Here is a 106,426-nt window from a genome sequence, read left to right on the forward strand (position 1 = left end):
CTATTATTTGTTTTCGATGAATTAAAACATTTTGATACAAATTTGATTTCAGAAATGTTTATTATATCAATAGAAACTTATCGAAATTCGATATATTTGATTTATTCCGCATTGAGTAAAATATATGGCCCTTATCTAGTAATCTACTAACTGTCTTCTCTAAAAATATTACAGTGTTTATACAAAGAGAAATTTTAATATTTGATGTATAGTAATTACGGTTAATGTTACCCTAGGTATACAAAATGGCGGCTGGTCTCCGAATGAATTACCATAATTACTAGTAACTAAATTATTAGAATAGGTTAGGTTTAGAAAACGTGCGTCCCCGCTGTTGCCTGGCTCGTGTACGCCGGAGTCAGAGACGAATTATTAACATCCGAAAGTGATAAAAAGTCAAGATTTTATGTCAATATAATTACAGTATAATTAAAAGAAAATTATAATTAAATATAACTTTGCGAAGAAACGTAAATGAAAATAACACGGAATAGTCTACTTTTTAAATCTTAAAACAGTTGGCGTAGTCAATGGCTAAGGGACAGTCTCGCTAGTTTCCTACGATAGACCCTGGTTTTGAGGCCCCGTAAATGTCGTGCGCCGACTAAATTTCTCCGCCGGCTCACCGAGATGGAACTCGAATTAACTAGCATCTTTATCGTTTCCATCTACCATTTTTATTAGACTGCGATTTTTACACAACAGATACAAAGGATTCGACTTACTACCCGATAGAAATGACCGTATATTTATGGTAAAATATTCCATAATTGATTTTTTTGAAATTCGACTAGGATGTGACATTTGTGAGACCACCTTCGGGAGGACGCGAACTACCAGTTGGGAATCGATATTGTCTACGACGTCAAACACCGGGTAACTATATCGAAGAGGAAACGTGGCAACCTCGACGATAAATCGATATTTTAGGCGACATCTGGTGACGATGCATAAATGCATAGTTCGTGACATAGGTTTTTTTTTAACGTTTAAACGACTTTTTACCTTCGTCGATACTTTCTGTCAGTTGACGATTTTTTAGAGTTAATTGCTTTTTGTGTTTTAAGAGTCGAGATCTTCTTTTCAGCAGTTGGTGGTAGTTTTTCTGCATTTCGTAAAGGGTTTCCCATAAAAGTAAACGTTCTTTAGGGATTAAATTGACGCATTCTTTCCAATCTTCGGCCTTTACTTCTTCGTGCTCGTGCCCGTGCCGGTGCCCATTTTTTGATTTTCTTTTACTTTCTAAGAATTCCTTAATGTTCACCAAAATTGTTTCGTCGTATTCTCTACGATTCCTAAAGTATTCTAAAAAATTTTCCAGGTCCTTTAACGTCTCAATTCCTAAGATATTTAATAAAGTATCTAATCTCAATAAATTAGTACCTTTTGGAAAAAGGAATTTGTCTTTAATCAAAAAACTCATCTCTTCGCAAATAATGTCAAATAAATGAAATTTCCATCGAAAACTCGAACTTTCCGTTTCAAAAGATGGACTTTTCGAAGCTTTTCCTTCCGGAATATTTATTTTTTTCCACTTCGTGCCCAATATATTCTCCCCAATGGCCTTATCCGCTCCCAATACTCTGCTACAGAGTTCTTTAATTTCGTTTGTTCTTACCATGAAAACGTCGACGTACTTTTTATTCTCGAGAAATCGAAGATACTCCCACCTTTCTTCGGATTTCTTAAGTTTTTCTGTAAGGTTCTCTCGATCTTTTTGGATTCGAATATGCTTTAACGCGTGCTGATCTCGAAGCATCTTCAGGCGATATTGCAGCCGTTCGAACTTCTCGCTCAGACGAATAAGTTCTCGTTTCTGTTCGGGAATTAATTTATCCCATTCTTCGGACCTTTTTTGAAGAATTTCTATATTATACTCTAATTTTTCTTGATTAACTATACAGAACATTTTAATTTTCCTCAACTCTATTGTCAACTTGACGACGTCGTCGAGAAGTCTTCTACGAAGAATGACGTGTTCTTCGCAACTTAATTTTTCTTCTTTCTGAATTTCGTATTCGTGTTCTTTTTGTCTTCGCTCTAAGGTTTGTAGATAAAAATCCCGTCCTTCTAAAATCTCTCGAGATCTTTCCTTCCATTGGCGAAAACATTTCGGGTGTTTTCTTCGCGTTTCTCCTACAGAAAAATCGATGGCAGTTTGGATTTCTTCCCTCGAAAGATCACGAAGATGATCGATTAAGCATTCGGATTTTTCGATCAGATACAACAAGTCGTTTCTCAACTCTTCTAGTTCGTCTTCGTACTTCTTTTCTCTTTCTTCCAGGAGAATCTTAAGATTTTCCACTTTGCAATCCATTTCTTTCAAAATCAATTCGCACTTCTTCTTCTCTTCTTGCATCAGACGATGTATTTCGACTGGAAGCTTTACTTTCCTCTCATTCCATCTCTGTACGCATTTTTGGAATTGAAAATCTGCAGTTTCAGAAAATTTCTTCAATTCTTCACGCTTCGAGCTTCTAAACTTCTGTTCTTCCACTCTTTTTTGCTTTACTCTTTGAATAAATGCAACAAATACGTTAGACACTTGTTCGTGTCCGTGATTATAAACTTCCAAAAAACTACGATTAGTTTCCTTAGAAGAGATCTCGGAGATGTCTTCGCAAATACCAAAATCGTCGAGAATTTCTTGAAATTCTTTGTTGTCGATTAATTCGTTTCCTTTTGCGTTGTTCTTAACTTCTAGCGACATGTTTCCGGCTCGGCTATAACACAAACCATTTTATTACTCGACGTCGGTGTAGGAAGCCATGCGAGTAAGCGTTACGTACACCAGATAAGGTACGCATTGAAGTGGTTGATAAAGGAATAGTAAGTACTCACCCGAGTTTACTGTTAATTTTCTACAGTTTTCGTAAACAGTCAACCTACCCGCAATACAAACAAAAGCTGCCGTGTCGTTGCTTTGTGTGTTACTATTGATTGGTAAGTTATCATACACTATTGAAAAGCAACCCTCTACATATTGCTACATTTGCAAAGATTTATTATGCGTAATAACATTATAAGATGTGTTTTAACTCGAGAACAACGTAGAAGAAACGTAATAATATATAATTTTAATCTTTTAAAATTCATCTACCGAATATAATTAACAATAGAAATTTTAAATCTGTCGGGAAAACGATCGAAAAAAGTATCTATGATTAGTTAATATATTGTTTAATGTTTAAAAAATAATTATAACGAGTCGAACGAGACATTTTCCAGTTGTTTCTACCTGTTGGGAATGCATAAATGCATAGTTCGTGACATAAAACGGAGCATGCGTTTTACTGCACACCCGCGTGATCCGTCACGAGTTGTATACTCCGTGTCACACTGGACTAAATAGTTCCGTTGCCAAGTCACCGTGCCCGCAACGATGTTAATGATGTTTATTGGATCGTCTTCCTACCGCATCCGATGACGGCGTATCGAAAGACGGGTGCCACGAGTACCGGAAAAACAATGCCGACGACGAATAATGGATTTGTTTACAGGTGAGATATTGTTATTATACATATATAGGTCACTAGATTTCGGGCAGGTTGTCAATAATAATCCAAAAATACACGTTTCCAGTTACGATTCCAATATCACAGGTATCGGACTCGAAAATTCGATGTCGTATAATCGGTAAAATGAATATTTCTACAATATACAATTATAGAAGTTAATATAATGTTTATAAAGGCCGAATGCCCTCGGATATATAAAAACCCATTCATTAAAATTATTGACGTAAACATGGCGTCGGAGCGAATTATAATAATTTCAATATTTATGGAAAGCGAAAATCTGTGCTGGGTTTTATAATTAAATATGTGTTGCGCGGAAGTAAAAAGTGCACGGTTATCGTCGTATACGTTTACCGTATATAACCTACATTATATATATTTATCAAATAATAATGGCGCCATAACGTAGTTAATTAAATATACAGATACAAAGTAATTTGGACTAAAGGTGGACGATTAAGTAGCCACTTTGTATTAAATTAATTAATTTAGAATAGTCTAAATTATATATTTTATTTTTAACTTATTAAATACGAATCATTTTCAGAGAATATTTTAAAATTTTGATAAATTATTAAGATTATTTACCAAGCATTTCGTAGACCTTAACCCCCTTCGGTCCGCCGAATTTCAAATTGGAATTATTGGTTTTTTATCGGTTATATAACTTTGTGTACACAGAATTTAATACGATATCGTTTAAAATTTATACAGGAAGGGTGCGGATAAGAATTGAATAATATAGAATGAAGGCAACCGGTGTACCAAGATGGCGTCCGAGTCAGGCCATTATTCATGATGGGTAATTGCTGTACCGACAATCATTTGAATTCGGCCGGAGCATTATTAGACGAAATTGTTAGCCAACCGGATTGTGGATTAGATAATCGTCTTTATAAATTGATCGATTATCAAAAAGGTGGTAAATTAGTCGACGCTTACGAAAGAGGTGGAAGCAAAGAAGTCGAATGCTTGGCTAAGAAAGAACTTAAAGAGTACATGTGCGAAGACGGAGAAGGAATGAATCTTACTTACGAATACTATAATAAATGGAAACATTCGAATAACGATTGCCAGGTGAGTGAATTGATTTTGTCGTAAAGCCAGCCATCCATTCCCACGCCTTCCGTCTTATAAATTGAGATACTGTTCCTGCGTTTAATCGGAAAAAACGCCGTGTGCCCGAAGCTATACCAAAATAGGTTCTTCCTCTCTACCAATAATAACGCGTTTAGCTTATGCGCAAACCGTTCCGTCCTTAAACGAGTCGTCGTAAAGCCAGCAGTTTTTAATGTTCTCGTTAGTGACCGTTGCTCGGAGATTTGACTGTACCGTAATCTTATCGTTTAGCCGGTTTATATTCTCGGGAATGACTTCGCTTTGCGACGACTTGCCCGATTTATGAGAAAAAGTACTAATGAACGTAATCGTGAAAACTTTTTAATAGACATAAAGCAATTAGCATAGATTTGGAATTAAAGTTTAAAATGAACTTTACAGCGCAGTTTATCGGTAAAAATTTCTAAATAATGCGCTAAAAGTGGGGATAGCCAACTAAAAAATAGTTAAAATATATCGATTTGGTGGTGTTCCAGACCAAAAATCCAATAGTGTCGTGCAGAAACATCATATTCGTGCAATTAATTATTTCTTTATAGGAAGTACCGATATACTTATTTCCAATGGAAAAGAACAGCGAGATGTTTTACGAAACCATTTATTCATTCGTGAAATTTTATTTATATTTTTTGTATTTTAAGGCCGTGATTCAGATGGAAGAAGCATTCAACTCGAATTGTCAAGTGCCAAAATTTACAGAGCACCAAATCTGTTGGAAGTTAGAATACAGAGGACTTCTGGGAGAATCAATTCTTCACGTTCTTATATTATGCAATTCCAAGATACATACAAGAATTGCTAAAGTGCTCCTTCGTCTCTACCCACATCTTGCGTGGGATATTATAGAAGGCGAGGAATATTTTGGTAAGTTGCAATTCTTATGTAAATTTCACAGGATTTTCTCGCTCTTATTTCGTCCGAAGTTGTGTGTATATAGAAACACGAAACGCGTACAACCTCTAAATCAACTACAAATGGCAATATCCCGTCTCAAATGTTTTGAATAGATTCACCAAACACCTACAGACAAATAGACGTAATCTAAGAATAAGGGTGCACTTTTTCATTGAAAATTTATTGCATTTTATGTGTGAAAAAATGCAGCTTCGACTGTTCGACACATATCGTGATGTCGCTTAAATATTTTATTATTAAACTCTTACTCTTCCGTTTGTATACACGTATTTCGTACGAAACATAAATTTAACACGTGTATTAATTATTAAACTTTTTAAAACAGTTGGCTTTAAGATGGAATTTTCCGAGTAGACTTTCATAAAATCGATATTTGCACATTTGTACTACAAAATAAATTATTAAGAACTTTTTAAAACACGATTTCGTGTTAAAAATCACACATTTTCCGTAGAAAACGGCGCTAAATCGATTAAATTATTATTAATGTCGAGCCCTTTACGACCTCGAAAGTATATAATTATCATCAATTATCCCAACCGGACGGTGTCGTAAACTAGACGTCGAGAAGTTAACTCTAAAACACTAATATTTGAAAACAATAATCGTGAGAATTTTTACAGAGAACACTACTTTGATATAAAAAATATAAATTACGATAACGATTAAACACTATTTATAATTAAACTAATTAGGTTACAATTATAAATTCGATTACGATTAATTATAAAATGCATATAGTTTTGCTCATTCCCAGTAGATAGCTCGCCATCTATCTACCGGGGTCTTTTCGTGGGGCGTGTTTTCGGAGATATTCTAGTATAGGGGTGTCTAAACTCGCCATTAATAGTAACGCGTACACGATTACGATATTTGCGCTATTATATTTTATAAACGGGGGGATTAATATCGATAAACACCTCGAACTCTTCTTTACAGATAATTTACCATCGGCTAAATTAATGGGTCACGATATCTTAATAAAATGTCGTGACTACCTTGAATAAACGGAAGCAATATAACAATTTGTTCTAAACAAACTTTATTAAATTATGCGCTACATTACATTTGGAATTTTAAAAAATACACGATTACCCCCTCAGGACCTTTCTTTGACATTCGTGTGTGTAATTAGTTATACAAAGTTTTGTTAATGGTATCCACGTAACGGATATTGTTAAACTTTTACGTACGCGATTAACGTCTAAAAATTTAAATTTAACGCCCGCGGAATTGTGTCGTTTCTTTAGAATATTAAGAACGTCAACAAACAATCCACGAAAATGCTTTTCCCTACACCAAATAAACCGAATATTGCTAGTTAGTCGCGGGTTCCAGCCCGACCGACGGGCCGTTACGCGGAATTTTCCGGGGATTTTTCGTACGTCTAACACCCTATAAGTTTCCCTCGGCAAATCGCCCGACTGTGGCGTCGCCTGGCAATCCAATCTTTTAAAATAATTCTTTGGAAATTTTGGGCATTGTATAGGTTAGCGCCCGTAAATAAATACTGTAAATACATTTTTATTCGAGCATATGCCAGGGCTCAAACAATTACTTCCGAAATTAAAATTTAATGAATTAGCCTACTACAAATATCGATTGTTTTGTGATTCTTTTAAAGGACACACTACTAAACCTAGAATGACCTTAAATACACTCGAGTGTACTTTTATAATTCAAAACCACACGATTCTGCATCCATTAACGAAAGTTTATCGACGAAATTCGATGCAAATTCGTGCAAAATTTGTGGTTTAACAAATTTATGTTCAGCATTCCAAATTTACTAATTTTAAATAGCAACGTTTAAGGCGGACTCTTGGATAAAACTCCTCCGATTTCGAATGATTTTTAGACACGGTTACACAAGTTTGCATTATTTTCTAAATTTAGTGCGGTATCGATTTTGTGATGACTTTTAATTATAAAAAATAATATAAATTGCGATTTGTAATCGTAGTTGCACTTTGAATAAATCGTGTAGAAATCGATATCAGAATATTTAAAGCCATTGTAATATTGTTATAAGTTATTGCTCGTATTTATTATTTGTTATCGTCGTAATATACATTTTATTTTCCCAACTTTTTAACCTTATGTGATTATAAATCCCGGATAAAAATAGACCCTAGATTTTCTTGCTTTTCAATTTTTCATCGAATAAATTTTAAAAATATTCTCCTCCTACAGAAGTCAAATCACCAATCGGCGTAAACTGCGCTTTGGTATCGATTTATAAACACGTATCTTAGGCAAAGTTTTATGAGAAATTATAAGGGAACATTTGCTGCGGGTTCTATCGGCCGGATAGCCGGGCGGCAATTTACCACCGAGAGAAATCTACGGCGGGCAGCGCGGATCGGGTGATGGTTCCACATTCCTCTCGCGCCGATTAAACCCGTCCGTAACGAGAGTAATTGTGGCAAGTGCTTTGCGTTACCGAACCGACCGTTTCTACGGGTTCTCGCGCCTTTACAGTCGACCCTTTCGATTGTCTTTAACGGGTGTCGAACACTACACGAGATATTTACGTAAATTTAAATTCATAAAATTGTTTATTTCCATAATTAATTTAAACACTAAAATAGTGGAGATTACGAGACGATACTAAATTTACAACCGAGACCTTGTGAATAATTATTGCCTTTAGAAAGATGTTTTATTCGATAACACTTTTTTACAATACGCATCTCGCTCGGGTGCGTATTGTAACAAATTACTCATTGACTTACGAGAAGACAGTTTGAAATATAGTTGATAAATACTATTTGTATACCTTTTATAAAAACTGATAACAATACGAGAGAACAGTTTCCAGGAAGTAACTGTTTAGTGTCGAATAAGCCTCGTATCGTTGTTTTCGTCTCGTGGACTGTCTAGTATTGTAGAATAGTTGAAAAATAATTTCGAATTTTTGAATAAAATCGATTATCTATCATTAAGGTGTATTAGTTAGGTTCAAAACTTTTTAAACTTAGTTGCACCCCCGTAACTCACGCGGGGATAAATTTTATGGAATTTTTTAACGTAAATACTATATTATAGATAACGGATGAAAATATCAAGAAAAATAAATATTTTTCCCGGAAGCAATATTTTCAATTGTTTAAAGATTGATCTAAAAAAGATTCCAATGCGAATATTAATAATTAGAAACATACCGGTCCAATTAGCGATCGATCCTTTCAAAGTTGTTATAGAGTGGATATAAATTTTGAATACCCGTCCGGTCTCGATTGCATTCGTTTGTGATTTGTTCTTTTGTTCTATATTACGGCACAATAAATCCCCTTCCTTACTTTTACACGCGAGAAATTACGGAAGAAATTTGCATTAACAGACGAGCAATTGGCATTCCGACTCGGTTACGCCGGCAGACGACGACAATTTTTAATTATTATTTCGCTTATATTTCGAAGGGGCCAGCGCTTTACACCTGGCAATAGCGTATCATAATACGGATATAGTGAAGCAAGTGGTGGAATGCGGCGCTAATGTTAATCAGCGTGCGACCGGCCGATTTTTTCTTCCTCACGATCAGCAGAACATTTCCGCTAAGAAACAAACAAATTTCATCGGCAAGTGAATTTATTCTTTTTTGGCTCGACCGATTAGTCTGTGTTTACTCATTACCGTACTTTCTTTTAGGTTTATGCTATTTGGGAGAATATCCTTTGGCGTGGGCAGCGTGCTGCGATAACGAGCCCGCTTATAATCTATTGCTGGCCCGCGGTGGTGATCCAAATATGCAAGATTCGTTCGGAAACATGATCTTGCACATGGTCGTCATTAGAGATAAATTAGTAAGAGATTAGACTTTAATCAATTTTTTACTAAAATTATGACTTACACCTATTTTTAATTGTAGAAAATGTACGGATACGCATTAAGACACCCGCAGAAACCGGCAAAAGATTGTATTCTCAATAATTACGGCCTTACTCCGTTAACATTAGCGTGTAAATTGGGACGGAACAAAATATTTCGAGAAATGTTAGACCTTAGCGCAATTGTAAGTATCATTTTTTAAGTGTTTAATGTTAAAACGAGGTCTCTATTACGATAACTCTCCGCCACGTCTTCGACACGTTCGTTTCGCTACCGACTTAACTCGAAATCGAACCCGGATTTTCCACGGTGGCCGTTACCGGTCCGTTTCGAGCTACGGCTCGTATTTGTTATATCTTCGTAAGAAATTTCCTCGTCCCTCGTTTTCGTCACCCGTTCGGGACCATCAAAATCCGACGACAAAAATCGAAAATTTTTGTACCGATACAAACACAAAAAGTATTTATTGTTTTGTTTTAAGTTTTATACTACAGGCACATACGTTGTTCGACATTTGAAAATTTTATAATCGAGTTAAAAAGATCATTTCTGAAGCATTAGCGTATAAAAGAGTGAAGCAAAAAATATATATTAGATATGTTTTCATTATAATTAAGACTATATCAAACGCCGCTGTCGATCTCGTGAAATTGTGAATATTCTTGATCGGAAATTACGAGTCCGCGATGTGTCCGAAAAGTCGGCTCCTCTCGCACGAAAAAGTTTCGGCTAGAGCTTCTGCAGACGTTGCAATTCTTGCGGTTAGCGTCTTCATTTATTTCATTTAACGGAACGTATAATTCGTTTATTTCGTCATCGGCTACTTGTCGAAAGTCGAGCGTAGTATTAGAAGGAGCCTCGACAATTTCGTCGTCATTTATGTACGAAGTCGGGCGCTCTCGTCCACAAGAAACGTATTCGAGTACATCGGCGTTGCGTGTCACCGAAACGGGTCTTTATCGCTGGCTGATATTTCGGCATTCGTCGTTACAGGAAGACATTGTGATTTATCTAGCAGCGTTTAATTATATCTGGACTTTGTTTTTTTCTAAACTTTATTCCACGTCAACTGTACGCTACATCTTTCGGATTGATATTGGGTATTGCATCGACTGCCTACCATTTTATTACCGACGAGCGATTATTTTATTGTGACACGGTCACAATGCCGGGCTGCAATACTTAATGGCGCTTTTTAATTTATTTCGTTTAAAATATATGCTCTCCGTGATCGAATTAGCAGTGTCTTGCCCCTGTACACCGTACTTTTCCTTTAGCGATCGAGTCGTGCCGATAACCTGTCTAACTACTTTCGGGGAAAATTTTTGAATCGAAATAATATAACTTCGGGTACAAATTGGACGTTGGTATATAGTTAAGCCAGGCCTCCTGCCCCTAAGGTCCCGTCTGTTCTTGTCTTTCATTTGTCTAACTCCGTTCTCGATATCGAGGAAAGACAGTGAGAATTTATAGGTCTACAGTTTTTCAAATTGCGGCGCGACAGGATTTTATTACTCCGGTCATTTTTGATCGTGTTACGTATTAAATGGCACGGTTGAAAAAGTGATAAAGTGACAAAAGTGAGTTGCCGGTGACATTTACGAGTGACAAAAACGAGGGACGAGTGTATGTTATGCTATATATACAGTAATTAATGCGTGTTATTATTATTAGGAATTTTGGAGGTATACAAATATCACTTGTTCCGGCTATCCATTAAATGCTTTAGATACGATTCTGCCAAACGGCAAAACAAGTAAGTAGCTTGCTCGTATTCGTATGAAAATTAAGAAAAATAATGGAAATTAATTATAATTATTGTTATCGCACTTAACAGATTGGAATTCGGCATTGATGATTATTTTAGATGGTCAAACAAACGAACATTTAGACATGTTGGACGGAGGAGTGATACAAAGATTACTCGAAGAAAAATGGAAAACCTTTGCTCGAGTATTATTCGTAGATTAATTTCATTTATTTCTACTAAATCATTATATATAACATTATTATTATTATTATTATTTTATTCAGCAACATTTCCTTAAAAGGCTCGTTTTCATATTCCTTCATTTGATCACTCTGGGCATCGCTGTTTTTTTAAGACCTCAGTCCGATCAGCCTTTGATCGGAAGTACCGACGTGTGGTCGATTGTACGTATAGTTAAATTACTTAAAAATAAAATGGTGGTTTTAGGCATAGGCAGCGTAAAGCCTGACAAAAGTGCGACGCTTTGCGTTGGAAACCTTACGATACGCGGGAATTGATCCTAGGCACTGTATGTTACGGAGGCCTCGCACTACCTAAATCTGCCATTAAATATAGTTTATCACGAGTATCGACATTAATTATTCTACTCTTATTCAGTGTAGGTATTGTTTCGAAATTATATCGTGCCTCGGTTGTGTGATTTTCGTTATATTTCAACAAGGACAAGAAATACTAGCGCAAGGAATAATGGGCTTCCTGTTCAGCTTGGTATATTATCAAATTCGAATATTCTTTAGATTGTTAGTAATAGCGAATGGCTGTTTCTCTTCCAGATTCAATTAGAAGCTAAAGTGTAGTTTAAGCCGAGTCTGAGATATTAGCCAGGTTGAGGCCGAAGTTTTAAACGCCAAAACGTGTACGTCGGACGTTCGGCGTCGCTTTCGTGTAAGCCTAGAAGTTCGACGATGGCGTTTAGAAGTCGGTGGAATCACGCTCGACCTTCCGAAGGCCATTGTCAAACTCCTAGGCTAACGGGAAAGCGACGCAGAACGTCCGACGTACACGTTTTGGCGTTTAAAACTTCGGCCTCGCTATTGCTATTTCTACGTCTGAGCTATAGATACGCTGCAACAGATTGGATGTTAGCCGAGGCTCGGCACGAGTTACAATAAAAGATTATTTTGCTGTAATTCCGTGGTTCTCAAACTGTGGGACGTTCCATCTCAGTAGGGAGCGAATTGATCAACGTCGCTGTTTATTTTCGAGTACAAGTTTCGTACGTGCTAGTTTCACATATGCACGTTGTAACGGGTGCAGCGTACTCGTCCCATCTTTAAGACTGTTATTATAATATCATCTGGAAGTAGTTTAGAAACAGCATTTCGTTACTAATAATAAAAAATAATGTTATTATGTAGTTGATTCTTTAAATAATTAAGATATAAATGTTTATTTTTAGACCAACCCTTCCAAAGCTGTATTTATTGTTTCCAATATCCTCATCCTCGCGTGTATTCCTTGTCGTGTATTAGAAGAACGGTATATAGAGGATTGCTTTCTGTCGATTGCGCTGCCTGGAACATGGTTTTTCCTTATTTTCTTTGCGGGGTAAGTTCAACTTTTGAATAATTCCAACAATCAAATTATATATTTATAACTAATAAATATATTCGTCTTCAATTGTTTAGAGCAATGCGGTTAACGGGACCATTTATAACGATGATTTACAACATGTTAGTGGGAGATATGTTTCGTTTCAGTATTATATACGTCATCTTCCTGCTTGGATTTACGCAAGGTTTATATTTTATATAATTTTTTAAATGTGTTTTAATTATAAACACGAGGCATTAGCACGCTATGGGTTATACGGCAGATATAATTAGGCTATGGCCATTACGGAAGACCCGACCATCACGAGTAGGGACGAAGGAAGTAAACTGCCCGTTTATGGTAAATTACGGTAGTGGAACGAGTCCCATATCCCGATGGTAATTGCAGTGTTGGGCTACGGGTGCGGTGTAACAGCCTCAATGCCGAACTCAAACTCTCTGTATCTTAAGCTATAACGTATAATAGGGCTTTTCCCTTCATCAAACAATAATATGCAGAAAAAATACAAGGTCTTAAGCTATAAGCTCATAACCTAAAGATCTAAAGTGAAGTGTATTTACAAATCCGGCCCTAGATCTCCTCCCGTCTTTTTTTTTTTTTTTTTTTTTTGAGGTTTTAGGCCTTTTTACGCTCTGAGAGCTCTAAAAGGCCAAAAGCTCCCGTCTAGATCAGGGGTGGGCAACCTTTTTAAGCCTGTGCCAAAATCGCCAAATAGGGCCCGTGTAACGCAAAATTTTATCGCGCCAACGGACATTTCTCACGTGATATTTAATCGAATGTAGTTTTTCGTTTCCTTTCTTCTTTTAGGCATCATTCTATTCAAAAGAAATATCAGTCCTCCCGCCCAAAATTTAATTTACAATAATCTTTATTACACTTTTTGTTAACTATTGTGTCTGTCTGTACAGATAAATTAACTCAATTTTCACCTACTTCCCAATTAAATGGTAAAACAAAAAAAACTTTCGACAAATATGAAACTAAAAAAGTAGAAAATAAAAAATATAAAAACTGTTTTAAAGAAACGTTTTTCATTCGCATAAATGCTTTAAAAAGTAAAACACCAGTTTTCTTTAACTTTCGCAGTACTCTTGGTATTACGTGATCAAAAATAAAATCGTGGGGCTATCGTGGAAAGCCCGTAACAATTGATAGAAGGATATTTCTAAATGAACGCCGTTGTCACATAATACCAAGAACACCGTAAAAGCTTCTATAAGTAACAGATATGTATAATATCAAAGGTGCGGCTTCTTTATATCGTTTAAAAATCAATTTCCTCGCAAAAGATCTTTCTTTTAAAAACAATTGATGAAACTTGACAGTTAAGAACGAAAAGTTCAACCGTTGTTATTTTATCTGGACCGCATTTCGTCAGAGACAAAGACTACCGCGTGTTATCTTCGTTATTCTTTATATCGCTATGCATTTCGGGTGCAAGATTTCGATGTAATTTGTACCCCTCGTCGGGTGTTACATTTCTACAAGAGGTAGAAAACACATTTATTACAGTAATTATTGTAGTGGAATTATTACCAGTTACAAGAAGTTATTAGGAATTATATTATTTTGGATTATTAACATTATAGTGAACTATTTTACGTTTAGACATACAGTTAGTTAGGCGGTGTCGATGCGTTGTCCCCTAAGGCATTTCTAACTGTCTCCGACGAAATAAGAACGGTTGAACTTTTCGTTTTCAACTGTCAAGTTTCATCAATTGTTTTTAAAAGAAAGCTCTTTTGTAAAGAAATTGATTTTTAAACTGTAAAGGCTGTCAAAACTTTTTTTACTTTTCAGTGCATTTGTTTCCTTAGAGTTTTTGTAATTTTTTATTTAATTTTGTTATTGACTGGCGTTAAAAATGAATCGAGGCCGAGTGTCAAGTAGAAGTAGCTTTTGGAATCGTTTTTTACGTTGGAGGGGTTCGATGGCAGCGGGAGAACGAAATTGGGCACATTTTCGTTTCTTAAACAAAATTAAACAGTCGAATTAAATAAGCTTCGTAATGATGTAAAAAACGCAAATGTTCTTCGTTCGCAAGTGCCTTAACGAATTGGAAATAGATTTTGCCATAGCGGGTAAGAAACAAAAGTCGTACAGAGAATGGAGAGGGAACACAATTTTTAATTAAAATGTTCGGGCACTTTGTAGCCATTTTTACTACTTAATTAATAATAATTTTATATTTTTCAGCCTTCTTTTTCTTATTCAAGTCATCCAAAAACGAAAGATTCGAATCGTTTCCTCAAACGTGGATGTCACTTTTTCATATGACTCTCGGATTTTACGAAGCAAGTTCCTTTTGTTTTAATGTAATAGAGGCTATTTTGACTCGATATTAATTATTGTTTCTTGTAAAACAGTACGGCGATTTGGGGCAAACTTATTATCACATGATGACGAGATTAGTATTTGTATCGTTTATGGTTATCATGCCCATTCTTTTATTGAATATGCTGATCGCCATGATGGGTAATACTTATTGTAAAGTGATCATTCAATCCGAGAGAGAATGGATGAGACAGGTACTTGGTTAAAGTATATCTTAAAATATTTTGAAACATTTTTAGCGAAATTCTCCAATTTCAGTGGGCTAAAATCGTAGTGGCTTTAGAACGTGCCATCGATCAAAAGCGAGCTAAAGATTACTTGGAAAGTTATTCGATAAGCTTGGATTCCGGAAACGACAGCGCTATGGAGCAGAGGGCCGTTATGGTTATTAAAAGTAAAGCCAAAACGAAAGCGAAGCAACGAAAGGGCGCTCTAATGAACTGGAAGGTAAACATTTTCCAATATTACGTTTCCCCGACCGGAAGCACCGAGCTCTCGCGGGGCCTCTTCTAAAGGCGCGAGTCCGAAAAATAAGTTGTATATATAACTCCCAACTTGTTTACGCGATGCAACTCGCGTCAGTTTAATATTCTCTGACGTCTCGCATCCGGGCTCAACTATTTTTTGCACGCTTCTAATATACACCATTTAATTTTTGCACAGAAATTTGCTTTTACTTTTTAAAACTAATTAAATGTTTTGCGCGTCCGAGCTGTGTTCCGTGCGCCTGTACGTAAGTACGGTTCCGAATATCATCGTATTTTATAACCGGTCTATATTTAAGGTAATTAAAAATGCACTGGGAACCTGGGATGGGCGAAGATTTTATCGGCTTAAGTATCTGCTAAAACCAGGTTTCGCTACGAACAGGTGAATTAGGAAATTCGATGTACCTCGACTATAGTCGGTTTTTGGCCATCCGATCGTCATTCCGTTGCTCCGAAGGTTCGAGATAGGAACCAAACCTGTCAGAACCGGTGCGAGCCAATTACTTTAAGGACTCTAGATAGAAATCTTAGAAACCTTAAAAGGCAGAAATCATTATAGACGGTGTCAATCGGACGTATTAGGTTTACTTCTTTTCTTTTCTTTTATTTAGTTTTGAATAATATATTTACCTGTATCAATTTCTTATTTTTACAGAGAATAGGAAAGAAAATCGTACAAGAAATTAGGCAGTGTGGCGGAACAGCGGACGGTGTTCATCAGAAATTCCACACTCGAGCTAATCTGCTAGCTCCAAAGTTACATTACGCAATACGAAGTGACGAATCAGAAAACGAAGCTGCCGGAACTGCCATTGTAAAAGACGGACTAGGTGACGCCTTGCACCAATTAGTATTTGCTCACGACTTAGATATTAGTTTAAGTGCCGCAACGCCGCCTCCGTCTTCGCCATCGAGACTCGAAACTAATGCGAGTGAAGAAGCGAATAAACCGTCTTTAGACGACGGAAATGGTAAAGACAACGAAGCATTTGCGAACGACGTAAAAGACGACGTCGTCGAAGAAAAGTCTCGAGTCCTCGTTGCAGATTTGACAAATTCGAAATATAATAGTGCAGTATGTGATTTTAAAATGGAAATTGCCAAAAAAGACTTACCAAAAATTAAATTAAAAAAGCACCATCGAAGGAAACTCCTTCTTCATAGAACGAAAATCGGAATTATCGAAGAAGACATCGAAGAAGAATCTAGAATTCAAAATACAGACAACACGGAGCTTCGAGTACTTTCTGACGTCAAGCCGAAAAGGAAATTAACGTCGGCTTTCAGAAGAAGCTCGAAGAACAGGCGTAGGAAACAAGTGGAATACGGTAGCAGCGATACGGACAGTTTGCAGAATAACTTAACGGAAAATCATATTACTAAACATAAAAGGAAATGCCGCAAGCGTAAGTGTCAGAAACCATTAAAATCTGAAATAGTAACGAGAAATATTACAGAAAACCGCACCCAAATAAAGGCCGATCTGGCACCTTGGAGTACAGAAAACGTGGTAGCAATGACGTCCATCGTTCATTGGGACGACGAGCTTCAAATGTTTTAAATATTTTTATAAAAACTGTGTTCTTTTATAACGTTTAGTATAACTTTCATTTATAGTTCTTAATAGCGAAGTTATTAAGAAATTATCGGAACGTATTGTATATACAAGGTGCTCCAAAAGTCAGTTTTATGCAAATACCGAAGATGGTTAACTGCTTTTGATCCAACCTGTGTATAAATGTGTACATACATAAAAAGTCGAGTGAGACGTTCGTACTTCCTTGAATTAAACTGCCAAAGAACCATAATTACAAGCGCAAGTCGTATTTTGATTTTGATCGACATCTTTCAATATAAACACTGCTCAAAATTTAATCCTCATTACAAATTACCAAAGAAGATATCAATTATGTGTCGAGGCTTTCAAATGTTCACCATTCAATAATTTATTTTTACCGATTTTATGTTTTGAAGAAATACGAGCGATTAATACAGTGCCTTCTCTCGTGATTAACAATTAAGCAATATTATACAATTTTCATAGTAAATATATGACAGTGTGAAATTAAATGCAAAGTCGAAAGTGGTAAAACAAATTTAACGTTCGATGCAATGTTCAACGATCTGCCGCGATCTCGACATACAAATTCAATGTCGAGTAGGCTATAGGCCTATGTGGGGGTTCCGAAGACAAATACAAGTCGATTGTAACGTTGGGTATCCGAAGAACTAGCGTAGACTCGACTGCAGCATTGAGGATTTGCCACGATCTGTAAAATCAAAAGCAAAGTAGAATGCAATTTGAGGATTTGAAAGGCTCTAAAAAGAAACGAAAAGTGGAGGATCCGTCGACATCTCCGAAAACAGACGGAAAGTGTGAACAGGAGTGAAAAGAATACAATGTTCAAAATTGTTTAGATCATCGGCGTAACAAACAACTAAATCTAAGCATTTTTTATGTTTAATGTTATTTTTAATTTAATAAAAGCTCAAATCATGGGAACAAAACTTAAAACTTTAACAATAAATGGTTATATTACTCGTAACTTGTATATTTTGATTACGTTACGTGTTTTAAGATATTATCGAATAATATTTTATGCAGTATACACGCAATATATTGTAAAAATATTTATCCTCGAGTACTCTTAAGGTAAGTTTTAGTATGGAAAGTACGGGGTGGTTATAATTTAAGTTGCGCTACTCAGACCCGTCTAGAGCCCGTTCTCGTGGATGTATTTTGATGAAACTTGGAATATATGTTATGTGAACCACGAGGAAAAGGAAAATGCAAAAACAATATTTAGTTCGAATTTTTACCACTAGGTGCAAAAATTGCGCATGAAAAACAAGAAACACAAAATTAAAAGACGCAAAAGGTTTTTATTCACAACATCTGTTCAATGCGCAATCCATTTGCATCAATTATATATTATAGTTTTAAAGACACATTATGTATGTATTGTATGGAAAGAAAAATATCATTTTTCTTTATTGTATCAGTTCAGTTCAGTTCAGTTCAGTTTTATTAAAAGGTACAAATTAACGTACATCCTGGCTCCGCAATTAGCACTACCAGGGTTCAATACCGAATACATAAATTGGAATTACAGATAAATATAAAGTTACAAATGAATGTGAAAAATAAAATATAAAACAAAATAACAACAACAACAATAATAATAATGATAAAAAAACCCTAATAACTAGTACTGTATGTACAAGTTGAACAGTTATCTTTATTGTATCATATAAACTTTTCATTTTAGAATTCTGTAAACATTCCGAATTGGCTGTGTCGGTTCAGAGTTGTTTAGTATTTTTCTACCGAACTTTTCAGAACACGTTGGGTGTTTTGACGTCACATTTAGTAGCGGATTTCATTTACGATACCTTCGGGTAGCTATAACTGATCAAAGATGCCTGCACCCACGTAGCGTGTGAAGTATAAGACGCTTACGAAGATATGCATTATGGTGTTATCATCAACTAAAATAACCGTTTTGAAAATAAAACTTCAAAATGAATGTAATTTACTTCGTGGAATGTCTAAGCTATTAGAGAAGCTACTGCGGTTGCGCCGGGAGGTGGACGGAGTCGCACCTCTTTTTTCTCGGCTAACAGGTCCGTGAGACCCGCCCACGTCAAGATGGCGGCTCGGTTTTGTTACGCATCACATGTTACGCGAGTGAGAGTGCAGAAGAGGATGGGTCCGACGGTAGAGCGGCGGCGATACTCGAATAAAGGACATTAACAACGTATAACAACAGCAACGATTTATTAATGCTAAAGCTACAGATACAGTTAGGGCGAGCTACTGTCGCCTAAGTTCGGATACGCGCGGAGGGAGAGTTTACACGACTTTGGGGAAGTCATACCTCTTAATCCGAGTCGCTCTTGTTACCAGCTAAAGTATCCTCGGCAAGGTATTCCTTCGTAGATGTCGGGCTCCCTCGGGACTTGGGACGCGCACACACTGTCAAATCGACACTACTTAACCGACCTCGAGTCAATCGGACGGACTCTATGTAACCGGCCCCCTTTTCCTCTCTCGTCGCCCTTTTATCGTCTCGGTCACGTTTCTTGTTTTCACCAACCAGCATTATTCGCATGTTGTTCCTCATGATTCGTGTTTTTTCCGTGGGAACCAAACAATAAAATATTTTATTATTAGTTTTGGTTCCGGCGGGTTCGAATTTTCACACTATCGTAGCTCCAAGATATCGAGCATTAACATTTAAACGTTTCTTTTATGTAGAACTTCCATGCGGAAGCTAGTCCCTGGCGTTAATACAAAGTAAATTAAAGTAAATTCTTAGCCCCCGCCTGCCCTTATACTTACAGACATTTATTTCATTTTTATTTTTTATTTTATTTTACATATGTTATTTTTTAATATTATATTATTTACATCGTTATTGTATTAGTTCATTTAGTATATTTTGTTTTATTTTATTATTTATTTGTTAATTTATCAAGTATTTTGTTTTTAAATTTAAATGTAAAAGTGTTCGAACGTTCTGCCGTTTAAATGTCATGTTAAAAATACGTTGGAATTTCGGTTGCATCTCGAGACGGCCTATCGTATTGGGTCGAAAACGTTAATGTTTAATGAACATTTCTCAGCATCGGGTGTTTGATGATTCATTAAGTAATAGTCACCGCTACCATATCTTCGCTCGGTTGAAACCGTTGAGTCTGCTAAACAAAGCCATTCTTTCTAAAAAATCAAATGTAAATAAAATATTTAAAATTATTTTAAATATATAATAAAATTATACATTTATATTAACTGATAGGAATTCCATTAAAATGCATTTTTTAAAATTCTTTTTCTCTGTGGCACTAAGAGGGCCTCCTTAATTAAGTAGAGCCCATTGTGGGTTCGGCAAGGCTCACAATGGGGCGGCCGGGTGATGAGAGACGGGACCCAATAGCCGGACGGACCTTCCCCAGAAACCGGCGTTGACGTGGAGGGGGAGACCTAGCGGCGAGAGGCGGCGGGTATAGAAGATCCTAATGTCCCGCCTTGGTCTCGGCAGTTGATGTAGTCTTTAGACTCGGGCCTAAGGTTCCAGAGGTGTCAGAGTATTATGGGTCTTGGGTCTGTACCAGGCTTTAATGAAGCTTGCTGTCCATGTGCAGCGTCCCTATCCGCGGGCTCAGTCGGTGTTTCTAACATCTCCCTAAAATGGAACCTATCCCTGTTCGGACGGATGGCAACTAGAGCTGCAATTTGGCATAGTGGCATCAGACTCGCATCAAAACAGAAGGGGGACTGGTACGGTCCAGGCACGGCGGTTACTCTCTCCGGTTTCGGCGACAAGAGGGCCGAGATGGTCCCTCAGTAAGTCCTGGGCCGGAAGATGACTGCTGTAGCTGCTACTAACAGGATTCTCGGGACGGTCTCGTCTTCGGATGAGACAAGTGGAGTGTAGTCGATTAAACTTCTCTGACGCAAGTTGGTAGTCCTACCGATGGAAGCGTAGGCACTCGCTGGCCAGAGGTATGGTACCACTCGACAGGGGCGCTGTTGAAACGTGGTAGGGGCCCTCCGCTTAGGCGGAACCGTCCCGTGTCCCCCTCCTCGAGATGGCTATCGCATCTGCTTGTAGCGAGATGATTGTCATCCTCTCTGCTGGCAGATAAAATCCCTGGCTAGCCACAGAGGACGCCAAAACTTCTGGAGATCATGGATCTGACATCCTTACCCTCTGGAATCTGAGACACAGCAAACTCGCGCAGCAAATTTACCCAGTGGCATGGGGCCGATGTTTAAACACAAAAGGCGGCCGAATGCAGTCGATCCTGCCTTAGCCCGTGTTAACGCAAATCACGTAAAGCTCCTTCTGCCTGAAAAAGGAGAATCAGTTTCCCAGGAGGAACACTGGGCTTTGCACACCCAGTGCTGGCCTAGGGACCACGGCCTGCATGACCAGTGGGGCGAGGAGTCGTACTGTCCGTTACTGGTGGCCAGGAGGGCAGCGTCTGTGGTGGATTACAGTATCCTGCTAACTGATATCTACTGTGACAAGCAGTCGGCGGAGACGTTCCTCGGCATAGAGCCAACTTCCCATGTCTTGAGGGTGGGGCGATGCTTAAAGGCCTGACGATGCGTTGGATGGCTGTACATGGTCCTGGCGAAATGGGAGCGGAAAGGTTTCCTAGTAGGAATAATGAAGCGGTCCAAGCCAAGCAACCAGCCGGGATGCGGTGACCTTGGGTAGGCGGCCATTTAAATAGGTAGCTGTCCCGGCAGCAAGCCGAACCACTTGTGGGAAGGTTCTTAAACGCATACTCTGATTCTCGAACAGATTCTGGGCAACCGTAACAGGTTAGGATCACCTCAACCCAATTTTTCTCTATTTTAATGGTGACAATAACGAGTAATAGAGATTAGCAAGGTTAAAGCCGAAGTTTTAAACGCGAAAACGTGTACGGCGGACGTTCAGCGCCGCTTTCCTATAAGCCTAGAAGTTTGACAATGGTGTTTGGAATGTCGATCATGATTCCACTGACTTCTAAACACCATTGTCAAACTTCTAGGCTTGCAGGAAAGCGGCGCTGAACGTCCGACGTACACGTTTTCGCGTTTAAAACTTCGGCCTGAACCTCGCTAATGTCTTAGTTGTGCGTCAGGTGCGACCAATGCGCATATCTGTGAGGACAACTCGATGAAGGCCACCGACCAAGAGAGAGAGAGAGGCAGTGGAGTGGGAGGTGCAGTCAGCACCAAACCGCTAGAGAGGTGGGTCTTGCAGAAACGCAAGCCCGCCAATGACCAACCCCAAGAGTCCACAACAGAAGGGCCAAACGCTCTCAAAGTATTTATCCCCGTTGGTGCCAGAAGTTCCGATTTGGACTACGGCTCTGAACACGGGGAAATTTTTAATATCTCTTCTTCCAGCGAGGAGAGTTACTAGAAGGCCACTCCAGCTAACAGCTGTGCTAGGTGTAAGAAAAAGCAGCAAGAGGCGGCTAAAGCTAAAGCGGCGAAATCGACCAGCAACAAGCCAACCGAGAAACCCGCCATTGCTGCAGGCCGTGGAAGAGGGGAAACCCTCGGCCAAAAGCAAGGGTAGATCTAAAAAGAAAAAGGAACCTACAGTAGCGACAGCCGGGAAGAAAAGTCCGGCAGTCGCTGAAACACCTTCGTCAGCACCTGTAAAAACACAAGAGAGACTCAAGACGGTTCAAGATCACCGGGCCGCACTTGATGGTGTCGATGAAGCGCCGACAAAGCTGTTCGCGAAGACTGACACTGGTGGACTATGACTGCGACTGAGTTTAAACCTTGTATGCATGGCAGATCGAATATGATAATGTTGACTGATGAGGGGCTCTATGCCCGAAACGTGCAAATAGCACGTATCAACTAAATAAAGATGGAAATAAAGCCAAGTGTTTAATTAAAACTCAACTTTGGGTTCATAGTCCAACAATGAACAAAACACGGTTTCAAAGAAGAAACTGACACTGGTGTCAGAAGGCCACATGTGCGGTCATCTACAACCTTTTTAGTAAGGTAGTAGCCATTCCGAATGCTCAGAACGCCTCCCTCTGGGCTGAGAACACGGCCTTGAGAGAGGTCGTGGACGGCCGACAACCGCCCAACATGCTTCCGCCAGCAGTAGAAGGTAAAGCAGCAGCAGCAAGTTGCGCGTCCTACGCGACTGTTGCAGCTCGACCGGCCTCGAAGCTAAGTCGAGAGGGGCCGCGGGATGGTGCCAAACCGAAGAGGGTACAGACCATTGAGCATATGCTCTTGGTGTACCCTAAAAACGATACGATGAGTAGCGACCATGTTTTGGTCGCTACTAAAGACAAATATTAATCCGGCTAAGTTGGGAGTCGGAATTAAAAATGTTCGTCGCATCCGAAACAATAGCGTCCTGATAGAGGTTGCTAAAAGTCGGGACGTCGCGAGACTTTCAAAGGAATTGACGGAGAGCCCACCGGTGTTGCGAGAGGCAGTCAATTGCCGACTGCCCCAAAAGCGCTGGCCGAGAGTCATTCTATTCGATGTCAGCCCGGACATCAAGCGCGAATGTCTCGTGGAGACCATCTAGACGCAGAATAGCTTAGAGGTGCAGACTGGTGACCCGCAACCTCATTTCCCATTAAAGGGAAAGGGAGGCCTTATCAATTGGGTTCTAGGGGCCTCCCCGATAGTCTATCGCGTTCTCCTGCAGAAGAGGAGGTCCAATGTTGGGTGGTCACGCAACCGGATGAGGGAACAGCTAGCTATCACTCAGTGCTACAGATGCTACGGGTTCAATCACGTAGCAGAGCTGTTCGGCGGTGGCTCAGACCTGTTGCAAATGTGCCAAGGGCCACTCCTACAAAGAGTATAAGACCACTACGCCTAAGCGCATTAATTGCGCGAAGGCTAATAAAAAGTTTAACCCGCAGCTGGGTACCGGCCACTCATCACGAGTGCCAGCTGCCCGTGTTACAAGTGGGAACTCGAAAGAGTTCGGGTAGAACTGATTACGATCAGTAAATAAGAGAACGTAACTTGTGTTTGATTCTTCTTACACACACAATCAAGAGAAACAGAGATGAATTGATATCACTGAATATACAGAAAGATATAAATCTTTCTGTATATGTATTGGAGGGACGAAAGACGTGGCTGCAGAATACTGCAGTTTAACGCTGAAAAGCAGGGCCGGATTAACCCACTTTGGGACCCAAGACATTTTCTTCTTACCGGGCCCCCTCCCTCTCCCACAAGAAATAGAGCGCACAAAAAATATAAAACAATAAATAAAACAAAACTAAATAATGTGAAAAACTAAAACAAATCTTAAATTTTTATTAATAAAAAATATTTAAAATACAACAATAAATTTCAGTTTTTCTAGAAAAGTTTGAACAAAATTACTACAAGAATATCTTTACCTTGAAAGTTTCTTTCAAGGTAAAGAAATTCTTGTGGTAAAAAGTCAGGTATGCAATCACGTGACGCCCGTCTCCCCACTTTGTGTAATCAAAGCGGTCCAGTTGAAATAAAAGCCTAAATTCCAGTAGAAATAAAACCAAACATCGGCGCGTAATAAACTTGAACAAGCGTGTAGAGCGGGGATGGGCAACCCGCGGCCTTCGGGCAGCATTAATACTTTTTGAGGCCCGCATCGCATAAAATATGAACAAATATATCAATTTTCCAGTTTAAAGAAGTACAGTATGTAGCAAAAAAGTCGAACGTTATTTTCTACAACTTATGTATCACAACGGAGATTAGCGGAAAAATTTAACTGTGGGAAAACGCAAATTTTATAAATTTTGCAACAGAAGAAGGGGATACTAGAGGAATGGGAAAGCAATACAAACAAGGATAGCAAACGAAAATGAAAGCAGCCGAACGAAGAGATAAACAAATTGGTATGGTTTCAAAAAGCACGTGTTAAACGGACTCCTTTGAGTAAACCAATCATTCGGGCAAAAGGACGTAAATTTGCAGAAAAATTAAGCATTTCGTCGTTTTGCGCCAGCAATGCATGGCTAGAAAGTTTCCGGAAGCGTCATAACAGCATTGTTTATCGCACCTTGTGTGGTGAAAGTGATGACGTCAATCGAGTTAATGTGAAAAATTGGAAACAGCGTGTTCTTTCGATGATAGATAAATATGATTTTCGCTATGCCTATAACAGACGAAGCGAGACTTTTTTCGTGCCATTCCGAATAAAACTTTAATCGAAAAGGGAAAAAGTGTTCGGGAGGCAAGATGGCGAAAGAACGCCTGACTGTAATGTTTTGCTGCAATGCATTAGGAGAGAAAGAACCAGCGTTGGTCATTTCTAAGTCGCTTCGACCTAGATGCTTAAAGGTAATACCGCAACTTTGGGTGTGACCTGGAAAGCCAACTCCAGAGCTTGGATGACAGTAGACATTTTTCAAGAATGGTTAGAAAAATTAAATGAAAAAATGAGGAACCAAACAGGAAAATTTTACTTTTTCTGCACAATGCCGCCTGACACCCCAAGATTTCACTTTCGAATGTTGAATTGAAATTTCTTCCAGCCACTACGAGCCATCTTCAACCATTAAATCAGGGCATACTCCGGGAGTTTAAGATACTATACAGAAAAACAACTTGTAAAATTTTTGCTTGTTTGGATAGAAAGTGCTGGAAGCGCAACACAACCTGCTACACAACTGACCGTTTTAGATGCAGTTAAATTGATTAGAATGCCTGGAAGAAAGTAAATTCCGAAACGATCAACAAATGTTTTAGAAGGCGTGGCTTTTTCCACGATGCTGCAGATGCTCCCGACGCTGAAAACATTTTAGAAGAGGAACTTGGAGAGCTTTGTACTGCTGCACAAATTAACAACATTGTAGCTATTGAAGATGTTCAATGCTTTGAAGGTTTGGATGACGACTGGGAGGATCAATTTATGGTTGGGGAAAAGACCAATCAACGACCGTCACAAATAACAGAAGACAACGAGAATGAAGAACAAAGTGATGTTCGTATCGAACCTTTTCCACTATCAGAAACGCCTTTTACAATTTGAAGATTGAAAGCAACGTTCGTCAGTCTCGAAAGACCACGAATTTTGGAAAGCATAGGTTTAACTGAAAACGAGCTTGAGGAAGTAATCCTAAAGCAAAAGTTAAAACAGGTTAGACAAAGGTAACGGAATTTTTTAATAAGCACATGAAAATATTGTCTAGCCTGTACAGTACATGTAAATTTAGTTTATTAAATTCTCTGTTCTAAATTCTTTAAAACTTTTTACACAATTTGAATACAGGTACAGTACACGCACCTACATACAAGAGTACATACTAAATCCTTACTGTCAATTTATTGTACTGTAGATCTACAGTATTTTTCTTGAGGTATAAAATATTGTACACGATACAATTAATCGGCTGATCTCATAGTTTGATAAAATTTATTTAATTTTTTTATTTTTTGACGCTCACATACAGTACATGTGCGATAAATAGTTTCTGTATCAACCTACCTTACTTCCACGACATTTTTAGAAAAATAATATCCAAGTAATTTTCGCACGTAAAATATTCAAAAAACAATAAACGCATTAATGCAAAAATCAATTTTACAGGCAACCTTCCTTTTTCGATTCCGCCATTGTCCAATGACAATCGCGAATGTAATGAAATCGTATTATGAGAAAAAATAATAAAATCGTTTTATTATTAATTAATAATTTTTCTTATTATACTTAAGAAAATACTAAAAACACAGTACTTTTAAAGTTAAAATAAGATTAAACTAACGAAAACCAAAACCAAAGTGATGGACAAACACGACGTTCTTGTACCGTATATCGAAGACGAAATACGCGCGGACGAAAATAACCAAGTTGAATTAATTAAGTCTGAAGAAAGAAAGTGTGCATAATAATCGAGAAAATGTGAGTATTGTATTAAATCTCTTATAAAACCACGACGACTCCTGTAAATCGTGTTATTCGATAAGAATAAAATACGGTACAGTACTAATATACGAGCAGCTCTATTGTCGAAAAAATTCGCTTATTTTTGCTCACCTCGTGTTTTACTTAGTAAATATGGCTTTTAGCCATCATATCTGTGCGCAAAATACGTGCGGAAATACGGTATTACAGCACCACCTATCTAAAAAACCAATCAACCAAGGTTTTACTGTATATATATACGAGGATACAGGCATCCTTCAAAAGTATTGCATATATCAAAGTCATGTTAATCAAATACAGTGGTACCTCGGTATTTGACCAAACGATTACCACCTGCTAGAACAATTTTAATTTTGTCATCATTAAAAAGTTTCCTGTGATAAAAATGAGTAACTAATTTAAAAATAAAACAAAATCTTAGAGCTCCCTTTAGGATTAAGAAAAGTGCAACCCTGAAACAACAAAAGGAGGCAAGTGCTCCCATATACGGGCACCCCTGGATGGCATAATCCTCTTTCCTCCTCCGGCTTATGTAACACTTGGACGTGCGGGGCACATTTTGTGTGTCTGTATTGAAGGATCTCCCGCATTTGGAGACACGATTGTGACACGGTGAACGCTCGGCTTAAGCCGTGGTCGCGCCTTGCGATTTTCGGCTGCAACTGCAATCGTAATGGCCGTTCTTGTTATCTAGTAAACCCCCTTCGAAAATTGGCGTGACTGCAACCAGAACTAGAAAGTTTGTTCTACTCGTGCCGATTGCAAACGTGCATCCGATCAGCCAACGCCTTTGTGCCACGTCGTACGGTAGCAACGTTGAAAATAGTTCGTCGTCGTCCGGAAAGTAAGAAGATTGATACTTTTACAAAATCGAGATTGATCGAGCTTATTCGGGCTGACGAATATCTGTGGAATTTTAATTCTTCGTTTTATCGAAGATTTTATCTCCTCGTGTAATCTCGCCGGCTGTAACGAAATGATTGCCTTTTTTCTTCCATTCGTTGCAGAAAAAGAACTGCTTGCCATTTTAATAGGTGGCTAAAATTCCATAAATACTCCGAAGTAGAGCGTAAACCATTGGTAAATTCACAATAGTAGTCAAAAACAAGCTATTAATTTCATTGGTTTATTATGAGGTCACGTGTTTCCGAGTTGCAACGCCAGCGAACAATGTGTGACCACGAGAAGATGCGGGCGACTATCGCTTGTTGCCGTTGTGGTCACCTGTGCGGCTGGAAATTGCATGGTGTGACCACTGCTTTAGTCTTCTGGTTTATGAGGTAGACCCCGTGTTATTGCACTTTTTACACATTAAACTGTTTCGTCTGGTATGGTGGATCTCCTGGAATGTTGTGCATTGTGTACATTACTTGTTCATCTGAATTTGGTAACCAACAGTCTTATACAGTCAAACCTGTTTTTATGCGGGGGATAGGGACCGCATTAAAAAAAACGCATAAAAAAAAACTCTCACGAAACTTCACGAATGGCTGTAAATAATAGTTTTCGCGACACAATTAAAAAATATTTTTTTTATGCGGTCAACAGGGACCGCATAAAAAAAGTCTCACATAGAAAATAACTCAAAACCGTACGAAATAGAATTTATTGACAACAGATGTCAGCACTTGACTGCATTGTCTGGTCTATCGTCTGTTTTACATATTTTTGTCCAGGTGGTGTTTTGTTGACTTAAAAATTAAATTATTTCATTTTTCGCATATTCATGCAATAATATTACTATAATAAGTGCATTTATGCTATAATAAGTTTATTTAGCTATAATAAGTCAACGTAAGACATGACGAATCGCACGAGACTAGTCGCCAACTATACCGCACAAATTAAAAATTCGCATTAAAAAAATCGCACATAAAAAGAGCGCATAAAAACAGGTTTGACTGTATTTGCATTGGTAAGAGCAGACTTCCTTAATTTGTGGGTGAAGTTTGTCTGTACTTCTGTGTCTGTTAATGCACAAACAGCAGCAGTTTTCTTATCTTAGATCAGCATGCTTCACACAACTTCTGAACAAAGGATTTTTGTTATCATTTTCACAAAAATGGATTGAGACTTTATAATCACCTTGTATTTTTATTATTTGAATTTGTGGGGTTCAAAGCGTAATAGTAAAACCAAAAATGGCTTTGTACATTAGTTTACACTATTCTTTATGCTAGGAGTGTCACACAGAATAAACTTTTTTTTCCTCTAAAATAATCCCAAAATTTAGAGATTAGTTGTCATGATTAAAGCCAAATCGCATCTTCACCTATTAATCCCTTGTCACCTCAATTATATTACTTATTACATGTATTTTCAATGTTTCTTTACACAAAGTAATCAATATAATAATTAAAAACAAAAGTATATCATTCAGACACAATATAATAAAATAAAAAAAGAATTAAAAATAATTTTTTGTAGTGTTTAAAAACTTATATAGAGTATAGAACCAATATTAAGAATTCAGATATTTCACTACTGATTTAAACTGTTGGCAAATCAAACTAATTGCAACAGAAAATATTCCTCTAAACTTGTATCACTGTTCTTACTGGTACAAGACATCAGTAATGTAACTGTACAAAGTAAAGTTACACTTATAAGAAGTAATATATTACATAAAATATAAATAAAAATAAAACAAAACCAAGTTAAAAGAACAGAGCAATTATTTAAATCAACTTTACTTTAATGGAAAGGAGTAGAAGGCCTAACCTTACAGCATAGCCTTTGAAAAGGAAAGATGAAGAGTTTTAGAGGAAATGAGGAGGAGGAAAAGAAAAATAGGAAAAGTGTGAAACATGAGACGAGACCTCAGAGCACCCAGTCGGTTCCATTAATTGAAATTAACAAATGTACTGTACATGTGGTGATTAACTGTAGCAAATTTGTGGAGGAATTCTTGTCACCCTGCACTTGCTTACTAAAAGTATGTGAACTTTGGTCAGGTGTCAAAAGGGTGACATAACTCACAACTTTTATATAAACACTTGTTCATTTTTTCACTCACTTTCTCTGCTGCTCTCAAATGTGGAAATAAACTCTCTTTTTGTTAATGTTAACGTTGGGTTGGAAGACTATGAATGATTCAGACAACAGTACAAAACATGGAGCATAGCCCATAAGCAAATAGTAAATATAAAGGAATTACAGAAAGGCGTCGATGCCCTCTGGTGAGGCAGGTGTGGCAATATACAAATAGCAGCAATGCAAATGGCCAAATACCTGGTAGTGACAATGGGGCTGCCAAGTAACAAACAAACCCGAAACAAAATTTACGTGAAAATAATAAAAACAAAAGGAAAAGACAAGTGGTTGAGCACTTCTCAACCTAGGACCCATGAACAGCCTGCACTTAGGCCCAATGGGTTAATAAACAGTGGGCCTGCAGATGACAGCAACCTGGAGGGACAAGCACTACACTACTTAGAACAGCCAAAAACAAACAAACCCATAAAACAAGTAAATGCGTATGTACAAAAAGATGGGTGGGAAAAACAACCCAACCTTGGGCCCATAAAATGGTCTATACTTAGACCTGATGAGTAAACAAACAGTAAACCCCAGATAAAAACAATGCAAAAGGCCACCCCTAGGGCCTGGGGCTGCCCAAATACAAAGAAAACCCGAACAAATAAAACAGAACAACATATAACTACAGATAAAAAACTCCCTTAGTGGCCTCTTGGCCAAGGTACGTATTGTACTGTACGAAGAGTTGTAGACCAATACTTAGAAAGATGGGGCTGTGACCCCAATGTCGATGACGAAGGTTCTCAGAGCATTGTACATCTTTTTGTTAGGAAAAAAGTCTTTAACAGCACAAGGGCAGTGTAGCTCATGATGGGGAGGGCCGCTAGGTGTCGGATGTGCTAAGCGGTGTTGTTTATGTGCTCCGAGTTTGACAGCGATTTTTTTTATATAGAAGTGTATTATAGTGGTGTAAAATATATCGCTGGAATCAGGAAGACAAGTGTTATATGTGGGTATCGTTATTTTTCTAATCGGTGGACTTTTGTTCGTGTTATCGTAGCCTGAAATTTAGGACTTGGGCTCTGTCTCCCACGTGCTCGGCTTGTACTTCGTTCCTTTGTCAGCGATAATACGTTCTAAGAGGTGGTATTATAGTTATAAATATAATTATATTACCGGCGAGTTAGTTATTAATTGCAGAAACACGATTCGGATTTCTTGGCGCAGAGACCAATGTGCACTTTTTCACTCCGAACAAAGGGCTTTGTTTCCCACCACAGAGAACAAGTCTGACTGTTGACCAGTTTCACCGAGAGACTTCCGCCAACCCTTCGTCAATGGAGCATCAAGGACCCTCTATGGGACAGATACCTCCAGAATTACAGGGAAACTTTGCAGTGAGTACTCCTGCTCCTTTGTTCAAAAAACTTTGGTTTTCGTCTTGCCGGTATTTTCAGTGTCGGTCACGTACCAGTGTGTCGACCAAGCACTTTCAAATTTTATCGCGCAACTGCTGTAGGTGGGGAAATAACCCCATACCGTGTTTGTTCTCGCAATTATGTCTTCAGACAACTCTTCTAACACCACTGACCTCCAAAAGGCTGCATCCGCGGTATTGAATGAAATCAAGGGATACTTGGCAAATAAAAAGGATGCCAAAATTGGCAAACAACAACTCCCAAAATACATCATCAGCAGAGTTGAGCGCATTATAGACATTTTTACTAGTCACCCTCCCACTCAAAAACTTGAAGAAATTTCTGCGAAGTTAGATCAGTTAATGGAAGGCAAGCAAGGCGGAAGTATCTTGAAAAAACAGAATGAAATACAGTCAAACCTGTTTTTATGCGGGGGATAGGGACCGCATAAAAAAAAATGCATTAAAAAAAATCGCGCGAAACTTCACGAGTGGCTATAAGAAATAGTTTTCGCGACACAATTAAAAAAATATTTTTTATGCGGTGAATAGGGACCGCATAAAAAAAAGTCTCACGTAGAAAATAACTCGAAACCGTACGAAATAACTAGGAATTGCCTTTTTTAACTCCTTGGGCCTTTTTCTGCAACACCTAATGGGGAAAAAATCCTCTAAGAATTTTAATTTTTATATTAATTAATTATTTCCACTTAAATACGAATCTAACATTAAAAAGTTAAAAATAATCGTTAAATAATGATTTTATTTGATAAATATAGCTGCAGGAAGTGTTATTTCATTTAACAAGGCATGAAATTTCACAACTGCAGTCTAAAGCTGGAGGGGAGCTATCTTACCGCATCTGTTCAAATATAACATAATATTTATGGTTTTTATGCTATTAAAATAAGAGGGGACCGAAATAAACGTATGAGAAAAAAATTTTACTGAATAAAAAATGAAAAAACCTAATGATGTCATAGAAAACAACCAATAGAGTTTTTAAAAATTTTACAGGAGTCAATTATGTTCCAATTTGATTGAAATTTTCATATATGGCACAAAAAAAAATCGCACAAATAAAAATCGCACAGAAAAAGACCACACAAAAACAGGTTTGACTGTAATAGAAAAACTTAATGACATAGGGAAAGCAAAGACACCCGCCTTCACCCAACCTCTGTACAGCACCATGTTAAAATCAGGAACAAATGTCAACGTTCCTCACAAAAAGCCACAAGCACAGCGAGCTGTTTCCAACAATGTTCTCCTCGTCTACAGTAAGGAAGAAAACGAAAACAGCGAAAACCTAAGAAAACTGCTTCAAAAGGAAATGCAGCCCGCCGCCCTTAAAATAGGTGTTGAGAAGATTAGAAAGATTGCTGGAGGAAGAGTGGCCATCAACCTAGAAAAGCAAGAGGACATTACTCACCTGGAGAATAGCATCAAAGAAAAACTTCCCAATGTAACGACAAGGCTTCCCAGGAAAAGGAAACCACATCTGATTATGTATTCGGTCCCTGAACTAGAAACATGCAAAAGACTAATAAAATGCATGTATGAACAAAATGACCTCATCAGGGAAACATTCACTGAAGAGGAATTTAATGATCAGCTACGTGTTAAATTCGCAACTGGGAAAAGGGATGAAAAATTTAAAAACCGGGTCCTCGAAGTTACACCCAAGCTGTGCAAATATTTGCTGATGCTCGAGAAAATAAACATAGAATGGTCCCGCTGCAGGGTGGGCGACTTTAGCCCAGTCCTGCAGTGTTACCACTGCTGTGCCTATGGGCATTCTTCTAAGGACTGTGCTCTCACTAAGCATACTTGCAGCCATTGCCACCTGGAACATCCTTATAAGGACTGTCCCAACAGAAATAAGAAACCTGAATGTTGCAACTGCATACAGGAAAAGCTTACTGTCACTGATCATAATGCAAGGGACAGCTCCTGCCCTATATATCAAAGAACTAAACTGAACACTATTTCCCGTACTGACTATGGATCAGAATAGCCAACAACAAATCTGTTTTCTACAAGTCAATCTGGGCAGAAGCCGCTTTCCTTTTATCTGCCAATATTCACAAATATGACTTTGTACTCATTCAGGAGCCTTATTGCCAGAAAAACATTCCAGCTTGTCTCCCTACTTCTACAACTATTGTTAAAGGCACTACGGATTATCCCTGGGCCATAACGGTTGTGAACAACAAGAACTTTCCGGTTTTGCTTCATAAGCAACATAGTAACGAACACATCGTCTGTATTGAAACAACTATTAACAACAGCAGCATTATTATCATCAATGTTTACTGTCCGTATAATAATAACATTCATAATTTCCTTGACCACCTCCAAAATATCATTAATAGCCTTAACAATAACAACCTCCTCCTTGTCGGAAATTTTAACTTGACAGAGGGGCTGCTTTGGAGGACTTTTTTGCCATTAATAGCCTAATCCTCGTTAACAACCCTCTATCCCCACCAACGTTCCTTTAGCTCGAGAGGGTGCAGCTGGATAGATATCACAGTTGCCTCCCTACAGTGTTTCAACCTTGTCACAAGCTGGAGGGTTTTACAGGAGGATTCGCTTAGCGAACACGCCTACTTGCACTTCGAGATAAACCATGCAACCAACAGTAGTAACTCTGACCTCACACCAAGGTATCACTTATCGCGTGCCGACTGGGAAGGCCTTACCCACTTCCTCCGCCCTAAGCTCACCTCTCTCCACCCCAGAGACTTCGATGACGCCTGCAGCTATATTAACTACATTATTGAAAACATCAACACTGCGTGCAACCTCTACATTCCTCGCTCCACCCTTCGTCACGGGGCTGTTCCCTGGTGGCATTCTAAACTCTCCTACATGCGTAATAATAACAGGCACCTCAGGAAGAAGTATCAAAACTGTCGTAATGAACCCCAACGCAGTCGCCTCAAAGAACAGTACCCGGAATATCAGAAGATCTACAAAAAAAAGATTAAAAATGCAAAAGTCACCTCCTGGAGGAATTATTGTACTGCAGCCTCTAGCAATTGTGAAGTCCCAAAAACGGGTTAACATTAATTATTTATATTAGAAGATTGTTAAAACGAATGTAAAAAATAATCCATTGTTACAGGGGACAAAAACTGATCAAAGATCAGATTAGACGCGTTAGTCATTTGAAACCGCAACGCATGAAAAAAAAGAGAAAGATGTCGAAAGGCAAAAAGGGCCTAATGTAAAATAAAATGCAATAATTGTAATGATTAATAATCGTAGACGAACGTCCTCCAGTAGAGATGGACCTTTGATAAGTCGCTCGTGTACGAAATTTAGATCAATCAATATTTGAAAAAAGGGAAAAGTTTTCAATAAAAAGGAACTTCACATCAAAGCATTAAATTTCAAAAATATCCCAGACTAGACAACAATGGGGAAAATATAAGCGCAAGTTCAAAGTTCCATCAATTCTTTCCATCCTGAGTAAACGGAGGGTGTCAAGTAGCTTCGTCGAGGCAGCTCTTTCTCGTAACTCGAACAAGGGTCGTTTTTCGCTTGGAGACAAGCGAGGGACCAATCGAAAAGCGAGAAAAGAGGGACGTAGAGCCAATCAACATGAACAATTCGAAAAAGAGAGATCAAGATAATCGTAGAGCAAGGAAGAAGAGAGGTCTTTTTCCTTCTACGCGCGGAGAGGCCGGACAAAAACTGTGAATCTGCTTACGCGCACAAAGACAATTTATTTTTCCTGCATCAGGCCAATCTGCTAATTAGTGCCACTAAGGACAGACCACCAGTGACCATAGGCGAACATCTCAACCTGTTGCTGCCCCGGGGCCTACAGTGGAAGACATCAGGAAAACGCCGGCGTGACTGAGACTTTCGAAAGTTTTACCGTTCAAGAAGAAGTCTGTACTAGGTGTAAGTTCCTTTACGTCTAAATAAACGACTTTTTGTGAGACACTTGTTGACTGTGTCACCTCCCTCACACCCACACGCGAACAACCCTAGACCATCCTGTCGCAGGATTAACGATTCCCCCCTAAAGGTCGGCGAACTTACACTGGTATCAGAAGTTTGGTATATTTTAATCCCACCAAAATTTCCGTAAGTTACGCTGACAGAAGACATTTTTTTTCCAAAGTGGGTTGAAAAATGGAGGCAGACGCAAGTGTCCCTACGCGACCTCGGGACGGTGGCAATAGCAATTCTCTTTCCTCCTTTTCCGCGTTCAAAGGAATGATCCCGACCTTCACGGGTGAAACAGGATGTGTCACGAACTTTTTCGACACGCTGGAAGAGATCGCGAGTCTAGCAGGATGGACGCCTAGACAGTGCTTGAGTATTGCGAAATGCAAGCTCGCAGGCATAGCTCGAGATTTTGCGTGGCACGATCTCAGTATGAAGTGCGTGACCGACTTCGGGCAGTTCAAACGCTCGATGATCACTCGATTTGATCAAGAGCCTTACTCGATTAGGGTTCAGAAATTTCATGCGTGCGCGCAGGGAAGAGACGAAAGGGTACAAGAATTCGCGGTCCAATTGCAAAGTCTGGCCAGCACAACAATGATAGAGCATGCAGGCGCAAACGAACAGGAAAACGCAGTTATCAAATGCTGTCAGCAACAGGAACTGGATGAAAAATTGCGTGTCCAATTCCTGCATGGACTGTCCGATAAGCTAAAGAGGAAGGTGATGACCCATGATCCTCCGTCCCTTGCGGAAGCGCTGAGAGTAGCAATCCGCGAGGAAACAATAGATCAGCTAGTGGGAAAAACGCGAAATGCAGTCGCCAGCATAGACGATGCAGTAGAGAGTCACGACGCACAGACAGAAGAAGTCAATTCGCGGAGAGAATCGGCTCTTGATGCAAAAATCGCTCAACTGTCGACACAATTAGAAACCTTAGGAAAAAGACTCGATCAACCGTCAGCGCCTAAGCCTACAAATAATTCCCCAAGAGAGGAACCCTCACGCGTTAACCGAACACAAGGAACTGAAAGGGCAAATAATGAAACGAGAAATCCGCGTTATCCCCGAGCCTCCCGCGCTGCGAAGCATATCGATTTTCCCCACGATCACAGCCCGCAGTCCCGGAAGGACAACCCCTCGCGCGATATCCTTGCTACAGCTTCTCTTCTAATCGGAACTGGGGACAAGGTTTAATGTTCCCTTGGCAAGAAAGTAGGAGTAGATTTTCAAACTTTCACTCAAGGAACCCTAGTTGGGCAGGACACGGAGAGTCCATGCCAACACCCCTCGAGTGGTACAAAGGAAATGTTCCTCCTCAATATCACGGAAGGTGGAGAGAGAGTCGAGAAGCATCGTGTCAAAACCCCATTAGAATGAATCGGTTCGAGCCGACACCTTTTTTCCCTACACAATTTAGACAATTTGCATACGAAAACAATGGACAAGGTGTTCCGTTACCCTTTTAACCCCCATGTTATGGTCTGGGTTGGTCCGGAAGCAGCTTCGAGAAGGAGCGCGCGCCAAATAACGTGGCTACCCCTCGATTTTTAGCGCTGCCCGCACCGGAAAATAGTCCAGTAGACAATAGGCAAACTCGAGACTCGGACAGAGTCACGTCGGTTACGTTTAGGGAATAAAATTTCGAAACAAATCAACCATCGGTAGGTCCGAATGCAACCCAATTAGTAGGAATCAATAAATCAAGGAGTAGAGAATTGCCTCCTTGTACAATGGTTTGCAAGGTAGAAAGTAGAGAGTTTCAGCTGACCATAGACACAGGCGCAGCTGTCACTTTAATTTCTAGAGCCCTATTTCCCGATATAACACAATTACCGTGCGCTGAAAGTAGAGCAGTAGAGTTAATTAGCGTTACCGGGCATGTTATCGAGACATTCGGGAAGTTCAGGTTAAAGCTCCAAATTGGGCGTTTGATCTTCTTCCACGATTGTTATGTAGTGAACCCCGAGATTACTAAGCCTAATGATGGAATCTTAGGTAGAGATGTTCTCGAAAAATACGATGTTACAATCTCGGTAAAGAACGCGAAGCTTAGTTTCCCATCAGGAGACACGGTGACCTTTTCGGGTTTAACCGAAATAAAAGAAACCGACGACAGTTCCAAACCAAAGGAAAGCGTTGAAGTTAATAGCGAGCAGGCCAACTCAAAGACACGAGCATCGTCAGAAAATGATGAAAATTTAGCTAGTAATAAAGACAATAAAATTAGAAAAAACGCAGAAATGAAAAAGAAAAACAAACGGGTGCAAAAGAATAAGCGAAATTTAAGACGGGAAAAACAAATACAAACAGCAGTTAATAGCATAGAGCAGAGAGAGAACACCCCAAAGGAAGTGACGTTAACAGACGATTACGTCATTCCTCCGCAATCAGAGGTTATTGTAGAGGGAAAAGTCCATCCACACACGACAAATCGGATAGGAGTAGTTGAACCTTCACCCTTTGAAAGAGAAGGAGTCTTTGTTGCGAGTACATTGGTAAATACTCGGAAGCAAGGTAGAATACCTGTTAGAATTTTAAATACAAAAACGCGGCCTGTAAAAATCAATAAGGGAAGTAAAGTAGGGACTTTTGTCTTAGCGGAACAAGAAACACAGCAAGAGGCCGAGCGTAATGAAATGATGCGATCAAATGAAAATGAATTAACTAGAGCTCAGTTTGCAAATCTGTTTAACCTTAACAAAATAGGAAAAGACAAACTAACCCCTTTATTGGACCTACTATACAAATATAAACACGTGTTTGCGAAAGATGATTTCGACTTAGGCTATTGTGATTTAATAGAACATAAAATAGATACAGGGAATAGCCCTCCTATTTGTCGTGCCCCATACAGAATCCCTTACGCGCAAAGAGAAATAATGGACGATTTAGTAGAAAATATGATTAAAAGTGGGGTAGTTGAACCGTCTACCTCCCCTTGGTCAGTACCGGCCTTATTGGTCGCTAAGAGGCCGCAAGGCTATAGATTGGTTGTAGATTACCGTCAATTGAATAAAATTACAAAAATAGACCCATATCCTTTGCCCCTTGTTCAAGAGTCATTAAGTTTACTAGGAAAGGCAAGATATTTTTCCACGATGGACTCCCTAAGTGGATATTAGCAGTTACCATTAGACCCAGACTCAAAAGAAAAGACAGGATTCAGTACCCCGTCAGGGCATTACCAATTTAACCGCATGGCTATGGGACTTTGCAATGCAGCCGCAACCTTCCAACGTCTTGCAGATTTAATACTAACGGGCTTAAAACACAAAATCTGTCTGGTTTATATGGATGATATCCTAGTGTTTAGTTCTGATGTCACATCACACTTAGAGCGCTTATAATTGGTCTTTCAACGTCTAGCAAGTGCGGGGATAAAACTTAAACCAAAAAAATGCAGTTTCTTGAAACGACAAATAAAATTCCTGGGACACGAAGTGTCAGAAGAAGGCATCCGACCCGACCCCACGAAAATAGAATGAGTTAAAAATTTTCCCCAACCACAAAGTGAGAAGGACGTTAGAGTATTTTTAGGATTGACAGGTTACTATAGGCGACATATTTCTCAATATGCAAAGATTTCGAAACCCCTTTCCGATTTACTGAAGAAGGATGAGAAATTCCATTGGACAGAGAACCACGAACCAGTATTCGAAAGGTTAAAAGAAACATTAATATCGGCCCCATTACTACGATCGCCCCTTTATATTGGCTACCAATGCATCAAACACTGCGATAGGAGCAGTGTTGTCGCAGAAAGATGAACGTGGAGAACTTCCAGTGGCTTACGCAAGCAGGTTGCTCAAGCCAGCCGAAAGGAATTATAGTACCACAGAGAAAGAATGTCTAGCTGTAATTTGGTCAATCAAACACTTTAGACCCTATTTGTATGGAAAAAAGTTTAAAATTATCACATATCATAGACCCCTTAAATGGCTCATTAATGTTAGAGATGAAAGTTCTAGACTAAGTCGTTGGAACCTAGCGCTCCAGGAATATCAGTTTGAGATCATACACAAACCAGGCCAAGCGCATACGAATGCTGACGCGCTGAGCCGCTTGCCCATAACGAAAATAGACGAAATACAACCGATATACAGTAAAGCACAGATAAAAGAGCAGCAATTAAAGGACCTCTTTTGTGAACAGATTAGACAACAACTGAAGGGAGACCCATTCTCCCGGAGAACAAATTCAGACATTAGGAATTATTATTTAGATGCGGATGATACTCTCTATCATAGGAAAGAAAATCCCGAGAGAAACAAAAAATGGGATAGATTGGTCATACCCAAAATCATGATCGACTATGTTTTAAAATTATTTCATGATATCCCAAGTGCGGGACATTGAGGGCGAAAAAAATGAAGAAAAAATTGTAGACACAATTCTTTTGGCCTGAGATGAACAAAAACATTACACGTTACTGTGGTAGTTGCCAGGAATGTGCAATGAGGAGAAGGCCCCAACATGGACATCAAGCCCCGCTGCAGACGTTCCCTCGAGTATCGAGACTCTTCGAACGCACTGTGCTGGATATCCAGGGTCCCCTTCCTAATACTTACAACGGCAACAAGTATCTATTAGTCTTCATTGATCATTTTTCTAGATGGGCAGAGGCTATCCCTTTGCCTGATATCACCGCAAAAACCGTGGCGAAAGCATTCGTCACCCAAGTTATTCTTAGACATTCAGTCCCAAAGCAATTGCTCACAGATAGAGGATCAAATTTTGTCTCTAAAGTCATGAAGGAGGTCTGCAAATTACTACGTGTGGAAAGGCTTCTTACTACAGCTTATCACCCCCAATGTAACGGAATGGTCGAGCAATTGAACAAAACATTCACGCACTATGTTGACGCAGATCAGAGAAATTGGGATGAGATGATCCCCTATGCTCTCTTTGTGTACAACACAACAGTACACTCGAGCACCAACGAGACACCCTTCTTCCTTTTATATGGACGTGATCCGACTTATCCTTTTGACATAGTGACAAAACCCAACAGACCCCGATACGACATAAGCGAAAATTATGCGAGCGAATTACAAGCGAGGATGACCTCAGCTCACAAGTTAGCTCGAGAGCACGCGGAGAAAGCGGCGAACGATAGGAACACATATCATCAGCGCAAAAATAAGCCCTATAAATTTTCAATCGGAGATAGAGTTTTCGTGAACAAAGTAGCTGTTCCCTCCGGTTTAAAGCGGAAATTAGCCCCTAGGTGGCACGGTCCATACAGAATAATTGCAGAAACGAGTCCTGTAGATTTCATAGTACAACACATCCAATCTGGAAAGAAATTGCACACACATGCTAACAGATTGAAACCAGCGATCGCTAGGCTAGAATTTGCGCCATCGAAGGCAAGAGGAGATAGAACCAACGCGCAAGACATAAATTTGTCACCCCAAACCGTAGTGCAACCACAGATAGAACCAGTTGACCCCTGGGATGAGATTATTCTCGAATCATTGCAGCAGAGACAGACAAATATCGCGAGCTCCACCAGAGAAGCAGAAGCTGATCAGCCCCGACCCTGTCGCCACCTGCACACCACTATGCACTCCGAAGTCAAGGACCAGTGAGTGATTATCCCTGGGTCCTCCCTAAATCATCGGGAATTGTTCAGCCGAAAGTGACGATGGTGCAAGACGCGGACGAGTCCGAAATGCCACAAACTGAAAGTCTCTCGCGTTTGCCACCTAACACTCTGATTGGATTATTCACCAGTTGTAAATGGTAGCTTCTCTTTCTTATGAAAGAGAGGATATCATCGTCCAGATGGAGTGAGGTCCAATGTAAAAACGCGTGCGCATTTAGACAAATTGTCGCGCAAACGGAACTTTAGTAATGTGAACCTTTATGATAGATAATGAAGAAAAAGACTAAAAATTTACTCATTCTTGTTGATGATGTGTCGCAAACGAAATTTTGAATTTTGTACCTTTGTCGAGAAAAGGAACTGTTTTGTTGGAAAGAATGAGATGTAAAATCAAGATTCACACACGTGGTTCAAAACCAAAAAAATTGAAACCAAATCTGGAATTAAAACTTCAGCAGGAAAAACATTGTCGCGAAAAACAATCAAGCAAAATCCCTCATGGATTGAGCGATTCATATAATCCAACTGTGAGGAAAATTGATCCTCCTATTTTAAATGCACGTGAGACAATCAGGTCTGTCACAAGGAATTGTGACAGTTGAATGAGTGGACTCAACGAAACATGATGATATTCAAAGACGTCGAAGTCGTCATCAAAATCAACCACCCAGAGTCAAACATTCAACAGAATCAAAAGAAATGCCCCCTCAGGACTACGTGACCTTGATTTGCAGTAATCTGCATCGGAAACCGATAGCAGAAACTGTCACATATTCACCCAGAAAAAGCGCTGCCTGCAGAGGATGACCAGGTTGTTAGACACCCACCGTCCTTGCAAACATCCTTTCACTCCTTGTCTAGTACAAAATGGAGAACAGTCGCTCCAAAGTACTTGACGAGATTCTGTTGGAAACCGGAAACTTCCAAAGAAAAAAAAAATGCACCTCGAAAGACACGTGACCATCGGACATGAAGTCAACACGTCCACGTGTCCCGGAAGTAGCAAAGAAACTTATTTTCTGAGTGACAGACCAACCAGACAAACCCCTTTTCGGCCTTCTGAAAGAAAATTGGAACCATAGGGATTGATATGGATTGCTCGAACGCCAAATGAATAAAAATTTATGTTGTGAAAATAATCCGTACCTTGACAGAAGACAAGAGATGTGACACGAACTCATCAATCAATTGAAATTTTGTACGATCAAATGAGAGTGAGATGTTAAAAAAAACACACACACACACACACACACACACACACCTGATTTCAATGTAACGTAAGATCAGACACGCGCGAAAGAACAACAAAACTGTAGACCATTGTTGATGTTATGTCACTTCCGGAAAGACGGAAGCATAGACTGACAGATTCTAGAGCCGCCAGAAAAAATGTCGCTAGCCTCGAAGCCACATTTTTAAATGGCGGGGAGCCCTGTGAAGTCCCAAAAACGGGTTAACATTAATTATTTATATTAGAAGATTGTTAAAACGAATGTAGAAAATAATCCATTGTTACAGGGGACAAAAACCGATCAAAGATCAGATTAGACGCGTTAGTCATTTGAAACCGCGACGCATGAAAAAAAGGAGAAAGATGTCGAAAGGCAAAAAGGGCCTAATGTAAAATAAAACGCAATAATTGTAATGATTAATAATCGTAGACGAACGTCCTCCAGTAGAGATGGACCTTTGATAAGTCGCTCGTGTACGAAATTTAGATCAATCAATATTTGAAAAAAGGGAAAAGTTTTCAATAAAAAGGAACTTCACATCAAAGCATTAAATTTCAAAAATATCCCAGACTAGACAACAATGGGGAAAATATGAGCGCAAGTTCAAAGTTCCATCAATTCTTTCCATCCTGAGTAAACGGAGGGTGTCAAGTAGCTTCGTCGAAACGGCTCTTTCTCGTAACTCGAACAAGGGTCGTTTTTCGCTTGGAGACAAGCGAGGGACCAATCGAGAAGCAAGAAAAGAGGGACGTAGAGCCAATCAACATGAACAATTCGAAAAAGAGAGATCGAGATAATCGTAGAGCGAGGAAGAAGAGAGGTCTTTTTCCTTCTACGCGCGGAGAGGCCGGACAAAAACTGTGAATCTGCTTACGCACACAAAGACAATTTATTTTTCCTGCATCAGGCCGATCTGCTAATTAGTGCCACTAAGGACAGACCACCAGTGACCATAGGCGAACATCTCCACCTGTTGCTGCCCCGGAGCCTACAGTGGAAGACATCAGAAAAACGCCGGTGTGACTGAGACTTTCGAAAGTTTTACCGTTTGAGAAGTCTGTACTAGGTGTAAGTTCCTTTACGTCTAAATAAACGACTTTTTGTGAGACACTTGTTGTCTGTGTCACCTCCCTCACACCCACACGCAAACGACCCTAGACCATCCTGTCGCAGGATTAACGATTCCCCCCTAAAGGTCGGCAAACTTACACAATCCCTGGGGCTACATTACCAGGCTCTGCACAGGAAGACTAAAAAGGAGCCAGCACCTGGAAACTACCAACAATAACAATATTTTTGTAGTCATCACGCAACAACTGAATGCCTTCTGTCTCGATGACAACCCCATGGAGGATGACACGTGGCAGCGAGACATTAGGAATGTAGACTACCATGACATTAATAACCCCAACATCCCTCCTTTCAATCATCATAAGGTGGATATTATATTTAATGATCTTCTGGCCATGAAAGCGCCTGGCCTAGACGGCATTTCAACAAAACTGGCTAAGAAGCTCTGGGACCTGTTTCCTTCTGAATTACTGCATATGTACAACACTTGTCTGACACACGGCATCTTCCCAGATGCCTGGAAAGTTGCCAAGCTGGTCCCCATCCCAAAGCCTAAGTCTACCACCTGTAGGCCGGTTTCGCTGCTCCCTATCTTGGGGAAGGTGCTGGAAAAGTTAATTGCCACAAGGCTAACCTGGCACTTGGAAGTCACCCACCATCTTAGATCACCAGGCACAATTCGGGTTCAGGCACCAAAAATCTTCAAATGACACCATCAACAATGTCACTTCTACCATCCGCCAACTACTCTGCCAGCACAAATATGTCCTAGGCATTAGTCTAGACATAGAGAAGGCTTTTGACAGTGTCTGGTGGCCCTTAATCCTAAAGAGACTCAGTGAGTATGCCTGCCCCACAAACCTTTTTAAGCTTATATGGCACTACTTAAATAACTGGAAAGCCATTCTCCAGGTCGGTAGCATTTCTCAGCGAAAAACTCTCATTAGGGGTTGCCCGTAGGGCTCTGTATGCGGCCCTTTTTTGTGGAATGTCACATTCAATGAATTTCTGAACTCCAGTTTTGGACAGGACTCACTCACCGCATACGTGGATGACATTATGGTCCTGGTTGGTGGCTCGACCAGAGCTGACCTGGAAAGGAAGGCCACTAATATCCTGCATAATATACATCACTGGGGCATTCGTCGCAAACTACACTTCAACCTGCACAAAACTAAAGGCATTATATTCACAAATCCCTGCAAGCCCAACCTCTATAAAAGGATCCCTACCATAAAAATGGATGGCCACTCCATAAAAATCAAGAAGACATTAAAATACCTGGGGGTCACTCTTGACTACCATCTTTCCTGGGAACAACATATTAGACACACCTGTGACAGAGTCAGTCTTATTTTTCATTCTTTCTCCAGAGTGGCCAAGAACTGCTGGGCCTTAACTTCGGAAGCCATGGGCATAATCTACGGCTGCGGCACCTGGGGGAATGTTGTCACCAAATCCCACTCTCACCGGAAACTTATCTCTGCTCAGAGGACTGCCCTATTACACATTGCTAAGGCTTACCGCACTACCTCCAATATCAGCCTCCAGGTCATATGCAAGAGGCCACCGATAGACAAGGTGATTAAACTGTATTACGATATTTGGAAAATCAAATGGGGCAAGAATATTAACACTAGTATAGGTGTTATTCAGGCTGATGTGCTTGAATGTCCCATCGACATTAGCAATGCACCTTACCCAAACGATATTACCAACTTCTCCCACACTTTCCTCTCTGGGCCTTCTATTAGCATCTACACTGATGGCTCCAAGGCTGGTAATCAGGTGGGATGCAGCTTCATTGTCTATCAGAATGATACTGAGATTTTCCAACGTAGGGGGAGGCTGTTTGGCAGCTGCTCGGTCTTTCAGTCTGAGCTGCTTGCTATCAAACTGGCCATCGACTGGTGCTCCACAAATTACCACAATGTAAACATCGCTAATTACTCTAATAGTAACTCTGCCATCTCCCTCCTCAGCCGTAGGAACATGCACCCAATTGCTAGGAAAATCCAGGAGGCTCTCAAAAAGTCAGATAACTCCATCTGTATTAATCAGATCCGGGCCCACCAAGGAAACATCGGCAATGAAAGGGCCGACGCCCTTGCTAAATCTGCTGCCACCGATGATACACTTCCTATTGAATAAAACAAGCTAAACTTACAGACCATCAAAAACCTTTTGTGGAATGATCTACTCGCCAGCTGGCAAGACTGGGACCTAGTCCAAAATATTACTTATCAATTCTTCCCGGACATCTCTGCAATTTACTCCTACAAGTGGATTACCCCGAATTTTCAGCTCACTCAGTTCTTATCAAACCATGGCCAATTTAATGCCTACCTAAGACGTTTTGTCAACCCTCAAAATAGTGGCATTTGCCCTACTTGTAACACCCAGGACGACAGCCTGCACTACATCCTGGACTGCGCAATGCTGGAGCCTGAGAGGACACTTCTCCGTATTCTGGTAAACCACAAGCAAGGCAACTGGCCTCAGAACCACTATGAATTCTTAAACAACCTAATTAATGATAAAGAAACTTACGACCAATTTATTCTCCTCATCAATCAGTACAATCAGAGGACAAACGTCCCCACGCGCAACTCTCCTTCAAACTAACCATCATCTTTCTTTCTTGTTCACAGTGTAATTGCTGTAATCTATTGTCGTCGTCTCTATGTCTCTGTACTCAGGTATATTTCTTTTAATGGCATACGGCATCATTCATTGTAATACTGCTATCCTGTCATTGTATGCAATCTTGGTAACTGCAAACATCACTATGTTTATTTTCTGCCAAGGTTTGGCACTCCTTTGTATATATGTACTGTACATTAACTTAATTGTATCTCTGTATACTGTATTCCTATATTGTCCCATTATTCTGTAAATCCTACCCAACATGTACATCATTGTATCCTCTGCAATTATGCCTATTCTGTATAGTAACCAATGTTTCCTCACGTTTTGTACACATTACTAATTATGTATACTTGATTCTTTGTAATAATTTCTGTATTTCTGTTCCAGCTATGCCTAGCGATGCTGGACATGCATTCTTTTCATGCATTAATAGAATAATTGATTGATTGATTGTAGCTCATGATGATATATGGAGTTGATGAAGATTTTCCACTGCGAGGTGTACTTGCTGCACATAAAGAGAATGTGAGCGGTATCTTCTTCTTCTCAAAGTGGGCAGTCACACTTTCCGTTTCCTTTTTGTAGGAACCTCCTTAAGTAGGAATGGAAGTTCCCATGACCAATCAAAATTTGGGACATATGGTAGTCTGGAACAAAGAAATCCGTTTTTTGCCTGTTCTTAATAATTAGAAGAAATTCGTGTGTTGATCATTCCGTGTTTTCGTTGTCCCATCTAAGTTGCCAGCTTTTCGTGGTGTAGTTTTTCAATTCAGTATGAAGCCAGCAGCTAGGGAGCTTTCCAAAGGCTGCTTCTCTCTGCAATCAAGTGGCCATCTTTGCAAGAAGGTCGGCCCTCATTACCATCTATGCCCAAGTGGCCTCTTATCCACAAGAAGGATAACGTAAGGCCTGCCCACTCAAGGTGCTGAAGGTAGGTCAAGATACAATTAATGATTGTGTACTTAGTATTTAACCTAACCTAACCTATTCAAGTCAACTGAATAGCAACCTGAAAGTATTTCCAATGAGAGTAACTTCAAATTATACTATAGTATATCATGAAACTAACCTTATTGAACAGTTCATATTTATTTGTATAGAAATGTTTGGTCCAATTACAACACTTGAGGTACTTCATGATGGTAATGGTGCCAACAGCTTGGAAGATGAATTTGGTCAGTTCACTTTACTGAATACTGGATGGATTAGCAACATGAAACCATCTAATGATATCAAATTAATTGTGATGGAATTTATAACACTCATCATAGACTTTATGATGCATTATTTTTAACACCATTCTCCACAATGGCTCACAATTCTTGTAATCAAGGGGAATTGTAAGCCGTTACAATCCAATATTTTCCATGTAAATCCAAGCTTTATAGCTGAAACTATGCAAACTCTCTAGTTAAATTATTAAATTTTGGTTACTAACATCATAAACTTATTATAAATATATTCATAAAAACAAAACAAAATCCAACATTTGGATAGAGTATTATTTATTGGAACATGTTAGAACATTACATATTGTAAAAATATATATGAAATTGTTTACTATATGACAACATAGACTGAGCCAGTAACTAAAATTTTAAAATATGGTTCATAATTCTTAACAGAAGCACAAACTTATAAAAAAAAAATGCAAGTTAAATTACAAATAAAAATTCTAAAATATATATATATATATTTTTTATAAGGTATTTATATATATATTTTATGTATATATATATATACTTTTAGTATATTAACAAAAAAGAAAAGACAAATTTTAAGAATACACATACAATATGAATATCAAAAACAAACATCCATTGCAAATATATTCAACAAATTGTTAACTTTTTAATTTTTTTTAAAATGAAATAATCAAATATTCTGTCAAGAATAATAACTTTTTAAAGTTGTGATTTTTAAAAATTCATAAATACATCTTGGATTCAAAGAACGTAACTCTCAACAATTAATTTTCTTATTAACATTATTTTTTTCTTCTCATAATAATAAATGAAGCTTGTTTTGTTTTGTTATACTGAAATTAAATATGTACAGATATATTATAGTGATGAAACGTTCACTGAGATTTTCACGTTGGAAACATGCACTAGAAATCTGAAAAATTTGAACAAGATAATAACAAATAAATATATCCATGAGCATTTAAATTTTATCTTTTTTCTTCCTTCTTAAATGTGATATTAGTTGTTTAAACTTCAAAAAATGTCAAGTTCTTATACCTTATAAATCACAAAAAAAAATTTTTGATTTCTAAAACGTTTTTTAAATTTTTTGCTAATTTTAAAAATGATGGTAACAGAGTTAAGAATGTGAAAAGAAAAGGTAAAACATGTTCACCAGTTTAATATTTTTGGCAAAAATTTATCACTTTTCGATAATTATGTCTTTCTAATTACATTATATTGACATGATAAACTTTCAAAATTTCAGATTAGGGAAAAATATGTGAATACAAACTGATATATATATATATATTTATAGTGTATGTATGTATGTGTGTGTGTGTGTGTCTGTGTTTGTATGTATATGCATGTGTTTATATATAGAAGTTTGTACTCAAAACATTAATGAAAATAAAATGTTATTGTTAGATTATTATACTTTCACAAAAATACTACGTGATATAGATCAAAATATCTATTTTGTTTAAAGACGAAAACATGCTAAATTTGAAATTCAAAAATCGAGATTTGATTGTTGAAGTACTTACCAGCAAGCATTTGAGTCGATAAATCACAGAAAATTGATTGTTACGATATTTTAGTAATTGCAAAAATATATGTAAAAATAGAATGGTGCGAGTAAAGAAAAATAACAAGGAATTAAAACATTGACATAAAGGAACCAAGCCCGCCGAACTGGGCAGGTTGGTGTAATCCGCTTCCGATGTCCATTATGTTTCCTGCATTAAGATTCGAAGCGACAGGCAATTGACTATTGTGTAATAACCTTTGTTCGGGATGAAGTACGTGAGGATCGACAGTACTGTTAGACTGATGCAGCACACTAGAGATACGGTCTGTAGGATCTGTTCTTCCGTGTGGTGCGGCATGGGCAAAATTATATATGCTCGTAGCAATATTGCAACTATCCCCTCTTGTCATTTCTTGTTTGCAGTGATTTAAGGCATGTTGTGATTGATATAAAGAATTATCTGTTGGAAAATTTGTTGGGTAACAAGTTGAAATTAAGTTTTGACGGCGAGGCTTACGAGGTTTATATGGGGCACGGGCAGTTGCATTCACTCCGTGATGTTTTCGAATGTGTTCCTTCAATTTATCTCTTCTGGTGCTGCTGTAATCACATTCTTCGCATTTGAAAGGCTTTTCGTTCAGATGAATTCTTTCGTGTCTCACTAAATGGCTTTTTTCAATAAAACCTCTTCCGCACGTTGAGCATATATGAGAACGTACTGCTGTGTGTGTTCTCATATGAGAGGATAGTTGACTACGTTTAGGTGTAGAGTAATTACAGTTAGGATGCTGACAATGAAATACATCTCCTGAATGAATGCGTCTATGAGAAACTAAATGAGACTGATATTTGGTAGAAAAACCACAAATATCACATAGAAAGGGGCGATCATTACTATGAGTAGCTAAATGCTGGTCGAGGGTTCCTTTAACGGCAAAGCAACGTCCACAGTGTTCACACCTATAAGGCTTTTCTCCAGTATGGCAACGAGCATGAACAGCCAAATTTGCTTTAGTTCGACAAGAATAATCACAGTCTTCACACTTGAATGGTCTTTCGTCGGTGTGTCTCATTCGATGCGATAACAAAAGCTGAATACGATCACATGTGTAATCGCAAGAATCACATCGAAATGGTGGACCCAAGAAATGTGTTTTCATATGCTGATAGTATTCTCTATTCCATTTGCATGTAAAATCACACAATCTACATTTGTAAATAATATCTTTAGCATGAGCACTGGAAACATGTTCTTCTAATCGCATAGTACTTCGAGCAACATAACTACAATGCAGACATTTTACCCCTTCATTCCATTTAACAAGATTTTCATTTGTAGCATGCACAAAAAAGCTAATATCATTACTATCACCATCGTCTCGATCACCATTTGGATATTTTGTTTCAGGTTGAGTAAGTTTAGATTGTTTTATTTGTTGATGGCAACGAAGTCTAATCTTTCTAATTTTAGAAGTCGAAAGAAGATGTCGGGCATGTCCAAAACGTAACCTCTGAATATTTGGATTGAGAGTCCTTTGCTTTAAAGTAACTGAAAAAAAATTTTTTACATAAATATATTATAAAAGTCAACAGTAAAATTATTTTTTGTTTTGTAAAGCTTAAAAAATTGTTTTTAAGCTTTACAAAAAATTATAACAACAACTACAGCAAGTTGATCAAAAAGTTTATAATATGTCAGTAAATAATGAAACATCTTGAAAGAGCAGTTTTCAAGATAAAGGCACCAGTACAGTGATATTCATAACACACCTTACATTGCCGAGGTAGTTTTATTGAAAACTAACATATAAAAAACAAACTCAGATTTATTACTATATCTGAACTTGTTTTTTATTTTATATTTTTATACATTACTCTTCTGTTATTTTCTTATTTTTATACGTTGTCAATTTTTGAATTTAAATATACGTATTCCATTTTTGGAATGCAGATGTTCCAATTCAACCTGAGGATGGCCTATAGAATAGGCCGAAAACATTAGTTTTCAATAAAACTACCTCGACAATGTAAAAGGTGTGTTATGATTATGTAATTATTTGCTGAGCACGTTCTGTTTAAAATCAGTAGTGTTTCATGTGTATTAAAAAGTATGCTGATGTCTTTGATAAGTAGATATTTGTTACATCATTTGATAATTTTGTCTACCACAAATTCACAATAAAGAACAACCAGATTAGACTAGCATATTTGACATCATTGCAAGTTAGCAATGTTTTTATCTTGGCAAGTGCTCTTTTAAGATTGAAAACAGATAAAAATTTTAATCTATTTTCAAATTTATCTATGTTAAGTCTGGACTATAAGCGGTACAGTCTAAAGCAGGGATGGCCAACAGTTTTTGCCCCTGGGCTGGACTGGGAAGAAAAATTCTTTCACAGGCCAGACGAAATATTAAAATTAAATCATGTTAAGTAACAGAAGTTCCTGACGCATGTGCAATATCATTTTACAATGTGAAGAAACATACAAGCAAAAAAAAAAAAATGTTGACAGGCAGGTGTCACACATCAGCATAAACAGAGTGACATGACGGAATAGCAGATGAGTTTCAGTGAGTGTGGGATCTTTCGTTCTTCAAATAGTGTAAATTTATAACAGACGAATGCAAAAGTTGTAAATTTCTACAATGGAATTTTTTTAAAACATGAAGAAGTATCACGAATCCATTCCGCCAATTATTGAAAGTTAAGTAGCTAACTTTAAAAAATTAATTGCGGGCCGGATAAACCCATTACGCGGGCCGGATCCAGCCCGCGGACTGTATGTTGGCCACCCCTGGTCTAAAGCTTTAAGTCTTTATGCCATTTGTGGTTGGACATTTCAACAAAGAATCATATCATTATGAAAACCAGATGCTTTTATATAATGAACTTACATAACCCTTTTAATGATATTTGAGACTAGGTTTCCAAATAGGTCAGCCATGTTGAATAGCTACAGTTGTGTTTTTTTTTAACAGATATTTTTAATCACAACATGAAAACAGAACTCTCTATTGTACTGTATATATTTTGACAAGTTTTGTATCTTGAATAACAGGACTTATGAACTTACTTTCTAATTCAACTATATATTATTAAACAAGATCATATAGGCCTATGCTCAATATATGCTACAAGTCAGGAATTTGGACACTCCTGCATTGTTAATAAAATTTAATAAGATTTCAAATATTTAAAAATTTTATATTTAGTGAAAAATATTATTATTAAAAACTTATTTTGTGGTTCATTTTGTTTTTACAAGTAGTGTTCATAGGCTGACTCTTGGAATTAAGTAATTTTAGTATTACACAAAAGTACATTTATTGTTCATTATCCTACAAAATTTCAGTTGTGGAAAAGAATCCATTACTAAGATATCAAAATGTAAAATTTTAATCCTCTACAAGTCATACTAGCATACTTATGAGGTGTCACCAGTTTTTTCTAATATCCAGTTAAAATTGATCAAAATATTTTATTTTCTCCCATACAGAAAAACATGTTTTTCTGTATGTGAGTGCACTAGTACAACTTATAAAAGATACAACATAAATATACCCCATAAAAGTGAATTTTACAATTAAAATAATGTTAATAATTAATTACATTATGATAATGAAACCAATTAACAAGCAAATAATTCAGAAATACTGTAGTTATTTTCACAAAATTAACATTTTAGAAAAACAATATTTGCCACAATTCTTGTTTGAACACTTTTCAGTGGTCAAATTGAAGCAAAATTCAAGGGTATGGGTCTGGATGCTCAGAAATGTACAACCATGTAAAACAAGTATCTAATTATATTGTCATATCATGGAGCACAGAGCTGATTAAAAACAAGTGTAACTAATTTCAACAAAAAATTCCTTGTTGAAATTCTGAACTCCATCAATTCATATATTCAGCTTGAACTGAATTATTGTAAATATTTAAAGACAAAAAAACCTATTCCAGCAATTATTTTTAAATTCATCTAATGCCTTTTGGCTATCTGTGTAGCCATTGTCAGGATCGAACAGTTTTGAATAGAATTCTTTAAAGTTTAAATATTATGTTCTAAATAAAAATTATTTAAATACATAAAATTGGTAAATTGAGAATACAAGTAAATGTGTACAACACTGCCAAATGTGTACAGAATAAAATAGATTATTTTTTATTTTTAAATTAATTTATTTAATCTTGAATTTAAAAATATAATTGCTGGAATAGGTTTTTTTGTCTTTAAATATCCATGACTTCAATCAGAAGAGTACTGCTTATAAATCAGATAAAGATGTAAATGATAGGAAAAAAAAGTCCACAGATCCAATGGCTAAACAAAGTTCAATCAAGGCCTTATGATAAAAATTTCACTGATTAATTAGTTTGTTGAAAATATGAAGAAGAATGAAGTAATCATTTAAATTTTAAAATAGTTTATTTTTGTTAACTGATATGTCAAAGTTCAAGTTTCATTTCCACACAGTGGATAGACTGGTCTCATTCCTAAAATTAATGCACATTTGCTTTTTGTAGGTTTTAAATATTTCTATCATTTCCAAGTGCGAGAGGTCATTAGGATTTCTATTTGATTGGATTATTGCTGTGTTCCTATGCAAAGTGTATGTCCTATTCCCTGGTGCAGTTGGCTAAGACTGTGCTATTCATATTCCTGTTAATTGTATAATGATGTTCCTTGCATTTATAATGATGCTTTCAGGTTCCCTCATGGTGGCTCCAATGTATGTGAGTTTATGTTAAAAATTTTGATCTACCAGAAGGATGGAGTATGCACCCAGTGTGGTGGAACTTTTTTTTCTAGTTTATCATTCCTGAATACATTTAAAATTGTATGATTGCATTTATGTGCAACTCTTATGCTGTTTTTTTTTTTTTGAATACCCTCCTTGTGGATTTTTTTTGAGTGTGGGAAAATAATTTACAATGCACGTTCTTATGGTATTCTGTTGAGAGGATGCATTTGTTGTCCAGTTATATGTTGAAACAAGTAAAATGGCAAGGCCAGTTTCGGGACAAGGCTGTCTTGGAGACTCACTACTAAGAAGGCTCACTAGCAGCTAGAAAAAAGAAAAACTAGTAATAAAGCCGTACACAGTGAACTCTACTTCCTACTACAAGTACCTGGCGTATCATACTAAATTATATTAAGCAGGATCACTTCAATGCTCACGACGGGTCTTGTTCGCATTCTCCAATCTTCTTTGGCATCACTGGTTTTGAGTGTAATCGTTCAAACTTTGCTGGCCTTGGCCATGGCCACGAGGCATTTTTGGTGAAATTAACCTATCCAATGTTGAAATTTCTTTCCGTTGTGTGTTGCCCCAGGTTGAATTTTTGTTGATGCCTAACAAAACTTTCCCGTTTTTGAAAAAAATAATCGTGGCTATTGTATCATACAAAATTATTTTTTATTTTGCACGAACAAAATAAATATATTAATAAATGTAAAAACAAGAAACAAAATTATATTTTGGAAGTTAGTTTTAATATACTTGGATAACTGTGCTGTTTAGAAAGTTTATCAATGTATTTTAATTCCTTTACTATGTTTGTAACACTTACACAGTGTGGGTATGCTCTTTCAATTAGAGATCTAAATGTGAGAATTTGATGCAGAAAGGATCAGATGAGTTGTACAGAATAAAGATTGGCTGGTACATGGGTTTCCGGTATATGTTGGTGTATATGCTGCAGCCTTTAAGATTGATGAAATATCCATCAATCTTAAGGTCGGTAACATTTTACTATATTATTATTATTATATTGGGTTATGTAAGATGTACTCAATTAATTAATTAATTAATTAACACTGGTGTCTGTGTACTATGCCGGACCAAAGTCAAGGCATAGTAACCAAAACAAAAATTAAAGAAATGTATCAATGTGTGTGTTTGTATTCAGGAATTTCCTCACAATATGACACATATTCAATATAGTAGCCTTCTGTAGTGTGATGTATGTGTTTCTAAGTGGCGTGCTGTCATTGAAGGCGATGATGGAAGTGCCGATTCCACCTTCCAATGACCTTCCCTTGTATTTTATAAATTTTCATATTTTAACGTACTTTGCATTAATTAAAATTAATATTTTATTATAACTGCATTATGTATCTTTTACAAATTTCTTTCCACTTCTTTCCCGAGACTACAGATATTCGAGTACAAAGTAACCGGTTTTGACTTATTTCTACTTAAGTAGTAGTTAAATAATTAAGAGATTAGGGAATTAGAAACATAAATAAAACCCCAATGAAAGAGCCGAAATTTTACTTAAACAGAAGCTTAACCGAACCGATCTCTTGCCGAGTACAGTGGGGTCTGATCTCTTCATAATATTAGATGTAATAAAGACAGAAATTTTTCCAGTTCGACGAGAGTGACCGAAAAGTTGTGAATTTTGGAAATTTCCGCAAACACTCGGTCCTAAAATGAATTAGTTACAAAACGAACGACGGACAATCGGTTAAGTTTAACGTATTTAGATTTTTACGGCTATGGTGAGAAACGTTTAAAATCTACGACAACCCCGTCGCGTCCTTCAATATATACTAGTGATGCGACAAAAGAGGCATTCGACATCGACCGGTATCGGCACCCTCGGGATTTGGCACGCACACACCTACCTGGACCGTCTCCGATTCCATTCGTTAGCCACTCGTAGGGAGCTACAGTATTTCACTAAGTGGGTTGTTTTAAGATTTAAAAAGTAAAGAATATTTTGTTATTTTTATGTACGTTATTTCACAAAGTTATATTTAATGATAAGTTTCTTTAAAAGTATATTCATACAATTGAAGAATTTTTTGTACTAGGCATGTATATTCGTCACACATTTTGTTTTACCAAGTAAGTTTTTCTGATAATTTTAATTTTAGCCTTTATATCATGGCTAGTGATTCAAAAATTTATTTTAAAAAAGTTTTGGCTTCAGACCATATAACGAATAAGAGAACATTATTAAAAGAGAAAGACCGATGCCTAAATTAAATATAAATACGTCGACAAAAAAATTGACATTTTGACGATAAAATTTATGACGAATGACGATTCTTTCGTAAAATTGAAGCAATTTGGAAATCGAAGCGAATAGAATTTAACATTGGTAAACAATATAAAATAAATATTGAAAATTATAACGAGATAATTACGATTAATAGATATATCTAAATTAATAGATGTTATGTGTTTTTTCTCGAAGCGAGAATTGGCATTTAGAGGGCATAGGGAATTTATTGAATCTAATAATGGAATTTATTGAATCTAATATTGAACTTTCTTATTTATTAAGTACGTCAGATAATCTATTAAAAATACATTTAAAGAAGTATGCAGTTTTTACTGGCTTATCGAACAAATGAATATGAAAGGGCCCAGACACGCAATTAATTGATTGCCCTGTAAGTCGGCTTCTTACAGAAACACAGCTTTCCTATCATCAAATGTCACGACACGCCACTGCTGTTTCTATTCAATTGTAATGTGCCCAGGCTTTTATGTAGTGTGTGTGGTATCACATTTGTAGAGGAGAGAATTACAGCTAGAATAAGCACCCTATCCATCCTCCACAGATGCTTTATTTCCTGGGCGAGTTCTGTGTACTTGCGTATGAGTTTTCAGTGCATGTGTTTTGTACATTGTGAGTGTTTGGAATGGATATGTCTATAATGTATGTGATTTTATTGTGTTTGTCAATGAGTGTGATGTCTGGTCTGTTGTGGTAAAGTGTTTTATCTGTGATTATGGCTCTGTCATAGTACATTTTGTGCATGTTTTTCTCCAATACTGTCAGTGGAATGTAATTGTAGTATGGTTCGTAGATGTCTAATAATTTGTGTTTCTTTGCAAGCTCTTAATATAATATATTTGCTACTTAATTATGTCTATGTAAATAATCTGTCTGTGCCAAGGGCCTTCAACCAGAAGTGGTGTGTTGTATAGTTTCTGGCATAATGTGACATTTTCTGCATGTGTCGTTTAAGAATGTTGTATCTCTGAGTTTGTGTTTTCTGTAGTTTTAGTATTTATGACCTGATCCTGTATGGCGATCATGAATCCTTCTGTCTCCCCAAAGAGGCATCCCCGAGCTAACCAGCTGTTTGCCGCAGTTTTGTCAACAAAATCCTGGGCCAGATCATAAAGATGCCTGCCATGGAGTGCCTTTTGAGCCCATGATTGCTTAACAGTGTCTATGCTTTTTATATGTTGTATCGTGTCTGTATGATGTGAGTGTAAATTTAATGGTGTGTTATTCAGTCTGCTAGAGTTACTGCTTTATGTAACTGTGATGTTTCTTGTTTTTTTGTAGAAAAACTCTTGCAATGTCCATATTTGTTTGTAGTGAAAGTTAACTATGTCAATCAGGCCATATCCACCATCATTATACGGAAGAGTTAATCTTTCTGTGGCAGATTTAGGATGATGATATTTATGCTTAGTGAGTGTTGTTCTTGTTTTCCTTTGGAGTTGCTCGAGATCTGTGTGAGTCTAATGTATAACTCCAAAAGAATATGTGAGTACTGGGATGACATGTGTGTTTATTGCTTTAACTGTGGTCTGAGAATAGCATTTAGCCTACTTTGGTATTCTTTAATTAATCTTTTCTTTATTTGCGCATGTTCTGTTAGTTTGGCCTGTTGGAATCCTAAATACTTGTAGAACTCGCCCTCTTCCATGGATTCAATAACGTCTCCATTTCCAAGTGCAAAATCTTCTTTCTTCGGATTCCTTTTTCTATGTGAAGTGTTTTGCATTTGTCTAGGCCAAATTCCATTTGTATGTCCTTGGTGTATGAATGTGTGATTTGTAGGAGTTGATGAAGTTGTTTTTGTGTGGATGCATAAAGTTTTATGTCGTCCATGTATGTGAGATGTGACAGTGTAAACTGTGTTGTTTTTTCATGTCTGATATTGTAATCATATTACGTGTTGTTTAACATGTTGGATAATGGGTTCAGGGCTAAGCAGAACCAGAGAGGACTCAAGGAATCTCCTTGAAAAATTTCCTTGCCTAATGAATATTTAGTTTGTTTGTATGGAAGTGTTACTAACCCTGAGACGTAGTGTTGCTCTCCAGTGCTGGATAGTGTTTTGGAAGAATGCAATGAGTGATGGATGTATTTTGTACATGTGTAGAATATAATATGAAGTAGCAAACTGTGTGGAATGCTGTCAAATGCTTTTCTGTCTATATATCCTTAGTAGTCTATATATCCCATGTGTTGTTTGTGTGTTTGCCGTAGAATGACTATGAGTAACTGTTCTTTGCATTCCCTGTGATTTCTACAACAACCTTTTTGTTGTTCTGTAAGAATGTCATGTTTTTCAACATGTTTGTATATTTGTTTGCGATACAGGATGTTAGTAATTTATAGTGTTGGAAAACGTGTGACCACAGAGTCGTACGGTACCTCTTTGGTACCTTATCAGGATGACACCACTGTGTCTTTATCAGATAGACACAGAAACCAAAACAGCTGCCAATTTTGTTACGCGAGCGGTCATGTGTGTAGGCTTCTGGATTCGGAATGGAGGCGGAAGGAGACTACCCAAGGAAGTACACTCCAACAAGTTAACAATTAACAAAAAGGTTTATTGGTGAATATTGTTATTTACAAGTCTTATGACAGCATTCTAAGCTTAGTATGATAATTAGGATCTACTGCATCCCTGATCAAGAGAGAGAGCTCACAGTAAGTTCGCAAGATGAAGTATCTTAAAATTCTAATAAGTCCTAGATGTAATCCTCCTTTTGTCCTCTTTCCCTGATGTAATAATCCTTGTTTCTTGAGCGGCAACGAGTGGCAAGCGACGACGAGTCTGAACACACACACACTTAGAAAAGGAGGGAGAACTATCAGGAGCAGTTGTCATTAACACAACTGCTCCTGATTGTTCTTATCCCCTTCTTTTTATTGGGGGCTCCTCCTGGGTTTTTTCCATGACTGGGCTATGAGGTTTTTAGTGATCTTGGACCAATGGTCAAATGTTTGTTTAGTTCTGAGAATGACACATTCGGTGTGTCATTTTCAACAGGGAAGTAAGTCCGTGGGAAACAGTTCAACATCAAATTTCAGTGGAATTAAAAATGATTAATAAATTGAACAAAAACAAAATTTCTTCATTAGATCTTGGCCCTCGCACATGTGTAACTGGTCTGTATTGTGTGGGGTCTGTGGTATTGTTGTTTTTAGGTTTCATGTAGGTGATACCCTGAGTAAGAAATTTTGGCATGTCTTGTGGATTGATGATGATGTGTGTTAGATGTTTAGCTAGTTCTTGGTGCAGTGATGTAAATTTTTTGTATCAGAAATTCTGAATGTTGTCTACACCAGGTGTTCACAGCATAGCAAATGTCGTGTATGTTTATTTCAGCACAGGGCATAGTTGGTATGTTGTGCAAGTTTCTGTTCTCTTCCTTGATCCAGCCTGCATGAGCATTGTGTGTTATAGCACTGGACCAAAGAGACAACCAATAAGTTGCAAGTTCTTCTGTTGGTGTGCCACTGTGCTGTGTATCAGTGTTTGTTTGGATACTAATTTGTCTGTAAAAGATTTTTCATTGTTTGTAAATAACTTATTTTGTTGTTTTCATAGTGTACATATTTTGTATTGCATGAGTATACGTGCTTTGGCTGCAAGTTTTTGTTTTATTGTATCAATGTATTCTGTAATGTGTGTGTTATGATGTTTATGTTTTGCGTGTGTTTTGATTTTCTTGAAAATATTTTTGAGTTGTTTCTTTAATTTGGGTGTTATGTTGTTTTTAGTGTATTGTATCAGCCTGTCTAATTGCTGTCTAATGTTGTTTATTTGTGTTTCTATTCTTCTCTGTCAGGCAGGCTTGTGACAGAATTGTGTTTTGTGTGTGATTATATTTTCAGTCCATGGTGTGTTAACTAGTGTGACTGCCCCAGCATAAACTAACGTGTGAATGTCTGAGAGTGTATTATTATTATTATTACTACTACTACTACTCATATTTAAAGCTTGTAAAACAAGAGATGAAGAATTGTGACATCATTTCCTGTTTAGTAGAAACAAGTCTCTGTAGATTTAACTCTTTTATGTTGTTAAATTATTATTTCTTCATATTTATTTTCAGATATGGGGGTATTGTGATATTTGTAGTGTAACAAACACAAACACATGAGGAAATTGTCCATAATATTAACAATTAAAAAAATAAAATGCTGCAACTTGTCTTTTCATCCATGTGCAGTAATGTCTGAAGCTTATTCATTTGTGAGGACATAGTATGTAATCATGAGTGAAAATATGTATAAAAGTTTTATCTATCCAACATAAAACAGTTAAATCTACAAAGACTAGTTTTTGATAAATGGGAAATGATGTCACAATTCTTAATCTCTTGTTTTATAAGCTTTAAATGTGAGGAATAATAATAGCAATAATAATGCTAATGATATGATAAAATAATAATGTTAGATGTAAAAAAACTAAACAATTTTTGCTTTCCAGATGCCAAGCTGATAAAATTACCAGCACTTATTAATTAGTGCCCTGTATTAATTAGTAAGTAAAACTGGTGGCGATAAATAATTTGAAGTGACAAAAAAATTTAAAACTGGCAAAATGGTTGGCAATATTTTTAAAATTTCCAGAGCAACCTCTGTATAAAGACACTGAACACACCTTATACAGTTTTCCAGCAATTAATTTTAGTTAAAACTAATGTTTATGGCTTTATTGATAAGTCTTCATCAAGTTTTTAGAGATTCTATTTTTGGTATATAGTATTAAAATTGCATTTTTTAAAAACTAATAGGATTCACAACCAAACAATTGTATCTATATTAACAAATAATATTAGTGCACATATTTGATATGAGAAACAGAAATGTTTAGCATGCTTGGAATCAATAATTAACATGGAAACAGCTACAGTACACTAATGTTCATGTACTTGGAGTTTTTGTTTATATGCAATAAAAATCTACAAAGCATAAAGTAAGAATAGTGTGTACTTGTTTCAAGCTGGAATAATTAGTGTTAAACAATCATAAAAGGCAATTTTGTACAGTTTTATAGCAAAGATATGTGAAATTGTGTCCAGGAAATAATTGAATTAAAAAAAACTTTACTGTCCAATAAGGCAGCATATTCAATAACTCAGCCCTGCACTAGTCCCAACAATCCTGAGTTAATGGAATATCACTACACTTTCATCAGTATAAAGAATACTTTCCTCCATTGGGCTGAATAGTGCAAGTATTGGGCCAGACATTAAATGCTTTTGACAGTTATGAATGAATTTGAGTTAATGTATCACTTTTCCAAGAAATTGATTTGTTTCACATTTTTGGGAGAGGAACTCTTGTATCGATCTTTTGTTATCCCACTTAATGGTGTTATTTTTAGAAATAACATGGCTCATGCAAGTAATGATTTTTTTCTAGAAAATTTACATTTACTTAGTTTTAAATTTACCTTTTCTTTCCTGAGGACATTTAGTACCAGTTCAAGATGTATCAAATATTGACCATAAGACTTGGAATGTTTTAGAATATCATCTAAATAATTATGAGTAAACTCATGCAAATTATTTTTATTCAGCAAAGTATTAATATGGCAGGAAAGTTCTGAAACCAGAAGGGCAGAACAAACCATTTGAAATGATCATTCATTGTGACAAAAACAGTTTTACAAGTATCTTTCAGATTAGTTTTTATATACCAGAAACCAGAACTAATGTCATGGTGATGAAGTATTCTGAATCATATAATTGATCCATTATGTATTCTAATTCTAAGAAAAGGATAGTTATCAGCTATGACAAATTTATTTTCATTTTTAATTGTTGATGCACAGTCTAGATTTTTTCCACCAACTCTCTTGTCTACCAATGTTACATTCCTGTAACACTAATAGACAACATAGGAAACACACAGGGCAATATAGATTTTCTAATAAAGTTAGTCTTAAGAGCGTTTCAATTTATTCATTTATCAATTTCAGTCATTGAAAAACATTTGTAGGGCCTTAAATTTATTGGTATGCTATTCATTAGTTCAATCTTACATTATTCTAGTTCTAAACATTCAATACCAAATTTGCCCAAAGTTAAACTAACAGTGTGGTTTATTTCCATCCACTTTACTTTAAATATCTGTTTGATCGGGTGTCTCATTTATCTCATTGAACAGTCCTGCTAGTGACATTTATTTGGTCCTCTTGATTTATATATTTTTTCTTAACATTGTGCTGTAATTCATACTGATTTTGTTTACTATTTCTTTGTTGTCTAGAAAGATAGTTTAAAATATTACACAATTTTTACCCATACTTAGATTAAGAAGTTTCATTAAATCTAGGTTCAGTAAGAATGAGGAACTATTTCTAATACTAATAGTTCTACCCGATTTGATAGCTTTCCTATGGTTAAGTTTAACTTGATCTGATCCATATATATGATGGTGTATTTTTATTGTGCATAATTTTATTTTTTCTGTTTCATATTTGACAATCTTTATGTTTAATTAATTTATATATGTTTGTTTATAATAGAAACATTTGTCTCATTATCATAGATTCCTTGCATTATTACATCATTCATAAAGACAAACTTAATAAGTAGGATGTACTCTACAGTACCTAAATTGCTTTTCTAGTTTAAAGCAATATTTTAAATTTAATCACACATATCCATACTAAGTTAACCTTTCTTTTCAGTTGCATTTACAGTATTTATTGATTTGTTGGATAAACCATTTTGTTTTGACATTTGGAACACCAATGATCTCTTTCCCATATTCTATTGCAATTATATTTCATTTTCTCACAAATACATCAGGATTTGGAGATTTTACCTAAGCTTAGAAGCTTGAGATTGCTTCTGTCAAGTATTTAGGTCTGTTTGTTTACCTATGTTGAAGGTATCCTCCATTGATTTCACAATTTGATAAAAATACAAATAGGAAGAGGGTTTAATTGCAATGAAATATTTGGATAGACTTCAAAATATTCCTTGTACTATCATAGGTGAAATTTTCACTTCAGTTAGTTTTGCTAGTGTATCTACCTGTCTTTTATCTTCAAAGTAAGCTTTCATACTCAATCCAGCATTATATCTCAGATTCAAACCTATGTGACCACTAATTCGTTAGTAGTACAGAAATAGAAGACATAACACAATACAAATAAAAAAATAAATTTTAATTAAGAAAAGATTTAAAAGATTTTTGGAAAAATTTCTTTCTTCCCCCTTTTTCTTTGAAATGTGCTTGGTTCCCCTTCTTGGTGTTCCACTGCTTCTGATAGAGTGAGAAAATTTATCTATACAAACAGTATTACAAAAGAGAAAGACAATAAAGATTCAACACTTTAATGCAAATAAAAAGATGGAGGAAAGAAACTTAAAATGGTACAGACATGTAAAAGAATTAGAAAAATCACAATACCATGCAAGAATTTGGAATGGATGCTAAATAAGATGAAGAAATGAAGACTTTGATGTACTATGTACTGCACACTGCATTACTACAAACAAACTACTTCAAACAACCTTTACTCTGCAGTAAAATTAATTCTTTAATCTAACGTTTTCGGTTAGCTTTACTAACCCTCTTCAGGATTGCCAAAAAATCCTCAAGATTTTTGGCAATCCTGAAGAGGGTTAGTAAAGCTAACCGAAAACGTTAGATTAAAGAATTAATTTTACTGCAGAGTAAAGGCTGTTTGAAGTAGTTTGACTTTGATGTACTTAGATGAATGAAATAAAGAAAAACACAAAAGGTTAAAAAAAACATAGCATTTCTTGATTTAGGTTGAGGATAACAGTGTAAGCACTGAAAAGCCTTAATTGATTAATTAAAGATGAAAGTGTTTATAAAGGAAAGTCATATGATATTCCATAGCTTTGATAACCAAAGTAATTTTTTTTCTCATTTTTTAAATAATAATTATTATAATGTCCAGGAGTATGCTAAGAATATTTGTAACAAGTGTACTAGATTGCATTGAATTATTGTATATGCATCTTGCTCATCATTCTGAATCCAAGACTTCTTTAATGTAGAAGTGAAACGTTGTGTAATGATAAAATATTTCACAGAAAGCTCAATCTCTGAAACATTTTTGTAAAAATATAAATGTTTTATTTCAAAAATCATAAGAAAACTAATGAAATTGCATGATTTTTTAAATGAAAAGACTAAACTAATTTGGACAATTTCACAAATTTCAAAATATAAAAACACTCTTTTTCATTGTCTCAAATCAAAAATCATTTCAGAATATTCCTAATGGAAGCTAAAAATACTGATAATTTATAAATTCATGTGTGCATTCATTTATTTATTATGCCAAAAATGAATACTTTAAGCTTGCAGACAAGTGCAATATGTTCAATAATGGAAACATTAAATTTAAACACAATCTGTCACATCATATAAAACAGTATCAATGTACTGAAATATAAATTATTTTTTTAATTTTTTATTTTTATCAGCTAAATAGTTTATAGAAACAAAATGTGCAATTCTTTGTTACAAAGATTTTCAATCTATAAACTAACAAGGGGACCTTACGGTCTCGGAAATTCAGTTCGGGACGAGACTTCGCAGGTTAGTAGTATACCTCAAGGGTGTCCACCCAGAAAAATTTTAAAGCGCACTAGCCAGAAGATTTCGAAAAAAAAGGCTCTAAAGTTTTAAGTGCAGCTCATATACTGATCAATTTTACAGCATGGCAACGTAGTGAAATGGCTGAGTCTGTAGGGAGGTTTCTTGCCACACTGGTGAGCTGGGTTCAATCCTACTGCTGCCTATTTTTTTTTCTTTTTTTAAAATTGTTTTAAAAATTATACCTTTTAAAATAAAGTTAATAACCTAAAAATATTATTAATTAAATCATAAATAATTCTACTTTATTTATGAAATGACTGTTACAGCTAATTAAAATGTGAATTAAAGATAATATTTTATTTTTAAAAAGTTACATAATTTCAAATGCATTTTTAATGGAGGTAAATTAAAACTTTAATTACCACTGTAACAAATTTTCGGGTAGGGTTTTATTTATATAAAAATTTGTCAATTTTTTATTTTACATACAATCACCAGAATGATAGTTCTTGTTTTCGATGTTTTTATGATAATTATCATTCTGGTGATTGTATGTAAAATAAAAAATTGACAAATTTTTATATAAATAAAACCCTACCCGAAAATTTGTTACAGTGGTAATTAAAGTTTTAATTTACCTCCATTAAAAATGCATTTGAAATTATGTAACTTTTTAAAAATAAAATATTATCTTTAATTCACATTTTAATTAGCTGTAACAGTCATTTCATAAATAAAGTAGAATTATTTATGATTTAATTAATAATATTTTTAGGTTATTAACTTTATTTTAAAAGGTATAATTTTTAAAACAATTTTAAAAAAAGAAAAAAAAATAGGCAGCAGTAGGATTGAACCCAGCTCACCAGTGTGGCAAGAAACCTCTCTACAGACTCAGCCATTTCACTACGTTGCCATGCCGTAAAATTGATCAGTATATGAGCTGCACTTAAAACTTTAGAGCCTTTTTTTTCGGAATCTTCTGGCTAGTGCGCTTTAAAATTTTTCTGGGTGGACACCCTTGAGGTATACTACTAACCTGCGAAGTCTCGTCCCGAACTGAATTTCCGAGACCGTAAGGTCCCCTTGTAAGTACAAAACTTGGAAAATATTTTATATTTATTACCTTAGGCAGAAACAGGATGTCTGTTGGGAACCATGGTGAAAGCATATAGGTGCTCATCACATCTTCTGCCACATATCCATCTCCATTAAGAAATTATAGCTTTCCTTAGCAAATTCTCCATTATGGAAACCTACTTATGTTCAGTAATAAATCTTAAGTGGACTGTTCATAAGAACATGAACAGTCCACTTATGATTTATTAGTGAACATAAATTGTATGTATTTTTTATATGATGTCTTACAAGTTTAATCTAATATCCAATACAAAAGAAAAAACAAGAAATAAAAAACATTTTAAAGCAACAAGCTTCAGGGAAAAAATGAAATAATAGCTTTAAAATACTCAACATTAAGTGGAAAAATCTACTGTCGTTTGCTAAGTACAGGTGATTTTCAAATTAAATGAGGACTACGTTCTAATGTCAAATATTTTAAATTTCACGTAATTTGAACAAAATTTTGACATTTAAACTAATAGTAAACGCCATAGTTGCACTTTATGCACATAAATTCAACCCCACTATACACTACAGACATTAATGAAGGGCATATTATACTAATATACAGTGGTACCTCGGTAAATGTCTGCTTTAGAATACGTCCTTTTCGGACGAAACAAATTTTGCTCGGTATACGACTTAATTCAGTTATACGCACCATCTACGAACAAGCAGCACTATCAATGTACTAGACCAGACTAGACGTTCGCGGTGCCACGGTCTATAACTTTGTTAAATTTCTTCCGATTCTAATTTGTAAGTAAAACTTTATTATTTTTATTAATCATGAATTGCAAAAAAGGCAAATGAAAAGCAACAGAAAACTAAAAAAAATTACTAGAATCACAATGGAACTGAAAAAAAGAGATTGTTGAGAAATACGAAGGTGGCATGCACGTTCGAGATTTAACTGTTGCATACCGTATTCCGAGAACGACGATATCGACAATCGTGAAAAATAAAGACATTAAATGTGCTCAAACAGTGTTTCAATTATTTTACAACTTTATTAATATACCATATCAAGAGGATTTTTTTTTACACGAGAACGGATTAATCGTTTTTACATTACTTCTTACGAGAAAGGTTGGTTTGGTATATGTCCTGTTCGGTATAAGTCCAAACATCAGGAACTGATTAAGGTTGTATACCAAGGTTCCACTGTATATCTCATAGTTTCAATACATAACATTTAAACGGATTAAAATAAAAACAGAATTTTATCTATAGTCATGTTTAGTTACCCATGTTACTTGTTTTTTTTTCTTTCCATTATCTTAAGTTCTTAAAGTTATTTTGTTAAATCTCAACTGCTATCCCAATGCTTTCCAGCTTACTAATTTCCATTAACTATACGGAATTTACAGTGGAACTACATTACATAATTATACCAGAATTATAAACAACAGTTCCAATAAATAAATAAATAAAAATGATTTGTGAATCAAACAATTTTATGAATTTATGTAAATGACATCACTAATGTGTATAAAAGATGACTACAAAGTTAACTGGGTTGCTCAGCTATGAATGGAATCTTGAAGGTGCTGCATTACAAGTTACTGGAGTGCTGCTTAAGACTTGATCCACATGACCAAGCTACTTACGGTCTTATCAAATATTTATCAAGTTTGTGCAATGTACAGTACTATGTGGGAAACCAACTAGATACAGAAGCAATAACAGTATAAATTCACTTTTGAAATTCCAGTAACTCATTTATTTAGAACAAACATTTTTGACCATATTTAAAGCCCTTCTTTGGGTTTAAAGACTTGAGCTCATAATGTAAATGCATGCATTGTTAATACAATGCAGGGGTTACCCTGGAAAAGTTTAAAAAATTGCCAATTATTTCAAGAGTTTTTAATTTTTTTTTGCCACTTCAAATTACTTATCACTAACAATTTTACTAATTATTGCAGGTGCTGGTAGTCTTATCAGTTTGGAGTCCAAAAATCAAAAGTAACATCTTAAATGCTTCATATTTATAAGTGAAAGCTTTTGAATAATTCCAAATAACCTGTGAAGTACTATTTAAGCAAATCTGTTTTGTCATGTCAAAATTTTTCATGCTTTAGTCTACTGAAAAAAGATCAAAGTGAAAAAATGTCACCCCAAATTTTCTGCCAGTCAATAAAAAATCCCCAAACTGGAAACACTGGGCAGCATTGCATGAAAGCTGCCTTTGGTTCTCACCATCACTTCCTGCTTTCCTGTCCAAACTTACTATGCAATGTCATGACATCACTAGGCGTGTGGCACACAGGACTGCCATTGCATAGGAATATGACATTCTGTTATTTTTCTTGAAGAATGCTTTGTGATTCAATTTCACACTGAATTTAAAAATAAGCAAACTATGGGGTTTTTATTGCCAGTATTATATTTTTATCACTACTTTAATCAAAATATCGTCAAGTGGAAATTTTGGCATTATGCACCACAATCCCTACAATGTATGCATTTACATTGTAGGGACTGTGCTGCACCAGGAAAGTTCACTGGAAAGAATATTTTACTAAAGCAAAAGCATACTTGTCTGGACCTATACCAATATTATGAATAGTGTAAGGTTATTTTCTGCTGTGGTCTTTTCCGTTAATCGGGTTAAGATCTCTCTCTGCATTTGCAGAACTCATAGATCTATTTTGTAAATAATTTTAATCCAATACTGACAAGCAGTAATAGTTTATAGTAATGGTTTAGCTAGATGTAATAGTTTAAAAGAACCATCATAAAAGGTTTTTCAGAGATAGTTTGGCTACTTTACAGTTTAAGCTTCTTTTCTTTAAACCCAAATGAGCTTTAGGCTCAAGATATTGAAATTATGTATTTTTGATTTCAATAGTAAAACGCATATTGTAATAAAAATACTACAGTACATCCTGTGAAAATGGTATAAACACTTCATTAGAAACTCTTCTTAAAAAATCAATTTCAATCCAATCATCATCATTATACAAGAATGTAACCAGAAATTTCTTTGGGTCACCTGCATTGCTGATGGCTTACAGAGACTTATTCTAAGTAAGTGGACTAATATGAAAATGCAATCACTAGCAACCAGGGCTTTGGAGTTGGTCGATATTTGAGAACTTTGACTCCTTTTATTATTATTTTGTTTTTAATAAATTGATAATTTATACAGAGTGAGTCATAAGTCTCCATAGAAATGATGAAAGCTGTGACTAATTTCTTTTTCATTTTCAGGAAAGTGAACCAATTGAAAAGAAATGCCACTAACAAAGGAAGAACAGACTGACATTATTCTGTTGCATTATATGATACCATTTGTACAAAAAAAATAAACATTAGTCACCACTTTCACCATTTGTATGGAGACTTATGACTCATCCTGTATATAGGGTTGCCACCTCATAACTTAGTCTTACCCAGAGACGACGATTTAAGAAACCAAAAAAAAAACCTATATGTATACATATACAATTTTTTTATTTATATAAATTAACAATTTTTTCTAGAGCTTTATGAAAAAAGAGCCATCTTGTTCTCACGTGTTGAATAATATTGTCGTATTCTAATTCCAAAAACTCAAAGCATTGTTTTAGTTCTTCAGTTTTTTTAGAGCTAATAGAAAATTCAACATATATTTTTAATACTGTTTTCAACATCGAGAGATAATAACTTACATGCGTGTCTGGCTGCATTACGTATTACGTGACAGTTACAATTACTTTTCAAAATTCACGGATTAAGGTCGGTTAATTTTCTGTAAACAGATTTGTTCTTGCCGTAATTAACAGATGCATTATCTGCAGAATAAGAACTTAAATTTGATAAATCAAGTTTATATTCTTGAAGACAATTCAATAATCTTGTATCAATTGCCTTAGAATTTTCATTTGGACCTTCATAAAAGTCAACAATTCTGTTTTGAATTCCTTTTTCTAAATGAAAATATTGAACTGCAATCGGGAGCATTTTTTTGTTGCCTCTGTTAGATGCATCATTAGCCAAAGAAAACGAAATCACTTTGCCGTTATTGATTCCGAGTTCGTCAAGAACTACTTGAATAGACTTAGGGGCTAGTATGCTGTGCGACTTGAATAATGACGATGTAATATACTTTATTTTCAAGCGAACACAAGATACATAAATATACAGGTCCCAATTCTATTGCATCTCCCTATCGTGTGTAGAGACAAAATATGGTGCAATTACACCAAAAATGAGCCCGCTTAATAACACAGATTCGTGTATACAATTTTCGCATCACGTAATTACACAATTTTTAATCGCACTTAACAACTAACTTAATCCTATATTCTTAACCTACTTAATATTAAGAGAGAAAAAGATTAGAGAATAAGAAGATCTTAGGAAGAAATAAGTTTTTAGGAAAAGGGTACTCGTTGCTCCACGTGTTTCTCACCGATCGCACGTCTTTCTTCTTAGGTGTCTCGGCCAAAAGTGTCTTAACTAATGGAAACTTGCCCCGAGGGCCTCCTGCTCTCTATTATTTCATTCCCCACACCTGGGATAGTTGAGGGTGGGTAGAAGGTTCTCGAAGTCGGTTATTCCACTGGAATAACCGACTTCGAGAACCTTCTTGCACAACCCGGAGAAATATTAATTAAACCCGGAGCCCAGAGATAACTCAGTGAAACCCGGAGTCTCCAGGTCAAACCCGGATAGGTGGCAACCCTACCTGTATATCATGTTTACTTATAATGACTGACTAGTGGTTTAGAAATCTGGAAGAAGAGTGAATACTTTTTCTTGCAGAAATTACAATGATCAGAGGTACACTTTTTAATTTAAATTAAGCTATAAAATATACTGAATGTTTTTCTTAAAAAATATATCTGGTTTAAATATTTTTTTCTAGTAAAAATATAAATTAAACACACCTCTTATTTATAATAAATCAGGGATCATAGAAGAAATCTGCAGTTTATGAATATTTCACAATAACTGGCCAAATTATTGAGTTGGCCAAAAAGTTCATTTGGTTTTCTTGATAAGATGGCTCTAGTAGTGCTTAGTTGGATATCTTGAATAACTTCATTCAAAACAGTTTTATTAGACTGTAATGTGACAACAGTCATATCAGTGTGATTTTAAGTAAAGTTTATCAAAATTGGTAACTTTTTGTTTTGCTAATTTAGTATCAAAGATAGAAGGGAAAATAAGCAACATTTTCAGTATATTATTCTTCATTATTTCAAGAAAGATAAAAATGCAACTAAAACACAAAAAAAAAAATTGTGCAGTGTATAGAGAAGGTGCTGTGACTAACTGAACATGTCAAAAGTGGTTTGCTGGAGATTTCTCACTGGATGATGCTCCACAGTCAGGTAGATCAGATGAAGTTGATAGTGATCAAATTGAGACATTAATTGAGAATAATCAATGTTTTACCATGTGGGAGATAGTCACTTCGTTACAAACCTGTTACTGGTGTGCTTTGTGAAATTACAGTTTATCACAAATGTTTTTGAACGTTTGAGCAGTTCTTCTTCGGGTGAGATCTGATGGAACGCTTCAAAATGGAAAGTGAATCTTTAAATAAATCGAACTCCTGTAGACCGAAATCTGTTGCAACGGGCACATGAATTCTTGCATACATGGCAATTAAGAGTCGGTTTCTATGAGGGTTTTCTATGTTTTTCTATTCAGGCTAACGATAGATTTAATTCCTCCTTCCAGTTGATGCAGGTGGTGCTGCAGCTATCTCTATAAATGGCTATGGCTTATAGCCATTTAAGATGCTCCTGGTGGGGAGTACTGATGACAATCTCGGCCTTGTCAAATTCTGCTTCAATGTCCGGATCAGATGCATACGTGGCAAGGGCAGTAGCGTGTCACCTGTGCTGCAGATCCGTTCGGTGCTCTTGTATACGAATGCTTAATGAGCGTTTTGTAAAACCAATATAAATCAGGTCTTTGTCCTATCTGTTGTCTTTAAGCGGGATGGAGGGATGGAGTAGACGCCAGGAAGTCTGTTACAATCAGGAGAGTCTTTTCTGTTCCAGAGGATGTCGAATATCGTCGGACATCTCCTGTATGCTATCTGCATACGATGTTTGTTGGCGATCTCTGTGTACACCACCTTAATAAAGGAGTTAAAAGTGATCGGGACACATGTTAGGTTGTCAGGATCAATGTTGGTTCTCAGATCCGTGTTGGGTGTGCTAAACGAGCGGTGGTGTCGCTCAACCAAACGGTGCATCAGACTAGGGTACCTGTGTTTGGTTGCTATCTTCTTGATATAAGCTAACTCGGCAGCTAGGGCTTGCAAGGTGGATGAATGGGAAAAGGCCCTTTTAACCAGAGCATTATATGTTGCAGTCTTGTATGAGAATGGGTTGCATGAACCCACGGGTATGTATATAGAAGACGCACTCGGTTTTCAGTATACTGATGTGCAAATGGTGGACCCTTCCAATTTAATGCTTATGTCCAGAAAGTGGACTTCAGTGCTGCTAGTCTGCTCAACCCCTACTGTTAAGCCATACAGATTGTAATTGAAGGCTTGTACGAAGGACAACATGTCTGCCATCTTATTCCACATGATAAAAATGTCGTCTATATATCTCTTATACAAGAGAATGTCCACGAGGAATGATGGAAAGACTTTGCTCTCAGCTGCCTAATGACCATTTTGCATAGGTCTCCGGACACTGGGTTACCCATGGGTACTCCTAGGGTTTGTCGGTTTTTCAAACCCAGTTTTCTGAACAAGTTTACATAATTTGAAAACCAGGTTTTCCGAACTAAAACACTGGTTTTTTGAGCTTAGACTTAAACATAAAAATCAATTATTTGATTAAAAATATCAACATTTTTACACAAAATAGTCTCTAGCATAAAACGGATATATTGCTAAATACTAAGATTCATAAAACTAACTACAAAAACAAAAAAGCATCCAATTCTCCTACAATAAGGAAAAATCTTGCAACAACGAAAAAATGATAGAAAGATCTGTACACTTAAAAAAATGTGTTGTTTTAGCTTTAAATGACATCGAGCTTCTCACACGTAGAATGAAGCAGAATATTGTAAAATTGAAGAGCGCCTTAAAGTTTTAGGACCAATACGTTTAGTAGCTGATGCCCTAGAATAACAAGATTTGCATCTTGTCACCCTACTTATTTACAAGTGAAGGTGTATTTGAATTTTTGTTATGTGAATTTGAAAAATTTGAAAACTGAAATTAGTTCCAAATTGTTACATGCTGTACAGGTACGAATTCAAGAGAGAAGACAAATGGGATTAGTAACTTTGGGATTTCTCCTTTATTTACAAAATCCACAGAACGTTTGAACAAAGTTGTCTAGTGTATTTCTTCCACTAGCTGCAAAATCTGCTATTATTAAGTTATCTGGACAAATATTATTGAGATTATATCCAAATTATTCTACAGAAGATGACTGAGATGATGAAAAAGTGGCAAAGAAGAAAATCAAGCAATAGCTTTAACAAATGCTATGGAAAAATCAATACATAAATATCTTCAAGAACCTGACGAAATTAATTTGTCAAGCCCTAAAACACTAACAATGGACTTTTTAGTATTAGAGAGTAAAAACAGAAGAACAAAAAGTTTAGATTTATTATTTTTTAATACTTTAAAGATGATTAAACCCAACTCAGTAACAAGAGTTTTTTTTTCCTATTTCTAGCAATTTTGTGTGCAAAAAAAGGACACAGTTGAGCAATAGATCTATAGTTGTTCTTCACTTTCTGAAATCATATTTTCTTAGGATAAATAAGAAATAAAATAATATTTTGTAGGCAAGCATTGTTATTCTTTTTCTTTTTGGTTTTATATGGAGTAAATTTTATAGTTTAATGTGATAATCTAGCAATTTCTTTTTTGTTTTGTTTAGACGTCGGACAATTTTATTTTGTTATATTTTGAAATTTTATAAATATTAAATAAATTAAAAAGTTTTAAAAGAAGTTATAAATATTCCTTATCTCCATTTTTTGGGGGAAGTAAATTTTTAAAAATTTGAAAACCGGTTTCATAGAGTAGTTGAGATTCGAAAATCGGTTTCTTAATAAGTTGGTTTTTGTATAAACCCTAGGTACTCCTCTTTTCTGCCTGTAAACAGTACCATTGAAAGCAAAGATAGAATTGTAACAGACGACATGGACCATTTCTAGTACTTGCTGGTGTAGAGTCCAATCCCAAACTAAAGTAAGAAAAAAATCTCTAAGGGAGCAAAAGGCTGGAACAAGCTCAACTGAAGCACACCGGTAACAGGTTGGTAACGAAGTGATGATTTCTCCCCGGTGTTTGGAAGATGGTGAGTTTTCTACATGGCAGATAGCCAACATATTCAAAATATCCAAATCAAACATTGAAAATCATTTGCACCAGCTTGGTTATGTTAATCACTTTGATGTTTGGGTTCCACACAAGATAAATGAAAAACTCTTTAACTATTTCCACATGTGATTCAATACTTAAATGTAATGATCCTGTTTTAAAACAAATAATAGGTGATGAAAACTGGATACTTTACAATAATGTAAAATGGAAGAGATCATGGGGCAAGTGAAATAAACCACCACCCCAACCATGCCAAAGGCTGGTTTTCATGTAAAGAAAGTGGTGATGCATATATGGTGGGAATTAGAGTCCTTTATTACAAGCTCCTTCTGAAAAACTAAATGATTAATTCTGACAAGTACTATTCCCAATTAGACCAACTGAAAGCAACACTCAACAAAAAGCATCTGGAATTAATTAATAGAAAACACATAATCTTCTACAAGACTGTATGTTTCTTTAATGACCAGACAAAAGCTTGGTTGAGAAGTTCTGAATCATCTACCATATTCACATTGCACCTTCAGATTTTTATTTATTTTGCTCTTTACAAAATTCTCTTAAAGGAAAAAACTTCAAATTGCTGGAAGACTGTAAAAGGCGCCTGAAACAGTTCTTTGCTCAAAAAGATAAATAGTTTTGGGCAGTCAGAATTATGAAGTCACCTGAAAGATGGCATAATGTAGTAAAACAAAACAGTGAATGCATTGTTCAATAAATTTATTGGTTAAAATGTAAAGTGTGACTTTAATTTTCATGTAAAAACCAAATAAACTTTTTGGCCAACCCAATAGTTTTTGTAACACCACATGATAATAATGAAAGTGAAACCTGTGAACAAATACTTTTTTCTTACTCAGGAAAAGGAACTAGCACACCAAAGTGTCAAACATGAAATGTCAAATACAACACCATCACCCTAATTTGCTAAAGATCACCACTGATAAAGATAAGCAGAAATAAAAAAAGTGATATTTCTTGAACCTTGGTTGTGAATATGGCCTGTATGCAACTTTGGTCTCTCAGTTGTTACACATAGAAATGGTATTCTTTACATTTTAAAACTGCAATTTTCTGTTTTCGGAAACTTTATTCAAACAATTACCGTATATTTCCGCAGATAAGACGAGATATAAATTTTTGTTAAAGTTTATGGTTTTAGCATACATCTGTCCTACAAGACGACCACCAAACTATCAACGGCCTATGAATTCAGTTTAGATTGGCAATCATCACTTGGATAATAATACTGTATAGTGTATACAGAATTATGTCCTATTTGTAATTTTTCAAATGAACAAATTTTATTTTCTTGCATCTTGCACCGCCTTGCGATTGTTGCAAACATTCGCAGTGATTTGGGAATTTGGGTAATGACCTTGACTATTCATAAAAACATCATACAAACTATTCTGTTTTGTGGACATACTCTACTCTCTACTAGTAAATAATTACGGTTTGTCCATTTTTTTAATAATGGTTTTCATTTATATAAATTTCAATCTAATTTTTTTTGTATTTGTCCTATAAGACAACCCCGGATTTTGGGGGCCTTGTTTTATGATTAAAGTATCATCTTATCTGCAAAACTATACAGTATAATAAATCATCAAATACATAAATAAGAAAGACTTTCAGGAATAAAATTTTTTATTTAAAATTTCTTATGAAGAACTAATGTTCTTTTTATAAATAAACAACAACTAACCTGTTATATATAAAGACCAACAACTGCCGAATTATCGGGCTAGCAAATGGCTAATGGAATATTAATAATTTAAGTAAATTTGTTACTAGAGTTAGGCGTTAGGCGCCATCTCTTGCTAAATTTAATAATTAGAATTTTAATTAAATAATTTAAATAAATTTAGGCCTAACTGGAAGAAAAGAATCGGCCCGAAGCGGGACTCGAACCCGCAACTTCTGCTATCCGTGCAGACACGTTACCAGTTACGTTACCCGGACCTTCGGTCCGATCTCCCCTTCCAGTTGATATAAGATTACCGTACGACCATCGACGGTCATCTTATATCAACTGGAAGGGGAGATCGGACCGAAGGTCCGGGTAGCGTAACTGGTAACGTGTCTGCACGGATAGCAGAAGTTGCGGGTTCGAGTCCCGCTTTGGGCCGATTCTTTTCTTCCAGTTAGGCCTAAATTTATTTAAATTATTTAATTAAAATTCTAATTATTAAATTTAGCAAGAGATGGCGCCTAACGCCTAACTCTAGTAACAAATTTACTTAAATTATTAATATTCCATTAGCCATTTGCTAGCCCGATGATGTTCTTTTTAAGTATTGTACAGTAAGACCCCCCCTTAATGCTGCCTTGATTAATGCTGATTTAATATAACGTGGCCTGCTCAAAGCCTAAAAAATGCTCAAAATTTACGCTGATTGAAATTATCATGGCATTTCCTTGATTCGTATATAATATGATTATTCCCAAACACAAATCAATCAGCAGAAGGTGGCAATTCGTACTTTCCTTAAATCTATGTTTGTTTGGTGCAATTTTAGAAAAAATATAACATCATGGATTCCATAGACAATATTGACTTCACTTGGCAAGAACAAACTGAGAAATGCATAAATAGAGTGTGGAAGAAGTTATGGCTGAAGGTATCCAAGAATTCTCAACGAAAAGAGCCTATCGCTGTATCGTTAGGTTAACCAAATTGTCAACCTAATCGATACAGGACTAAGAGATGTAGACGAGCAGGATATTGAGGAGTTACTGCAGGTTTCTGGTGGAAGCCTTACTAACGACAACCGTCAAGAACTGGCAGAACAAGGAATTCATCTAAAACTGGAAAATAGAGATTCCATAAACAAAGAACCAAAAGAATTTCTCTACAGATTTCCTTAGTAAATGTATGGTAACGATAACCAAAATCGTTGATCAAATTATAGTGAATGATACAGATTTTGAAAGGAGTGCAAAAGCAAGATGAGGCGTTTTGGATGCGATCTCTTGCTACCGACATTTGCTTAAGGAAAGAAGGAAAGCAACAAATGAAACTACATGACTTTATGGCAAAAAACAAGAATTTCAAAAAAGCCAGGACCTTTAACACAAAAAATGAACTTTACATTTTTGTGTGCATATGTTTGTTATTTAACATATATTATTATGCAAATTAATATAAAAATAATTTAAAATTATAGTAAAATTTGTTTATTTTTGGTCGTGTGTTCCCCTTTCCCTATTTACTCTATTTAAAATGACCTCGTTTAACGCCGTTTCGATTAGCACGCTGTTGTCTAGGAATGCATCTCCCACGTTAAGTGGGGTCTTACTGTACTATACATTTACCTTAAATATAAAACTATAAAATATATAGCACTTTTATAGAAAATAAAAATGCTACAGATTCATGTTTACAAAAAAGATTTTTAAATCTCCTGAAAAAATAGCTAAGAAGTGCCTGAAATTTTGATTATGCAAAAAAAAAAAAAAACCTGATAAATTTATTTTGTTAAAACTGTTCTGAACACAATATTGAATTCTGATCATTAAGCAGATGGAACACTGATGTTAACAGTTATTACTTAGTACACTATGTAGATACTTTAAAGCAGGAATGAGCAACACGCGGCCCGTTAAACATGTTTATGCGGCCCGCCAAGCATTTCTAAAATTGAATTTATTTTATCGACTTTCTCCCATCAATATATTGTTAAAAAATTAATTATAATAAAATGGTAGTACATACTAAACCAAAACAATTTTTTGTTACGAGTTACTCACTTGTCGGCGACTTGTTCAAACATGCAATACGAACGCGCCGCGTCTGTGCTTGTTTGTGTTTGCTTCTGTCACACAATCAGTCAGACTGGTAAGCTGTTAACTAGCAATTTTGGCAATTCTTGTGTTTCTTGAAAGGCGTGAGTGCAATATTGTTGTCAAAAAGGTAATATTAGAAATTTTTTTTTTATTCAAAATTAAGTTTTCCTACAAATTTTTTTAACTTTCAAATTTTTAATCCATAATAGCGTGTCGAAAAAGCAAACAAAAAAACGGAAGGTTGCGGATGAGCGCAGGCATTTCCAAGAAAAGTGGAAATTTGATTATTTTTTCACTTTTGTCAAAGATAAAGCTGTATGCTTAATACGCTCAGTGACTGCGTCGACATTAAAAGAATATAACATAAAAAGGCATTACGATACAAAACATGAACAACAATATAAAAACTTAACAGGACAACTCCGAATAGATAAGTTTAATCAAATGGAGAAAAACTTGGGAAACCAACAGGCTATTTTTAAAAATCAAGCTATTTTATCAAATACGGCAGTAAAGGCTAGTTTTGTTATCAGTCAAATACGGGCAAAAAAAATGAAACCCTTTGCGGATGGAGAGATGATAAAAGAATGTCTGACTGCTGTTGCAGAAATAGCATTTCCCGATAAAATAAATATTATTTCAAACATTAGTTTATCAAGATTCACCATTGCAAGGAGAATTGAAGACTCGTCCGAGAACATAGCAACAACGCTTCGTGAACGCATTGCAAAATTCGAATACTGTTCTTTGGCACTCGATGAGAGTTGCGATATTAGCGATACGGCACAACTGGCTATATTTTTACGTGGTATCGACACCAAATTTAATATTACCGAAGAATTGTGTTCACTGATTCCAATGCGAGGGACTACAACCGGCAAAGACCTGTACGATGAACTAAAGTCTGTGTTCGAAAAATTTTCATTTCATTAGAAAAGATTATTGGTATATCGACGGATGAAGCACGAGCAATGTCGAGCACGGAGGTAGGAGTATCGGGAAGGCTATTTCAAGACATTAAGAAGGTCGCAGGAAGGGAAATATTCGTTAACCACCGCATAATTCACCAGGGAAATTTGTGTGCGAAAAGATTGAGTTTGCCAAATGTCACAGTACCAATAATTAAACTAATCAATTTTATAAAGTCACGCGCGTTAGATCACCACGAATTTAAAGAATTCCTGAAAGATTTAGAAACTGAATATGGCGACGTGGTTTTTAATACCAAAGTACGTTGGCTTAGTAAAGGTGCAATGCTAAAAAGAGTATACAACTTAAAAAGCGAAATACAATTGTTCTTGGATATGAAGGGATAATTGATGTGCGATTTTGGGTTTCTTATCGACATGACTCAGCATCTCAATGATCTTAATGTGGAACTTCAAGGCAAAGGACAGTTTATTCACAATTTGTATGATAAAATTCGGGGCTTTGAGTGCAAATTAAAATTGTGGAAACAGCATCTTTTGCAGAATAATGTGTCTCACTTTCCACATTTAGAAAAAGGAAACGTTACTACTTCTCAAAAATACGCACAATATATAGACATTTTAATCAACGAATTTCAATTACGATTCCAAATGTTCAAAGCTGAGAAGACAGCGTTTCCACGAAAATGTTTTCCTCGCCATTTAATATCGATGTGGATACAGTTCCCGAAGACTTTCAAATGGAAGTGATTGACATGCAGAATAATACCGATTTAAAAAATGTATTTTTCTCAGTAAACATCGAAAATTTTTATAAATCTTACGTGAGCCCTGAGAAATTTCCACTTTTGACGAAAAATGCAAAGCAAATGATGTCTCTGTTCGGAAGTACGTATGTTTGCGAACAATTATTTTCAACCATGAAATTAATGAAAAATGACCACCGATCGAGACTGAGTGATGCACGATTAGAAAGCTGCGAACGTGTAGCTACCTCATCAATTCCAGCTGATATTGATCAGCCTGTATGGAAAAAACACTGCCAAATTTCTCATTAAAAATTTCAAGTAAATTCGTTTTTCTGTTCTTTTCTTGTTTGTTTTTTATTTTGCATTAAAATTTGTATATGAAATCTTTACTTTTTTTAAATTTTATATTTTTTTATTCTAATGTCTATTATAAATAAAGTTTTGTAAATTATTAATAAGTGTCACTTTATGTGCGGCCCGCCAAAAAATTTTAAAATTTAAATTGGCCCGTTAATTAAAAAAGTTGCTCACCCCTGCTTTAAAGTAAAGAGAACAGTCAACATTGACTATTAACTAGGATTTTCTTGACTTAAGTAGTTTAGCATACATGGGAAGTTAGTTCATTTAGAACATATATAGAGGTCCTAAATGAAATATATATTGGTTAGTACATATGTATATATGTAAACTTTTTTTTTTTTTTTTTAACTAAAAGTCCACTATATTTTATTTTTGTAAGGTTTGCAGCAAGTCACAAAAATAAGTTTTGTGACATACTGCAAATTTATATATTGCAAACACAATAATAATGAATCTTGTATTTGTACCTGAAATCTATATTGTTTTTTTTCTGATATCAACTGTTATATACACTATAATAGTTTGACAAAGCATTCTTTGAACATTAACAAAGAAACACTCATGGAGTGCTTATTTGAAAATGTCCACACTTTTGAATTTTACAGTTAGTCTAATCATCATGAAATTTGAACTTCAAAACTCCATTTAAATTACACAGGCTATATACGCATTTTAAAAAATAGATATAAAATTCACAACGTAAATAAAAATATTTATATATAAAAACAAAGATTCTTAAATTTGAAAATAATCCCTATTAAACTAATTTAAAATTAGGGCAATGTAATAGATAAATTTTCATCTGATGCAATTTAAGATAACAAAACATTCCTTCTCAAAAATTTCCCAATAAAGATATTTACAATGTATTTTCTTTGTTGTAATTAAATTTTTGAATAACTTTGCTACAAACCAGGGCTGTGGAGTCAGAGTTGGAGTCGTGGAGTTTGGTGTTTTAGTTGGAGTCATCAAAAATTCCTCGATGACTTTTTCAATGTGTTATATAAAAAACAAAAAAGTATTTGAATTGTGTCACATTTGACCCTCCAAGATTTTTTTCAAATCTATGAGTTTGGAAATCTCCCGAACCCAAAAAAAATCTCAAATAAAGGGAAAAATTGCACGTATGTTGGCATTTAATTTGTTTGATTTCTTTATTCTGTTCTGAAATATTAAACAATAACTCGGAATGAGTAAAGTTTAAGAAACAAAATTTGGCACAATAGCATGTGTATAAAAAGCATTATTGCTATTAAATTTTGGTTCTTTATTACAGGTCGACAGGGTAGAGATATAGAAGGGGTCACGTGTCATATCTCCAGTGGGGTTGGACTTAATGAATATTTTACTTGTTATTAGCATTCACAATTTTATAATATAATCAAGATAGGTTAATAATAATAATAATAATTAGCTCAGAGTTCAAACAGTTAAGAGTTGAAAGTTGTAATTTTGTACACAGGATACAAAATAAGAATGTACACTAAGATGGGATTTTTCGAAATTTCTCTCACTGGGGAAGATGGAGAGGTTAAATATTACCTCAAAGAACTCCATTTTTACTGTACTTTTTTAGATGCCATTTTTTGTGAAAAATTGAAAATACTTTTAGACCCATCTAAAAATTCTCTAATTAGTCTCATAAGAGGGGCAACTTAATTCTTGCACCCAGTGAAAATGGGTAAGATCAGCGATAACGTAATAATCATAATCTGCGTTATCGTCACTTTTTGCCCAAGCAACATCTGGCTCATCCGCTATTTTTTTTTTTATAAAATTCATTTCTACCCTAAAAATTAAGCTTGAATTCTAATATGAGTACAGGCAGAAAAGAAAATCTTACAAAATTTTAAGATGATATTTACTATGCACTGGAAAAAATAAATCACATTGACCACTCTAAGTTTGGATGTTAAAACTGCAATACTTCACTATCCAGACATTATCCAAGACACAGCATTGATTGTCACAGCACTGCCACCATAGTTGATGGCAATGCTGTATCTTAAATCAGTTTCAGTAGAGTGTTTATTTTCTGCTCTTAAAATTATTAAACATGATTTAAGAGCTTCAGTGAATGCTGACTTAATAGAAATTATTTTTTTTTTGTAAGGAGTAATTCAGTTTATAACAGGTGAAAAATAATAAATTAATCAACATGGCAAAATAAGCAACTTTTTTCTTTACCAGTCTAAATGTTATATTTCTCATTCTTGACTTAGTTTAATATATCTGTGTACTTATATATTACCCAATGTATTCATATGTTTAATTAGTTTTTTAAAATTGTTTTATTTTGCATTTTTTTAAAATAATCAGAATCATCGTCATTACTACTTTTCCAGCTGGAAAGGATAAGAATGACGATCAGTCAAAAAATGACTTTTCCAGATTTTTACTCTTGGACTCAGGTTGAAACGTAGAGAAGTGCAAAAGCATTCCAGATTTTTTCTGTACGCAAAGATGTTAAAATGTATACCAACCGATTTAGTTCAACTATTTTGAAGCTTAATTCCTGTGTTACACCATCCGACTCCAATTCAAAATCGTGCCTCCCATACAATCTAACATTTGTACATACATAAAAAAATCTGAATCTTTTGCATATCTCGACATTTCAAGGTGTCCCGAGTCCAAAAATGCAAAAATTCGGAGTGGGATCATTTTTTGACCAATCGCTACACTTTTCCTCTGTTATATATAACAGCCGGAAAAATAAAAATTGTCAAATACATATTATATATTAGAAGTGTTGAACACGAGAACGTGTTAGTAACAATCACATGGCTTTTTCCACCTTTATTTAGTTGATTCTCCTCTTGGTGGTATTCACCGTTTCGATAATGAAGGTTTCACAACAAATTATTTATATATTGATTATGTTATTACTTGGAGGAGTATTTTAGCTTTGAAATAAAAAAGTTTCTACATTCTATCTCTATTAGAACTATACTGAAGCTTATATTCTGAGGTCACATAATGACGTCAGAATTTTCGGGCCTATTTTGTTAACAAGTCCGCCCCCGATCGGAGTCAAAGTTGTGTAAAAACCTACCGACTTCACAGCCCTGTTACAAACTTTAATTTTCATCTACATTGTAAATATTGTTGGCTTTTCCCAATCAATGCAAGATATCTGTTTGCAGTGCTGGATCAATCACTAGGGATGTGAAGCATACAGACAACTAGAGTCTCGGGTTCCCGAAATTGAAAAAATAACAAAATAAAGCAGTTTTCCAATTATAGCTGTGTATCGTAATTTATAAATAATTCTATAGCTACAATTAGATGTTATTAGTTTATGACGATGTAAAATTATCTAGACTGTCTACTTGAATAATAAACTTCTAGCAATGGATCATAGATATGAAAACATTTCAATTAACCTAAATGTAAAATTTATACAAATATATATAACTAGTTTGATGCTGAAATTTAACATTTTATAAATAAAAAAAACTGATTCATCTAAATTCTCCTCAATTTATTATTTAAATTTGCTAAGTAGGCCTACTCTTTCAGACTAATGCTGATTAAGATTTAATTTACAGAAAATTCTTTTAAGCATTTATTAATATCACATATTTTCCATCAAATTGCAATAAATTAGCTTTAGGTCTTAATATCTATTTAAAATTAATGACCATGAGATATTTTTAACTAAGAAATGCATTAAATCAATTCTTTTCCCAGTGGTAATTTAGGAATATTTTAGAAAATTCATCACTGAGAAAACAATTAGAAATAATAGACAAAAATTTCCATCTGGTTGAATTTATTCAAACTGCAAAAAATCTGTAACCAAAATTTTTATTTCATACTAAAAATAAAAACAAATTCTAAAATTTTCTCTAGTTTTTCCCCAATACTTGAACATAAATTTGTTCTTATGAACATTATTCATTGATTATGATTAAAGATCAATGTATTGATGTAAAAACCCAGTAATTTTCGGTGAATTATGATAAAAGTATTATCCGAATAGTTAATTTTTTCTTTACACGTACAGAGAATAGCTACGTAGAAACTCGAGGTTACGAATTAATAAAACTTAACATCGTGTCGTATATTAACTCGAAAAGCTTACGAGACGTGGGCAAAATTTTCGGGAGCATATTATTTGGTGTCATCCAGATATATACACACTTTACAAATCTGATAAATTCTTTACGAAACACAAAAAAAAATATTTCGACGTCGGATATTTATTTTTTAAGCCGAGTCTCGGAATGCACGCCGGACGAAATTTGCATTTGGCACGCGTGCCCGACCGGCGACGTCGTCCGGCATTATATATTAAATTATACGTATAAAGAGAATCGTTTTCGCCGACAACCCGTTTAACTTACGTTAATTCTAAATAGATAAATTTTTTACCTCTCGAACATACTTCGCTCGTACTTTCGGATTCTTCCGGATTCTTTTTAGTATTATTATTCGTCATTAATTCGTTTCCCAAATTTTCTTTCATCTGTTTGGCATTCTTTTTTTCCGTGGAACCACGAACGCTCACCAGTCCGCAATTATCGTCGTCGGTATTAGAAGGCAGTGGCATCTGTTGTAATTCTTCTATAGCTGCCGATATGGCAAGATTCACGAACTTATCGTTATCGACGAGCGGTTCGACAGATCCAAATTGAGATTTCAAGTTATTATATATTGTTTGGTACGCATAAAGATTAATTCCACTTTCTTTTAAGCCGTCCAAACAAAAAAATAAACAATGCTTATTTTCTTTATACAACGGTTCTACGGCAAAATGTTCTTCGATAAAAGAACGATCCAGAGAGTGCCAATTTATGAAAGTGAGTAGGGTCCTCATGTCGCTCTCCCGTCGGGTAATGTCGCAACTGACCCATCTGGTAATAAACCTCATCAACGTGGCCTGCGGCACGTACCAACTCTTACTCGAAAGAAAAGATTCGACTTTAAAAAGCGGATATTCCAACATCTCTTCCTGTTCCATCACAGTATTTATGTTTCTCTGAATAAAAATGGTCACGTTATCTATAAGAGACACCATATTGTATTTCTCGGCCATTTCTTTAACGGACAAACAATTAGTAACGTCTAGGTAACGTTCTAGATATTCGGCACAGTAATTTTTCAGCTTGAGGATCAAGAAATGATTAGCGAGACGTAGCAATTCTTCTACGTTACTTCTGTCTATCATTACCGTACCTGTATACATATAATTGAGCAGCAATTGAAAGGCCTCGTGACTGCGACAGCTAACGGTTAACTGCTCCTTAACAATTTTATGCATCTTGAGCACAGAATCAAAATACGGGCTACAAGCAGCAAGAACATTGCGATGAGCCTTGAATTCTTTGCCTTTAACATGAAAAGTAACATCGCAGAATCTTCCATTTTCTCTCTGAATTCTCAATTTATCCAAAATTAAAGAACCTTGATGATTTTCGGTGAAGTTCATGGAATTGTTTGGCATAAGTACAGAGAATGCCATTTTTTAGATCTAAATTAATTAATTTTTTAATGAGAAAGATTAATAATTAGAATAAATCGTTCAAATTACATTTGTTTCGATTAGAACGAAACGAGTCCTAAAAACTCAATGGTCAAGCAAACGTCAGGCCAAGTAAACACGACTTTGAAATTCAAATTCATTTTACTAAACATATAAAGTAACACATTTACTAAATACTTATTAAATTCCAATTAATATAACTCGCACAATTCTTTTAAAATTTCCCAATTTTCCACAATATTTTTTTTAATAAACCAAAACTTTGTGATTAAAGGCGTCTCCTTCTCAAGACATAAAAAAAAGAAACCGATTTTCTGCTAAAGCGCCACCTCACATTTATTCTTTACAATTAACAAAATATATATGTACGTTTTTCTTTCTCAAACACATTTAAAATGTAGTTTAAATTTTTTATTATTTTTATACACGAGCTTGTTATTAATATTTAAACAATTGTATTTTTCATCTAGATCTAGATCAGGGGTCGGCAACGCGACGTCCGCGGTGAGATTTTTATGCGCCCTCACTATATTAGTGAGGGCGCATAAAAATAATTTGAGAGTTATACACATAATGAGCCCAATAACCATATCGCCCGTATCCCGTATATAAGACAATATAATCGCGCAAGCGCAGCGTCAGCAAATAGCAATCGAGGACATACACTCGCTCAGGGCCGGATCATCGCATAGACAAATGAGACAAATGTCTAGGGCCGGGTCAAACTGTCTATTTTGAAAAAATTTGTAAATAAGATAGTTTACTTTTCTGTATATAATAAGCAAATAAACAAAAATATATTGCTTTTTATATGGTTATTGTGAATTCTAAAATCTAAAGAGAATGTGTTCTTATGTTTCTTCTTGTGGGAGAGGGAGGGGGCCGGGTAAGAAGAAAATGTCTAGAGCCCCAAAGTGGGTTAATCCGGCCCTGCACTCGCTACGTGTACCAGTAGCGAGTGTACGTCCTTGTCTCTTCACGTATTTTGAGTATTAGTGCCCATACCACACCATGTAGTCGCGCTTCTCATCGCCAAATACGTATCGTACTGGCTAAAGGCCTTTTAAGAGTAACTGGCCTCATTCAGGCATTCGAGACACGGAGAAAACTTGAAAAACTCTACGTGGAATTTCTATATAAACCCATCGTGAATAATTGTAAAAGAAAAATAATATATTGTTTTAATGATGACTGCAAGGGCGTCGCCAGCCAATGAGCCAGGGGGGGCAAAATGATATAAATTGATAAAGGATATGAATTGTATGTAGGTAAAATAAAAACGATTCATAAATTTTAAGAAGCTTAAGATTATTTTAATTAAAACATAATCTTCTTGGGTTTTTCGCGCGGGAATTATAAATCGGGCAATAAATGACTTAGCATTTAAATAATTTTTTTCGCATGTCTAGGGAGGGGCAACTGCCCCTCTGCCCCCCTCTGGCGACGCCCTTGGATGACTGGGAAGAACAATTTTGTTCTATTGATTTCAAAGGCAAATGTATCAGCTTACTGCGTAATAATAGTGTGGCCATCCCCAAGAAAAGTAACATCGAAAGACACTTCAGAACCGTTCATTCAAATTTTGATGCCGACTACTGTGCGCTCAGAAATAATAAGAAGAAAGTATATCTCCCTTAAAATCAGCTATAACCAAACGACGAAGCATTTTTGCTAAACCTTTGGACGATCTAAAGCTGCAACATCCGCATCATTTCAAATCTCACATTTATTCACTGAGAAGAAAACAACCATATACGGATGGGGATTTAATAAAAGAAGTCGTGTTAGAAGCTTCTGACTCGCTATTTGAAGAGTTCAAAAATAAATCAGAAATAGTTTCGGCTATAAGCGCTTCAAAATTTTTAGCCAGAACTGCAATCAAAAGAATTGAATCGATTTCGGATGATTTAGAAACATAATTATCAAATGATACGAAAAAAGTGCACTTTCTTTTTTTCTACAGTTGAATGAATCAACAGACGTAGAAGTCGTAGCTCAGCGGTTTGCATAAAAATAGTGTTCGATAATTTTTATACAAAAGAATTTCTTAAAATCTTTCCGCTAGAGGGGTGTACTCGAAGCGAAGATATATTTTCCGCATTGAAAAATTTTTCAACGACTAATTGGCCCACCAGTGGCCGAGAGGTTCCGATTCCTGAATTCGGTCGTGGGTTCGCTAGCCACGTAGAGTTTTCCGGGTTTTCTCCGCGTCTAGGACCAGTACGAATAGAACCAGTTACACCGAACAAGACTTTCCGGAAGGCGTTCCACCCTAGGCAGATTGCCCGAATGTTACGTTGCCATAACTAAACAAACAAGCGACGATTAATAAATTACCACTGCAGAAATTAATTTCCATTACTACAGATGGAGCACGTTCGATGACTGGTAATACTATGGGATTTGTGAAAACCCGAACGGGGGTCGACTGGGAGGTCCGAATGAGGGGTGTCAATCGAGAATTTAAAGATCTCCTTTCAGACGCGACTAGAAGGAATTGAATGTGTCGATTAAACAATTGGAGTTTTTTTTTTTTTTTTTTGGTAAAATATGTAAAACAATAGAAAAGACTAAAGTCGAGGAAACGCGGCTGGAGAGGAGTCGTATTTAGTCGCGACGTTAACTTCTCCCGCGCCCTCTATCGGGCTTCGAATTGTCGCCAGGTGACGATAAGAGACCAATGGAGAGGCGACTTTGGATGAAATCTTATAAAACCGCGCGTTTCGAGGACATTCAAAGTTCTTGGTTTTTGGTTCGGAGTGCTCCGCTACTGGATTCTTGCTAAGGTTTAATAACAAAAACTGGGTCGACGTTTCGGATTTGTCTTCGACCTCTGCTTCCGACAACCATCACTTCGAGTTGTGCTGTGCGCCCCGAGCCGACGCTCTCCACACTCTCCACATCACCTTCGTCAGAAGTTTAAACGATCGACTGGACTATTGAACTGTTGCACGGACTGGTCCACCCTTCGGATTGGTAATTTGTAGAGTTGTTGTAAGCACCATTTTTATGTTTATTAAACGGTTTTAAATGGTAAACCTGTCTCGGTGAGTTTTTCTGCGCCCATACGACTGTTTTGGCCGCTCGACTGTCGTGACATGTTTCCACCAAATCGGCTAACCTCACAGATTTATTGCTTTAAGGAGACAAGATTATTCATTTCATACCATTGTCTTATACATTGGGAAGCATTATGCGCGAAAACTATTGGTTTTAATAACAGTTCATATTCAATATACAATTCAATATTGTTATTAATAATATACAATATATAATAACAATATCAGTATTTACTATATTTCAAAAAAATTAAAAATTAAGAGTAGAGGAAATTTGTTTTTTTTTTCTCAATTTTCTACAGGTTTGCAATTTTTTCAAATTGCAGCTCCGTGAGGTCACGGGTCGACGCGAACTAACGGATTGGAACGTTTAGAATGTCGATAGGAAAAATCCAGCTTTGACTCTGACTGGTAGACATGGCAAAATTTGGAAATAAATGTAGCATTCGTTTGAAAGCGAAATTGTAATGAAGGCATAAAGAAAAAAATTCTTAGCCCTCAGAAAAGAAAATGTCGTGGCGTGAGATACGAGCGACAGTTTCAAAGTTGGATCAACACTTGCGGACCATGTCAAACGGAAGTGTCAAATCGATTAACTGATCAAAGAAAACTTTAATCATATATATATATATATATATACAAATAAGAGTGTTTGTTCGTTTTGCACTCCTAGACCATTTGACCAATTGCTCTAAACTCGACAGTCGTGTTAATATACTTGAAAATTACATAATACCCTCCGTGCCATCCCAAAACATCGATATAATTTTTATTGGTGATGGGATTGGAATATCGATATATCGTGCCTGGTGATTTCCGATATCGCGATACTCGTGGTTTCGATATCACCGATATGTCGTAGTGTTTTGGTGCGATATATCAGCGGAAACTGTGGATTGGCTGGGAACAGGACAAAAGAAAGCAGCGTTCGGCGGTTTGTTGCGCTGTTGGGCACCATCTCGCGGACTGCCAGACTGCGCGACTTATGCGATTTGCGAGTGATTTAGAATTGTTGCAAAGTATGTAAAAAACAAGTTAAAACCTTAGGAAACTCGAGGTCCCATCTGCGATCTTACCACAAAGGAATTTTGGGTAAGGACTACAGAAACCTTCAAAACACCAAGTAAAAAAGTAAACAAGCATGCCGAGGTAGGTTTAAAGTTTAAACTTAAATAAAATATGGTTTACCATTAGTGTTGCCACCAAGCCGGTTTTTAAATTCATAGTCCGGATTAATTATTAATTTGTCCAGTTTTCGTGGAAATTGTGAAATTTATGATAAAAGAAAATAAATTTATAAAAATTTTTGCGAGTATTTTATTTTAACGGTTTAAGACCCCCACCCAAACTTGTCCCTAGGCTAAGAGTGACAGAAAATGTACTTTTAAAATTCTAACTTGCAAATATCTCTGGCAAATATTAGGTTTGTTCCAACACAATTCCCTAACTGGTTTAAAACTGGCACGCGCATTGTTCGGTTCTTGGCTGTAAAATGACATTGCGCATGCCTCGTACGGATTCAAATTCAAACCAGTCAGAGACTTGATTGGAACAAACCTATTGTAAAGCGAATGTGAAAGTTACAAGTTTATGATTTCTATTTTAATTACCGTATTTCATTATTTAATATGACAACTCAAGAAATTGAAAACCCAAACAAGAGGAAGCGAAGTTGTAAATTTAATAAAGATGGGTTGACACAAAACGAATTTCAAAAGTGGTTACGACCTGTTCCAGACAATATTGCCACCTTTTTGAAATTGCCTGTCCGGGCCAGCAATTTTGAAAAGGTGGCAGCATGTTTACCATAATATACGAACATTTCTGGTTGCTTGTTGTAGAAATTGAACGAACCTGAATCAGAAGTGGAAACAGAAATATGTTTCCTCGCAGTCAGAGTCGAACTCGATAGATTTGCCGTACAAAAAGTGAATCGTCGTGTTCGTCCAGTTCCAGAAACGATTCTCGCCGAAGTTTTGGTCCAAGTTCCACTCCCAGTCTCACGCAGGCTGTAACAGGATCTATCCCATCAATGTGTAAGAATGAAACTGATTCTCAAAGTAAGTGTAGCATGCTAAAATTAAGTACCGTTGATACGATATGTCATGGTTATTAAACACAATTTTAATATAAAATTTTAGGTGGTTGTATAAAAGACAGGGTTTTCAACGACGCTCTTGTAAACTTCATTTGTAAGGAGAACTTACCCCTATTATTTTGTGAGTCTGAGGCTTTCAAAAAATTCTGCAAAATTGCAGCGCTAGACTACAAAGTACCAGAACGGAAAAATATTCGTGAAATGATTGAGGAAACGTATGAGGCTGTATCAGCTTTATTTCGCTCGAAAATTTCTACTGTCCAACGTCTTTCGTTAACAACTGATATACAGACTGATACTTATAATAAGAGTGTACTATAGATTACCACCTATGGAATTTCGGGACTTTGAGTATATATTTGAACTCGTAAGTTATAAGAAAGTTATCATACTTTTTTCGGCGATCGCGCGATGATCGGGAGTCGCGTCGCTCTCTCCACTAAGCCTATCGCGTGTTTAACAGGCAGTCCGGCACTCGGCCATATATACCTTCAACAAAGGCAGATGATGATCCACGAGCACACCGACTGTCTACAGTTCGAGTTAAGTCCTTTTCGCACACTCTCGCACTCGTCGACCTCGGAGGCTACGGCTCCTCAGTCTCGCTATCGCTTGCAGTCGGCTAGTAAGTACTACGAGCCGACCGCGCTATCGCGATCGGGAGTCGCGATGCTTGAACAAAAGGAACTGGCGTTCGACTGTTCGTGCTCCCCACGGACTCCCCCGGGAGGGGAGCCGCCGGCAGGCCGCCAATTGTTTAACGTCACTAGTTATTGATTCGAGGTAGTTCTTGAACAAAAGAAAATAAAAAGGAAGTGGCATTCGATTGTTCGTTCAATTTCTTGCCTTTCAGAGTGCTTTTTTTAAAATTTGTTTGCTGACTTTACCCGCGAGATGGCAGCACTAGCAACTACGGTGCCGTCTGCGTGAAAGGATTAAGAAAGTATGATAACTTAAAAATTATGATAACTTTTTTTATTTTTCGTCTCCGGTCAAAATGTAGAGTATCATTGAACTCGTCTCGGTCCCCTCAGTTCAGGTATATACTCAAAGTCCCGAAATTCCGTAGGTGGTAATCTATAGTATCCTTCAGTTAAGTACTCGAAACAAACAACACTAAACGAATTTTTCAGTTCTTCATCTACCAAGTAATTGTAAATAGAGGACACAATGTAATGTAAGCCTTTACTACTGTATAACGCACTACTGTATTTTATTAATTGTAGTTTTGTGGTTTTTTTTCCAACTTCGCTTTAGTCGTCACATCGGATAACTCGACACATTTCCACTTCCCCTTGGGGTGTCGACTTATGCAGAGTCGACTGTAATCAGCAGTATGCCCGTCTTGTAACTCTTACTCATAACGCCACCCACTCAAATTCACTGCCATCTACGAAATGGCATGTAAGAGACATGTGACTTTTATTCTTATTGAGGACACTATAGATTACCACCTATGGAATTTCGGGACTTTGAGTATATATCTGAACTGAGGGGACTCTACTTTTGGACCGGAGACGAAAAATAAAAAAACATTATCATAGTTTTTAAGTTATCATACTTTTTTAATGCTTTCACGCAGACGGCACCGTAGTTGCTAGTGCTGCCATCTCGCGGTAAAGTCTGCAAACAAATTTAAAAAAAGCACTCTGAAAGGCAAGAAATTGCACGAACAGTCGAACGCCAGTTCCTTTTGTTCAAGCATCGCGACTCCCGATCGCGATAGCGCGGTCGGCTCGTAGTACTTACTAGCCGACTGCAAGCGATAGCGAGACTGAGGAGCCGTAGCCTCCGAGGTCGACGAGTGCGAGAGTGTGCGAAAAGGACTTAACTCGAACTGTAGACAGTCGGTGTGCTCGTGGATCATCATCTGCCTTTGTTGAAGGTATATATGGCCGAGTGCCGGACTGCCTGTTAAACACGCGATAGGCTTAGTGGAGAGAGCGACGCGACTCCCGATCATCGCGCGATCGCCGAAAAAAGTATGATAACTTTCTTATAACTTACGAGTTCAAATATATACTCAAAGTCCCGAAATTCCATAGGTGGTAATCTATAGTACACCCCTTAACGGTCTCGACTTTCTTTTTCAACCATCACGAATGCCTTGAACATCATCTTCGCAATTGTCAATTGTCGGCAAGTAACGTCTAAGGATTCTTAATGCCTCTGGCATGAGAAAATGCAAAATTGGATTCCGGTGTGACATTGATGTAAATTGTATATTTTCTTTTTGTTTATCTGTTATTATTTTATGCATAAAAATACATAAAATGTTAAGGCATTTTTATTAATATGTATATATATATATATATTAATTATATATTAATAAATAAATCGTCTCCCCCTCTTCTGAAAAAAATGAGTTCGCACCACACGTGCGGAGTGAATTCATTTTTTCGGGAGGAGGTGACGACTTATCGGAGTGTGGGACAACAAAAGTATGTCGACTTATCCAGTGGTGACGAGTTAAACGGTGTCGAGTAAACCAGACTTTTTTTTAACATTAATGCCTACGTAAGTCGGCCGGGACCACAGAAAACTGACTACTTAACCGATGGTGTCGAGTTATCCGGGTGTCGATTTATGCGGACTCGACTGCATATATGTGAGATTTTACAATGCGTGATGAGTGGAGGATCGAGAAATATTAGGTAATGGCTGCTGTTACCGACAACGGTGCCAATGTTTCCAAAGATGAGAATAATTTATTTGAGAGAAACAAACACTTAGGCTGTTTTGCGCACACTTTAAACTTAGTCGTTGTAAAGGCAGTGGAAGAAACAAAGGATTTAGATGCTTTAATTTTAGTGGTTAAAGATGTTGTAGAGTATTTTAAACATTCAGTTGCAGTATCAGACAAATCGAAAAGCATCCAGGCACAAAATAAATCGAAAAAAAATCGAAACAATCTGTGACAACATGCCGAAACTCGAGAGATGTTGATGAGATTTGTAGCGTAAAGCGCCTAAAATCGAGTCGAAATTTCGATCAATTATAAAATTTAAGTTGGGAAATTTCGGAGGATAAAGCGGATCAAGAACATGTCTCGGTGCGGTAGACTCGACAAAAAGGAAAACACTTGTTCTAAAACAAACGCGACGCGGTGATGAAGCGAGATCGAAACGAATTCGGATCGAGAAAGGTCGATCCGAATTCGTTTCCTTGGACCTTTCTCGATCCGAATTCGTTTCGATCTCGCTTGGAGAAAGAAGAATGACCAATCGGGGGTGGGGGAAAAGGGACACACGGCCAATCAAAAGAATGAAATTCGAGGGGAAATCACATAAAATCCCCGAAAGAAAGGCCGAAAGACAGAGAAGACAGAGCTCTCCTCTTGCCGAGAAGTGTGTGTCGGAATCTCAAAAACTTCATCCAGTCGCCCGCATCAGCCGTCATCGTCCCGTCACCTACTCAACGGACTCTCCACCATCAAAGCCCCAAAGCACGCATCTCCTGGCATCGTACTCTTATTCGACGACCGACATCCAGACTTCTTATCCAAGACGATCTACATCGCATTATTTTGTTGATATTATGTAAGTTAGTTTTAATGTTAAAATAAACGGTTCTCGTAAGAAACTTGTCATCTTTACCTCTGCCGCCATCACCCGCATACGATCAGTCCCTAGGCTTTTCCTGATGCGCGATTAACTTATTGCCCCTAAAAGTCGGCATCTTACAGTAGAACTGAGCCATGATGTAAGTGCAGTATTACTAAGTTTTCACAGTGCACCTCGTATGATTTCTGCATACAATCTTCAAGTACTAGTTCAAGAGAAGTGATCGATATTTTGAAACCATTTGATGAGCTATCGAAACAGATTTCAGGTGAAAAATATATTACATATTACAGTTAGTTCTGTACTGCCAATGATAAATAGTATGACCAAAACCACAGCTGCCAGAACTCTTTTGGAAACAGTAGAGAAAATTTTTGAGATTGCCATGTTGAATTCCCTGGCACACTATTTTAAAGATGCCGAAATCAACCACTTGCTAGCTATTGATATTTCTAGTATACTTGATCCGCGATTTAAATGACTGCATTTCGATTCGCCAATAGCTTGTTCACGGGCAATATCTCACATCAATGAGGCCCTAAAAGATATTGTAAAAGTAAATATTGTAAAAGTAATAAAGTGGCTGAGCATCAGTTACAAGATAGGGTAGTAAAGACTGCTAACAGTGACGATATCTGAAGCTTCCACGCCTGTCTAGCTGCAATGCAGACAGACACTGAAACACAAAGAGACTCAGGTAGCTTGGTTACAGAGTAAAAACATTACCTAAATCAAAATTTGATAGACCGTAAATACTGCCTCTTAACAGTCGCATGCAGACGAGGAGGGTCGCCTTGTGACCTCAGCTCATATTTTTGTTTATACTATAAAAAACATTAATTTTGGAATTTGAGGTTTTTTACTTTTATCCCCTAAGGTTTGTGAATACTTTAGAGCAGGGATGAGCAACACGCGGCCCGTTAAACATGTTTATGCGGCCCGCCAAGCATTTCTAAAATTGAATTTATTTTATCGACTTTCTCCCATCAATATATTGTTATAAAATTAATTATAATAAAATGGTAGTACATACTAAACCAAAACAATTTTTTGTGACGAGTTACTCACTTGTCGGCGACAATTCGGATCATGGAGGAGTTTATTGCTATTCGCTTGTACTCCGAAAGACAGGAAAGTGATCGCAAGGCGACCGAAGAGTTGGCCTTATAGAAAATGGCTGTACGCGAGAGGGGCGATAGAGTGCCTTCCGGGAGGACTTTGATGGGAAGCTGGCCCCTATTCAGGCGTCATTGGCAAGGAGGAAACCCGGAAAAACTCCTAGCTGCCAGCCCGTCCGAGCGGGGCGTGAACCCACGATCGAACTCCAGTGTTTAGGGTCTGGTCTCCGCAGCTATGAGCGGAGACGGAGTCCACTCGGCCACTGGTGGGCCACTTGTCGGCGACTTGTTCAAACATGCAATACGAACGCGCCTCGTCTGCGCGATTTTTTGTGACGAGATACACACTTGTCGGCGACTTGTTTAAACATGCAATACGAACGCGCCGTGTCTGTGCTTTTTTGTGTTTGCTTCTGTCACACAATCAGTCAGACTGGTAAGCTGTTAACTAGCAATTTTAGAAATTCTTGTGTTTCTTGAAAGGAGCGAGTGCAATATTATTGTCAAAAAGGTAATATTAGAGTTTTTTTTATTCAAAATTAAGTTTCCCTACATATTTTTTTAACTTTCAAATTTTTAATCCATAATAGCGTGTCGGAAAAGCAAACAAAAAAACGGAAGGTTGCGGATGAGCGCAGGCATTTCCAAGAAAAGTGGAAATTTGATTATTTTTTCACTTTTGTCAAAGATAAAGCTGTATGCTTAATACGCTCAGAGACTGCGTCGACATTAAAAGAATATAACATAAAAAGGCATTACGATACAAAACATGAACAACAATATAAAAACTTAACAGGACAACTCCGAATAGATAAGTTTAATCAAATGGAGAAAAACTTGGGAAACCAACAGGCTATTTTTAAAAATCAAGCTATTTTATCAAATACGGCAGTAAAGGCTAGTTTTGTTATCAGTCAAATACGGGCAAAAAAAATGAAACCCTTTGCGGATGGAGAGATGATAAAAGAATGTCTGACTGCTGTTGCAGAAATAGCATTTCCCGATAAAATAAATATTATTTCAAACATTAGTTTATCAAGATTCACCATTGCAAGGAGAATTGAAGACTCGTCCGAGAACATAGCAACAACGCTTCGTGAACGCATTGCAAAATTCGAATACTGTTCTTTGGCACTCGATGAGAGTTGCGATATTAGCGATACGGCACAACTGGCTATATTTTTACGTGGTATCGACACCAAATTTAATATTACCGAAGAATTGTGTTCACTGATTCCAATGCGAGGGACTACAACCGGCAAAGACCTGTACGATGAACTAAAGTCCGTGTTCGAAAAATTTTCATTTCATTAGAAAAGATTATTGGTATATCGACGGATGAAGCACGAGCAATGTCGAGCACGGAGGTAGGAGTATCGGGAAGGCTATTTCAAGACATTAAGAAGGTCGCAGGAAGGGAAATATTCGTTAACCACCGCATAATTCACCAGGAAAATTTGTGCGCGAAAAGATTGAGTTTGCCAAATGTCACAGTACCAATAATTAAACTAATCAATTTATAAAGTCAGCGCGCGTTAAATCACCGTGAATTTAAAGAATTCCCGAAAGATTTAGAAACTGAATATGGCGACGTGGTTTTAATACCGAAGTACGTTGGCTTAGTAGAGGTGCTATCAGGGCCGGATTATCGAATAGGCAAAGTAGGCAAATGTCTAGGGCCCGTAAGTCGGAGGGGCCCGGCTTCAGTGCAGAAGATTTCTCTGTTTGAAAATGAGTTAAATTTAAGAAATTCGATAGGACAGAAAATGCTGTACTTAACAATTCTTTTCTTACTAAGCTCCTCTCGACTAGCCATTGCCTAAAAAAAAAAGGTCAACAGCCTCCCGTGGGTCAGAAGTAACGCCACGGGATCTCGCGCCATCTAGATATATTCCTAGGTCCGCGTCTCGTGGTAGTACCGATGTATGGATGGTTATGATTTATTTTCTAAATCTACACCTATACGTCGCGACATCGCATATTCGATATAGCGTTCAAGTCGAGTGCGAAGATATTACAATTCAATAGTGTTTTATAAAAGTGTTAAAAAGGCTGACACTACGGTGTGACTCGGGGTGACACCACGATATCCGCACCGGGTGTCACCGATGCTAGCTACGCTAATGTCACATTATATAAGATTTGTTTAGAAGCAACTTATTTAAATGGGGCCCCAATTTAAATTTTGTCTAGGGCCCGCTAGAGGCTTAATCCGGCGCTGGGTGCAATGCTAAAAAGAGTATACAACTTAAAAAGCGAAATACAATTGTTCTTGGATACGAAGGGATATGCTTTTCCTCATTTTGGTAATAAAGAATGGATGTGCGATTTTGGGTTTCTTATCGACACGACTCGGCATCTCGATGATCTTAATGTGGAACTTCGAGGCAAAGGACAGTTTATTCACAATTTGTGTGATAAAATTCGGGGCTTTGAGCGCAAATTAAAATTGTGGAAACAGCATCTTTTGCAGAATAATGTGTCTCACTTTCCACATTTAGAAAAAGAAAACGTTACTACTTCTCAAAAATACGCACAATGTATAGACATTTTAATCAACGAATTTCAATTACGATTCCAAATGTTCGAAGCTGAGAAGACAGCGTTTCCACGAAAATGTTTTCCTCGCCATTTAATATCGATGCGGATACAGTTTCCGAAGACTTTCAAATGGAAGTGATCGACACGCAGAATAATACCGATTTAAAAAATGTATTTTTCTCAGTAAACATCGAAAATTTTTATAAATCTTACGTGAGCCCCGAGAAATTTCCGCTTTTGACGAAAAATGCAAAGCAAATGATGTCTCTGTTCGGAAGTACGTATGTTTGCGAACAATTATTTTCAACCATGAAATTAATCAAAAATGACCACCGATCGAGACTGAGTGATGCGCGATTAGAAAGCTGCGTACGTGTAGCTACCTCATCAATTCCCGGCTGATATTGATCAGCTTGTATCGAGAAAACAGTGCCAAATTTCTCATTAAAAATTTCAAGTAAATTCGTTTCTCTGTTCTTTTCCTGTTTGTTTTTATTTTTAATTAAAATTTGTATATGAAATCTTTCCTTTTTTTTAAATTTTATAATTTTTTTATTCTAATGTTTATTATAAATAAAGTTTTGTAAATTATTAATAAGTGTTACTTTATGTGGCGGCCCGCCAAAAAATTTTAAAATTTAAATTGGCCCGTTGATTAAAAAAGTTGCTCACCCCTGTATTAGAACATATAGCTGTCGGCGTGAGACAAAAAGATGGCCAATGGCTGTGTTTGTTTAATTTGATCGATCGAGTCGCTTATAATTCGTACGTGCCTTATTGCGAGACAAACGAAACTTGGGCCAAGCAATATCCAAAACGTGAATAGGGGTCGAAAAGTTTTTTGAAGAGTCTGGGCAAATTATTATACAGATCAACACGAAATACAGATCTGAACATTCCCAAGGTTTACATAGCAGTTCAGTATCCAGCACTAAAAGTATTTGGCTTTGAATGCAATCGAGTGGGAGCAATTTCAAGAGAGACAGTTCAATCGGTACCGAAAAGAAGAGCAACAAGGAATGCTAATAAAAGTATTCCTTACAAAAGGAGATGCTTTGTATGTCCAAGATCAGAAGACAGAAAATATATGAAATCTTGTACAAAGTGCGTGAAATACATTTGCCTTAGACATACATCGAAAGAGGAACGCTGTATTGTTAGAACGTACCGAGTGTAATTAATTTAATTTTATAATCATTATTTTCAACAATAAAAATTCTTTTGAGTTCTAAAAGTTGAGTTATTTTAAAAATCTAAAGTTATAGAAACAAACATATATCGGCTTGGAGTCAACATCCAACCCCCTTCATCCGCAATGCATTCATTTTATTTACAGTTGGGTTACTTACTGACTCCCCTCGTACGTTACACTTTTAGCATCCGGATGTGACTGTTAAAAGAATGGGAACATTTTGTCTTCTGTATTCCCAAACAGGAAGAAGATAGCAGTATTACCGTATCCTAGGAAGCTGTGTTCCGTCGGAAAGATTGTTTTCTAAAGTGGGTCTCATTACGACGTCGAGACAAAAAAGGCTGCTAGTTCAATCCTGGCAAAGCTAACGTTTTCATCTCCCCACTCCGGAAAATGGTTTGTTACAACGTACTAAGTTATACGATGCAGTTTGGAACGTATCGAGTAAGATGATAAAAATAATAAGTAAACAAACAAGTTACATATTGCATTTGCACGTGCAGTGGTATTTGGTAATTTCATTATTATCTTGTCTTTTTTTTCGTACCGCTCTCAAATCTAAAGTGCAGGTTTTGGGGTCCAGGGAATTACAGTGTTCTGGGTTGGATTCCCAGGCCGTTAAAAGTAAAAGTGAGGAAATGTTAGGTCAGTTTCTTCGCACGAGGATTTAACTAAGTATCTTTATAAGATCCCCTTCTCTGTTATGATTTTTGAACCTGCAAGGCGAAATTTTAATCGTAGTAGTCAAAATTTCCAGCTTAGCCCGATATTTTCCGATGTATCGATATTTTGTCACGATATTAGATATTGTCATTATCGGCTTTGTGGGTTATCGATGTTTACAAAACTCTTCCCATCACTAATCTTTATCTATCAATTACTTTTCGTTTATCGGCTCGTTCCCCGTAATGCCATCTGTTGGCATTTCTAGCACAAAATAAAAACATAAATGATATCATTTTGAACACATATGTACTGTATTCATTTAATTATTGCGACAACGAAAGTGCGCTGTATCATTACAGCGACGAGTAGCACATCGTAGGCAAGAGTACCCAGTCGAAAGTGCTAACTAGTATATATACAGTTATATATGCCGCCCCCTGGACGTGCCTTCCGAGTGCGGTGCAAGGCGCGCACCGCACTCGGGAGGCACGTCCAGGGGGGCGGCAAATTGGTATCGCTGGCAAGCTCGGCGTAGTTAGTCGTAGTTAAACAGAGGCGGCATAATCGGTATTGCACACGGGCGCTCAAACAGCTAGCGGCGCTGCTGTAAATATACATATATAAAACAAACATTTTAACTATAAAAACGGGTATGTATTTTCGAGATATCTTTTAAGGTGAAAGAAATGTTTGAGAAATTTTAGCTATAAAGTGCAAAATTAATTTGGCAAGACTAATTACTGTAGTAATAAAAATTATTTAATCTACGGTGAATGTAACGACTTCATTATTCGGCACAGGCTTCATTAATAAACGAAAACTTGGTGATTAAAGGCACGACAAAAGTAAGAAACCGATTCTGTCCTAAAGCGCCACCTGACATTTGTTGTTTACAATTAAGAAAATGTACGTTTTTCTATTTGAAAGAGATTTAACTCGTAGTTTCGATTTTTCATTATTTTTATACATAAAATTGTTATCAATGCGTAAAGAATTGCAGTAATAAAAATTATTTAATGTAGTCGTTATGGTTACCGTAACCAAAACATAGCGAGACTATTTTTTTATCTACGGTAAACGTAACGACTACGTAGTCTTTATTAATAAGCACCTAATGGTTCGAGTAAGATTTCACTTTAATTAATTTTAATTTTATTATATAGATATATTTCTGAAATTTTTATTATTATTATTTTTATTAATAATATTATTATTTTTTAAGTAGTAGAATACCGCGTATTTATTGATTTTTATAAAATGCAACTGGAAAAATCTTCCCTTTGTGGACTTTATACAAATATCTACTAAAAACGTAATTAATTAAAAAAATCAAAGTTTTCGGAGCTTAATAATTGCTATTTCTTCTCTTTCGTAATCGTATTGTTTCTTTTTACGCCAAATTCCGATGCGATTTCGAAATCTGGACCTTGTTCAGTAAGGCCACGAACACACACGCGTAAAATTCGGCGTAAAATCTAGCATAAAACAGAAAGCGTAAATTTTTTTTCGAAATTTTGGCTGAAAAATAATTGAAAAAAGAGTAGAGCGTGTCTCTACTTTTTACGCCAAAATTCCTCCAATAAGAAGGTCTTTTTTGTGACGTGGTTTTTATTTTAATAATGGCGGTTAGCCCTACCATTGTGACGGTCTCCGAGAAACGAAAAATAAACGAAATAGAAGATTTTATCGACTCCGTTCGACCACGTCGGTGTCTTTACGCGTACAAAGAGCCCGTATTTAAACAAAGTTTATGGACGGCCGTAGGTGCTAAACTTCAAATAACAGGTAGGTCGATTAGAATCGATATACGAGCCGTTTATTTGAAAGTGGGGCGAGTCCATTTTACGTCATCGCTAGATATTTAAGGGTTTGCATTTGAATGGGTTTAAGAATATTCATAAACAGTAATAGACGCGTTTTATATTATTCGGTCTTATTTCGTGTAAATTTATTACGCAATAATGTTATGAAAAAAGTCACGGATTTGGTATGCGCCAATGGGCTCGCTTCGCTTTCGACAGAAACGATTCGTCGAAAAAGTTGATTTTCTGTGAATGGAATGTAATCATAACAACAAAAAATTGAATATTTTACTTAATTATTTTAAGATTTCATACTTTTTTCGAAAAGCTACAATAAAACAAAAAATAAATTTAATTTTATAGGAAAAAGTGGAGAAAATAATAAAAAAATATCCAGTAATAAGTTGCATTCCCATAATTATATTTCTTAGTTTAGATGGTGGAAATTTTAAAAGTATTCGTGATGAATGGGTAGTACGTAGGGTAATAAATCCGCCATATCTTTATATTTTCTTTTAGAACTTGCCTCACTTTCAAAATCAACGGCTCGTACAGTATTTAGATTACACGTTTTTTGTTTCGATTCAAAATACGAGTCTATTGATTCGAATGTTATAAATTATAGCAGAGGCGGCGGAGAAAAAATGCGAGGTACAAAGAGTAGATATATGAGAGGAAAAAGATTAATACGCTGTAGCGCTGTTAGTGGCAGTGGTATTCTCGATGGTTAAATTGTAGTTCCAGAATCAACGATTTATCAAATGCACGAAAATCGCGCTCTGGAAAAGTTTCCTAACCCACCAGCGTCTCTTTTGGCGTTTTTTATTCAAATCATCGATGATCGAGTAGAATACAACCCCCAACAAATAACAACATCGGATACCGACGGCGCCATTTTACTAAACTACGTGCATTTCCGTCTCCTGTTCGGCTAGAATTTTTCCGTACGCGTGTTCTGGCATAAAAGCGTAGAACAGAAACTGAACCGAAAGCCGGTTCAGTTTTCTGCCCCACAATTTTACGCATGCGTGTTAAGTTCAACTCGTTTCTATCTACTGCTCGACTCCTCCCGCCGCTAGAATTATAGTTAGATCAGTCAGTTTCTTTTATCTACGCTAACTTCTGCTAGTGACGTCGTTTTCTTTTGCCTCGTCGTACGATTTGCGAGACGGCAGCTGGTGTTGGACCAAACGTATTTTATTATAACAATCGCGATGTTATTCTCTCGTCCTAAAATGACTGGAAAATGTACATTTATCGTAGGTGGGTATAACAATACGAATACATTTTAACGGAAGATAACGGTCCATTTCGTCGATTACAATTAATAACTGCCCGGGTTTTTTTTTTTTTTTTTTTTTTTTTTAACTCTTTCCGCCCTGTGGGCACTAAGAGGGCCTCTTTTAGTAGGCCCATTATGGGTTCGGCCAGGCCCACAATGGGGCGACCGGGTGGTGAGGGACGGGGCCCGACATATCCGAACGGACCACCCCCCGAAAAATTCCTGGGGATAATTCGACCCGTTCGGATTCGATCCCGGGTCCCCCAGAGCGGTAGGCTGCCACCTTTACCGCTCGGCCATCCGGCCGTCTAACTGCCCGGGTTAACTTCATCACGATCCGAAGCAGCTTCGTTTGAATAATTTATCGGTTACTTCGTTCTTTTCGACCGCAATTGCTGCGTTGCCGTCATAATTTTAACTCGGTCCGGCATTTTCCCGGTTGTCTAAGTAAGAATAACCCTTCAATTTTCTAGATATGTTTCCGTGGTAATAAGCACTTTTTGGCACGCTAGAGCACTCGCTGGAATCCATCGAGATGATATTCTTCTAAAAAAAAGTAATTCTTTTTAAAATTTTGATGCGTTTCGATAAGACTGTATTTAAGCTTCGTAATAATTCTGATGCTATATTAATTTCGGATAAGACTTCGTACTCGGTAACGACACCACACACAAATTTAGATATTTTAAACGCTAGCGATTTACTTTTAGTTTAGTATGACGACATAAAAATAGGATTCTGTGTAATGAACAGAATGCAATTGAGAAATAGAAAGAGTCTCGTTTGTTTGTCAAACTTCGTGAAAGATATCGGTACCACGCATTTCGATTCGACGAAAAATAAAATCGATAGGACGCCAACTGACGTATTTACGTCGAAAAGTTATTAAAGAAACAACTAAGTCAATCGTTAACTTAGTTGTTCTACGCCGTAATAAATAAAAAATTTCTTTCAACGTGTGACCCGAAAACGCTGCTCGAAGCCATCGCCTCACCCCGTACGCCCGCCCCGACACTACATTCGTGTACACTTTGAGTACGTCGTTAGGAGTCAAAGATAGAAATAATATTGCAGTAATAGTAATACCGTAAATGCCGATATACGCAAAGTGTTTGAATATTACCAGACATTATTTTGAGTAAGACGTCGAATAGGAATTTCTTAAAGAATAGACAGAAGAGGGCAAAAAGTACCCGAAATGCTTATCCTAAACTAAAATAAAAAGATATCTTGTGTTGAGTATGGTTTCTTGAATGAAAGGACTAATATATAAGTTCTACGAAATAAATTCTTTAGGGAATTTAATACGAAATCGGGTTTGTTTTTAAATACTGTTTCGGAATTAAAACGAATTAAATTATGTTTTGCGTTTCCATTTCAAACCATACAACTACTTCTATTGTGTATTTCCAGTCTATTCCTCCGTAAGACTACACAAAATAATGGTGAGAATATTCTCTCGACAGAATTCGAAAATAGCAGTGAGAACTGATACGGCCAAATACGCGGTTAACTGCTGCATTTTTCAATTTTTCTTTCGGAGTAGGGGTGTTTTATCGGAATGTGTTAACTATCAAAGCAGTGATGTTAATAAGCGGCTGTATTTTTATTCTAAAGTTTCTAAGGAAAGTTTCCAAAACATGAAAAAGGTCACGGGGTTTTACCAAGCATTCCAAGCTCTAATATCTTGGTAGAAACGATTTCTTCATTAAAGAAAAATAAATGATAGATATTAGAAACAAGAGCCATTCCAAGCTGATTTAAGCCGAACTGAAAACTGTACATAATTTCCTATTCACTTGCGAGCAATTTTCTCAATTTTCTCAAATTTTCAAAACCGGGTGAAAATTTGTTAAGAGCAGCTAAGTCATAAAAGAGGCATCGGAAAGAGTAAATAGCGCGTAACTTACTGCAAACAATGTTCCGTATTATGTAATAAAATGTTCGATTTGTGGTGGAAATCTTTTTTTCCCGAAAAAACCCGACAAACCTAACCCACGCTAATATTATAATTAAAAATAACAGGTGTTGGTTTGGAATTATTACCGAAGCGACGTCTTAAGGTTTTCGATTGTGAAAATTGCCGTAGCGAAAATTAGCGTCTTTAGAATTTTTCTACCGGCGACATTGTTGTGACGTCGTAAGACGTCTCGATTGTAACGGGGATTTCAGTCTTCGTAGACTCGGACTCATTTCCTAATTTCAATTCTGAGAGATTTCGGGACCAAGTACTGTACAAATCTCGATTCCTCGTTGCTCGTAACTAATTTTTAAAACTGTCAAACTTGCCAGGCTTTCTAGAGGCCGAAAACTAGTTGGTCGCGGCTTCACGCCTCACTGACGAGAAGACCGTGTGAAGTTTCCCGGTTTTCTTCACGTGTTTCCTTCAATTTCATTTGTATAAAACATAATTTTAGACAGATAAAATTATAATTATCGAGCGTGTAAAACTTGTAGTTTTGGATTGAATTTGACAGATGATTTAAACGTGACACACGAGCGATTTACCGAGGAAGATGTCTCCCGAGAGGATTTTTATGAGAAACTTAATCCCATTTACGTGTTAGACACATAAGGAAAACCAGGAAACTTCACATAAAATTATACTTTTATACAGATAAAAAACAATTAGAATTTTACAGTAAACTTTCGTTGAATATTTTATCTTTTATATTAGCATTATTTTATGAGTATTTCCAATTTATTAACATAATCCCTTCAAAATTTATTCTTGGATTGTAAGCTTAATTATAGCACGAGTTTTAATGCACCATCTTCGGTATCAAAAACGAATTACTTGCGAAACAACTGTGTTATCGAGGCGGCTAAGACGCGATTCTCGTCTGTGAAAAGATCGAATCCTGGTTAGGAGCCCGATTAATTTTTTTATGGATGATTATTCCGGCTAGCTACCCTCACCATTCGGTTATCTCTTTTACGAATCCGCAATGGATAAGGAAGAAAAAAGAGTAGTGTCCATGTGAGGTTTGCCGAACGACTGCGTTAGTCAGAATGTCGCGCGGTCACGATCCACGTGTGGGAGTGAAAGAAACTCTCAAGAGACAGGTTTTCATTCGTAACCCGTTTATATAACAAAAGGTGCTTACAACTACGATACACTTTTATCAGCGGCGGCGTTCGAGTCTTCTGGGCCTTCTCTCGGAATCGAAAGTCCACAAGAAAAGTCCTCCGATGTTTCGCAGGAGTATGATGGCCCCGGGGCGCACTGTTCAGCTTCTCGAGGGAAAGTTCCGGACGTAGGGACGATTCAGATTACAGGTGACAAATCCAAGGGAGTGGGTGACCTTCCAAAAGAGATGTAATCCAACTGCCGAAGATCACGAAAAAAAAACCCCGTCGTAAAATCGCGAGACAAAGCTCTAAGAGCCAAGAACCGAGAACTAATAACCGAGAACGTCAGCTCCTCTCTTTCTTCGGGTTTTATAACTTTCCTTTGAGTCCCAGATCGAACATTCCGATAGGTCGATGTCGACTTGCCTCCGCTCTCTAATTGGCCCCCCCTCGTTACGCATTGTAACGAGATCGGAACCCAGGTCGTTGGATGAGTCAACATCGTCTGACAATTCGATTCCTATCGAAGATGTTCGATCTAAGTACTCAAATTCATCTATTGTTTCAACCTGAGAAGAATGACTTTCTCAGAAATTTCTACAGACATGTCCATAAAAGGACATGTCTGTAGAAATTTCGCGCCACGGGATCTCGCGCCATCTAGATATATTCCTAGGTCCGCGTCTCGTGGTAGTACCGATGTATGGATGGTTATGATTTCTTTTCTAAATCTACGCCTATACGTCGCGACATCGCATATTCGATATAGCGTTCGAGTCGAGTGCGAAGATATTACAATTCAATAGTGTTTTATAAAAGTGTTAAAAAGGCTGACACTACGGTGTGACTCGGGGTGACACCACGATATCCGCACCGGGTGTCACCGATGCTAGCTACGCTAATGTCACATTATATAAGATTTGTTTAGAAGCAACTTATTTAAATGGGGCCCCAATTTAAATTTTGTCTAGGGCCCGCTAGAGGCTTAATCCGGCGCTGAATAGGGCTATGGAATTGATTGGATGAGGTAACGCTACACGTGGGCGATTTGCCTCCCGGGAGGACGGTCTTTGAGAAACTGTCTCCTGTTTAGGGTCAGACGCGTGTA

The 106,426-nt window shown here is 36.6% G+C and overlaps 3 protein-coding genes across 3 annotated transcripts; 1 reads left to right on the forward strand and 2 right to left on the reverse strand.

The window, feature by feature from the left end:
• Positions 1–982: 982 nt before the first annotated feature.
• LOC136974483 (dynein regulatory complex protein 1-like) lies at positions 983–2,710 on the reverse strand. The gene has a single exon (XM_067269392.1). The coding sequence runs from the start codon at positions 2,708–2,710 to the stop codon at positions 983–985; it is 1,728 nt and encodes a 575-aa protein (XP_067125493.1).
• Positions 2,711–3,221: 511 nt separating this feature from the next.
• LOC136974396 (transient receptor potential cation channel subfamily V member 6-like) lies at positions 3,222–17,112 on the forward strand. The gene is made up of 16 exons (XM_067269258.1): positions 3,222–3,500; positions 4,233–4,595; positions 5,279–5,501; positions 8,975–9,133; positions 9,204–9,358; positions 9,424–9,567; positions 11,058–11,139; positions 11,221–11,336; positions 11,418–11,537; positions 11,752–11,862; positions 12,554–12,702; positions 12,783–12,892; positions 14,905–15,002; positions 15,075–15,236; positions 15,301–15,489; positions 16,186–17,112. Exons 2-16 carry the CDS (start codon positions 4,314–4,316, stop codon positions 17,089–17,091), a joined length of 3,006 nt encoding a protein of 1,001 aa, XP_067125359.1. The 5' UTR covers positions 3,222–3,500; positions 4,233–4,313; the 3' UTR covers positions 17,092–17,112.
• A 30,245-nt stretch (positions 17,113–47,357) lies between these two features.
• LOC136974382 (uncharacterized) lies at positions 47,358–85,234 on the reverse strand. The gene is made up of 2 exons (XM_067269238.1): positions 83,815–85,234; positions 47,358–50,136 (listed from the first exon to the last, which is right to left on the reverse strand). Exons 1-2 carry the CDS (start codon positions 84,902–84,904, stop codon positions 48,716–48,718), a joined length of 2,511 nt encoding a protein of 836 aa, XP_067125339.1. The 5' UTR covers positions 84,905–85,234; the 3' UTR covers positions 47,358–48,715.
• Between the last annotated feature and the right edge of the window lie 21,192 nt (positions 85,235–106,426).

Source organism: Centruroides vittatus, unplaced genomic scaffold (genome assembly GCF_030686945.1).
Source record: "Centruroides vittatus isolate TY-2023 unplaced genomic scaffold, ASM3068694v2 contig_349, whole genome shotgun sequence".
Classification (NCBI taxonomy): Eukaryota; Metazoa; Arthropoda; class Arachnida; order Scorpiones; family Buthidae; genus Centruroides; species Centruroides vittatus.

Coding starts and splice junctions, on each gene's coding strand:
- LOC136974382 (XM_067269238.1), bottom strand. CDS start 84,904: ATGGCATTCTCTGTACTTATGCCAAACAATTCCATGAACTTCACCGAA. Junction 50,137..83,814: donor GAGCGAAGTATGTTCGAGAG/GTAAAAAATTTA, acceptor ATTTTTTTTCAG/TTACTTTAAAGCAAAGGACT.
- LOC136974483 (XM_067269392.1), bottom strand. CDS start 2,710: ATGTCGCTAGAAGTTAAGAACAACGCAAAAGGAAACGAATTAATCGAC.
- LOC136974396 (XM_067269258.1), top strand. CDS start 4,314: ATGATGGGTAATTGCTGTACCGACAATCATTTGAATTCGGCCGGAGCA. Junction 9,134..9,203: donor GAAACAAACAAATTTCATCG/GCAAGTGAATTT, acceptor ACTTTCTTTTAG/GTTTATGCTATTTGGGAGAA. Junction 12,893..14,904: donor CCTGCTTGGATTTACGCAAG/GTTTATATTTTA, acceptor TATATTTTTCAG/CCTTCTTTTTCTTATTCAAG.